At 41.6% G+C, this 144,179-nt stretch overlaps 1 protein-coding gene across 3 annotated transcripts; it reads left to right on the forward strand.

The window, feature by feature from the left end:
- Window positions 1–25,594: 25,594 nt before the first annotated feature.
- On the forward strand, window positions 25,595–61,259 carry gas1a (growth arrest-specific 1a). Of its 3 annotated transcripts, none has more exons than XM_048528045.2 (2): window positions 25,595–26,685; window positions 59,415–61,259. In XM_048528045.2, exons 1-2 carry the CDS (start codon window positions 25,961–25,963, stop codon window positions 59,422–59,424), a joined length of 735 nt encoding a protein of 244 aa, XP_048384002.1. In that variant the 5' UTR covers window positions 25,595–25,960; the 3' UTR covers window positions 59,425–61,259. The 3 variants fall into 3 exon arrangements, 2 of the variants coding, with proteins under 2 accessions (XP_048384002.1, XP_048384001.1); XM_048528044.2 differs by lacking the exon at window positions 59,415–61,259 and adding an exon at window positions 37,840–38,973; XR_007247246.1 differs by lacking the exon at window positions 59,415–61,259 and adding an exon at window positions 37,840–38,971 and having other exon boundaries at window positions 25,600–26,888.
- Window positions 61,260–144,179: the final 82,920 nt, after the last annotated feature.

Here is a 144,179-nt window from a genome sequence, read left to right on the forward strand (position 1 = left end):
AAATTTGTTGCTGTTAATGGGAATTTTTTGTGCACAAAATTGCTGCCCAGACAACATGTGGATTACCTTCAAGATTTTAGAACACAGTGTGATAATTGAGGATTGTGGTAAGGTTCTGTACTAATGTAAGCTCTTCTTGCTATCACAACCAAACTGGACCCTTGTGTCAGAAGAAGAACCCAAGTAACTGCTTCTTTTCCAAACCAAAGAGAATAACTGCAGCATCACTGCTATACAGATGTCACTTCTATCAAATTTGCATCAAATGTACAACAGTGGAGCAAGAGATGTCTTAAGTATCAAAGGATTTTACAGTAGCATTCGTACCAAGTGTAAGCATTATTCAATGTGAAAATCTTATGCTGAGTTACTACATCTCATTTCAAACTTGGTTATCCTCATTTCACTAAGATGAGTTGAGTAGTCTGTTGCTGACGGAGTGCTGTTTCATCTCCGATGTACCAACTGTGTAGCATAGCTCTCCATAAGTAAGTAACATCTCAATGTGATTGGGAAATCAGTCTCTCTACGAAGCAATGTAAGTGAAATCTCCACCCTAGATCAGTAAAAACATGCTGGTTGATCTAATTGTCTGGAAAAAAACTCAAAATGTGAGCAATCCAGTTTCTTCTGAAAGTCAGAGTACTCCTGTATTTTTTACAGCCTGTACATAGTACAGCAAAGATAATGCTTTTAATTGCTTCTCTATGGATAGTTGTATGCCAAGCTTTAGAGGAAGGTGAACTACAATTAGCCCTGAATTGTGTTAACCAAATGCCATATTGTTTAATGCATTTCCCATCACATTGCTATAAACCCAATTACTATGAAGAGGAATTAATATGGGGTAATTGACTCGTATTTTTCAGACTTGTTCTAATTTTCTGAAAAGTGTGTAAGGGGCACAGGGTACAAGAACTTCAACAAATCTATATGGACAGCAACTAGGCTTCAAGTGAGACAACATGTCTTCACAGGACTCAGAATATTTTGCAATGGGTAAGAAGAGTTCAAGGGCCAGGGCTTTGGAGTTAAGCCTTACACATATGCTTTGAGATGGGGACAGATAGGAAGATGGTTTGAGGAAGCATTTGGGACAGTGCCCCTTGTGACTGGAAGTGCCCACCTTCCTTTTTGTATCATCCACTCAAGCTGTTGGTCATCCAGAGAATAGGAGAAATCTGAGTGTCTGCAGCTACAGACATCGGAATCATAATAACTTCATGACTTCATGTTCAGATAATCTCCTGATGGAGAAATCACAAAAGGCCACAAGGAGGATTGCCAGCTGGCGCCAGTGCAAAGAAGGTATCTTGGAGCAAGAGTAAACAGACAGAGAATGAGCTACCTCCAAATGTCTTAACAATTCCTGACAGACCATTGCAGATATTTTGACTAGAATGGCAAAAGAGCAGAATTTCATTGAGATGGGTGGTCAACAATGCCAATACCAGTGAAGACCTCCATGATCCCTAATTTCCATGCCTCCATTCATTCTAGCTGCCCAGTAGCGACATCTCATGCCATTCCATGAAATTGGTGACCAATGCCCTGGTCAGAAGGATCAGTTAGTACATCAATTACTGTACAGTTCAGAACAGTTAGTCCAAGGCAGTCAAAGTATTCAGAGATGTTGCTAGATTCTCCCAATTACAGGATATGACTGACCTCACTCATGACCATGAATGTTCCCCTGGGCAAGCCAATGCTTCTATTAATCAGAAAAGTTCCACTCCCTCGATATCTGACTGTTGTGTGACCATGACATTTGATCTTGCAGATGTGTGCCTATTACGGATGAAACAGCCACGGCATTTACATGGTATCATTAAATGTATATCGCACAGAAAGAGGCCAGTTGGCTCATCATTTCTGTGTCAGCTTAAAAATGAACACCCAATGTAATCTCACTTTCAGCATTTAGTCCACAGCCCTCCAGCACTTGGTGTAACTTTCCAGGTATCTTTTAAAGTGAGTTGTACATTTTTGCCTTTCGTAACCTTTTGGGCAGTAACTTTGAGAGTAAGTAAGTAAGCGGTATGTCTCCAACATCCTCTAGATGAAAAAATATTTTTTCATTTCCTTTCTAATCTTCCAACTTTTTCTATTGTGAAATTGGATTTGTTGTTCAATTGTATAATTCAGTTATACTGCCATTTTTATCCAGGGACACCTTGACTACAGGGCATTAATTTATCCCATCTCAGTGTATAATACTAGGTCTATAGTTGCCTGCTGTTTGTTTGGCTCCAAAATGTGTTGTAATAAACTATTCTGAAAATATTTTATGAAGTTCTCATGTATACCACTTTTGGCCATCTAATTTTTCTGGTCTATACGTATATCATAATCCTCCATGATTATTGGCATGCTTTTCTGACAAGCTCCATTACCTCTTTGTTGACACTCCACACTACTTGTGGTTACTGTTAGAAGCCTGTGCACAATACTCACAAGGGAATTCTTGCCTATGTTCTCATCAGTAACCAAACCACTTCTACATTCTAATCTCCTGAACTTAGAGGTGAGCAATGTGTTGATGTCATCATTAATTAAGAGACACCCTCCACTTTTGCCTAGTCTCCTGTCCTTCCTAAATATTCTGTTCCGGTCAATATCCAGATGCCAATCTTTGTCATACTGTGGCCAATCATTGTAATAATAATCAGATCCTGCTTGTTTGTTTGTGTTTATGCTATTGCTTCATTGTTTTGTTTAGAATACTTCCAATCCAGAGCTTTAAGTTTTGACCTTCTATTATTTTTGTAATCTCAAGTCTTGTCTGGCCCACTGATGCATTTGATGGGTCTTTCTTTCAATGCAACAGGCCAAATGGCTTGTACCTCTGCTTTATTAAGCTGATTTTATCCCTCCAAGGGTGTCTGTGAGTTGAGCCAGTCTCTAGCTCACCTACCCACCTCAGCAGCACTCACTTCTCCCAGTCACACTCAAGATGTTAATTAGAATCAGTTGGTGAGGGAGGGCATCTTCACCATTGCTTGAAATCAAACCAAGTCAAGGGAAGGTATTTATGGCTGTTGGACCCAATCATTACAGATCCAGAACATTGCTGCAGGATTATATTCACTGCATGTTAATTTAGTTATTACCCCTTGACATTCAGTAGCATTACTATCACTGAATCCTCCACAATCTTTATCTATAGTTTCCAGACAGTAGCAAGAGAAGAGTCGGGATTTAAGAGCCACAGCTCCTGGAGAACACCCAATTGAGAAACAAAAATGAAGCAGTGAGTCATAGAAAAGTCATGGGCTGATTGGTTTGTAAATAATGGTTATTGAATTAGTTTGTTGTGGGCTTTGTGTACACATCCAATATTGGAAAAGAGTTTTATTTTAAACATTTATCTACCTACAACTATCAATAATTTAAATTGTTATTCATAGTGGTAAAGTTTATTAAAGGACAATGAGGTGTGGTTTTATTAATCAAGAAGAGATAGAAGGAGGCGGAAAACAGAAAAATCTAGGCCAGATATGTTGACACATGTTCTGGGAAGGTGTTGGAATCAATTATTAAGGTAGTTATTTTGAAAAATACAGGTAATTAGACAGAGGTAGCATGGCTTTAGGAAAGGGAAATTATGTTTAATTAATTTACTAGAATTATTTAAGGGAGTAACATGCATTCTGAATAAGGGAAAACACATTGATGTACTGTATTTGGATTTCCAGAAGACAATGTGCCACATATGTGGTTCTGAACTGTCTTGACAAGTGGATGTGGAAATAATGTTTCCTCCTCCGTATGAGTCCAAATATAGAGAAGCTGTTTTAAAATATTTCTCAGCCTATTAGGACAGAAATGAGGAGTATTTGTTTTCCCTCAGATGGCTGTGTGACTTTGCTGTGTAGCGACTGTTGCAATTTAAAAATCATGATATATATAACCGGCACAAGTTACTAGTAATATGTAATTATTAGAGCAATGTAGTGCATCATAAATGCTTTAGGTTCTGTAGAGAAAACTGTCATATATGTTATTAAGGTGCCAAAGGTGACAAATGGCCAAATTCCAATTAGTGGTATAAAGTAGATAAGTTAATTCATAGTCCAAGCAACTAGAGGGGAGAGTGAACAGTATAATAAATATCAATTGACAGTAACTCCCATTTTGACCTCTGTCACTGCCTGTGGAATAATTTATTTCACAACAGCTTCCTCTACTGATGTGAGGCTTTTAAGGTTTTGATGTCAATCACCCATGAGCTGAGGGTTTGAAAACCATTTTTTCTTTCTTTTCTGGACTTACTATGACCCTAACCAGATGGCCATTGCTTTATGAAGCTTGCTTATGTACTGTGTTGTCCAGATGATGATATATTTGAACTAAAGTTTACTGAACCGTTGATTTTCATCAGTCAAGCAAAATAGAGAACCATTTCTTCAAAAGCAATGTCTTGGAAATCTGAATGAAAAATAACAATGTTTGAAACACTCAGCAGTTCAGACAGCATCTGTAGAGAGAGAAATAGAGCTAACATTTTACGTAAGCTTGACCTAAAGCATTAACTGTGGAAAAATGTTTTGATGAATTTTAAGACATATCTCTGAAATCCCCAGCAGCATAATTTGATCGACAACCATTTGGTTGTTAAAACTCTTCACTATGATTATTTTCTTTCAAGTCTGATTATTTTATTAACTTGTCTTTTAAATAAGATATTAAACTAGGTCTTTATCTGTTCTCCCAGGTGAATGTAAAAGATCCCATGGCACTACTTCCTTGCCAATATTTATTCCTCAATCAATAGCAACAGGAAAGATTTGTTGTTTGTGGGAACTTGTTGTAAGCAAATAAGTTACTGCATTTCTAAAATTACACTAGTGACTAAATTTCAAAATCATTTAATGGACTGTAAAGCATTCTGGAGTATCCTATGATCATGAAAAGAGCTTTACAAGTATTTGTATTTTTAAATATATTGTGAACAACTAATAAGAGACTGGTTATGAGAAACTGAAGAGTATTTTACGTCCATTAATATAGGGATCAATTTTTTTGAGGCCTCTTCTTGAGACTTTCTCAAGGGCTACTTTTATATTTTCAGGAATGATATTTTAGTTTTCAGTAGCTCCTTTCTTACCAATTTCATTATTAGATGATGCAAGTCAAATAATAACATTTTTACATTTGTGTTGAGATATTGTGTAATTGGGCTAAAACAGAAACAGAATTAGAAGAATTCATCATTTTCCTCAATAAAAATCATTGCTTCATTAAAGCTGAAATCCAACACAGAAGCAAAGCATTCATTTGCTAGACACCACAGTAGTTAAATTGGCACAAAACAACTAGCATAAATTAGCAGAATTTCTTTTCTTTTTAAATAGCTGTTACATACCTACACATAAGAAACAATCGCTATAAAATACATTTTACAAAGAGAATGCAGCTAAACATTTGAATGTTTGTCTCTAATGCAGTCACTGTACCTCAAATAATTCACGGTATGTAAGATTTAATAATATGTAATAAATATAAATGCAAATCTTCATAAACTAAATTATTCAACGGACAAAGTGGTCATTACAATAGCTATGTTATCGCAATTGCTATTTTTTTATTGAAAGTTTTAAAACAGTTTCTCTCATTTGCTGCTCTCTCTCCCTTAACAACATCTCACTGCACATTGTAACCCTTCTCCCACACTCGTAGCTCCCCTTCTCCCTTTACCATCTTCTTCCCCCTTGCAGCCTCTCTCCCCCATTGTAACACCTGTATCCACTTTGTAGTTGCTCCTGCCCCTTACTCTCTCTCTCCCTGCCCCTAGTCCGGTCTGCTTTCTCTGTTTTAGAGCTCCTCTCCACCTTTTGTAGCTACTCTCCTCACTGTGCAGCTCCTCTCTCCCCTATGCAACTCTTCGTACCCTCAGTTCTCACCCGCCCAGCAGATCCCTCCCCAGATTCTGACCTCACTTTTTAATTCTACACCAACCCAGCAGCTTTGATGACCCTGTCACTTACCTTCTTGCTGCTTGTCCAATCACAGTCTGTTTCTCGCCCATGATCCTTTGAGCCTATTAGCTGTAAATGTGAGAGAGAGCCAGCCTGTGATTAAAGGAACAGCTCCTCAGAGATTTTGTCCATTTCAGTTCCAGGGGAACGTTTTTGTTGATGGCTCTCCATGATTGAATTTTCACAGGCATTTTAGGGGCTTAAGCAGGTGAGTCCATTTGCTGCTTCCATGTAATTTGAGCATTTTGCTCGTAATTTACCCTGTCAGATTGATTCCACTGTTCCAATGTCTGAGACCAAATAGAAGTATCCACCGATATTGTGCAGTTCATTGTTTTATCTGATAGGAAGTCTAATTTGCAATGAGAATCAGAAACATTTTGTCATCTGTGGCTACAGACTTTATGAACAATGTAATTTATTGTACAGTGGTATTGTGTTTTTGTCCTAATTGTCCAGCTTTGGTGTCTTACAAACTTCCTACAAATTCCACCCTTGGGTGACTGCGTAGAGCTTGCAGATTCCCCCTGTGTGTCTGTGTGGGCTTCCATCAGTTGCTCCGGTTTCCTCCCACAACTGAAACATGTGCAAGTTCATGAGACATGATTTCTCACCCACAAAGTCATGTTGATCATCCCTAATCATTCCTTGCCATTCTAAATACATGTAAATCCTGTCCCTCAGGATTCATTCCAACAACTTGCCCACCACTATGTCAGGCTCACCAGTCTACAGTTCCCTGGGTTTTCCTTACCACTTTTCTTAAATAATGGCACTATGTTAACCAACCTTCGGTCTTCTGGCACTCCGTCTGTGGCTATTGATGATACAAATATCTCAGCAAAGGGCCTTCAATCATATGCCTCACTTCCCACAGGGTTCTAGGGTTCCACTGATTGGATCCTGGAGATTTATCCACTTTTATGTGTTTTTAGATTTTCAGCACCTCCTCCTCTGTAATATGAACATGTTTCAAGATGTCGCAATTTATTTCCCTAAATTTATCTTCCATATTCATCTCGACAGTAAAAACTGATTCAAAATACTCGTTTAGTATCTCCCACATCTCCTGCGGTTCCCACATAGGTGGCCTTGCTGATATTTAAGCGGCCTATTTTCTCCCCAGTTACCCTTTTGTCCCTAATGTATTTATAGAATCCCTTTGAATTCTCCTTAACCCTATTTGCCAAAGCTATTTCATATCTCGTTTTTGCCATCCTGATTTCCCTCTTCAGTATACTCCTACTGCCTCTATACCTTGCTGTCTGCACTGGACATATGCTTCCTTCTTATTTTTGACCAAAACCTCAATTTCACTCATCATCCTGCATTCACCTACCAGCCTTGCCCTTCATCCTAATAGGAACATACTATCTCTGGACTCTTGTCATCTCATTTTTGAAGGCTTCTCATTTTCCAGCTCTCTCTTGACCTGTGAGCATCTGCTGCCAATCAACTTTCGAAAGTTAGATTTCCATAGAATCCCTACAGTGCAAAACAGACTATTCAGCCCCACTCCTCCTTACCGATCCTCCAAACAGCATCCCACCTAGAATCATCCCCTTACCTTATCCATGTAACTGCAGCCCTGGATTTCCAATGGCCAACACACCTAACCTGCACATCGCTGAACGCTATGAGTAATTTAGCATGGCTAATGCACCTAATTTGCACATGTTTCAACTGTGGGAGGAAACCAGAGCAATTGATGGAAACCCACACAGACGCACAGGGGGAAATGTGCAAACTCCACACAGTCATCCAAGGGTGGAATTGAAGCTGGGTGCCTGGCACTGTGTGGCTGCAGTCCTAACCACTGAGCCACTGTGCTGCCCGTTCTTGCCTAATTCCATCAAAATTGGCCTTCCTCCAGTTAAGAACTTTCACTTCAAGATCTGATCTATCCTTTTCCAACACTATTTTAAAACTAATAGAATTATGGTCACTGGTCCCAAAGTGCTCCCCCACTGACACCTCAGTCACCCATCCTGCCTTATTTCCCAAGATTAGGTCAATTTTTGTACCTTCTCTAATAGATGTATCCACATACTGAATCAAAAAATTATCTGGTACACACTTATCGAATTCCTCTTCTTCGAAGACTTTAACATTGTGGCAGTCCCAGTCTATGTTTGGAAAGTTAAAATCCCCCACTGTAATCACCCTGAGATCTCCATTCGAATTTGTTTCTCAATTTCCCACTGGCTACTAGGGGGTCTATAGTACAATCCCAATAAAGTGATCATCCCTTTCTCATATCTCAGTTCTACCCCAAATAACTTCCCTGGACATATTCCCAGGAATATGCCTCACAATCAAAAACACCACATCCCCACCTCTCTTGTCATGCCTTTCTATTCTTCCTGTAGCATCTGTACACTGGAACATCAAGCTGTCAGTCCTGTCCATCCCTGAGCCATGTCTCTGTAATCGCTATGCTATCCCAGTCAAATGTTCCTACCCATGCCCTGAGTTCACCTGTTTTATGTGTTAGGTCTCTTGCATTGAAATAAATGTAGTTTAATTTATCAGTCCTACTGCATTCTCTGCTTTGTTCCTGCCTGCCCTGACTGTTAGAACATAGAACATTACAGCACAGTACAGGCCCTTCGGCCCTCGATGTTGTGCCGACCTGCCATACCAATCTGAAGCCCATCTAACCTACACTATTCCATGTACGTCCATATGCTTGTCCAATGATGACTTAAATGTACTTAAAGTTGGCGAGTCTACTACCATTGCAGGCAAAGCGTTCCATACCCTTACTACTCTTTGAGTAAAGAAACTACCTCTGACATATGTCCTATATCTTTCACACCTCAATTTAAAGCTATACCACATGTGGAGTACCGCGAAGAATTCCAGTCAGAGATAACAAGGTGTAGAGCTGATTCATGATAATGGGAACTGCAGATGCTGGAGAATCCAAGATAATGAAATGTGAGGCTGGATGAACACAGCAGGCCCAGCAGCATCTCAGGAGCACAAAAGCTGACGTTTTGGGCCTAGACCCTCTCTGATGAAGGGTCTAGGCCCGAAACGTCAGCTTTTGTGCTCCTGAGATGCTGCTGGGCCTGCTGTGTTCATCCAGCCTCACATTTCATTATCGTAGAGCTGATTCGTTCTTTTTTTCCCAGCTGCACCAGTCTCAACTGATCTCTTTTCTCACTATTTCCCTGAGTCCCAGCCCCCTCACCAGTTTAAATCCTCCCAAGCAGCTCTAGCAAATCTCACCACCAGTATATTATTCCCCTTTGAATTCAGGTAAAATCCATCCTTATACAGGTCACGCCTACCCCAATGATCCATAATCTTTCTCATCTCCACCAGTTCCCAGCCACCCATTCATCTACTCTATCCTCCTATTCCTAAATTCACTAGCTTGTGGCACTGGGAGTAATCCAGAAATTACTGCCCTCAAGGCTTCCGTGATACTTGCCCATTGTATCTATGGGCTGTCGGCATCTACACTTAGAAGATGGTCCCTTTTACATTAGCTGAGTTCCTGGGTCAATAGCCTAGCCATATTAGCACTAGGCCATTGCACACAACATTTTGTAGACATTTCATGTCAATTTCATCATTGTCTTCCTGCTTTTCTTCCACCACTGCATGGCCAGAAATGTAGAAGGAAGAATTGCGATAATGCGAGGAAAAAAAAACAGGAGATGCATCTTCACGCCATCTGTGGCTTGTAAATCAGAAGAGATTGTGAGGTGAGGAAAAAGTGGATTGTGAGAAAGAAGTTTAGACATGGTTTTCAATACTCTGGTTACTGTGAGCACTGCCTTCTGTAGTGGGGTTGGTGGTGGTGGCAGTGTGGGGACAAGGGATAGGTGGAGACATGCTGCAGTATACGCTAAAATATGTGATGACAGAACAATTGGAAAGTATCCATGGAATTAGGCAAAATCAGCAAGGGTTTATGACAGGAAAATGACACTTTTTTCCTTGGTCACTCATAGGAGAAATCTTAAAATTTACATTGTCTGAAAACTAATTGAACAAACTAAGCCACTGACCTAATACTTCAATCTCTCTTTCTTCAACCTCTACCTCAGCCCAACTGCTGCTGAAATTCTCATTCTTTTCCTTGTAATTTCAAACTTATCTGGTCTTCTATTATCTGTTCTTCATTATTTTCTATTCATTAAAAACTTTAAAGCTAGTATCCAATTTACATCATCATAATTATCATTATTCCTTCTGTCTTGTTATGCTCAATACACAGAAGTCTCAAATTTAAAATTAGCATCCTTATCTATAAATCCATTCATGGGCTTTCTTCTGCTTCTACGAGGATCTCCCAACAGCACTTGAACATCTGGCACACTGTCAACCCACTGGTCCAAATTCTCCAATCCTCTAATACTGCCTCTTGTCCATCCCCACATTTACAACTAAACTGGCAGCCAAGTCTTCAGCTTACTCAGCCCAATGCCTCCTAATTCCAAGGTCAGATTTCTCTTACTCTCCACCTCCCTCTATTCCTTTGAAACTCTCTTTCAACATGTCTTCTTTGGTTTAATCTGTGAAGTACTTTGATATAACTTTAATGTTAAAGATACTGTTTAAATGTCAGTTGTTATTCTTGTGTTGCCATTCTTCTACTGTTTGAATTTGGACCTAACGGACATACCTAGGAGGATGAAGGATTAGTGTAAGCTTGGGCAGGCAAGTGGCAGGCAACATTAATGCCATAAAAATGCCATCTTTAACAAGAGAGACTCGAACCATTGCGCTTTACTTTCAATGGCATTACCAATGCTGAAATCCCTGCTATCAACATCCTGGAGATTACCATTCACCAGAAACTAATCCAGCCACGCCATCAATGCTCAGAAGCAGCATTGTGTACCATCAGCTAAATGTACTGCAGAAATTCATTGACACTTCTTAGACAGCACCTTCCAAATCCACAACCACTACTTTCTTGAAAATCAAGGACCGCAGATACATGAAAACACCACCATCTTCAAGTACATCTCCAAGCTATTCATCATCCTGACTAGCAACTATATTGACGTTTCTTCACTGTTGCTGGTTCAAAATCCTGGAATTCCTTCCCAAATGGCATTATGGGTCTACTGACAGCACATGGATTGCAATAGTTCAAGAAGGCAGCTCACCACTGTCTTCTCAGGGGCAATTAGGAATGGACAATAAGTGGTACTCTGGAAGCAAAATCCACCTCCCTTGAAAGAATTTATGAAAGAAGAACATTTCATTCTCCCTCTAATCCAAGCTAAGTCTCATCTAGGAGCATTATAACTTGACACCAGAGAATTATTTATCGCTGCAGTCCCATATGCCATGTGTAGTATTTTCAAATACCACTGCTGCCAACATATAATGTTTTGGTTTATTCAGTGCACAGCCACCAATTTTCCTTTACCAGTGTGCAGTTTATGTCTTGTCCAATTACCAGTGGTAGAGGATGGACCACTTGCAGAACTCAACTGTCTCCATCAACAACCTTGTTACATTAATCATATTGGATTGGGTTCAATGTAATATGAGCATCAATTCCTTCAGATCTATTCATATGATACCTACAATTAATGGGTTGAAAAAAATGTCACCTCAAAAATGTAATTTTTTGAAATAGAAGCCAGTGTATAATTTTTAGTTCGATCCAAATCATGACAGAAGTTAATACCAAATATGTTATGTATGTATTTTCATTCAAATGGGTTCTGCTTTTTTAATTTTTACCCCTTATATAATTTAGACTGAAACTGCTATTGAAATGTCAATCACATTGCTGTCAAAATTACAAGACTTCTGCTTTGGAAGACAACCTTGATCACCTTACACTTAAATATGCATGCGTGTTCAGTTATTTAAATTGTAATGTAATAATGAATAGGAACTAAAGCAAAACGGTGTATTGCTCAATAAAGTTTAGTATTTATAAGATTATAGATGCATTTGGTGGTTAAATATTAGCATTTAATGTGAACAGTTAGACCCTGAAGGTTTTTAACATGATTTTACCTTTGCTGTTCTGGCATTAACATTTGAAAATTCTTTCAAAACAAAGCAATAAGAAAAATGATTTCTGAAGAAGAGTCCAAACCCGAAACGTCAAGCTTTCCTACTCCTCTGATGCTGTTTAGTCCGCTGTGTTCTTCCAGCTTCACACCGTGTTATCTCAGATCTTCCAGCATTAGCAGTTCCTGCTATCTCCAAGAAAAATGATTGTTTTGTTTCCATTTGGAGCTTTGTATCAACATAACATACTACAAAACAAAGGAAATGAAAGAAGTGTAAGTCTCTTTTGTCAGGCATATGCCAAAAGAATATGTCCCCACATCCTTTGTTCATTTCCAACATCTTCAGCTGGATGAAGCACAAAAATATGCACTTTTGTCCATTTCGGTGGCATCACTTCCTGCAACAGGTTGCCAATTTATCACTAAAGTTCTGAAAAAAGGTCACTGGACTTGAAACAGTAGTGCTATTTTCTCTCCACAGATTCTGCTGGAACTGCTGAATTTCTTCAAAAATTTCTGTTTTTGCTTGTTTCAGATCGTCAGCACCTATAGTTCTTTGTTTTATTATATCAACAGGCTATATATCTTAAGGGGTGACACTCCATCTCAATCATGGACTCTCTGCTGTTATTACCACCACAAGTATGGTGGAAGGATGTAAACATTGACAATCAAACAATTATGCCAGATTGTGAACACACTTTCCATGGGTAGCAAGTCCTGGAATGAGACTCGACCTGTAAACTCTGTCTTAGAGGCTGGGGCATGACCCACTGTGCCACAAAATCACCTGGTCACAGAATCATACAGCACAAAAACAAACCCTTCACTCCAACCAAACCATGTCGAACATAATCACAAACTGCCTGCGGCTGGCCTGTATCCCTCGAAACTTGCCCTGCTCATGGGCTATTCAAGTGGACTATTCATATGGGCTATCTAAGAGAATTAGAAGACTGTTACTGTAGCCACATCCATCACTTCCTCAGATCCACGTGAACCACCCTCCGTGTGAAAAATTTACCCCCATGTCTTTTTTAAATCTCTCTCCTCTCCACCACCATTTGACTTAATTAATTGCGTGTGCATTTTTTCAAAACCTATTAATCATGGCACAAGATTAAAAACAAGAAACTTTGTTTAGTTAATCCATCATGGCAAATTCTGATTTGAATTTATATAATCCAGTCATTTGTGAGGTATCATGACAAAAACTGCAAACCGTGATAAAAACCTAACTGGTTCACTAATGTTCTTCAAGGAACAAAACCTGCTACTTTTGCCCAAGGTCAATTGAAACAAAGACTCTAATCTCATCACGTCTTAAATTCTCTCTCAGGCTGTGGACATTGCTAACTAGGCCAACATTTACTATCTATCCCTAATTTTCCCAGAGAAGTCAGTGGTGAGTTCATTTCTTGACCCATGATGCAGTCCATGCTGTGTTAGGGAGGCAGTTCGAGAATTTTGATCCAACAATTGTGAAGGATTGTCAATATAATAGTTTGCAGTTTGGAAAGAACTGACAGGCTCTGGTGCTCTCATGCAACTGCTGCCTTTGTCCCTTTAGGTGGTACAAATCTCTCATTTGAAAGGTGATGTTCGAAGAGACTTGATAAGTTGTCAGAATACATTTGTACAGGATACGCACTGCATACACTGCACAGAAGAAGTGAATGTTTCAGGTAGTGGCTAAAGTACCAGTCAAGCTGCCTGCTTTGTCATTGATAGTGTTGAACTTTGTTCTGGTTTTATTGATTACTTACTTTTATTCATTCATAGGATATGGGTGTCCATGGAAAGACCAGCATTTAGTACCTGTCCCTAACTGCCCTGCTCTATAAATGGTGAACTACCTTCTCAAACGTCTTCAGTCTTTGCGGCATAGAATGTTGTTAGGAATGCAGTTCCAGGATTTTGACCCAGTGGCAGTGAAAGAATGGAAACTTTGTTCCAAGTCAGAAATTGCTGGACAAGCTCATCAGATCTGGCAGCATCTTTGCAGAGAAAGCAGAATTATGGTTTCAGGCCCAGCAATCCCCCTTCAGAATTGATTGTAGCTAGGAAACAGTTGGTATATATCTTGGAGATGTAGTGGGGTTGATGGGAAGGAGTCAACTAGAGGTGGCCTTAGAGCTCAAAATGCGGGTGAAAACAGCAGTTGGGCAGAGAAAATAATGGGCAAAAGTTATTATCACTCACCAGTAGTAGAATGAATAGCTGCTAATGGAAACTATTAATGGGTGACAATGGATAGTGTGTGGTAGCAGCTGATCTGATGATTAGGCCTGGTGTGTGGCGCTTGTGGTAAAGACATGGGAGAAGGTACTCAGGCCCAAAATTATTGAACTTGATATTGAGCGTTGAAGGCTGCAGGGTCCCCCAGGTGGAAAATCAGATGCTGTTCATTCTGTTCACGCTGCATTGCTGTGAAGAACTGCAGCAGACCTGGGACAGAAATATTGGCCAGAGAACATGGCGGTGTGTTGAAGTGGCAGGCAACTGGAAGCTTGGGGTAATTTTTGCAGACAGAATGTAGATGTTCTGCAAAGCAGCTGTCCAATCCTCATTTCATCTCTCTAATATAGTGGAGGCTACATTGTGAGCAGCAAATGCACTAGGCCAGATTAATTGGAATCACTGCTTCAGCTAGAAGGTGTGTCTGGGGACTTGGAAGGTGAGGACAGAGGAAGTAAACAGGCAGGTGTTGCAAATTCTGCGATTGCATGTGAAATTGCCGTGGTGATGTGGGAAGGCACTGGAAGTAGATGAGAAGTGGATTAAGGTGTCCTGGAGAGGAACCATCCCTGTACTAAGCTGACAAGGGAGGGGAGGGAAATATGTGATGTGGAGGTATCCTGCTGGAGGTGGCAGAAATTGTGGCTTATGACGCTTTGAATGTGGATGTTGGTAGCATGGTAAGTGAGAACCCAGTGACTGGGTCAAAATCCAGCAACTCCCTCATTGCAACATGGGAGTTGTACTTATACCACATAGACGGTTATAGTTCAAGAAACCAGCTCACCACTGCCTTCTCCACAGTAATTAAGGATGGTCAATAAATGCTGACTTAACCATTAAACCCATATCCTGAAAATAAATGTTTTAAAATGGTCATGCATTATTGCATGCTGTAGATTCGATGGTTGAGGATTAGATGGTAAGATGAAATGTGGAGAAAATCACCACAGAGTATGATCTATCAATGAAGGCATTTGATGAATACTTCAGCCCAAAAGGAAAGGTAATGATAAAACAGGATGGACAGTAATAGCAATCTCAGCATTTAGGAGAATCAATTGTCATGTTTTTATTTCCATTTTTTATCTGAAAACATAATAAAAGCTTACTGGAGCATATTGTCAGTTTTATGGAATGTTGCATTTTCCAGGAACAGTGAGAGCAAATCCAAACACCATGAAACAGATGGATTCTGAACTGAAGAATAATCGATTGGCAACAGCCTTCTGATTGACTATTAACAAGTTGGCCATAGGCATGTATACAGCTAATGCAACTAGCCTGCAAAAAGAAAGCAGCAAAAACTCAATTTCTCTCTGTTTCTATTTCTAATGCAGCGGTACCAGCAAGTCTCAAGTATTTGCTAACTGTCATCTTGTCATCTTTCTCTGAAACCTTGTTTGAAGGAGGAATAATACACTTTTAAAGACAGTGAAAGGAAAAGTTCTGAACCAGTGACTGAAAAGACAGCATTGGTTTACAAATAAACTTACGTCAAGAAACTGTATGAATTATGACATTCTGGAGCATTTTGCTGAACAAAGAGTCCTTGCAGTGCAGTTTCATAGTATCTGGAGAATGGAGTCACAGGTAGATAGGATAGTTTAAAGTTTTCGAGAAGATTTGTAGCTCGGGTTGTGAATGAGAATGTATACATGCTCGCCGAGCCAGTGGATTTGGTTGCAAATGTTTCATCATCCTGCTGGGTAACATTGTCAGTGCGCCTCCAGTGAAGTGTCGACGTTCTGTCCCGTTTGCTATTTATATACCTCAGTTTGTTGGGGTGTATGGTGTCTCTTCCAGTTCTGTTTCTCAGTGGTTTGTACACAGGGTCTAATTCAACGTGTTTGTTGATGGAGTTCCAGTTAGAATACCAGGCCTCCAGGAATTCCTTGGCTAGTCTCTGTTTGGCTTGTGCAATTACGAATGTGTTGTCACAGTCAAATTTGTGTCCCTCTTTGCCCGTGTGTAATGAGACAAGTGAGAATTGTTTGTATCTCTTGGTGTTTATGCATCTGTGTTGTCAGTTTTCTTCCAGTCTGGCCTATGTAGTATTTCTCACAGTCCTTGTATTGTAGTTTGTATATCACACTGGTTTTGCTGGTTTTGGGTGTGGGATCCTTTACATTTGTCAGTAGCTGTCATAGGGTTGTAGTTAGTTATGTCCTTGATGTACAGTAGGGTGCTTAATGAATCTGGTCATGTTGTGTCTTCCTGTTGTGGTCTGTCTCAGAGGTAATGGTAGATTGTACTTTTCAGGAATCCATTCCTTTCGAAAACACTGTATAGGTGCTCCTGTTCTGCAACGGGATGGTGATACAGCCGACACCACAGCTAGGGAGCCGGATTACAATGACCATGTAAATATTACACAAGTCAGGAGAAATCAGCATGACAGATTGCCAAAAAATGAAGCCAGAGGGATCCAATATACCCCACTTCTTTGGATTCCCCAAGGTACACAAACCGGGGTCCCCCTCAGACCCAATGTCTCTCTACCAGGCACACCAGCATATAGGCTTGCCAAAGAACAACAACAGAAATTGAAATACTTAGTGGACAACACTACCCACTCCATCCACTCATCCCAAGAATTCTCAACAGCATCAAGGACACCAGGATAGAAGAGGATGAGACAATGATATCCTTTGAAGTAATAGCACTATTTACATCCATAAACATCGATGGCCAAGGGGCGATTGCCACACTACTAGACAAAAACAAATACACAGGTACTCCAGGAGAACAACATCTATAAGGGCAGCACCATGAAACTACTAGACCTGTGCCTCACAACACACTCACTTTCAATGATGGCACGTACAAACAAATCAACTGAACACCAATGGCATCTCCGCTATCAGGACTGATTGCAGAAGCAGTAATGCAAAGGTTAGATTGGACAGCACACCCCACTACACACAACTTTGGGTCCAATATGTGGAGGACATCTTCATGATTATCGAATGCACAAAACTAGAAGAAACCCACCGACACATAAACAACACCCTCCCCAGGACAAAATTCACAAAAGAAGAAGTAAACAATAACCGACTACCCTTCCATGACATAAGGGTAGAACGCATAAACAATGGAGAACTCCAGACTAACACATATAGAAAGACCACACATTCGGACCAGATACTCAACTACGTTAGCAACCACCCCAAAACCCACATCAGGACGAGTCACCAGTCCCAAAACGTTAACTCTGATTTTTGTTTTTCACAGATGTTGCCAGACCTGCTGAGCTTTTCCAGCAGCTTCTGCTTTTGTTCCTGATTTACAGCATCCATAGTTCTTTCGGATTTTCTTCAGAGACACAAGCAATTCTCACTTGTCTCACTACACATGGGCAAAGAGGGACGCACATTCAACTGCGACAACACATCCATAATTGCACAAGCCAAACAGAGATGAGCCAGGGAATTCCTGGAGGCCTAATATTCTAAACAGGACTCCATCAACAAACACATTGAATTAGAGCCAGTGTACAAACCACTGGGAAACAGAACCCCACATGATACCCTACACCCCTCCAAACTGAGGCATATAAATAATAAGCGGGACAGAACGCCAACACTTCACTGGAGGTTCCCTGATCATGTTACCCAGCAGAATGACGAAACATTTGCAACCAAACCAACAGGCTTGGCAAGCATGTCTACAACCTCATAGATAGGATAGTGAAGAAGGCATTTGGTATGCTTGCCTTTATTAGTCAGTGCATTGAGTAAAAGAGTTGGAGGTCATGTTGTGGCTGTACAGGGCATTAGTTTGGCCACTTTTGGAGTTTTGCATGCATTCCTGACCTCCCTTCTATAGGAATGACATTGTGAAACTAGAAAGGGTTCATAGGAGATTTACACAGATGTTGCCAGGGTTGGAGGGTTTGAGCTATAGGGAGAGGCTGAACAGGCTGGGGCTATTTTCCCTGGAGCACTCGAGGCTCTGGATGACCTTATAGAGGTTTATAAAGTCATGAGGGGCATGGCTAGGGTAAATAGGTGGGGGGGGGGTCCAACAATAGAAGGCATAGGTTTAAGATGAAGGGGGAAAGATATAAAAAGGACCTAAGAAGCTACTTTTTCATGCAGAGTTTGATGCGAATATGGAATGAACTACTATAGAAAGCTGTGGAGGTTGGTACAATTACAACATTTAAAAGGCATTAGGATGGATATACAAATAGGCAGTGTTTAGAGGGACATGGGCCAAATGCTGGCAAATGGGGCTAAATTAATATAGGACATCTGGTTAGCATCGATGGGTTGGACCGGAACGTCAGTTTCTGTGCTGCATTTCTCTATGACTCTATGCCTTTATGACTCATGTAGTCCAGGTTATTGCTACTGTGCTGTGTTTATCTGATTTTGTTTTGTTTCAGGAGCCAACGTCATTGACCATATTAGGTTGTACAATATGTAGCTTCAAATCTAATAAGAAGCACAGTTAATATCCAGCAGGGAAAGCCAAATGCTAGACATGTGGTAGTTCGAACATTTTAGAAAATATTGAAAGTTAACTGCATCTTCATCACCTCAGAAGTAATACCTGGAATGTATAAGGCAAAGTGCAAAGTTGTGTAACTATTCCAGTCATGGAATAACACTATTACCCTCGGGTTAAACTCAAGCAAACCAGATTGGGATGTCCAATCAGATTTCCAGATTGTAACAATTGGTGGCATTTGGACTTTGAGTGGGGGGGGAATGGGAATGCTAGTAATGCTGATGATAATCCTCATAAGGATGTTAAAATGACATTAATACTACAAAAGCCATGAGTAAATAAGTATAAAGTACTGGAATGATGTAGTCAAAATAGAGAGAAATTTTGGTGGGCATGGCATAATGAGATTCATGTAAATCATGAAATAATGCATTGTCAAGCTCCATAAAAAAGAAGTCTCATGCACATTTCGAAAGGAAATGGCTCTCTGAGGCCATTGGAATCAAAACACCATCTTAAATGCAGAAACAGAATGTACAAATTGATGAGATTTTCACTTATCATGAAATAGATTATGTCATTTGAATTGTTTGTTCTAAAGCAAATGCTGGAGGTGAGGTCAGCACTGAGATGAAGTGGTAGGATTGAAAATTGGGCTACATAAAGTGGCATTTGAGCCAAAAAGATGCACATAGATGCCATTATTAGTTTATGAAACCAAAGCAAAGATAGAATTTTACAAGTGCTCACCAAAACACGTGGAGGTTGTGAAATGAAGGTGGAACATGCAGAGAACAAAAAGTCCAATTCCAATGTGGTGAAAGTCCTCACTGATAATGTCATTTTTGCAGTAAAGAAGAATGTGTACATGCTTTCCATCCAAGACATCCATAATTATGTGACAAAGTAAAAATGTTACTGACAAGTGGCTTCGTTATTCAGGAAGTTTTCCTGGATGAATTGCACAAAACATGTTTTCATGCCTTGATACTGCATGAAAGTACAGACATTTCAGTACAAAAATGTTGATTTTATACATCAGGTTTTGATCGGAATCCAAACTTGCTTAGAAGACTGTCTTTGCAGGAATTTTGAAGCTGACTGCTTTTGACAGTGCCTCTATTGCGACAGCAATCAAGCAATTTTATGTCAACATTGACCTTGATTTACAGAGTTGTCTTGTTTACATCAGATAGAGCTTCTATTATGCTACAAAAGAAAAATGGAGTAGCCACAATCTTGCAATGTGAAATTGAATGCTTGTTGCAACCACATTGCATTGCTCACAGAGAAAATCTGTGAGTAGATGATGCTTGAACACAATTTCAGTTATGCAAGATATAGAAATACTTGTAAGAACAATGTATATGATATTCAGCAGATCAACTGTGAAGAAAGGATAATTTGAAGAAAAAGAAAGAAGCATATGTTAGGCATAGACAGCAGGAATCGAGTGAATCTCTAGAAGTGTATAAAGGCAGTAGAAATATATTTACGAGGTAAATTAGGAGGGCAGCAAAGGGACATGAGATTGCTTTGGCAAATAAGGTTAAGGATTTGAAAAATACATTAGGAACAAAAGGATAACAAGGGAGAGAACAGGGCCCCTTAAAGATCAGCAAGGCCGCCTATGTGTGGACCCACAGGAGATGGGGAAGATACTAAATGAGTATTTTGCATCAGTGTTTACTGTGGAGAAGGATATGGAGGCAAGAAAACTTGGGGAAATAAATAACGGCATCTTGAAAAATGTCCATATTAAGCTGGACGTCTTAAAACACATAAGAGTGAATAAATCCCCAGGACAAGATCAGGGGTACCCTAGAACTCTGTGGGAAGTGAGGAAAGTTATTGCTGGGCCTTTTGCTGAGATATTTGTATCATCAATAGCCACAGGTAAGGTGCCAGAAGACTGGAGGTTAGTTAACTTGGTGCCACATATTAAAAAAGCTGGTAAGATAAAGCCAAGGAACTATAGACCAGTGAGCCTGACATTGGTAGTGGGCAGGTTGTTGGAAGAGATCAGAGGGATAGGTTTTACATGTATTTGGAAAGGCAAGGACAGATTAGGGATAGTAACATGACTTTGTGCTTAGGAAATCTTGTCTTGCTAACTTCATTGAGTTTGTTGAAGAAGTAACGAGGAGGATTGATGAAGACAGAGTGATTTACGTGATCTATACGGGCTTTAGTAATGCATTCTAGAAGGTTCTGCACGATAGACTGATTGGCAAGGTTAGATCACATGGAATACGGGGAGAACTAGCCATTTGGTTACAGAACTAGATTGAATGCAGGTGACAGAGGGTGGCAGTGGAGGTTGCTTTTCAGACTAATGTCTGTGACCAGTGATATGCCACAAGGATCAGTGCTGGGTCCACTGCTTTTTTACATTTATGTCAATGATTTGGATTTAAACATGGGAGGTATTGTTAGTAAGTTTGCAGATGATATTAAAATTGGAGGAGCAGTGGACAATGAAGAAGATGAGCTCAGAGTTCAACGGGACATTGATCAGGTGGGCCAAGGAGTAGCAGATGGATTTAATTTAGATAAACATGAGGTGTAGCATTTTGGGTAAGCGAATCAGGGCAGGACTTACACACTTAATGGTAATATCCTGAAATTTGTTGCTGAACAAAGACACCTTGGAAAGCATGTTTATGGTTCCTTGAAAGTAGAGTTGCAGGTAGGTAGGATAGTGAAGAAGGCATTTGGCATGCTTGTCTTTATCGGTTGGTGCATGTTTAGGCCACTTTTGGAATACTGCGTTCAATTCTGCTCTCCTTGCTAGATGAAGGATGTTGTGAAACTAGAAAGGGCTCAGAAAAGATTTACAAGCATGTAGCCAGGTTTGGAGGGTTTGATATATAGGAAGAGGCTGAATAGACTAGGCTAATGTTCCCAGGAGCTTTAGATGCTGACGGTTGACCTATAGATGTTCATAAATCATGAGAGGCATGGATAAGGTGAATAGATAAGGTCTTTTTTTCCCAGGTTGGGGGAGTCCAAAACTAGAGGGCAAAAGCTTAAGATGTAAGGGGAAATATTTAAAAAGGACCTCACGGCAACTTTTTACACATAGGATGGTGCATGTATGGAACAAGCTGCCAGAGGAAGTGGTGGATTCTGGTACAATTACAACATTAAAAAGACATCACGATGGACATGTGAATAGGAAGGGTTTATAGGGATATGGGCCAAATGCTGGCAAATGGGACTAGATTTATTTAGGATATATAATTGGCTTGGACAAATTGGACAAAAGGATCTGTTTCCATGATGTGCAGCTCTATCACTCAATGAAGATTTTGTCAAAGTCAGAAAGTGTAATACTGTGGCATTTCAAACTCTGAAAGAAGAGGTGGCTGTCAACACACTATGTAGTGAGTGTACTAATCTAAAACTGCAATGGCTTAATCATATGCTGCAGAGAGCAAGTGAACAAATGCAACAATCCAATTCATAAATATTGCCTAAAAATCCTTAAAAAGCCAAAATATCAGGTTGCACTAACAGCTCCGAAAGATGTTCTCAATGAATTAGCATCACTGTGCAAATTCTTACAGAGAAGCTGTTTGACAGTAACCAAAGCTGTGTAATTTACAAAACCTAAGATCAATGAACTGAAGACTCAGTATCTAGGTGAATGTGTTTAATGAAGTGATGAAGTTAAGAAAGCTCTGGCTGCTCCCAACTGAGATATGGACACTGCTGCAAACCTTCAATCATTCAATTGCTACACGGCCACATGGAAAGCAGATTTCCAGGAGATGAATTATGAGAATAGCATGCATTTGATCTGGCTGTAATCAACAAGACAACTGATTATGAATTTGTCGAAGACAGTATTGTACAACTGATATCGGAATATTCCACTTCTATGCCAAACTATAATGAAAATGCAGCTGAAAAGATGTGAGGAATACTCCAATTCCAAATTTATGTTATAACAAAACAAGAAACTGTGGATCTGATGATGAGTCACCAGACTTGAAACATTAACTCTACTTTCTCTCGACAGATCATAGAATCCCTACTGTATAGAAGGAGGCCATTCAACTGGTCAAGTTCACACCAATGCTCTGAAGAGCAAACCAGTCCCCTACCCTATCCCTGTAACCCTGCACTTCCCATGGCCAATCCGCCTAACCTGCACAAATGTGAACTGTGGGAGGAAACCACAGCACCTGGAAGAAACCCACACAGACACAGGGAGAATGTTCAAACTCGATACAGACAGTCACACAAAGCTGGAATCAAACCCAGATCCCTGGCGCTATGAGGTAGCAGTGTTAACCACTGACCCACCATGCCATCCCATGCTACCAGACTGCTGAGTTTCATCAGCAATTTCTGTTTTTGGTTATGGAAAAAGTCAAGACAAGTTCCATTCAGACATTCAGTGATTTGGTAGACTGTGCTCTTAAAAGATGACCAGTTTCAACAAATGTCCATTCTTCTAGACATTTGTGCAACTTATCAAGCATCAAGTACTGACTCATAAACTTGATAAAGTGTAAATCCAAAAATATATTAGATACATATCACTTGGACAACTTAACGTGAATTAAGTTGTACATTTCATCTGGACAAAATATCAACCTGAATATAGTAAACAATCATTGGGCAGCAAATAAAGTGAGGTGCGAAATCTTGCCAACATAGAAGTGAATAAATTACTAGTGTTCTCTTTTGGTCACATTGTATCTGTAGTGTACATAATGTCACCACTAAATGGTCCTGAGCAAACAAGTTTGTTTATTTTAGCAGGTAAAATACGTATAATCATAAAACAATATAAATGCACATTTTTAATAGTTAACATCATGAAAAAGTGCTGTATGCAGTTAAAATGTCTGTAACTGTAAATATAAATGTACACTTTTAACAGTTAATAAACAAACTGCAAAAAGAACTGCTATATGATTTCTGATCAAGATATGCATGTGGTTTTACTAATCCATGTTCCCTTCACAGCCCCCAGAAAAATTAGAGGGAATACTGCTAATATGTATGAATGTAAATAAGGAAGTGTTTCATTACATAGGGAGTTGAAATGCCTAACCTTACAATAACAACAACCTCAGGACGGCGTACGTACAGACATACAGAGGCAGAGATACTTCAGGCCTGTATCTCATTGTGTAGGTAGAACATTGGTTTTAAGCACAAGACAAAACAGGAACTACATCCTGTTTTCATATTCTCAAGATATCATGTCCTTTTAAACATTTTTTTATACTTCTAAATCCCTTGTGACCATTCTTTCAGCCAAATCACCACAGGAAGCACATTCTAAACTACTTAGCGAGGGAAGAACCTTGGGTCCATGCCTCTCAGAAAATGCATGGCATCAAATTACATTCATCCGCTTCTATTTCTTTCGCATTCTTAATCAACTGTGGTGTTTAAATAAAGAAACACAGTGTAATCATTATTTTCATGTAAGTGCTGTACCAACTTAAATTTAAAATTCTATTGTGCTGACTTTTATTAACAAAGTAAATCACCTCCAGTTATTCATTATGCAAACAAACAATACAGTATTTTGATATCTACGTTTGCACATAGATGTTTTGTTATTCTTGCTATTAGTTATGGATTACTGTCTATTATGGTAACATGGAATGATTATAGGTGTCGTTAATTTGTGATTTGCTTTGTGTAAGTCAATGTTTATTATGAAATACAGAGAATGCGTGAATAAATTTGACAATCCGACACCATGTGCTGCAACTCAGTAATTATTACAGGTACCGGCATTGTCTCCAAACAGTTTCACATTGTCAGAAACCATATCTTGCTACTGCAATTATTTTCAAACTAAATCTCATCGTTTTTGCATGCGTTTTACCATTACTACAACCGGATTTAAGTTATTTGCAAGTTTTTCCCTTGTTTTTTTTAACTGATTTTAATGCATTGGGAGATGTCACATCTTCCCCGGAGAAAATAACCTGTTATCTGTTGGAGCTTCTTTCTATCAAGAACTGGTGGGGCGAAGGCAAATACTTTGTGCACGTTCTTAAGTGTGTTTTGCTGTTCATTTCCTTTCTCACCCAAATACAGGGTATAAACAAGACCACACAAGTTGCCCCAAATTTTGTGAATTAAAGTACTTTGCAGGCATCAGTGACGTCATACACAGAGGGCGGTTTCCATGGAAATGAACCTACCTGGGCTGGGCTGCCAATCGGAGAGCGGGTGCGAGTGTCAATCAGAAAGACAATACGAATGAATCAATACGGATCAGAGATTCGGGCGGAGGGGGAAACGGAATTTATGAATGAAAGTGAAAAGAAGACAATGAGAAAGGAAGTAACACTTTTTTAAAAAAACCCAATTCTCAAGCAAATCCCAAGCAAACCAGACTAAAGTCAACTCAAACTTATCATTAAGTTTTAACGCAGATTAGATTTTCCATGTTCTGCATTAGGCCACACCGGAAAGTTTAAGCACATCAAATCACAACCCGAAGGCTCAGATAACGCTTGAGAAGAACTCGGTGAGCTACTGCGTCACTTGAGCTCTGTAAGGAATATGTTGAGCTTTAATGGAAGTGGGGTCAATGTTTTAAAAGGTTTTACAAACACACACTACCGTAACTTTTTGATGGGAAGCTGATGCTGGAGAGAGATGCAGACGCATGTCCGACAAATGCAATGTACAGCCTCAGAGTTAGGGTATTTGGAAGGGAGGCGAGGTACAGAGATTGTCTCTCCGATCAACTTCGCAAAAGGGCCGACAGCCACTCAGTACGACCCCAGACAGCTGCAACAGGCGGACCCCTGGAGAGGGCGGGGTCTCGCTCCGAATGGCTACCATCGCTGTCGATCATACCGACCGCCCATTCGCCGCCCGCCAATGGGTGGGCGGAATGCGGAACAGCGAACCAATCGTTTCCCGTGGACTTGTCCTGGTAGGCGGGGTCAGGAGACGGCAGTGACCAGGATGTGGAGCGGCTGTTCCGCTATTTGTTTGCAGTTTTGTTGAATAGATAATGAGGCGCTGCCGAGGTAATTAGAGCACGCTGGAGTTTTTTTCCCGTATGTGTGTGTGTATGCGCGGGGAGGAGGGAAGTCTTTCCTGTAAAAAAGAACCGTAGCCAAACTCAGGGCAGCACTGCCTGCAGAATGTGGACGGAAAAGCAGGCGAGAGGCGCACTCTGCACAGCACAGTGAGAAAGAAACTCTTGGCTGCAAGCGCAAGGGACTTCTGAATGGATGCCTGACACCAGCCGTCCCTTATGCAAAAGATTAGCAAACTCCAAAACTTACAGACACCAAGACGATGGCAAGTCTCGCTGCCTTGATCCGAGTCGGAAGCCACCTTCTCGTCTGTTTTCTGTTGGTTTTGAACAATTCTCGGGCGCTCGTTCGCCGGATCTGCTGGCAAGCTATCGTGCAGTGCCAGGTCGAGCAAGATTGCAGCTTCGCGTACGACCAGTATATGGAGGCTTGCAGATCCGTTTTAAACCTGGAGACCAGACGCTGTCCCAGCCACTGCCTCTCGGCTCTTATCCACCTCAACCACACGCAGAACGGGCCCATGCTCGAGAACTGCGATTGCCTCCAGGACGAGCTGTGCAAAAGGACCAAACGTGCCATTGAGCCCTGCCTGCCGAGAACCCGCAACCGGGACGGGGTGATGGGCTGCACCGAAGCCCGCCTGCAATGCGAGACCGATCCCCAGTGCAACAACGCCATGCGCCGCTACCTCCAGAACTGCGGCAAACTTTTCAATGGCATCAAGTGCACGGACCAGTGCCGGGAGGTGATCGAGAGCATGCTGGTCATCCCGAAAGCCTTGCTCCTGAAGGAATGCGTCTGCGACGGAGCAGATCGACCTATCTGCGAGGCGATCAAGGATAACATGGCCAGACTGTGCTTCTTAGGACCTGAGCATAGTTCTGGCAGCAGCGGCTCGGACATGGAACCAGATGATTACTGGGACTATGAAGAAGATCCAGGAGACAATGTTATCAGTTATGATGATGAGAATAAAGACACATACAGGTACTCTACAAGCGCCAGATCGTCCTCCAGTTTCCCGGTACTTAATGTTTTGACTTTGATGGCATCCATTTTACTACTACTACTAGTTCCCGGTTATAAATAAAGAGTACAACTTTTATTCTTCTTCAAAGAAAGAAGCTCTGCACTGCCATCTTCGATATACAAAAGACAAATTAATAGACCTTTATATAAATTTAATTCTGGTAAGATTTGTTTGTATTTTCGGTTGTATTAGAGGTGCGGAATTAATCTCTGGTACAACTAGTAAAAATCTTATATGTCTGGTGTTTTTTTTAGCCAGTCGTTGTGTGTTTATGTATAAAGTTACAAATGTATACATTTGGGGAATAATTTATTGAAATAGAGACTTAACCACATGGCTCTGGTTTAGCATCGAGCTGTGAGAGAATGCAGTGATACATTTACTAGCGAACTTGCAGGATTTCAATACTTATTCTAAAGGGAAATTGATTTATAATGAATTGTCGGCGACCCCAGTTGAACAGTCTCAGATGCAACATGGAGATTTCGAAAGGTTGTCTTTAAATATGTATTTTTGGAAATGCAGAGATATTTAAAAAATTGCCTTGATAGATATTGTTCTTTTAAATAACTTTGTAAGGCTGTTATTAACATTGTATTTTCATAGAAGCCATAAAGAGTCAGCTAGTTTAAAACAAAATTTCGCAAGACTGGCGTGTCTGTTCAAAGAGTTGATTGAAAGTGAAAATGCTGACGGTTGTTTCGCGATGTTTGATAATGTGCCCGTGAACATATAAGATTCCAAGTTTCCCAAACTTCCAGCCATCACATTTGTTGTTTTCACAGCTGATAGCTGAGTCGAGCTGTGACTTTCGATTAATCGACTTTCTGCCGGTGTCATTTTGCTTTTTATCAATAACTCCAGAAAGCTTTACACTAGTTATTCTAAGCGATGTCCCCTTTATTTTTAATGTCCTGGTCTAAGAGGATAAACGTCATAACTTTAGCTGGCTGACCAAGCAGCACTGACTGACATGTTCATTGTACAATATATAATGGATTTGAAAAAAAATCATACTTCATTGTCACCAGCCAGATGCTACGAAAATCCGCGTTTCTTTGCAAACTTCCTGATGAGGTGCGTAGTGTCAAGATTTCTTTAATGCAATGCAAATATACGGCAGGATTGTTAGAAGTTACATTTTTCTGTACTATGGACTGCAGTATCGAATCAGAGTACATTCTTTAAGTTGTACTTTTTACGGCAGCAGGGCAAACATTCAAACGTGTAGAATCATTACAAAAAAAACACAAGTATATGCATATATTGTAACATGTTGTTTAAGTCGCTTTCTGAGGGCATTCAGTCTGGGCTCCTGCCAGGGCTCCTGATCCTCACTCAAACGCCCTTAGATAAATAATTACACTCTTAAGCACCCGTCGAGTGCTGCTATACTTGACCTTGTAAATAGAACTGTTTGCAGTAGGAATAAACTCCGTCGTTTGAAATCTTTAAACATTTAGCACAAAGCAGGCTCAGTCCTTTGGGGATTGCCCGTGCCTTCTCAAATAAGTCGCGCCACATCAGGCTCGCGGAAGAAGTTTATTTATCTTTTCTCTTGCTGTTTATTTTATTCTTTAATGTTGCGGTTGGAAGCCCAGTCAGAAGTTTAACAGTGCCCACAAATAAACTTACTTTGGTTGACGGATTTGTTTAACGACCGCAACACTATTATGCGGATTTTACATAAAGAGAAACCTGTATGTTTACGTTTGTAACCGCTGTAAGGAGTTGTTTGTACACCTAGTCACTTGCACTTTGAAGTGGGCAGTCTGCTCGAAAGCAACTTTTCTTTAGTTCTACTGTAAACTGATATTATTTTTAATCTTTCGCAGTTACGTATACGGTCTTATTTTATAAGCATGTTTAGATTTATAATTTTTTTGGAAATGTGGATTTTTATTGTCATCCCATCATGTAAATTTCAGTGCAGGGAAACATAGAGTACTTTGAAGCGTAGTTTAATGTCGTTAACTGTCGGTGATTTTTACAAACGTATTGGTCTTCTAAGAATATTATGTTTTAAAAGATGACCCAGTGACCCGAAATGAAATCGTTGTTTGCTAACTACTGCCTAGATGCTTTTGGTTTCTACTGTGCAGATAGTTGGAGTGATGGCTGTTTATATTAGTCTAAGTAGATTTAGCGTTCCCTTTTTCCATTGAATGCATCTTGCAGTTCAAAACACCCAAGATTTCCCCTAAGGAGTGAAAACATTAGCACTGCAAAGCCTGAGGTCTAGCAACTGGAGTGATAATTAACTCACAGGAGAAGTGGGGTCTGGTTTACAAGCGGCTGTCAATAGCATCTGCCTAAAATAAATCACTAGCCAAACAGCTACTTTGGCAAATGGAGTTGCAGTTGTATTTAAAAAAGTGCTTCAATCTGAGAGCAGCAAGAGACACGACAACTGTGGGACTAAGACAGACAAGTATAGTGGAGGAACCATTATCTTCATCATAACATAATCGGACATTCTTCAAAGCCCACAGAATGGAAAATGTTCCTCGTTTCGTTTGACCTCAATAACTAGTGTTTAATATTTTTTATCCATTTTAAGATTGAATCTGATGCTAGTCAGATTCCCATCATACCTCAAGAAACTCAGAAATATTGACAAACTTCTATTTTGAAGCTCTCACCAAAAATATGCAACTTGTTAAGTTGAAAAGAGGGGACGCATGTCTGAAATGCCACACTGCCAAATCAGCTAGTCTAACCTTGTTTGCTGCCAAAGTCCCTACAATCTCCGCTATAATTAGTACATGTTGAGATGATTCGATCAGGAATTTGTTTCAATGATATTGCTTGCTAAATAAAACTACAGGTTGATTTATCGATTACTTGAACGAATGCTGCCTGGAGCCACACAAGACAGAATGGATTCTGAGATTCAGCGTTGAGAGAGTGCAAAAACTTTTTCCTCTCGCTCTCTGTGACAAAATGTTTAAGGGACTCCTGAACAATGCAAGAGAACAAGGAACAGTTCATTTAACTGACAGAGAGCATACAGTATATGGACAGAGGGTCTCTTGGTCCACTGATCACCCTGGCAGACAGCAGACCTTTTGTAACAAGACACAATGGAGAAAAACAGTACTTGGTGTTTATGAAACTATCATGACAACAACATTGACTGTCCAATCAGCTAACTCGCAGTGACCATTCTCCCACAAGTAACCAGGGCTCCAAATAAATTATTTCAACAATGTTTATTACTGGACGACAAGAGCCCTTCAGCTGCATTAATCGGGGAAGTCGAGTGGCACTTTTGTTATGTAAATGTTAAGCACATAATAGTTCAGTCAAACAATGAGGAGGCACTTCATTCTAGCATACTACACGTCTAGGAAACTGCAGGGAATTATGTGGGAAATATCTACACACTGACAACCCCCAGTCTCTGGTGCATCATAAATGTATGGGCTTCATATATTGTTATTGTGGAAAGAATGCTTTCAGTCACCAAATGTTTAGGTGACCCTTTACAAAACCAATACAGTGACACTGCCTGTGGATTATCTGCACAGTGGCAGTCCGCGGTCCCTATTACATCATAAACGTGTAGGAATTAGATCTGCTTATTGTGGAAATGTTTTATTTAGAGACAAAAGGGTTGATGTGAGAGAAAAATGGCTCAAGGACTAAGTGCAAGTATAATGCATTTGACAGGACACTGCAAGAAATGACATGGGAAGTACCGGCATCTCGAAGGGCTTTGCTCTGCACTATGTCTGATTTATGGGAAAATTGTATTTCAGTCGTTGAAGGAAATGCTGTACCGCACAAAGGAGGTGCGATATTAAAAGATGAATGGACTTGGTCAAATATCTACAGGTTGCCAGATTCCTGCCTTCACTCCAACAACAGAGATTAGAAACTCAAAATTTGCAAAGCTTTTGGAGTTAAGACCTTCTAGGCATTCGGATGAATGACGTGGGGAATATTTGCAAGAAAATCAAAAATTGCTGGAGAAATTCAGTAACTGAAGAAGAGTCACTGGACTTGAACGTTAACTCTGCCTTCTGTCCTCAAATGCTGCAAGAAGTGCTGAGTTTCTCCAGCAATTTCTGTTTTGGGTTCCGATTTTCAGCATCTGCAGGCTTTATTTTATTTTGGGTAGTATTTACTTTGCGTTAGCTCATGAGCATCAAAAATTCATTCTGTACAGAGCAGATACGACAAACCAAGAACTAATGAAATAGATTCCAAAATCCACAGAGTGGTCGCAGGCATTATAAATGTAAAGAGCATGGCTGTTATCTATTTTCTCAAAAATATATAAACTTTCATCTTCTGTGTGGCCAATTGTAAAATGTTACTTATTCATTATTGAGACAAAAGCCGAAAGAAAAACAACCAAGAGTCGCGTTGCAGTCGTCAAAGCACTTCTTGGGACCGTGAAAGCGAATTATCTTCCATAAACTTTGCTAGGACGACTTTTAAAACAGTGTCAAAGAAAAAAGAAACGAATAAATAAAAGGAAGACTGAATTATAGTGCATTGTTCTGTTCTAGGTTATAGTAGGTACAGCGCCATAATTTTTCAGGGCTAAATTGTTTTCCTGTGCATCTATCTTATTTGAAGCAATGTCAAAATGCATTAGTGGAAGTAAGAAGCAGTTTGAGTTTCAAGCTCTAGGGAACTCTTGAGAATTATATGGAACTAGTTATTTTGATATCAACCCAAAGTATATTTAAGCCAACATTAATAGATCATATAATGAAAAATAAATAAACAAAAGATGGATGACATAAGTATTCAAAAGAAATATTGCAATTAATATTTAAACAGAGTATTTCAGAAATATTGATTGACACAAGTTCTGTCACACTGCCTCGTTCAATCAGCTCAAATTGATATTAAAGAGATATTTCGACCTGCACTTGTCTGAGGTAAGTATCTTTCATGTGCATTGGTATTGCACTGTTCTGAAACTTATTGGATGAAATAGTCAAATGTTGATTTCATTCTGGGTTGCAATTGAAATGCACTCATGGCAACACCAGAATCACTCTTGCAAATCAGTGTGCGTGTGCTAGGATAAAGCTTTTCTCCAGTGAATATTGAATGTTTTGAGACCATAGACAAAGTCCTCAAATTTTTAAACAACTAAAGAAATCTCTAACTTCATCATAATGTGCCCAATTCGTCTGGGAGACTACCTGAGTATTCTTAAAATCTGAAAATAATGTACAAGAGAAAGTACCTGTGGAGACAGAAGCAAAGTTCAATATGACCCTTATTCAGACCTCTGAAGAAGCATTCAAAATAAATCATTTCAGACTCAGAACTTTAACCTGGCTCTGTCTCCAAAGGTAGTGCCAGACCTATTGAGTTTCTCCTGCATTTTCTGTTTTTATTTCAGGTCTCTAACATTCACAAGTGTTTGGTTTTGCTCTTAAAATCTGATTAACAAGACATTATGTTGCAAGTAAAGTCAAACCTACACCAAGAGATAACAAAGTGTGGAGCTGGATGAACACAGCAGGCCAAGCAGCATCTTAGGAGCACAAAAGCTGACATTTTGGGCCTAGACCCTTCATCAGAAAGGGTCTAGGCCCAAAACATCAGCTTTAGTGCTCCTAAGATGCTGCTTGGCCTGCTGTGTTCATCCAGCTCCACACTTTGTTATCTCGGATTCTCCAGCATCCAGAGTTCCCATTATCTCTCTCAAACCCACAACTAGTTGTTTTGAGCAGCTCGCACTTAATTGTACTCTGTGGAGTTGCGTGAGAAAATTTTGCTGTGTTAAGAATTGCATTGGTGCAAAGCAGAAGTTGTAATCTAGTCTCTTTATTATCTATGGTTCACAAACTGGCACCTGGACAAAATTAAAACTTGTACAATCCGTCTTTCCACCTATTTCACTGGATGTAAACTCATCAAAATTGTTTAGAATTTTTCCATATAAGAAGGTAGATGTATTTTTAATGGAGCTAGAAATGGAATCTAAATTTGCCAGCTGGACAGTTAAGTAGCAAATTAGCTTCAATATGAATATTATGGGGTGATGTACTTTGGTAGGGAAAGCAAACCGTCTTCTATACCTCAATTTCTAAGATAGTAAAAAGACCACAACAAATAGTGATCTAGAGATAGGAGTGAACTGATAACAATGCATCTCAGCAAAACAATTAAAATGTTAACAGAGTATCAGTATTTATTTTATGGTGAATAGAATTCAGAAGAAGTGCAGTTATCTTAAACTGAGACCAGTTCCGGCCTCTGTGCCGTAAAAGGTACAACGAAGAATTTGTAAGCAAGATTTACAAGGCTTGTCCCAGGAATGAGAGATTAAATCTCTTGGGAAAGATTGAATAGCTTGTGGCTATATTTTTTTAAGACAAGGAAAAACTCAGGGGTAAAAAATGGTTTTAAAGTTATGAATATGCTGGCCAGGGTAATTGTAGAAAGAATGGGTTTAAACGTTTCCAGGTCTTTGGAGATGAGCTGGGAGGCAAGACTCCAGGTAATATGATGGATGGATCTGTTGGGAAAAGAGCCTAATATCTTGAAGTCACCTTGGTTATTGCCTGTGTCAGAAATCTCAGTGATGTCATTGACCATAGATAGTGAATTGAGACAATTAAATGTCCAACTAAGACCCACTTCCTACTGGTTGCAATTGTTCATTGTCAAAGGACCTGTTACCACATTACAAGACTGTCAAGTAGGCACTAACAGTCTTCCAGCAGGTTCTTGGAGGGGACCTCTCCCTTAATGTCTGCTCCATGGTCAACAGAGTGTTCTGCTGGTATTAAACACCATAAATGTCTAATGTGCCCTGCTAGAATAGGGCCAATAGCCAATAACCCTAACCGTAACTGTAGTCCTGATCATCTCAATAAACTTCCCACTTAAGTTCACCTCACCACGAACTCGGTCTCTACTTAATCTAATTGAACTAGCTGTTAATTGCCTGCTATAGATTCTCAACTCCAGCAGGAGCAGGGACAGTGCCGACCTTCAGTCCTGAGGGTAGAATTTAATCCTGTTGGAAAATACTGTCCCATATTTCCAATTGTCAGAGAAGCCATAACCAGGGTTCATTGATACAAGACTTTAGTAATAAATTCTTTGCTTACTCACAGGGTGGTTAGAACATAGAGCTACCAATAGGAAGTGGGTAAGACAAATAACTTGGATGCAATTATGAAGAGGAAAAATGATTTCATAATAGTTTATACAATGCTGCTCTCTTAAAAGTGGGTTCTAATTGTCTTTTATTTATCTTCTTGAATGTATTTGCATACCTGTGTTCCAAATGATGAGTCCAGGAACTGCAAATGTGAATCTTTATTTCTAACACCTGCTGGCAAATACATTCTGGTTGAATGAAAATAAATATAGTTTTTCAAGGATGTGGTAGAAGACTTATTACATGTGATATTTGGTAAGATATTTGGACTGTGGTTGCTTGTTATTGTGATGGTTATAACATTTGAATTAATTATGACAAAATTTTCAAGAAAATTCAACTTGTCCCCATACAACATGTTTTACTCAATAGGACTGTAATAGTCAATAATTTCAAAATACATCCTGAGTATACAGCCCGAGGACAAAAGTTTCAAATTGGGAGTTACAAAAACTACACTAATTTGTGTTTCACTATACACTATTGTTCTACTCTGAGAAGCCTCAATATATTTTCAATATTTTTGTTTCATAATGTATATTATTTGAAATTCTCATGGCCTTCTATCCCATTTCTAGCCTGTCTGCCCACTATGGCCAAAAGTCTTTAGGCAGTGAACTTCCCCACTGTGCCTACGTGGCAGCTGCTGCCCCAAGCTTTAGTGCATCCCTCTGCACTTGGGACTGGAACCTGAAACAAAAAGTTTCAGACAGACCAAAGGGCATTTTCAAATAAATAGATGGTTCCCCAGCTGCTGCTGATGTTTACCTCAATAGTGCATCCCTGGGAACGGACCAGACAGCATAGAGACCTGTGCTACGAAGTTGCTTGAGATGAACCTTGACAGATATCACTGTATTTCTCTGCAGTCCTTCTTTGCAAATGCACATTCCACAAGCTGGTGGACAACAGTCTTTTCTCACCACAATCACCAAAATGGAAATTTAAAAAGGTTGATACTTTGGGTCTGTAGGAATAACCTGACAGGGAAAGACTTTCTTATCAAAAACTAAGCTTAGTGCTTTTTTGCAGGTTTCAGCTGTGAGGCATTCTGTCAAATGATTTTGACGGTCTGTTCAGGGAATGATCTGACAGGATCTACTTACTCCTTTTTATCCCTAGAGCCTTGAGGACACTACATACTAACTACCCATGAATTTGTGATCAAAGATGTATTTCTGCATAAGCATCTCTATGGAGGGCAGCTAATACAGCATGGTCCAACTGAAAAAGCAATTATATTACACTTGTATATTTCATTGGGACAAAGTAGAGTCTGTTATTGTCTGTGTATTCTCTTGGGGTAATATAGCTTGACGATTACACTGATGCTATAAAATTCCTTTGTCCCATAGATAGATAGTAAAGAAGAAAAATGCTATAAATTATCAACATAAATGAAAAATAGCTGGTTCTATTAATTTCTAAAGATATTCTGAAGAAACTGTGTTGTAACTGTACATTTAAATTTGGCACAGATGCTGATCCAGTGAACACCTGTTCTGATAAGTGTTGCCCAGCAGTTCGTCATAGATAATAAAGTAATATATACACAACCTGTGAAGATACAGAGACCTCAGCATGCATCAATTGTAACTAAGATCTTTAAATTTGTACAAGTAAAAGCCATCGGGATCGGGAATATTTTGATAGTTAATCATTCTTTCCTCATGAAAATATCTATAATTTGTATCATATCATAATCATCATACTCATTCTTACACTTGCACTCATATCACTTTCCTAATAGACATTCACCCTGATAAACAGATATATAAGTGATACGAGAAAAGACAACAGCCCTCTCATTTTCTAAAGCTTGTCAAATGAATAAAATGAGGGACTATGCTGAGTAAATCTATGGGCTCATCGTAGTCAATACTACCTGCTCTCTGCTGGAATTCTTCCTTTGCGTACACTACTGAAGAAAATTTAGAGAAGTGACCAATGTAAGGCTTACCTAACTTGATAAAACCCTGTGAAAAGCTGATTATACATCAGGAACCAAATGCTATAATCTTTGAATTCCCAGTAGTTGTTGGTTCACCTTGCATAATTGGAACCTAACATTGGAGCTGTGAAAAGAGTTAACAAACAGGGTAGTTCAGCTGTATAAGTACGGGAACAGGTTTTTCTTTTATGAAATCGACAGTTTTTGTTTGGACATTTCATTGTCACAATGGTCAAAGACAAACAGGCAAACAGAAATTACCCAGAGGACATGTAAGAACACCACAATGACCTAGCAAAGCTCCACTGTCTGTACTGGATACTGACCAAGCTGGTGTTCTTAAAAACATCAGTGCCCATGGGAACCCTGATCAGTATGGAATTTGTGAAATAGAACTGGCATCAGATAGGTCCAGACTTGCAATTCAAACATTTACACTTTGCTGCTATTTTCAATAACTGTCACAAAGGTTATTAGTTTCCACACCACACGTCTTCAGCAAGAGAAATCTATATCATGTTAGTTTGCTGTGCATTTCTGTGAAAAACATTGTTAAAAATGTTCTATTTTACATGCACGACTTAAACTAAAAAAGTTGCATTAGACAGTAGCAGAAGACACAGATGCTTTCATTTTTATATAAATGGCTTCATAAGGGTAAAAAACATAAGAACTAGGAGCAGGAGTAGGCCATCTAGCCCCTCAAACTTGTCCTGCCATTTAATAGGATCATGGCTGATCTTTTTAAGACTCAGCTCCACTTACCTGCCCACTCACCTTAACCCTTAATTCCTTTACTGTTCAAAAATTTATCTAGCCTTGCCTTAAAAACATTCAGCAAGGTAGCTTTAACAGCTTCACTGGGCAGGGAATTCCACAGATTCACAAGCCTTCCGGTGAAGAAGTTCCGTCTGACCTCAGTCCTACATCTGCTTCCCTTTATTTTGAGGCAATGCCCTCTAGTCCTAGTTTCACCTACTAGCGGAAACACCTCCCTGTCTCCACTTTATCTATTCCCTTCATAATCTTATATGTCTTTATAAGATCTCCTCTCATTCTTCTGAATTCCAATGAGTATAATCCCAGTCTACTCAGTCTCTCCCCAAAATCCAACCCTCGCAACTCTGGAATCAACCGAGTGAATCTCCTCTGCATCTCCTCCAGTGCTAGTATATCTCTTCTCAAGTAAGGAGACCAAAACTGTGCACACAACTCCAGGTGTGGCCTCACCAGGACTCCTTACAGCTGCAGCATAGCCTCCCTGTTTTTAAACTCCATCCCTCGAGCAATGGCAGACAAAATTCCATTTTCCTTTTTAATCAACTGCTGCACCTGCAATTCCACCTTCAGTGATTCATGCACAAGGACACCTAAGTCCTTTTGCACAGCAGCTTGCTGCAATTTTATACCAATTAAAACATAGTCTGTTTTGCTGTTATTCCTACCAAAATGGATGACCTCACACTTATCAACATTGTACTCCATCTGCCAGACCTTTGCCCACTCACTTAGACTGTCTATATCCCTCTTCAGACTTTGTGTCTTCTGCACACTTTACTCTACCACTCACCTCAGTGTCATCTGCCAATTTTGACACACCACACAAAAAGGCAAAATACAGTGGTTGCAGGAAATCTGAAGCAATAACAGAAGATGCTGGAGAAGAACTGAAGATGAGTCATAAGACATAAACTCTGTTTTTCTCTCCACTGATGCGACCTAACCAAACGTGTTTCTCCAGCACTCCAGCACATTTGTTTCACACCTGTTTCCAGACATCAATCAAGTGGCCAAGCTGCTTGAGGGACAAACAATGGATAATAGATCAATAAGCATTTCATTACAGAAGGAAATAGTTTCCTGGGGTGTGGTTATTTTTCAGGCAATTTAGTTTAGAACCAACTAATTACGGGGAACATCTTTTCAAGCAGGATTCAGTGGAAATTCTGTGTGCTATGTAAAAGGAGTTATATGCCTTGATATCTGAAATTCTGTACTAACAATGGCTTGAACTTCTAGGATATCCATGGTGAGAAGAGAAAAAGAGAAGGGGAGAGAGAGAGTTTCTCAATGAAGACACTGTGTTAAAGAACATTATAACCAGAACAGATCGGAACCAAGGAGGCTGTGTTAAAGATGCTAGTTATGCCTCTGTTGAACTGGGAGCTTGCAACTGTGGGACAATGGAGAAGAATTGAAGGGACAATATTATCAGAAATAAGTGGAAGGTACATGAAATCTCAACAGTTCAAGTGTTAAATCTTCCAATTCTGATGTGTCTGACTTCAGTTTTTCAGTCATTTAATCATCGTTGCAGAAAAAAATTTAAATTGTTAGAGTATAAGTAAATATATTCATTGTAATTTTAATTTCTAAATGTAATCATCTAGTTAAGATATAATGTAACCAATGGTTTTCATGTTCTTTGGTTTTTGCGTAGTAAAATTCTTTTGCTTAAAAGCAAATTATTAATCTCAACAAAGATTCTGAAGAGAGTTCCATCTTTAATTCTACAAACAGTCAGTTATGAAAATGTTGCAGCGCTTAAACATTGCAATTTGCTAGCTGTTGGCAGTGAAACAATTTCTTTATATTGGTATTGTCCTTTTGAGAAAAAGAATGTGAAACATTTGTGTGGTTGACCAAGTTCCAATCCCAAAATTCCATATGTTCTGACTGTAATAAACAGTACCTCCTAACTCACACCAAGCCCTACTGAGTAAAGTTCTTTTTGCCTTTGTACTTCTGCCTAATTCATAGATCCTATTGATCACCTAATGGGAGAAGATACACAGGAGAAAAAGGTCTCATGGGTTGTATTTACTTCCCAATGAAATACCACAGGGGAAAGACTTCCTGATTGTACATTACATTTAATTAAATCTTAAACCTATTTGTTATAACCAAGTTTAAGATTTGATTGCACAAAGAAAATTGTCCCTCCAATTTGAGAACTTTGCAAACCACTTTTTAAAAATAATTCTTACAAAGATAAAATATTGTGTAAATGTACAAATTTCATGATAGAATATGGAAAAAAATCAGTTCTTGATTAGCAGTGCCTCTTTCACAGAATCACTTGGTATTAATCATCTTTATTAGAACTCTACATTTCATAAGACATGCAGCACTGAAGAAAGCACTACCTGTGCTAGTTCTTTGATAAAGCTAACAATTTAGTATTACTCTACTGTTCCTTCTCCATTGTTCTGCATTTTTTCCATTTTTAAGTATATATTAAACTCTCATCAAAAAAGAGCTAACAAATCTTAATCAACCATCTTTTTGAACAGCACATATCAGATGATTTGAAAACTCTGTACGCATATGGAATATTAGCCTAATTTTCCCTCTATTTTGCCAGTTATACTAAATGTGTCATTTGGCTATTAACCCACCTGCCAACATAAAGGATCTTGTTATTCAACTAAAACTTTTATAGATTTGAACACCTCTATTAAATCTCCCACTTCCTTCCTCCAAAGAGAACAATTTCAGTTTTTATAATCTATCTAACAGAGGTTCCTAACCCCTTTTATCATTATGATGAATATCCCCTTTATCCTCAGCAAAGTATGGCACAATTGATCACAATACTCCAGTAAGCCCCACTAAAGTTTAGTATAATGTTCTTGAATTTGTATTCTTATGCCTTCACTTATAAAACTCTGAATACCACATATTCTATTAGCAACTTGTCCTAGCATTTGTTTAAAAAAATGTAAATCCTCAGGTCTCTCTCCATTCTTACACTAATCCTACCATTTGGTCCATAGTGTATCTCCTAATTCTTCCTTCCAAATACATCACATTTCATTGCCATGTTCATAGATTGCATAGGTTTTTCATAGAATTCCTACAGTATGGAAACAGGCCCTTCGGCCCAACCAGTTCACATCGACCCTCAGAGCATCCCACCCAGACCCATTCCCCAATAACCCACCGAATCTACACATCCCTGAACACTACGGGCAATTTAGCATGGCCAATCCATCTAGCCTGCACATCGTTGGCCTGAGGTAGGAAAATGTGTCTGCCCATTTTACCAACTTCCTCTTATACTAGCATGCGGTAATTTTTATATTCGCTATGAAGATAGGGAAATGGCCACACTAATGCTAAAACACCGCAAAATATTAGAGAGCTTGCAAATCTGAATTAAGACTGAAAATATTGGAAGCACTGAATCCAAAGAGATAGATGGCAGTTAATGATGTGGTGAATGTTTCCAATATTTCCCATCTTACTTTGCAATTTGCATCCATTGTAGTTATTAGTGACTGTTGTGGAGTCGACAATAAGGTATCCGTCATAAAGCGGGGAATCGATCGACAAAAACTGGCGCAGGTTACGCATAGTTTATAAATACCTCTACTAACGAATATCTCTGAGCTAACCTCGTTGATTTGCCATCTTAAGTGTTAAGGTTTTTTTGGGGGTGGTAGTGGTGGTGGTAAACGTGTGTTCTTAAGAATACATCGAAAAACAAAATCAATACAACTAGATGTGAAATCGCAATCTACAATGCCACCACCACAATCCGACCCCAATGACCAAACTGCAATGGTCAATTCTCCATTCCAGGGCATAATAAATTGTTAGGGTAAATCTACAAAACAGCGTAAACGGTAGCTCAAAGGTTCCACGCTACCATGAATGGATCTAGCCCGTCTTACTACGTGGAGAACACAAATGCCTATTTGAAGAACTGACTCTGCCACCTCTTTCAAGAGTTGGCAGGATTAAAGATTCCTCCTTTAAGAAATCAAGGCTCCCCTTTGTCGGTTCTGGTATGGGTGAAACTGAAAATGTTACTTTCAGTTGGAATCTCAATGTTCACCCTCAATCTGACTTCCCCTAAAATGCTTTCAATTATAACGTTTGTTAATCGTAAGAGAGGAAACCGTTTCCCAGGCTGCAATATGTAAAACTGCTAGGGAAGATCTCAGCAGGAACGGAATTTCATTTTAAAAAAAGGCGCATAATAATTCGGCGACTTCTACCCAGCGTTAAAACCCTTCCATTGATCATGGGACTCAAGTGATTCTCGGGAATTTGCAATGAGTAAATGATTTGATGAGATCTTTACAAAGTTTGTTTTGACCGGACATTGCACGAGTAAGTCTTGGTGCTGACAATATTCGTACTGTTGGCATTTCAATAGCTATGGCTTATCACCCAGATCACTTACTCTTGATACCCCAAGACCCGAAATTTCCTTTCTGCCATTTTGAGCAGACAGGAATTTATAGTTTATGTCAATTATTGATTTTTTTTCTTTTAAAACCCTACCTCCGCTCTGGTTATGCATCTTGAAACGTTTTGAAACGGTTAAAGACGCCACATAAATGCAAGTAGTTAAACTATATATGCACATTGGATCAAATACACGGTTAAACGTTGTTCATGTCTCCAAATTACCGCGACGAAATGAAGCACTTCAGATTGGTGTACAAATACGGCATCACCAAGAAAGCATCGAAGTTTCTCATTTGAAAGGGTTAGGGAACAACAGACACCAACTCCGCCTCCTCTGAACTGCAAACTGAAATGATGAGCAAGGTGTTCTTGTTCTCGGAAAGCATTCTAGTGACCAATATCCTGGAAACGTCCCTTTCCTTGTAATAATTATGACACATAAGCACTGGCCCGTTGGATGTGTTTTGGGCTATTGGAAACATTTTGACATTTGAAATTGTTTTCAAGCACAGAGATGAAAGCTGTTCTTTACAAGTGAAGACTTCTCTATATGTTACTTTTAAAAGCACTCATAACCATACTACATCGGACGCTGAAATGTTACCATTTCATTGAACAAAAAAATACACAAACGTTTGCCCTATTGGCATGAAACTTTCCTGCTCTAAATACTTTAAATCCAGGTTTCTTTAAGTCAAAGCTGCCACTTTGATTTCATCACATCAGAAACTTGTTGAGATCAAACCTTTGAAATGAGAAAAGGTTTTTAATCCAGTTAGAACGGCTGGTGTCCGGCTCCCCGTGTCCTGGGAGCATTCCACTTTATGGAGCAACAGATAGAGAGGGATTGTAGATTGGCTCAAGATACACTTCATTTCAAACGTTTAAAGACATTCGCTACCTGATAGAAAGATAGAAAGGGCGATTCACAGCGCCAGCCATTTAACCACTGTATACGCTGTCAAACAAGTGAACATGTATGATCCATGTTCATCAGGGTGTGCCAATTGACAACAAGACGCACTCGATATTATTAACACATCAGATTCCTCAGACATTCCCTTGAAATCTTATGTGTTTCTGAAATCTTGTTTTACTTTTATTTGCTCGGGTCTGAGTCATTATTCTTGTGTCTTCTATCATTTATTGCGCTCCACGTGCATGCAAAAATGTCAACTAGTTTTCGATATATTGGTGGATTCCCTTTTTCTTTACTGAAAACAGATTAACACACGCGCTCATGTTTCTAACAGCATTGGTAAACATTTTAATTTTGTGACCCAGGAGGTGAGAGGTCTCCAGTACATCAACTTACTGAGCACATTTCGGTGCCCAACACTTCTTAAATTGGTCATTTTGCTGCTCTGTGACCTGTGAAATGGGTCCGGGGGCGAGCAGACAGGTATTATGTGCTATAAATTCCGGGCCATGCTTTCTCTTATTGAGTTTCTTTCTCAAATATGTTGAGCCAGTTGTTCTCTGGGGAGGAGAAGACGTCAGGTTGAAGGCGGAGAAAGATTTATCTGGGAGTCCTTGTCCTTGTACCTCTGTTTGTTTATCTTTAAGTGATGATAAATGATGGTCATTTGACAGCATCAAGTACTAATGAATTTTTTCGAGTAATAGCGAGGTTTCAGAGCAAACCTAGTTTTGAAATGTTCGACCCGGGTTAGCACGGCTGTAGAAGATAAATTCCTAAGCTGTTCAAACAGGGAAAGTGAACAACCACCAGAGTGGGTGAGACTTAAAACAACATATTAATTACGCGATGCACGCTGGAAACGTAAACAAACTCAAACAAGCCAACAGCCTTGAAAAGTACCAGCAGATTTGCATTCGAGCAAATGTACACGTTCAAACTGAGGGGCTGTAAATATGTGGCGATAGAAAATGCCCTCTCATATTGCAGAAGTGGTATCGTCCCTCAGAAATTGAGGTGTTAACTCAATTTAACTGGGCACTTTTTATTAAAACTTTTGATCCCTTGGACACAGCAGTGATTTCAGAGCCTTGCTATTCTGATATTTCTATGATCTGACATTTTCCATTGTAGCATGTTGTTTAGGTTTATTGAACTGAAGCAATCGATGGCTGAGTCGGGATTGCAACCACCCAGGGCACAAAAACAAACTTTTACAAGAAAACATATGTTTTTGTCTTTATAAGTTCCTCCGTTGGAATCTTTTTCCACTTTAAATCGTGTTACTGTTACAAAAAAAACACCCTCCACACAAAAATACACTCATTGATGCACAAACTTCGGCCTAACTAAATGACCCGGCGCTAGTTTTTGTAACACGAGTAATATAGTGAAAAGAGTTGGTCTGCAAAAAAAAGTTGGGACGGGGTGGGGGTGGAGAATCTTCTAATGAATAAGGAGACTTTAAGTAGGGGGAGTGCTTTGAGGCAGAAATCATGACCAGCAGGCAAGTTTGAAAAACCAGCTGGATAAGAAGCACCAGAATCAGGGCGATTGTTCTCTGGAGTGTATAGTGGCTTGAAGATGGAGTGAAGTGTTTTAATAAAGAGGCTGGGTCTATAGGAGAGACTCTATGGGGTGAGACCTCTGTGTGAGAGCAGAACAAAGAGCACATTTCTCTCGGATTCCCCCATCATCTCCATTGCTGACAGTCAGTAAGCACTCAGAGCAATGACTCCACTCCTGGATGCGCACTTCTCAGCGCTTTGCCAATAAAAACTTGCTGACACGGGGCATAACTTAATTTTCACGGTGCCGGGACAGCTGTATCGTGTAATCTGCCGTGGCATGCCATTAAAACTTCAATGCCTTTAGTGACCCAGAAGCGAAACTAGACCATGGAGGGCTTTTGAAAGGGACTCAAGCTCCACGATTTATGAGCCGGCATCAAAAAAAAATGCAGACTCGAGCAACGTTCAAGTTATGGTTCCTCTTTTACATCTGATCGTTATATTTTCGCCTGACCGTTGGTGCAAATAAACGAGATCTAGAATGATCAACCTACGCTAGTGATCTCTTGTTTTTTAATAGTCTCTCATGCACTCAATGGGCTGAGGCGAGACTCTATTAAAGTGACCCCCCAGGGCCATGGGCCAAATTGCACCCAGTTGTTTCTCGAAGGTATTCATCATTCACACATTCATTTCCTTCTTTATGTGTCTTCTTTCATCATTTACGCCGCTCCGGGGTCCTCGGGTCCGGAGAACAATCAGCGTACAGTCTCCAAGAAAAGAAAGAAAAACGGGGTCATAAATATGTTAAATTGGTGCGCAGTTTAAGTGGCTTTGTAAACTACATAAATAGACCCTTAGAGTAATTAATGAATAAGAAACAGAGCAAGGCAAGGAGAGCAAAGAAGGGGGGAAAAGTAGGACTCGCTTTTGTAAGAAACGTTTAGCACCTCGAAGTGAGTGCAACATGGAACCATTGAAATTGGACAATCAACCGCGAGCTGGAAAATAGTAAACTTTCAAACACAATCCGAGCAGTTTTCACAGTAGTGCAGCCATCGCCGGGGTTGCCGAAATAATACGTGGGGCGACCGTGCGGGTGCGGCATTGGATGAACAATAAAATGGCAATACCGTTACTTTGAAAGTTTCGCTTGGTAATATATGAGAAACTGCCTCTGTTATTGTGTGATTACCTCACGCGAACAGCTCTTCAAACCTCCCCTAGGCGTCCACGCCTCTGATATAGTCTAATAGTATTGTGGGAAATTACACACTCCTAAGACTAATATATAGGTTTCTTGTCAGTGCAATAGAACAATTACCTAAACACTCTGCTTTAGACTTCCTGTGTCATTTGATAACAGTTGTTTATGGCAGTATAAACAAATAACAATGGGAAAAAGTAAAAATTTTAATGTCAATTTTCCTGAGAAGCACAGTAGCCCAATAAAGACATTAGTAGTGATTATAACTCGGTACTAAAACCAGGCCTGACCCTTCACAGGCACACCATAAATCAAGTGTAAAAGTCATGGTGTTAAGTTTGGGAAGGGTCAATGGGTTGCGATTAGGTCAGAAAGAGGGGAAAAGCGGATTGGAGCAAAGAGGGACAGGATAGAGGAAAGCAGGTGAAAAAGAGAGGAAATTTGAACTGAAAGATTTTTTTTAAAAAAACGTTAATACTAAACAATTTAGAAAGTTGCCAGAAACATCCGTGACACAGAGCTAGATTATTTACTGGGCTAAGCGTGGTTGTGTGTAAGTATGTATGTGTAATGAGTTGCGTGTGTTTCTAGTGATTCCTGTTGATTTATTTTAATGATTGGGTTCATTGCAGATAGTTTATAAAAGCATTCTTTTCAGTTGCTTTTCAGTGTCAATATGACTGGCTGGTTGGAGAATATATTTGATGTGTGGCATGGCAGATTAGAAAAAAACACTAGTTTCCTGAGAGCTTGAAAGGTCAAATGGTTTGGATATGGAAACATGAGCAAATTTAATTTGTGATTATCTTGATTTGGGATTGAGGGGAGAACACTTGGAAAGAAATAGACAAAGGAAAGCATGGCAATAATGCAACTATTTATTGGCAAAATAATTTGATCAGTCATTATTATATTCAACTTATACTCCAGAATTTACTGCACATAATAGCAGTTGCCAATCAGGAAAAAAGTAAACTACTGCAGATGCTGGAAATCTGAAACAAACACACAAAATGCTGGAGAAACTCAGCAGGTCTGACATCATCTGTGGAGATAGAAATAGAATTAACTTTTTTTAGTCTTTTGTGACTTTTGAAGAAGTCATAGCAGTGTTGTATCGAAGCATTGCTTAAATATAGAAATTAGGAGAGTGAAGAGGTGATTTTTAAAAAAGAAAATCACTGGTGGGTAACATTAAGGAAAATCTAAAGGCATTTTACAAGTATATCATGGGCAAAGGAGTAACTAGGGAAACAGTGAAGCCAGTTAGAATTTATACCATAGGGTTCAGTCCATGTTTTCTTGCTGTTTGTTTTGAACATTAATGGAAAATTGGTGGTGTAGTAAATAGTGAGGACAAAAGCCTTAAACTACAGGATGATATAATTGGCTGGTCAGATCGACTGAACAGTAGTTAATGAAAATTAATCCTGAAAAGTGTGAGGTAATGCATTTTGGGAGGATTAACAAGACAAGGGAATACATATTGAATGGTAGGACTTAGGAAGTACAGAGTCAAAGGGACCTTAATGTGCATATCCATAGATCCTTGAAGGCAGCAAGACAGGTAGCTAAGATGGAGGAGAAGGCATATGGAATGCTTGCATTTATTAATCAAGGCACTGAATACAAGAACAAGAAGGTTTCGGTGGTTAGTTATGTTTGGTATATCACGTTAGTTATGTTTGGTATATCACATTAGTTAGGCCACTGCTGGAATGTTGTGTGCAGTTCTAGTTGCCACATTATAGGAAGGATGTGCTTGCAGTGGAGAGGTTGCAAAAATCATTCACCAGAATGTTGCTGGAGCTGAGAGATTGAGCTGTGAAAAGAAACTAGATAGGCTATGAAAACAAAGTTGCTGGAAAAGCTCAGCAGGTCCGGCAGCATCTGTGGAGGAGAAAACAGAGTTAATGCTTTGGGTCTGGGGACCCTTCCTCAGAACTGAACCGGACCCGGACCCAAACATTAATTCTGTTTTCTCCTCCACAGATGCTGCCAGACCTGCTGAGCTTTTCAAGCAACTTTGTTTTTGTTCTTGATTTACAGCATTCGCAGTTCTTTTGGTTTTTATCTAGATAGGCTATGGTTGTTTTCCTTCGAGAAAAGAAGGTTGAGGGGGGATCCTGATTGAGATGTATAAGGTTCTGAGAATCACAGACAGCATAGACAGGGAGAAACATTTCCCATTAGTAGACAGGTCAATAACTGGGCACACAGTTTTAAGGAAAGGCACAGGAAATTTAGAGACGATTTGAGGAAAAACGTTTTCATTCAAAACGTTGTGGAACTCACTGCTTATAAAAGTGGGAGACATGAGAATCCTCAAAACATTTAAGAACTATTTAGATGAACGCTTGAAGCTCCATCATCTACAAGACTACAGGCCAAATGCTGGAAAATAGGATCAGAATAGATGGACGTTTGCTGACCAACACAGATACAATGGGCTGAAGGTCTACTTTCCATGCTGTAAAAACTCTATAATTCCAAAGGAAATCATAATCATTTCAGACCAGAAATAACAAGAGCACAAGGCAGCAAGAGAAGCATCTACAGATTTAGCTACATAGGCCAAAATAAAAGGAAGGTTAAAAAGAATCTTGGAGAGAAAACCCTAACGATTACAATTAGCAGAACATGCAAGTATGTCCAGGAACCACAAGGAATCAAACTGGAAGTAAGTTATAAATGAAATGAGTATATACAAGCTGAGATCCACCATATACATTTGAAAATTGTGTATTTTAAAAATGTTTAATCTTGGGTTGTTGGCATCACTGGTAAGACCTTCTGAAAGATGAGGATTTATTGCCCATCCCAGGCTGCCCATTAAAAGGTGATGATGAGCCTTTTGAAGCATTGGAGAGCATATGGCAAAATTAATTCATAGTTCTGTTGTGTAGGGAGCTCCAGGATTATTAACGAGCAACAAAGGAAGAATGGAAATAAACTTCTAAGTCAGAATAATTTGAGTCTTGGACGAAGACGTGGATAAGCTGGTGTCCTAGTATATGAGAAGTTGTGAGTAAGTTGTTGGAGCAGATTTTGAGGGACAGGATTTACATGCATTTAGAAGGGCAAGGACTGATTGGGCATAGTCAACATGGGAAATCAGGTCTCACTAACTTGTTTGAGATTTTGAAGAAGTGACAAAGAAGATTGATGTAGGTAGAACTGTACACGTAGTCTATGTGGACTTCAGCAAAGCGTTCAACACGGTTTTGCATGGCATGCTGGTTAGTAAGATTAGATCACATGAGAGGCAGGGAAAGCTAATCAAATGGATATAAAATTGGCTTGAAGGTAAAGGACAGAGGGTAGTAGCGGAGGGCTGTTTTTCAGACTGGAGGCCTGTGACCAGCAGTGTGCCATGAGGATTGGTGCTGGGCCCACTGCTTCTCAACTTTTATGTAAATGATTTGGATATGAATATAGGCGGTATGGTTAGTAAGCTTGCAGATGACACCAAAATTGGTGGTGCAGTGGACTGTGGAGAAGATTATCTCAGAATACAATGAAACCTTAATCATATAGGTCCAGGAGTGACGGATGGAATTTAATTTTGATAACTGTGAGGTGTTGCATTTTGGTAAGGCAAACCAGGCCAGGACTTATACAGTTAATGGTAGGGTCCTGGGTAGTGTTGCTGAACAAAGGCATCTAAAGGTGCAGGTGCATAGTTCCTCAAAAGTAGAATCATAAGAGGACAGGATGATGAAGAAGGCTTTGGCACACTTGCCTTCATTGGTCAGAATATTGAGTATAGGAGTTGGGATGTCATGTTGTGGCTGCACAGGATATTGGTGAGGCCACTTTTGGACTATTGCATATAATTCTGGTTGACCTTCTGCAGGAAAGATGTTGTTAAACCAGAAAATATTTACGAGGATGTTGCAGGGACTGGAGGGTTTGAATTATAAGGAGAGACTGAATAGGCTGGGGCCATTGTCCTTGGAGCACCAGAGGTGGAGGGTTAACCTTTTCAAAGTTTATAAAATCATGAGGGGCATGGATAGGGTGAATAGCCAAATTCTTTTACCCAGGGTGGGGGAGTCAAAACTAGACGGTATAGTTTTAGGCAGAGAGGGGAAAGATTTAAAAAGGACTTGAGGAGTAACTTTTACATGCAGAGGGTGAAGTGTGTGGAACAGGCTGCCAGAGGAAGTGGTGAAGGCAGATACAATTACAACATTTAGGAAACATCTGGATGAGTATATGAATAGGAAGGGTTTAGAGGGATATGGGCCAAATGCTGGCAAATGGAACTAGGTCAGATGAGGATGACTGGTTGGTGCAGATAAGTTGGACTGAAGGGTCTGTTTCTGAGCTGTAAGTCTCTGTGACTCTATGTGAGTATCACCCTGGTGCTTCTGGCAGATGGAATAGTGGAGGTCAGGGGTTTTGAAGGAAATGTTGAAGTATTCTTGGCATTTTGCTGTAGTTCACCCTGTAGCTACTACTCACTGAAACCAAAATGGTAGAGGAAATGGATGCTTGAGGAGCACCTGGTTTGTCCAGCTGTGGACAGTAGACTTATTTGCACTTTACCCTAGATAAGTGAGGAAGAAACCTGTGTTGCCACTCCTGATACCTAGCAAATCTTGCTGTGCACATGTGGATGCCAGGATATGACAATTTTGAGTTAGTATGATATTGATGGCTCGGTGGCTCAGTGGTTAGCACTGCAGCCTCACAGCACCAGGGATCCAGGTTCGATTCCAGCCTCAGGTGACTGTCTGTGTGGAGTTTGCACATTCTCCCCGTGTCTGCGTGGGTTTCCTCCGGGTGCTCCGGTTTCCTCCCACAGTCCAAAGATGTGCAGGCTAGGTGGATTGGCCGTGCTAAATTGCCCGTAGTGTTCAGGGTGTGTGGGTTATAGTGGGATGGGTCTGGGTGGGATGCTTCAAGGGGCGGTGTGGACTTGTTGGGCCGAAGGGCCTGTTTCCACACTGTAGGGAATCTAATCTAATCAAAACAGTCTTCTTCTATTCAGAGACAAGGAGTTTTCTTTCCCCCTGCTTTATTCATTCTTGGAATGAGTGGCATTACTGGCTAGGCAGTATTCATTAGGGGCCAGGGGCAGTTAAGAGTCAACCACATTGCTGTGGGTCTGGAGTCACATATAGGCCAGAGCAGATAAGGATGGCAGTTTCTTTCCCTAAAGGGCATCAGTGAAGCAGATGGGTTTTTCCCCTGACAATCAATAAAGGATTCATGATCATAATTAGATTCTTAATTCCAGATATTTATTGAATTCAAATTCCACCATCTGCTATAGCAGGATTCGAACCCAATCACCAGAATGTTATCTGGAACTCTGGATTAACAGTCCAGCGATAATACCACTAGACCATCACCTCCCACTTCTGGGCTAAAGGAGGAATCCACCAGGAAAAGACAACTATTCACAGAACAAAATAGGATGAGAAGACTTTCTTTTGCTTCTTCATCAAGACCCTAAGGCTAATACAATGACAACTATACTTGTCTACCCCAAATAAACCTGGAAGCTTCATTCCCTATAGGAATCAATACAATGCTAATTCTGAGGTTTAGCACAGAATTAAAGATTTGTCACAGTGCAACAGAAGGATATTTGGCCTGTCCTCTGAGTGTTTTGACTTCACACCGATATCCTTCCTTTTCCCCATAACCCTACACATTGTTTCGATTTAAATAATCATTCGATATCCTTTGAATTTCTCCATTGACCCTGCCATCGACATACTTTCATGCAGTGCATTCCAAATCTGAACCACTTGCTGCATGATAAAGTCTTTTCTCACCTTACATTTGTAACTTGTGCACAACACTTTAAAACTGTGCCTCTGGTTCTCAATCCTTTTATGAGTTGAAATGAGTTATCCATCATCTACTCTGTCCAAGCAACTCATGACTTTGTAAACTTGTACCAATCTCCTTTCAGCCTTCTCCTTTTCAAGGAAAACCATCTCAACCCTTTCAATCTTTCCTCATAACTGAAGTTTCTTATCCTTTGAAACATTGGCGTAATCCTCTACCGCACTGTCTCCAATGCATTTACATCTTCCCTAAAATGTGACACCCAGACGATACATAATAATCCAGCTGAGGTCTGACCAATAACCTGTATAAGTTCAGCGTGGCCTTCTTGTTCTTGCATGCACTATAAATGATGCCTAGCATAGCTTATGCAGTTTCAAGAATTCACTTTGCCTGTCCTACCATGTTTAATGACTTTTGCATATATAAATCCAGATTTCTCTGATCTGGCACAATTTTTAGAATTGTACCCTTTATTTTATATAACATCTGTGTTCTTTGTACCAACTTGTTCCTTACACTTACTGTATTGAGCTTCATCTGGCACTAATTCACCCACTCCGCCAACTGAACTTATTTTTGAAATGGTCCACGATTATATTGTTCAGTTTACAATTGTTCCAAGTTTTGCACGATTAGCAAACTTTGAAACTTCCAAAATCATGATAATTTATGTATATATATGAGGAAAAGCAAGGGCCCCAATACTGACCTATGAGAAACTCTACTATAAACCTTTATCCATTCTAAAAGATACCTGTCAACAAAACACTTTTCTCTATTTGTTAAAATGTAATCTATTTTTCTGATCAAAATGTTCAGAGATATTATCACACACCTCTGGAGCAGGTGGACCTCCTACTCCAGTGGAAGGGACATTACCATTGCACCACAAGAGGGCCTTAATGTTTAGACAATTCTTTATCGTCATTACTACTGACCTGATAATTTTGTGGCCTGTAACGTTTCTCACAAGTTTGTTGTATGGCACTGTATCAGATACATTTTGGTGCACATTGCATCAATAGCCTTTCACTCATTAACCCTCCCCGTTATCTCCTCAAACATTTCCAGCAACTTAGAAATGATATTTTCTTAACAAATCCATGCCAATCCTTCTAAATTAACCTCAATTTTTAACTGCAATTTCCTGAGCTTCAGCACTCACCACCCTCACCAGCTCCCACTCCACCAAATCCAGGGAAGTTTGCAAAATTACTGCAATGCCTCTGTAGTTTCTACTCTAAATTCCTTCACCAAATTTAATGATTCTAATCCAGAACTGGAGCCTTGTCAAATTTAAGTACCAATTGCTTATCCAATACCTTATCCTTATCAGATTTAAACCTTTCCAGTGATCAGGTTTCCTCCTCTGTCAACAGGGCCTGAGCAGTGTTTACCTCTTAGGTCAAGATAGATACAAGTTATTCAAGTGTTCACCTCACTCATACCTCTTGCTCCTATGTAAAAATCCCCTTTTTGGTTAATAACCAGCCCTACCCTACTTTTACTACTATCTTACTATTTATGTGCTTGCAGGAGACATTGGTATTTCCCTTTTTGACAGCTGCCAGTTTGTTTTCGCATCCCTATTTGCTTCCTTTTTTTTGCTGTACTTCTGAATTTCTCTCTTCAGCTTGATTCTCAATTGTATTTGCTACATGACACCTGTCATAAGGCCATGTTTTATTTTTTAACTTCATCTCTATCTTCTTTGTTGTCCAAAGAGCTCAGATTTGTTTGTCCTACCACTCTCTTTTGAGGAAATATCCCTTGGCTGTACTAAACGTTCTCCTCTTTGAAAATAGTCTTTGTTCAGCTATTGCTTTTCCTGTCAACATTCAACTGCATTCTTGTCCCAGTGAAGTCTGGACTTCACCAGTTGGTTATTGTTACTCTGGATTGAGCAATGTCATTCTCCAACATTGCCCTAAACCTTACGATACAATGATCACTAACCATTAATCTTCGCTAATGTCACTGATTTACTTGTCCCACTCTGCTTTTCAAAATGCAGATCTACTTACACCTCCTCTCTTGTTGGAGAGGACACATGCAGATGTACGAAATTTTCCTAAAGACAATCAAAGAACATTTGTCCCCTGCTGCCCCTCACCTTACCAGTATCCACCACTATCCCAGTCTATCTGTGGGGAATTAAATTCTCAATTATAACTATTTTCATGCTTCAGTGGGGTAGCACATTGGAAATAAATCCTGGAGCCATCACAAAAGTTAGGAATTTTATAGAAGTACACAAAATATCCCAGTTTACCTGTCTTTTAGACCCAGGTTGGTTAAAAAAAAATAGATGGACCAAGTTTCTGTATTTAACAATGATTACTACTTATTACAAATAGATTCTAGCTACAGGCAAACACTTATGAACCATCAACATAAAACACTACTAATTGAAGCTCTAACCCTCTTATGAAGCTCACCCTATATAACATGCAGACCGACATTCAGACAAAGACAGAAAAGGAAAGGTTGTCATGGATGGTGGGAAAAACTGAGGCAGCTGATCAATGCCCTTTGCCCACAATGTTTCTGAGACTATCCTTTTGCCCTACCATGACCTGTCATGCAGTCATCTTGCTCTTTCACTTGCTCAGAAATATTGAATCACTACATTTAAAATCTCTGTCTTATTTGCTAAAAGCATCAGTTTACAGCAAGGGTCTAGGCCCGAAACATCAGCTTTTGTGCTCCTGAGATGCTGCTTGGCCTGCTGTGTTCATCCAGCCTCACATTTTATTATCTTGGATTCTCCAGCATCTGCAGTCCCCATTATCTCAGTTTACAGCAACTGGTGAGGGGAAAATAAATTGACTTTCTTTGGGTTTTATGTTTCTTTTACTGAAGAGACCAAGGCAGAAACTTCCTTTCTGGAGGCCTGAAGGCTTCTGACCATCTCATTCACAATCACTAGCTGTTCACCTACCTGGCAGCCAATCACATAGTTGTTGGCAGGCAGAAAATCTTGTTGTCAAAAGCCAGTCATCACTCTACAGTCCAACTTGCCTCTTATTGCTTGCTAACTCTCTCTTTGTACCTGATCCCTGGTGCTAGCTCATCTGCAACTAAACATTCCCCACCACTTGAATAAAGAACATTGCAAATAACACTTGCTTTCAAAGAGTGTCACAGGACCTTCAATAATCCCAGCTTTTTCAATAGTCTATTTCCCATTTCAATCCATGATCAAAAATACAGAAAAATACAATGACATAGTCTTTACACAACTCTTGTGATGTTTGCTCCTATCTGCAACTTCCTGCTGATTTGTCCCTCTATATTCTTTGTTCCAGTTGGTGGTTGATGGGTTACACAAAGCATTGTAATTTCACCCTTCTTATTTCTTAGCTGTAGCCAAATTTATTCTGTACTTGAACCTTCTGAAACATACTTATTCTTCATATTGCAATGCTTTCCTTCATCAAAAATGTAACCCTTATTTCCTAACTTTCCTGAACACCTTGCAACTGGGTTAGTTTAACACCAAGACTGCATTTCCTTGACCCAAGACTCTGTTACGCCACAATTTTATAATTCCATATAGCAAACTGTGCCTGTAACTCTCTAACCTGTTCACTCACTTCATCACTTACTCCCTTCCTGCAACTCCACCTATTAACATATTATTTCTATTTATGAGTTATTCGCCTCTCCCAGCATCTTGTGCAACCTGATAATGCTTTCTAATATTCTCTCTTGGTTCCTACACACCTCCTGAATTAGTTTAAGCCCTCCCCACTGGCAAAATGCCAAACAAGAAATTTCGTCCTGACCTTGCACAGATGTAATCTGTCTGGTTTGTGCAGACACCACCTACCTCAGAGTCAGTCCCAGTGCCCCACAAATCTAAATTCCTCACTCCGTCACAATCTTCCAGGCATGTATTTGTCTGTCTTGACCTTCTGTATCTATACTCACTTCTGCATGGCACTGGGGGCTGGCAGTAACCTGGGATTTACTATTTTAGAATTCCTGCTTGATAATTTTCTATGTGGCTCCCTAATTCTGATTGCAAGACCCCTTCTTACCTATGAGATAGGAAGAGCTGCAGATGCTGGAGTCAGAGTTCTCCAGCTTCACACTGTGTTATTCTTTCCTACCCATGTTGTTCATATCAGTGTAGATCATGACCTCCAGCTGTTTGCCCGCCACCAGAGACATATCTTACACATCACTGAAACTTGCAGCTCAAGCTTATTCAGACATTTGTTTCAGTTTACTTTAACTTACCGACTTTAAAATTATTTTTAAGTTTAATCATACACTACCAACAATAAAGCTGGAGAGGATTAGAAAGGAGGAATTCCTTGTTCTCACCCACAAAACAAATCCTTCACCTGCGCCTTTAAACACTTACTTGCCCTGTGTTCATTCAGAAATTTACCAACTTCGAAATTACTGGATTTGAGACACAGTCTCCAAAAGCAGCTGCTAAACAGCTAATCAATCATGACTTTCCTGTGGTATCACTCCGAGATGTTTTCTCCCTCTCTACCCCGTTTTATTTGGTGTTCACTCTGTCTCTTGTGCTGGTTTATCGGCCAGAATGCATGGTGGAGATAGGCTCTATCAAGGCATTTCCAAAAGGAATTAGGTTATTATATAAAAAGAATGCATGCAGTCAGTTATGGGGAAAAGTTTGGGGGATAGCACTAAATGAATTGAAGTTAAAGAGTAAGTGGGACATGACAGACTAGTTAACCACTTTTTTTGTGCTGTAAGATTTCTGTGATTCTATGAATGGATAACTCTCTCTCCCTCTGGGAATATACCTGATTATCTACTCCCACCAAACAGAAATCCCAGCAACCCCAACAAATAGGAATATCTTCAGCAAGCCCAACTCCCCAACCAGACTAGATCGAATCTAACAACTAATCTCTCTGACATGTAGAAATTTACCCCTTACCCAACCTTCCCAGTCACTATTAGTAGTGGTTCACCCACAATTCCATTCTCAATGAGGACAAACTTAGTCTTCCACCTGAGGCCCTGCCCAATTGACAATATTGCCTTAACTGTGGAGAACTCTGAGTTAAGCACCTCTTTACTTTCTTCTGTTACTTTCTCTCCTTCAACTACCCTTCTAGTTTATTCCTCTCTTCTCTATTCTCTCTTACCTTACACTCACCTATCCATAAATTTCCTCCCTTCCTTTCTCTCCCATTTTCTTTATCCCCACTGTTGTCTTTCTCAACAACATTCTCTTGCACAATGACCCATTCCCCCTCCATAGATTCCTTTCCTCATCTCAGTCCAGCAATCCTTTAAATGTGCTTAAGTTGAATGCTGGCCTTGCCATGTGAAATGTTATCAGAGATCTATTGGATAACTTCAATATTTGAAGAATGAGGTGACTTGCTGCAGCATAAGATTTTACTCAACAATGCACAGCAAATCCATTCAACTTAGACACATCTTTCCCACCTTCAGCTCTGTTTGTCATTCTGACCTATTAAGCTTCACCTGATTTATGGGCATGGCAATGAACTAGCAATTCAGAGGTCATAAGTTGATTGCAATAAACTATAAAGCTGTTGGATTGTTATAAATGCTGACTGATTCATAAGAGGCCTTGATGGAAGGAGCTGCCATTCCTACTTAGTCTAGCCTATCCATGACTCCAGTTTCACCCTATGTACTTGATTATCAGCACCATGGAAGTGACCTACGTAAAACTAACAATTTCTATGGCAAAGGCTTTGTATTTCAGGAAAGCATCAAATCTAACCTTGCCAGCATTAGCTATTTTCTGACAGCAAATTTTAAAAAGCAGATTTTTGGGATATGATCCTCCATAGGGGGCATCAGTTCATTTATTTCTTCAAGTCTAATAAATCATATTCTTGAGTGTTAAATCAAGAGCTTCCATCATAATTAGTTGCATCTAATGCCCAGTATTTTTGAGATATTGAACATAATAAAAACAAAACCAATGGGATTACATCAGGTCTGAACTCAAGTCCAAAAATTTATAATTGAGGAACATGACTATAATGAGTAACTTAGATATAATAGTAAGCCTCTCATTGCTGCCTCAAAAATGTGGTTTAATCTCACCACCATCCCAGGCCTAACTTACACATGTAACACATCTAGCTGCTGTTTCAGTGTAATATCCCTATGATCCTCACCTCCTACCCTTGAGTACAAGGGATACAGACTTGATATGTCAGAAAACCAGTGAAGGCATTTACCGTTGGATCTAGTTTGGACCACATAAAGCTGTAGCTGACACTTGCTTTTGACATCTAAAGCTATTACAGGAACATCCAAAAATGCAAAGACAACCCCAACTTTTTAATCAACTAAAAGGCAGCTTCTTTGTCTTTAAGGTTGAAACCAAATGGACAACTGCATCTGCCATTTTTTTCCTTCTTGCAGGCGCTGGGCTAAGCTTCCTCTGAAGCTCCCCTTAGTGCTACCCCTGAACTCACATCATTTTCTCCTTATACTTCTGTCCTCATACCTTGTCAGAACTCATCATGCCAATGGTACCCACCTTGTGTTCCCTCAACCCTACTTCCACTGAACTGGTGGCCAAATTCCCTTCCTGCTTCCCATATTAGCAGATATTATTAAGCATTCTCTCTTTTCAGGCACTGCCGATTATGATGTTGGGGCTGAGAAGCTTTGGATAGTTTTACTGCCACCAACCCTTCTTGCTGGTCTTAGTGTAAGTATTAATATCATGTTGGGGAGGATGCCCATGCAAACTCTTCAGCTGAACATAGCGTCAACCCTGATGAGTAGTAAACATGTTTATTATATATTACTTATTACCTTGTTACATCACGGTCTGATAAATGATGGTCTGTAGACATCAAGCTCAACTTAAGAGTAAAGCCGTAGAACTACTATTGAAACTTTCTCACAGTGATTTGGTAACAAACACAAAACTGGTCAGCTCCTACTAGGGCAATTCTTATATCCTGATAGGTGGAGTTTAATTTATGACGTCAGCTACCACTTTAAGGCACCATCTTACACAATGCCATCAACCAATCTTTGCTGGTTTTAAATTGTTTATGCAGTTGTTTGAAATCAGTAAAGGAGAGTTATCACTACCCATCCTCTCCACCCAACCTCTGACATTCTAAATCAGTTCTTAAATGATTGATGAAACTACAGGCCAGTTCGCATGACGTCAGCCATTGAAAGATTGTAAATTCCATTTATTAAGGATGAGATTGTGGAGTGCTTGGAAGTGCATAGTTAAAAAGGGCTGAGCCCTATTGAGTTCCGAGGAACCTAGACCTGAAATATTAACTCTGATTTCTCTTCACAGATGCTGCCCAATCTGCTGAGCTTCACCAGCAATTTCTGCTTTTGTTTCAGAGTCAGCACAGCTTCATCAATGGAGGTCATGCCTGACAAATCTGTTAGAATTCTTTGAGGAGGTGACATTAGATAAAGGAGAGCCAATGGACACAAATCCATTTGGATTTTCAGAAGGTCTTTGACAAGGTGCTGCACTGGATGCTGCTAAATAAAATAAGACCCCATGATGTTGGGGATACAGATAGAAGATTGGCTGATTGAAAGATGGCAGAGACTGGGAATAAAGGGACCTTTTTCAGGATGGCAGCCAGTGACTAGTGGAGGTCAGCAGTGGTCAGTTATTGGACCACAACTATTATACATATTTGATTACTAGCATTCATTAACAATCTGGGGCAGGAACTGAGGGCATTGTTGCTAAGTTTGCAAATGTCACAAAGATAGGTGGAGGGACAGAGAGTGTTGAGGAAGCAGGGAGGCTTCAGAAGGATAATAAAATGTGAGGCTGAATGAACACAGCAGGCCAAGCAGCATCTCAGGAGCAAGATGCTGCTTGGCCTGCTGTGTTCATCCAGCCTCACATTTTATTATCTTGGAATTCTCCAGCATCTGCAGTTCCCATTATCTCTGAGGCTTCAGAAGGACTTGGACAGGCCAGGGGAGTGGCAAAGAAGGGGTAGATAGATTGCAATCTGGAAAAGTGTAAGTTTATGCACTTTGGTAGGAAGAACAGAGATGTACACTATTTTCTAAATGAGGAAAGGTTTTAGAAATTTGAACCACAAAGAAACTTGGGAGTCCTAATTCAGGATTCTCTAAAGGTTAATATGCAGGTTCAAAGGGGTCCGGGGAGGTATACAAAAATGATCCTGGATATGAGGATATGACATATGAATAGCAGTTGATGACTCTGAGTCTGTACTGAATGAAGTTTAGAATGATGAGAGGGATTTGACTGAAACTTACAGAGTCCTGAGAGGCCTGGATGGAGTGGATGTGAAGAAGATATTTCCACAAACAGGAGAGACTAGGATCTGAGGGCAGTGCCTTACAGTTTTAGGGACCACCCTTGAGAAAAGAGATGTGGAGGAATTTCTTCAGCCAAAGGTTGGTGAATCTGTGGAACTCATTGCCACAAATGGCTGTGGGGGCCAAGTCATTGAGTATCTTTAAGGCAGAGATAGATAGGTTGTTGATTAGTTAGGGGATCAAGGGTTATGGGGAGAAGGCAGGAGAATGGGGTGAGAAATAGATCAGTCACGAACGAATGGAAAACTAAATGCCTAATTCTTCTTCAATGTCTTTATGCCTCATGGATTTGAGTGGGTTGGACATCTGATCTGCAGGATGAAGTTTTTAGGTTTAGTTCATTACCACACTATAACGTGTGGATCTTTGATATTCCCAGATATTTTTTGCCGGGGGCATCCATTGACATCGATGTCACTGTTGAAGGTTTGTTTCCCTTAGACTTTGTTTAGTTTCTTCAAATCATGTCACAGAAGACAGTTGTGTTTATGAAAGAGTTAGTCTTCTCCTTCTAATGTCGCAATGAAGTGTGCTCACATGTGATCTTTCCATTATTTTAGATAACATTGTCATTTAATAAGGTTCAATCACAGGCAGTAAAGCCAGTTGTGCTGTTTTGTTACAGCTTCCTGTAAACATCTGAGTTGACTGCATCGAAAGTCTACCAGGGTGCCAAGGATGTCCGATGATCAGTTTTAGAAGATTTGTCTGCTGTTGAAAGATGTTTTGAAGAATGCGTCCAAGCCTGTAAAATCAGTTATATCTTCCCATCTCTGAATCATGAAAAGGTGTCAGATGCCAACATGAACATTTTTTTACGACTTATGAAGTTTTCCTCAGGCTGAGTAAAGTTAAGTTGATTACTGGTATTTGGCTTCTGAACTGTTTGAGGTTTTTTAAATGAAAAAGTTTATTGATGTATAATTTTAAGAGTGACGCATGAGTTTTTGCTCAGAAGTTAGAAGTGTTCGATTCTGATGATGTATACTTGTATCATATGGTGTTGATCTATGATCAGAGTATTGAATGGTGTTCTGCCTGCACCATGCAGTTCTGTGTTGAAAAGTTGTAAATCCATCCCCTTCATTGAAAAGATTTTTCTCAGATAATACAGTGACTCTTGCCCCAGTATTAAATCTGAATTTACTTGGATGACTATGAACATCTATAATCTATGTACGGCTGGTTACAGATGAGTCATCATTTACCCCTAAGAAAGATTGATTCGTATCTCTTAAGGTAACATATCATCATATAATTATATGTGTTTTAATTAAGGTATGTATTGGTCTTCTGGATTTTCTTCCAAAGACACGTGGTGTCATGTTTTAGCTTCTTTATATATGTAAGCGTTGCTAGTGGATCAAAGGTTGATTTTGACACTTGTACATCCTCTGAAATTGTCGTACTTTCTTACAACAATTGCACTGTTATAACAAAGTTGAATATTGTTACTGTTAATCAGTTCATTTCAACTACAGAACTGTCTGTACACAACACCTATTAACATTTTTCTCCCCTTTGGTGTTCCGCAGCTCTGCCCATACAGATTCCACATCATCCAGGCTAATGTCCTTCCTTACTTTTATGTTAATCTTTTCCTTAACCAGTAACACTACTCTGCCTCCCTTTCCTTTCTCTCTATCTTTCCTGAAAATTGAATACCCCTGGATGTTGAGTTTCCATCCTTGGACACCTTGGAGCCAGGTCTCTGTGATCCCAATTACATCATATCCAATGAATCCCTCACTCTTGTGCCATTCCTCAAGTCAAATATTCATCTTACCTATCCTGCCATTCCTACTCTGACGAGCACATGGTACTGGTTGCAATTCTGAGATTGAAATCCCGTTTTTCAGTTCGGCTCCTAACTCCCTAAATTCACCTTGTAGGACCTCATCCTATTTTTTTACCCATATCTTATATCCACCACCACAACAACTGGCTCCAGCTGCTCCGAGACATCCTTGGCCCTTGCACCTGGGTGGCTACATACCATCCTGGATTCTCATTTGTAGCTACAGAAACACCTACTTACAATTGAATCCCCTGTCATTCCGGTCTCGGGTGACTGTCTGTGTGGAGTTGGCACATTTTCCCCTGGGTTGTGTGGGTTTCCTCCAGTTACTTCAGTTTCCTCCCCAGTCTAAAGATGTGCAGGTTAGATGGATTGGCCATGCTAAATTACCCACAGCGTCCAGTGATGTCCAAGCAAGGTGGATTGGCCATTGGGAGGGCATGGCTACAGTGATGAGGTAGAGGGGTGTGTTTGGTTGGGATTCTCTTCGGAAAGAATCTAGTCAGTCTGGACTGGATGGGCTGAATGGTCAGCTTCCATACTGTAGGGATTTTGTGATATTTATGGATTTATGGATTGATTGATTGATTTATTATCACGTATTTGGTTACAAAATACAGTGAAAAGTGTTGTACAATGTCATGGCTCTCCAGTGCCATTTGAGTCAGTGTCAAAGATAACAAAGTGTGGAGCTGGATGAACACAGCAGGCCAAGCAGCATCTCAGGAGCACAAAAGCTGATGTTTCGGGCCTAGACCCTTCATCAGAGAGGGGGATGGGGAGAGGGAACTGGAATAAATAGGGAGAGAGAGGGAGGCGGACAGAAGATGGAGAGAAAACAAGATAGGTAGAGAGGAGAGTATAGGTGAGGAGGTAGGGAGGGGATTGGTCAGTCCAGGGAAGACGGACAGGTCAAGGAGGCGGGATGAGGTGGTAGGTAGGAAATGGAGGTGCGAGGAAGGGATGGGTGAGAGGAAGAACAGGTTAGGGAAGCAGAGACAGGCTGGGCCGGTTTTGGGGTGCAGTGGGGGGACGGGATGAGCTGGGCTGGTCTTGTGATGCACTGGGGGGAGGGGAAGAACTGGGCTGGTTTTGGGATGCAGTGGGGGAAGGTGAGATTTTGAAGCTTGTGAAGTCCACATTGATACCATTGGGCTGCAGGGTTCCCAAGCGGAATATGAGCTGCTGTTCTTGTAACCTTCGGGTGGCATCATTGTGGCACTGCAGGAGGCCCATGATGGACATGTCGTCTGAGGAATGGGAGGGGGAGTTGAGATGGTTCGTGACTGGGAGGTGCAGTTGTTTGTTTGCAAACCGAGCGGAGGTGTTCTGCAAAGCGGTCCCCAAGCCTCCGCTCGGTTTCCCCAATGTAGAGGGCGCCACACCGGATGCAATGGATACTATATGCCACATTAGCAGATGTGCAGGTGAACATCTGCTTGATATGGAAGGTCATCTTGGGGCCTGGGATGGGGTGAGGGAGGAGGTGTGGGGGCAAGTGTAGCACTTCCTGCGGTTGCAGGAGAAGGTGCCGGGTGTGGTGGGGTTGGAGAGGAGTGTGAAGCGGACAAGGGAGTTGCGGAGAGAGTGGTCTCTCTGGAAGGCAGATAAGGGTGGGGATGGAAAAATAGCTTGGGTGGTGGGGTCGGATTGTAGATGGCGGATGTGTCGGAGGATGATACGTTGCATCCGGAGGTTGGTGGGGTGGTATGTGAGAACAAGGGGGATCCTCTGGGGGCGGTTATGGGGGGGGGGGGGCGGGGTGTGAGGAATGTGTTGCAGGGAATGCAGGAGATGCGGTCAAGGGCGTTCTCGACCACTGCAGGGGGAAAGCTGCGGTCCTTGAAGAACATGGACATCTGGGATGTGCGGGAGTGGAATGCCTATTTATTCCAGTTCCCTCTCCCCATCCCCTTCTCTGATGAAGGGTCTCGGTCTGAAACGTCAGCTTTTGTGCTCCTGAGATGCTGCTTGGCCTGCTGTGTTCATCCAGCTCCATACTTTGTTATCTTGGATTCTCCAGCATCTGCAGTTCTCATTATCACTGAGTCAGTGTTTTGTTTTGTTTGATAACAATTCTGTGAAATGCTTGGGATATTTAATTATTTTAAAAAGGGTTACATAAGTACAAGTTCTTGATCCCCCATTATTGTATAAACGCTGCCCCCTCTGCGCTTCATTTCAAGAGTCATCTAGACTTCCAATGTTTGTTTGCTTTCTATCCAAAGATGCTGCCTGACCTGTTGTTATCACCAGCATCTTTTGTCTTCAGTACAGATTCCAGTATCTGCAGTAATTTGCTCCTACCTTGCTGTTAGGTTGTTATTCAACATCACTGTTATTAGTTTACAATGCATGCACTGTAAAATTATTTTTTATAAAAATAAAAAGTTGCAAAAATCTTCAGAAATGAAACAATTGGGGGAATCGGATGCATTTAAACATAGGAAGGACACTGTACTAAACACAACTGATGGATTTTAAGGAGGATTCAGTCCATTTTGATTTCCTTGTTCAGTAAGTACATACAGTGCTGCTAACATGTAGTTGATGCAATCCTCCAAACAGTCCAACTTGGAAAGAGAAGGCTTTTGGAACAAAGTCAGAAATGGATCCTATTCACAGTTAAATGTAATTGAGCAATTTTCTACATAATATGCAGTATGTGATATATATCCATCCAGACTGCTAAAGTGACTTTAAAGTCTACTCCATATTCAATGTCTTGCAGACTCTGAATATCTTTACGCGAAACGAAAAAATAAATATATTACATTTAAGACTGAAGTTTACCTTTTAATGTTACGTTTAGTTTTTGTCTCAACTGCTGGCACATTCCTATTGCTAAATACACATCAACCTAATTATCTGTAAAGATAATGACAATTTGAAAACAAGAAGGAAAGCAGCGTCATTGCCTAAATTTATTTTTGGTGTCATAAAGAAGAGTTTAACCATTTCTAATATATAAACATTTCCTATCATGCAGATCTACTATAAAGGAAATGATTCAATGCTGTGAGTAACTGGAATTGAATAAAAATGAATATGGATATAAACTTGTATAAATCATGCTTGTAACATGAAATGCTGATTAAATATCCATGAAGACTACTGTGTCAAATGAAATTGAGAAGGTGTTTCTTCTGCTATCTGAAAAAGATGATATTTGCAGACGAATTGAAATTATTTCTCTTGTACTTTTCCTTTCTCTGTAAGGCTGCATACTCACATAGACTTCCTTTGGGTGACATATTCGCAATTTATACAACCCTTATCATCTCAAATTAACAGATGCCTTAATTGTAATGAGATTATGTAATTGAAACAACACTTTGTGCACTGTCACAACACTGTGTGCCTGCTCTTTAAAGAATATTAGAGAGAAAAAAAGTTGCCATAGTTACATTGTTTGCCACTGCTTTACTTGAAAAATGGTGTCAGCTTTCAGCTTCAGTCAGATTCCATCATGCCTGCAAAATCAGGGCTCAACTCTTTTTCCTTTACTATAGATCCTGACGAAGGATATGAAAGAAATCTGGGGTAATTGTCAGGCATGTAACTGGCTTCCTATGATTCACCGGATGAGAGAACTGGAAAATTAGGACAAGGAGAAACTATTTTAATCAAGGCATTAGAAACCTCAGCACCTTGTTTATCTGCAGTCAAAACTATTTTATGCCAGGTGTCTTTTTCTCCTAAATTTAATTTAATTATTGTGGTCATTTATTGAAGGGTATTACATTTCTTTAAACATTTTAAAGAGTTTTGCACAGTATCATGTGGCAAATACTTCAATGTTCAATGTGTTTAATGCATTTATAATCCTTGGGCTTGGTTTCGTTGACAGTTTTACTTGAACTTGTTGTTCTTTTAGATTGGCCAGCAACTTACTAAGTTAGGACTTCTAGTTCCTGCTCAGTTTTCTAAAAAAACTTCTTTTTTTATAGTTTTGAACATCTCTCCATCCATTTCCCCAGTTTTAATCTTAATCCTATGTTTCCTCATATTGGATTTTAAAAGAACCACCAGCATCTAGCTCCTTATGCTATCACTGTAACTTGTTCAAATTCCTTTGATGTGACACTGTCCTTTGACAGCACATCTGTGCCATTGAATTACTGTCTCACTAGACTTTCCCAAGATTTGAACCTTGACTCACTCTTGCTTCTCCTCAACTTGTTATTGCTTGGCAATATCATCTGTATGCATGGTGCCAGTATCCATGTAGTTGCTACTGTTACTAAATCTTATCTTTTTGTCATCTCTTCACTACTCAGCGATTACTGTGCTATTCATCTGCTGGACTGATGTCACAACACCAGGTAAACTAACATTTTCTCATCTTAATGGTGACAAGAAAGCAAGCATGCTGTTCAGGAGGTTGTTGGGGATACTTTTTTCATAAACATTGATTGTTCATATATGACTTTTGAAATAAGATATGAAAAATAAAAGTAAAAATAAAAACAAAATAATACTGCAGGTGCTGGAAATTTGAAATAAAAACCAAGTGCCGTGGAGAAATTCAACAGGCCAGGCAGCATTTGTGGGGAAAGAAACAGAGTTAATGTATTTTGTCAAGCCATCTATGACTCTTCTTCAGTTCTGAGAAAAAGCTAGAAAATCATGTGTATTCTATTGCTGTCAGATTTACGGGGTTTTCATGCCTAATGAAAAAAGACATTTGGCTTGGAAAAATAGATGTATAGACAAAGCTTCATTCTCTATCCAAAAGAATTTCTGGTTTTAGAGAGTTTTATAAGTTTGTGGAAAAGATATATTTAGGTAATAAAAGTTATTGAGTTACGTTTATTGGCAGCACAATTGCCCTTCCTCTAAGTTCTTATAATGCAAATTACGGGGCTGGTAGTGCAATCCTTAACAATTCTCTTTTGCATTGAATGTGTCGGACAGTAGTGACCCCGTTATGCTGTGCTGAGGTCTGTTCAGTGGTCAATGCACAGCTTGTGTCATATTATAACACGGGAGCGCATGTAACACTACAAACCTGTGTGGGCATTGTGCACCAGACTCATTAAGACTCCATAAAAGTTGCAAATTGGGGCCAGGCCCTGTACTATGGGCAAAAAGCCAGATCAGGGTTGCAACGTATAAAACAGGTGCTGAAAGAGAGACAGGTTTTTTGTCTCATACTGGATCTTAGCTCTTAAAAGGGCATGATACATAAACCTATGTTATATCTTTATACCTATCTTAATGCTTCTTTAATGATTAAGTATTTTTCAGGAAATTAACTCACTAATAGCTCCATAAAGTTGCATTCTCTTTACTATGTTTGATTCATGAAGATGATTTGATTGCCTACACACATAATTGCTGGTCTTGGAGGAGATGAAGAAGCAACACGAGAGGAAAGCTAGTGAGGGGTATTTGTACCTTGGACATTCAGTTGGCATTATCCATGTATGCACAGTTACCTAAATCTGTCTGGATACATCTGAACACACCTACATGCTGAGAACAGAAATTCTGAAGGAGAAAATACTAAATAAAATACTTGTACTAATGCCTTTCATTACCATCTCAAAATGTTTCACAGCCAATTTTTGTATTTCAGATGTGTGGTCACCAAAGTAATGCAGGAAATGCAGTAGTCAATGTGCCCACAGTAAATTCCCACAAATAGAATGAAGAGATAGCCTGTTTTTGTTATTTTGGCTCAGGGATAAGAAATGGCAGGATGTCAGGGATAACTCATCTTTTCTTATTTGAAATAAGGTTGGGACATTTTTTTTCCCTGAAGTATTGGAGACTGAGGGCTGACCTTATGAAGGTTTATACAACCATGACAGGCATGTATAGGGCGAATAGCTAAGCTCTTTTTCCTAAGCTGAGGAGTCCAAAAGAAGAGGGCATAGGTTTAAGGTGAGAGGGAAAGATTTAAAAAGGACCAGATGGGTAACTTTTTCACACAGAGGATGGTATGTGTATGGAACAAGCTCCCAGAGGAAGTGGTGGAGGTAGGCACAATTACAACATTTAAAAAGGCACCTGTATGACTATATGAATAGGAGGGATTTAGAAGGATATGGACCAAATGCTGGCAAACAGAACTAGGTCTGTTTGGAATGTTTAGTCAGCATGGATGATTTGGACCAGAGGGTCTGTTTCCATTCTGCATGACCCTATAAGGTGAATAGCCAAGGTCTTTTCCCCAGAGTAGGGAAGTCCAAAACTAGAGGGCATGAGTTTAAGGTGAGGGGGGAAAAGGTTTAGAATGGACCTGAGGGGCAACTTTTTCACATAGAGGTTGGAGACTTTATGGAACGAGCTGCCAGAGGAAATGACAGAGGCGAGTGCAACTACAACAATTAAAAGACATTTGGATAGGAAAATTTTAGAGGGACATAGGCCGAATGCAGGAAAATGGGACCAGCTCAGTTTAGGAAACCCAATCAGCATGGATTAGTTGGGCCTAAGGGCTTCTTTTCATGCTGTACAACTCTATGACTCTAATGCCACGGGATATTTTACGTCCATGTAATAAAATAGACGGGGCCTCATTTGACAGCGAATAAAAAAACCAAAGAACTGTGAATGTTGGAAGTCAGAAACAAAAACAGAAATTGCTAGGCAATCTCAGCATTTGTGGAGAGAAAGCAGAGTTAGTATTGTAAGCCCAATGACTCTTCTTCAGATGCTGATTAGCAGCTATTGATTTCCCAGGCTGATCAACGTCTGTTCGACTGTTGTTCTCTCTCTCTGGGCTTCACCTCCACCTTTCATTTATTCCTACCACCTTAACCCACCCTATTTTCAGTACATATACTGACCTTTCTTGGCTACAATCAGTTCTGAAGAAGAGCCACTGGACCCGAAACATTAACTCTGCTTTCTCTCCACGGATGCTGCTAAACCATCTGGTGGGAAAATTTCCAAATTTCAAGTCATCTGCCAGCGCTTTGGAGAGCCCAATCGTACAATACAACCTTGGTGTATTCATATTGTATGATATTGTGTAATTAATTGTGAATTAATACTAAAGCTATATATTTGCCTTTAGAGACACATCCATCTTCCAAACCAGGCCCTGCTGCTGGAATTACTTTTATATGTAAACCAGAGGCCAATGGACAGCAAGGAAGCAATGAAATGATTGAAATTTTGTGCTTTCTGACCCCTATGTTGTATACTGAGGACCAAAGTCCTGAGGGCCTCAATCAAAAGTATTTGATGGAACCAATTACTGCTGCATTGGATCATGGACTGTTCACGCTGTCTGCAATCAACAGTAGCGTAGTCAGGTAGTCATACAGCAGTATACGAATGTTGTTGTTGACTCTTCCATAGACAGAGCCAGTTCTACCTAGGTACATTGAAAAGTTTTGTTTTGCAAAGAGTATAGGCAGATCATATCATACAAAGTGTGTAGGGTGATAGTACAGTGTGAAGAATGCAATGCGATGACTATAGAGAAGATACACAGACAGCGAGATCAACACTAAATTTAATATTTGAGAAGTCCATTCAGAAGTTTAATAACAGCAGGGAAGAAATTGTTCATATAACAGGTTCAAACTGATGATAATGCAGTTTGTAGTGTGTTCCCTCCCTTCTAAAGCTATCCCTTTGGAGCCACTTTGATAGCTGCTGTCAAACCCATAAAGACATAGGGTAAAGTGAGATGTTACACGGCTGGGAGGGTAGGGTGTCAGATGGATAGGATGAAAGAATGGCAGATTAGTCAGGTGCCAGTTGGTAAGGCATCAGTGTAACAGCTGGATAGGATGTCAATTAGAGAGGGGATAGAGTGTCAATGGTAGGTTGCTCAGTGGGAAGGGGTTGGGTGTCTGTGGTAGGATGCCACATGGGAAGGCAATGTGATGCCAAGTGGTAGGGTGCCAGGTTGCCAGGTGATATGCTACATGATGCAGTGTTTAGGACAGGTTGGTTTGTGTGGGTCTGGTGGGGTGGGGGGGGGGGGGGGGGTGCGGGATCAGGTCACATCCAAAATAGGGGTAAGGGGGTGTTACGTTGCAAAGGAGGGTCAGGTCCCAGGAGAGGATGTCAGTTCTGGCCTGGAGTGCATGTATTTGTAGTTAGAAGACGTGGGGTTAGTGTGGAATCAGTTGAATAGTTTGTCAAGAGTAAAACAATGCATTTAATAACCTAATATTTCCCGAGTAACTATTTTGCTTAAAATCACTGGAACTCTTCCACGTCTCTAATTGAAATGGAGACATTCAGAAATTCCAGGCATAGAGGATTTGGCAGTGGAAGATTCAATTTCCTGGGCAATTTCTTCAGAGTCTCCCATGATGGGGATTCTTCAGGGTCCCCATAAACAACTCTGATCTATACTGGAATAATGACTATCTGGCCAATGGAAAAGTTGGGCTGATAAAAGCACAAAATGTCTGTAGGTAATACTTCATTTTCATGCAATATTTGGGGTCAATGGGATGGTGCTTGATTTAAATGGAAAAGCAAGAATCACTAGGGTAAACAGAGATAAACTTTTTCCACTTATTGGGAGTCTAGGACAAGAAGGATTAAAATAAATCCAGGCCATTTCAGAGGGAAATTATGAAACACATCTTAGTGCCAAGGATGGTAGACATGTAAAACTCCTCCACAAGAAAAAGAAAGTTGCTAGTTTTACAAAATGGTTTTCAATCTACAGAATTTTGCTAATCAAGTTGAATGGTGGCCAGATACAGATCAGGCAGGACCTCATTAAAAGGACTGAATGACCAACTCCTGTTCCAATATATTATGTTGCAGCAAACTTTAACCTTCACCAGTTGGTCAGCAATTGATTGGAGGAGTCATAGAAACATACTGTACTGAAACAGACCTTTTGGTCCAACTCATACATGCTGACGAGACTCCCCAATCTGCCCTAATCCCATTTGCCAGTGTTTGGCCCATATCTCTCTAAATCCTTCCTATTCAGCTACCCATCCAGATGCCTTTTAAACATTATAATTGTACCTGCCTTCCCTATATCTTCAGAAAGCTCATTCCACACACACACACCACCCTCTGCATGAAACAGTTGCTCATCAGGTCCTTTTTAAATTTTTCCCCTCTCGCCTGAAATCTATGCTCTCTACTTTTCGACTCCCCTTGTAAATTTGATGGTGGTCTGTATTGGCAATATCTGTGGAAAAAGAAATAGAGTTAAGCTGAAGAGTCACATTGAACTTAAAACGTTAACTCTGATTCTCTCTTCACAGATGCCGCCAGACCTCCTCGAACATTTTCTGTTTTTATTCCGGTAGATGGGAGTTGAGTGCAGCAGACCAAATGGACTGTAGTCTGCTGGTCATGATGCTAGCATTTAGTTTGCAATGTGGCAGCAAACTGAAACCTCTATTGCTTTGTTTGTGTTCACTTTGGTGCCCAATTGCTTGCTTGTGAGTCATGCTACCCGCGAATAATGACAAAATGCAGGTCTACAGAGGACACTGGGGACAGACTCAGAAGATGTTTCAATGGGATATAAGTATGGCCAGGTAAGCTGTGATGCGTGGTGATTAAACAGCAACTAAGGGGAGAGAATGGGGTTGCATGTGTAGGGGAATGTCAGCCATGCCAGCAGAATACCATGAGCAGTGTAGCTGCAGTGCATTACACTGACAGTGAAGGCAGCATGGATTACCAATGCTTGTTTAGGCTCAAAGTGGCCTTTCAAAGATGCCAGTCTTTCAGAGATATTCGCTGAATGGCGAGTTGTTCTGGGAATGTTGTATGCTAAGGTGGAGAAAGAATCAGATGTCAGGGACACAACTGGAGCAGATTAGATAGTTACCGAGAGAATGGTGGTAAAATAGTGTGTGAAACCTCAGTGGGCATCAAGACAAAGATCCCTCTAAAAAACTCAATGCAACTCGCACATAGCCCAAAATATGTATCCAAAGCATTATCCAAAGTGTAGTTGAGTTCTCCTTATTACCATGGTCAATATTTATCTCTCAACCAACAAAACTAAAGAAGTAAATTTTCTGGTAATTAGCACATGTTGGAGCTTTGAAACAAAATGTTCTGAGGAAGAGTCACCGAACTTGAAAGGTTAACTCTGGTTTCTCGACACAAATGCTGTCAGACCTACTGAGTTTCTTGAGCAATTTCCATTTTTGTTTCAAATCTCTAGCATCTACATTACTTTGTTTTATTATATACATAGTGGACCTTGCTGTGCTTAAAGTGGCTTCTATATTTTTTACATTACCACAGTGACTACATTTCAACGTCACTTCATTGGCTATAAAGCATCTTCAGATGTTTTGAGGTCAACAATGTCCTTATATAAATCCTAAGTGCAAGCCCTTCTTTCTTTACTGATGTCTCATAAATGGTGACACCAAACACAAAAATAAAATGAACCTTGGCCATTTCAATATGTTGTACCTAAAGTGAATACTTTCCTCCAAATATTTTTCAATCCAAATATTTTTCAATCCTAGGGAAAATAATTGGCAAATGCAATAGCACTTCTCAAAGCAGCCATTGTTCTGAAAGCTGGAATATTTCAAAACAAAGCTATTTTAGTGTCCATAAGTTTTCTCACAGCTATCATTTCATGAGAATGAAACAGAGAAAAAATACAATTAAATCCTTATCTCCTGCACAAGTGAATGTTCTGTGTTTGTAATTCTATATAATGAGTACTGGGCTGTTTTACATGGGGTGCACCACAACAGTGACTGACATTTACACATGTATTTTCTAGTAGAATCCCAGATGCAGTTGTTGAAAGCTCAGGCACCTGCTATTTTTTTTCTCTGTCAAGCCCAGAGTAGCTGAGACTATTTTAGGCTCCTGTCACTGCGTGCTGAGATCAGCCATTTCAGGACAGATGAAAGATTAAACACAGATCTTCTTGATCAACGTGGTTGAATTCAAGAAAGGGAAACAGCAATTGCTGGAAAACCTCAGCGGGTCTGGCAGCATCTCTGGAGAGAAAGCAAAGGTAACATTTCAATTCTAGTGTTCAGAAGAAGGGTCAGTGGACCTAAAACATTAAGTCTGATTTCTCTCCACAGATGCTGCCCGATGCACCGAGAGTTTTCAGCAATTACTGCTTTTGTTTCAGATTTCCAGCATCCATTGTTCTTTCAGTTTTTTGGTTCACTTCAAGACTAGAAAATGCATCTACTAACTGAACCATTTTGAAAATAGCTTTGCTTGATATTATTAGGGTAGTTACACAACTTTAACATATTTCATTACATGCAAAGGTATATAGTGTAAGTAAATATGGGAAAGAACCCACTGTACCAGTTTTATTATTGTTTGGATGCTTTTCATTTAATATGAAAGTAGCTCAAACCTAGAAATTGAAATGAACACCCTGACGTTCACTGGTTTCATGTACTCTGGTTGGTTCTGCAATTGGAAAGCAATTATTATGTTTGTACAGACAGAACCTGTTTAACATCAGAATAACTTTTATTCTCTCTGAAGAAATGGTGGATTGTTTTTGCCTCGTGGTGTAGTATTTTTGCTGTAATAGAAACTCTCTGTTGCAAGTGTGAAGTTAAACAGCCTACCATATAGGTTCAAAATAGTTTGGAGAATGATTTAGGTTCTGGTATTTTCGGTCCTGTAATGGCATCCTTTCTTGATATATGATGTAAGAAATACATGAATACGTGAAATGAGGTTACATTTTTCCTTGGTAGAAGCACATAAAGATCATAATCATTTTCTGGCATGTTGGGATTCTTTTAGTAGCATGGAACTTATTTAAGCTTAAGCACAAAAAAGGGTTTATTTGAATAGAAAATGCTGCAAATATGCGAGATAACAAAGTGTGAAGCTGGATGAACACAGCAGGCCAAGCAGTTTCTCAGGAGTACAAAAGCTGATGTTTCAGGCCTAGACCCTTCATCAGAAAAGGGGGATGGGGAGAGGATTCAGAATAAATAGGGAGAGAGGGGGAGGCGGACTGAAGATGGATAGAGGAGAAGATAGGTGGGGAGGAGAGTATGGGTGGGGAGGTAGAGAGGGGATAGGTCAGTCCAGTGAGGACAGACAGGTCAAGGGGGCGGGATGAGGTTAGTAGGTAGGAAATGGAGGTGCAGCTTGAGGTGGGAGGAGGGGATAGGTGAGAGGAAGAACAGGTTGGCAGGCTGGGACGAGCTGGACTGGTTTTGGGATGCAGTGGGAGGAGGGGAGATTTTGAAGCTGGTGAAATCCACATTGATACCATTGGGCTGCAGGTTTCCCAAGTGGAATATGAATTGCTGTTCCTGCAACCTACGGGTGGCATCATTATGGCACGGCAGGAGGCCCATGATGGACATGTTGTCTAAGGAATGGGAGGGGAATTTGAAATGGGTTGCGACTGGGAGGTGCAGTTGTTTACTGTGAACCAAGCGTAGGTGTTTTGCAAAGCGGTCCCCAATCCTCCGCTTGGTTTCCCCTATGTAGAGGAAGCCATTATCGTGTACAGCAGATACAGTATACCACATTGGCGGATGAGCAGGTGAACATCTGCTTGATGTGGAAAGTCATCTTGGTGAGGGAGGTGGTATGAGGGCAGGTATAGCACTTCTGCGGTTGCAGGGGAAAGTGCCAGATGTGGTGGGGTTGGGGTGGACAAGGGAGTTGCGGAGAGAGTGGTCTCTCTGGAAGGCAGACAAGGGTGGGGTGGGAATTTTTCTTTGGTGGTGGGGTCAGATTGTAGATGGCGGAAGTGTCAGAGGATGATGCGTTGTATCCGAAGGTTAGTGGGGTGGTATTTAAGACTGGGGGATTCTCTAGGGGTTTTATTGCAAGGGCGGGGTGTGAGGGATGAGGTGTGGGAAATGAGGGAGACACACTTGAAGGCATTCTCGACCACTGTTGGGGGGTGCAGTTGTGGTTCCTTGAAGAAACCAAAGATATCAGGGATGTGCGGGAGTGGAATGCCTCATCCTGGGAGCAGATGCGGCGGAGGCGAAGGAATTGGGAATGGGGATGGAATGTTTGCAGGAAGGTGGGTGGGAGGAGGTGTATTCCAGGTAGCTGTGGGAGTCGGTGGGCTTGAAATGGACATCGGTTTGTAGGTGGTTGCCTGAGATGGAGACAGAAAGATCCAGGAAGGTAAGGAATGTGTTGGAGATGGTCCAGGTGAACTTGAGATTGGGGTAGAAGGTGTTGGTGAAATGGATGAACTGTTCAAGTTCCTCTTGGGAGCATGAGGCAGCGCCGATACAGTAATCAAAGTAACGGAGGAAGAGGTGGGGTTTGGGGCCAGTGTAGGTATGGAAGAGGGACTGTTCCATGTAACCTACAAAGAAGCAGGCATAGGTCGGGCCCACGTGGGTACCCATGGCCACCTCCTTGGTCTGTAGGAAGTGGGAGGAATCGAAAGAGAAGTTGTTGAGGGTGAGGACGAGTTCCGCTAGACGGATGAGGGTGTCGGTGGAGAAGGACTGGTTGGGTCTGCAGGACAGGAAGAAGCGGAGGGCCTTTGGCTGACTGGCAAAATGCATAATAGAATGTTGAAAAGTGTGAGATTATGCACTTTGGTAGTAAGAATAGAGGTATAGACCTATTTCTCAACTGGGAAAAGCTTTGAAAATCTGAAGCACAAAGGGACCTGGGTATCCTAGTTCACGATTCAATTAAGGTTAGCATGTAGGTTCAGTTGGCAGTTGGGAAGGCAAATGCAATACTGGCATTCAGTTAAAGAGGTCTAGAATATAAGAGCAGAGATATACTGCTGAGAATGTATAATTCTCTGTTCAGACCACATTTGGAAAATTGTGAGCAGTTTTGGGCCATGTATCTAAGGAATGATGTTCTGGCTTTGGAGGGAGTCCAGGGGAGTTTACAAGAATGATCCAAGGACGAAGGGCTTGTCATATGAGGGGCAGTTGAGGACTCTGGGTCTGTGCTCAATGGAGTTTAGAAGGATGAGGGGAGTCTCATTGAAACTAGCAGGATGTTGTGAAGTAAGGATAGAGTATGACATGGAGAAAATGTTTCCGCGAATAAGAAAGACTAGGACTTGTGGGAATAGCCTCAGAGGAGGAGGGATTTCTTCAGCCAGAGGATGTTAAATCTGTGGAAATCATTGCTACAGAGGGCTGTGGAGGCTAAATCATTGAGTGTATTTTTGACAGAGGCAGATAGATTCCTGATTATTAAGGAAACTAAGGTTTATGGGATGAAGGCAAGAGAATAGGGTTGAGAAATATATGAGCCATGATCGAATGGTGGAGCAGACTTGATGGGTCAAATAGCCTAATTCTGCCCCTACATTTTGAGTCTTGTGGACTGAATGCACAGAGCATTTGAAATAAAGTGGATGAATTAATCAGGCAAATAGATGTAAATGGGTGTGATATTCTTGAGATTACAGAGACATGACTATAGGGTGACCAGGAATGAGAAGTGAACATTCTGGGGTATTCAGTATTTAGGAAGGACAGACAGGAAGAAACTAGCTAAAGAGTGTATAAACTCAATATTGAGGAAAGATGTTATTTGAGAAAATGTAGAATCTGTGTGGGTAAAATTGAGAAAAATCCAGTGGTAAAAAACATCAGTAATAGCAGTACATAGATCACCAAACTATAGTGGTGATGTTGGGAGTAGCATTTAACAGGAAATCATAGATGCATGCGGTAAAGGAACACCTGTAATTATGGGTGACTTTAATCTGCATATAGATTGAGCAAAACTGCAATATAGATTCCAGCTGTCAATCTTTGTATACAAGCAGGTTTGTTGAAGGAAGAGGTTCGGTCTAAAATCTCTCCTGCAAGCCTACCCCACCTAAAAGGTAGCCTTCCATTTTGTGAGACCCACTTTGTTAAGTACCACAAGCGGCACCATCAGGCTGGTGTACCTGGGTGTACTGAACATCCTGAATTCAGTAATTCTCAAGTATTGGAACGCCAGCTCAGGACCAGGCACCTCCAGCAAAGACAATCATGTTTTATCATCTTTACCATCAGTAGACAATTGTGAATACAGCTGCACAGATTATGAGTCTAGTTTCCATCTTTTCCAACAGATTCCATCCCGAATAACTGAGAGAGCACATGGGTAGAGTTACAAACTTTCAATGCTTTGAAGATTGAAATGATGTTGAAACTGTGTTGAGAGTCCCTCTGGGCCTCATTATAGTTTTGAAATTGTGGGTAATTTAATAAAATCAGTCCTTGGTTTGTCATAGCAGTCATTATGTGCCCATTTGAAATAAAATTGGCAGCCTCAATGAGGAGCAGGCGAACAGACAATTTTCAACCCAGTACAGGCTAATCTTGATGTGTTTCATTTCCAGCTTGTTCTAACTTGCCACATTGCTCTTTTAGCAGAGGTGGTTCTGAATTGTTTGGCATTCTGTTTGTTGCTGGCTTTCTGTGATACAGGACCCTTTAGTGGATAAACATTCAGTGACAACAATGTCACTAATATACAATGTCACTAACAGCTGTTGCTAACATTGACAGACACACTGCTCAGCATGGTCATTGTAGTAGACCAAACACAAACTGCCCTGGCTTCAGAGGAGGGAGAATCATTCCAACAGAGTAAAGAAAATCAGACACTCTTAAACCTCAAGCGATTAGAGTCTACCCACGGCCAGCCCAGAACAGAACATTTCCAACTTGGCACTTGGATAATTCACTGTGTTGCATCATCATGAAGTATGTTCTACTGAAGACAAACACGCAGACGAGAAAGATCATTTTCGTCTTACCAATCTAGCACAGCACTGATGGGTGTCAGATCAACACCTGTTTGCATCCTGTTTGATGTTAATTTCCACTGAAGGAAGGAAAGGTTTTAATAGGATGGGATATAATGTGGACATGGTTAATCTGATCATGTCAGTTTGTCAATTAGTCCTGTCCTTTGTTATAAAAGGCATCACATTCAAGCCAGTTCTGTGACATTTGCCTCATCAGTCGCATCTTAGGATCATACAGTAAAGAAGTGACCCTTCAGCCCATCGAACCTGTACAAAATTATGCTAAATCAACACTAGCCTCTCTTTCCAGCATGGGGCCCGTAGCCTTGAATATTATGACATTTTAAATGTTCAACCAAACAATTTTTAAAGCTTGTGAGATTTCCTGTCTGAACTACCCTCCAGGCAGTGCATCCAACACCCCTACCACCTTCTGGGTGAAAAAAATCCTTCCTCAAATCCCCACTAAACCTTCCACCTTAAAAATCTGCACCCCTGTTCTTGACCCTTCAACTAAAGGGCTTTCTATCCTCTTTGTTCACATTAATAATGTTGTATACCTCCATCAGGACCCCCTCAACCTTCTCTGCTCCAAAGAAAACAATTTGAGTTTATCTAGCTTCTCTTCATAGCTAAAGTGCTTTATTCCAGGCAACACCCTGGTTAATCTCCTTTGCATCGCCTCAAGTGCTATCACATCCATACGTCAAATTATTGACTCATCAAGCAGATTATTGGGGTTTGTTTGCAGAAATATGAGAAAAGTATTGGAGGAAGCGTTAATAAAGAGAGACAGGGGAAAGTAAGGAATAGGTAAGAATTAAGCTTTGAACATTGATACATAAATATGCCAGGATAACATGCTATGGAATCAGACAGGACATTCGTAGTATATTTATTTCAGAAGGATTTACATTGTGAACAGCTGAACACGGCAACTTCAGGACTTATTCCATGCACTGTAAGATTTTATGTTACTGGCATTCAATTTACCATATACACAGATAATAGGAACTGCCGATGCTGGAGAGCCTGAGATAAAACAGTGTGAAGCTGGATGCGCACAGCAAGCCAAGCAGCATCAGAGGAGCAGGAACCCTTCTTCAGAAATGGGGGAGGGGAAGATCCATGACACCAGCCACGCTCTCCACCTCCTCCAGAACTTCCAATCCCCCGGTCCCCAGCACCTCATTTTCATCATGGACGTCCAGTCCCTATACACCTGCACTCCTCACGCAGATGGCCTAAAGGCCCTCCGCTTCTTCCTGTCCTGCAGACCCAACCAATCCACCTCCACTGACACCCTCACCCGTTTAGCCGAACTCGTCCTCATCCTCAACAACTTCTCTTTCGATTCCAAGATAACAAGGTGTGGAGCTGGATGAACACAGCAGGCCAGCCAGCATCTTAGGAGCAAGAAAGCTGGCATTTTGGACCTAGAAGGCTCCTTCCCCTAAGATGCTGCTTGGCTTGCTGTGTCCAGCTCCACACCTTGTTATCTAGGATTCTCCAGCAGCTGCAGTTCCTATTATCTCTTTCAATTCCTCCCACTTCCTACAGACAAAGGGGGTCGCCTTGGGTACCCGCATGGGCCCAAGCTATGCCTACATCTTTGTAAGATACGTGGAACAATCCCTTTTCCAAAGCTACACTGGACCTAAACCCCACCTCTTCCTCCATTACATCGATGACTGTTTCGGCACCGCCTCACGCTCCCATGAGGAGCTCGAACAGTTCATCCAATTCACCAACACCTTCCAAACCAACCTTAAGTTCACCTGGACCATTTCTGATACCTCTCTCTCATTCCTGGACCTCTCTATCTCCATCTCTGGCATCCACCTGGAAACCGATATCCATTTTAAGCCTGCTGGCTCCTGCAACTACTTAGAATACTCCTCCTCTCACCCACCTTCCTGCAAAAAGGCCATCCCCATTCCCAATTCCTTCGTCTCCATCGCATCTGCTCCTGAGATGAGGCATTCCACTCCCAAACATCCTGGAAATCCTCTTTTTTCAAGGACTGCAACTTCCCCTCCACAGTGATCGAAAATGCCCTCAACCATGTCTCCCGCACTTCCCGCAACTCATCCCTCACACCACCTACCCACAATAATAACCAAAACAGTATCTCCCTCATCCTCACGTACCATCCCACCAACCTCCAAATCCAATGCACCATCCTCCGATATTTCCGCCATCTGCAGTCTGATCCCACCACCAAAGACATTTATCCCTCCCCACCGTTATGTGCTTTCCGGAGGGACTACTGTCTCTGTGAGTCCCTTGTCCGCTCCACACTCCCCTCCAGCCCCACCACCCCTGGCACTTTTCCCTGCAACAAAAGCACATGCTACACCTGTCCCTATACCTCCCCTGCCTCACCCCGATCCCAGGCCCTAGGAAGACTTTTCGCATTAAACTGATGTTCACCTGCACATCTGCTAATGTGATATACTGTATCCGCTGTAACCGTTGTGGCCTCCTCTACATTGAGCAAACCAAGCGGAGGCTTGGGGACTGCTTTGCGGAACACCTACACTCAGTTTGCAACAAACAACTGCACCTCCCAGTCACAAATCATTTCAACTACCACCCCCCCCAACCCATTCTTCGGATGACACGTCCATCCCGGGCCTCCTGCATTGCTACAATGATGCCACTCGAAAAATGCAGGAACAGCATTTCATATTTCGCTTGGGAACCCTGCAGCCCAATGTGGACTTCACAAGCTTCAAAATCTCCCCTCCTCCAACCACATCCCAAAATCAGCCCAGCTCGTCCCCGCCTCCCTAACCATTCCTCCCACCTCAAGCCGCACCCCATCTCCTACCCACAAACCTCATCCCACCTCTTTGACCTTTCCGTCCTCCCTGGACCAACCTATTCCCTCCCCCAGTCCCCACCTACATTCACCCTCACTGGCTCTAACCCTGCCCCTTTGAACTGTCTGTCTCCTCTCACCCTACCTTCTCCTTTATCCATCTGCTATCTGCCTCCCCCTCTCTCCCTATTTATTTCAGAATCCCCTTCCCCTCCCCCATTCTGAAGAAGTGTCTCAACCCGAAACGTCAGCTTTTCTGCTCCTCGGCTTGCTCTGTTCATCCAGCTTCACTACTATGTACATACTTTTGCTATTTGATAACAGCTGAAGAGAAGTTTACACCTATAATCAAATTCCCTTAAGGTATAGTCACATTATCTTTGTTGATGACCACTTCACAACTAAATACTTTGCAAAGAATGTTTAAAAGTCACTCAGTTTTTCACGCAGAGGGTGGTGAGTATATGGAATGAGCTGCAGAGGAAGTGGTGGAGGCTGGTACAATTTCATAGAATCCCTACAGTGTGGAAACAGGCCCTTCAGCCCAACAAGTCCACAAAGAACCTCAGAGCATCCCACCCCAGACCCATCCCCCTATAACTGACTTAATCTACGCATCCCTATGGGCAATTTAGCATGGCCAATCCACCTACTCTGCATATCTTTGGACTGTGGGAGAAAACTGGAGCAAACTCACACAGACACAGGGAGAATGTGAAAACTCCACACAGACAGCCGCCCAAGGCTGGAATCGAACCTGGGTCGCTGGTGCTGTCAGGCTGCAGTGCTAACTATTGAGCCACTGATGCCTTTAAAAGGCATCTGGATGTGTACATGATTAGGAAGTGTTCAGAGGGATATGGGACAAATGCTGGCAAATGGGCCTAGATTTATTTAGGATACCTGCTCGGCACGTTTGAGTTGGACCAAAGGGTCTGTTTCCATGCTGTATATCTCTATGACTCTATAACTGTAAATTTATTTCTCTCTCCACCTTTCCAATGTCCCTTGACTGTGTATATTTCATGTTTCCTATTTCATGTCTATAACTTTACATTTATCAATGCTAAAATCTATTTTTTACCACATTCACTTGACGCCCAGTTCCTTTGAATGCTATCAATCTCCTTTGCACGAGACACCTGGCTTTGGTGAATTTACAAATAGGTTAGATATATCTCCTCTCAACTGTCATTTGAATAAACAACAAAGGAAACAGATTAACTACTGTGAAACTTCACAATTCTGAGGGCATTGACTTTTTCAGTCATCACCCTCTCTCTCTGCAAAGGCAGTTTACAATTTGGCTGATAACATTTCCATTATTTCTTTCTCAAAACTCCACTGATTCATGTTAATTATTGTGGAAATGTTTACCTTGCCTTCTCCAAGGAAGCTAGGTGGGTGCAGTGTTAAAATGGCCCCTAGGTTTCACTGACCAATGGATTTCCACACAAATTTTAATCTGTTCTTCTGAATAAACAGGAGAAGGGCTTGCTGCAAAACAGTAGAATCCTTCTTCAAATAGGTAGCCCAGGTTCTATTGCTATTACTGAGGACTCAACAGCAATTTTAATTACAAGTCCTAATACCTGTGACAGCTAAACAGTGCACCTTCGTCATTGGGCCAATTTGGCAGCACAACCAGCTGCAGCCAAATGAAACCCAAATAAGCAAGTGGTTGATTCATTTGTTTTAATGGATGCTCTGGGCTCCACATGTGAACTTGGACACCTCCCTGTCCCAGGATTCCTCCCACTTCCTCAAACTGAAATTCTCTTGAATCATCTCCGAGCTACCTTGATGCTCTCACTGGCAGCCTTAGAACATTACAGTACAGGGAACAGTACAGCACAGGAATGCGCCCTTCTGCCCACCATGTCTGTGTTAACCATGATGCTACTCTGAAATAATCCTGTCTACCTGCAGATAGTCCATATCCTTCTATTCTCTACCTGTCCAAATACCTTTAAACATTGCTATTGTATCCACTCTACTGCCTTCCCTGGTAGCACATACAAGGAACCTACCACCCATTGCAAAAAAACTTACCTCCTCTCATCTTAAGCCTATGCCACAAACTATTTATCATTTCCACTCTGGGGAAGAGATTCTGACTATCCCCCTTAAACATGGCTCTCATAACTTTATATAATTCTATCAGGTCACCCCTCAGCCTACAGTGCTCTAGCAAAAACAATTCTAGTTTACCCAACCTCTCCTTATACTTAATAGACTCCAATCCAGGCAACATCCTGGTAAACCTCTTTTACACCCTCTCCAGAGACTCCACAGCCTTCCTATAGTGTGGCAACCAGAACTGTGCACAATGCTCCAATGCCCTGACCAAAGTCTAATACAGTTGCAACTTGACTTGCCAACTTTTATACCCAAAGAAGATGAAAGCAGGGATGCCATATGCCTTCTTTGCTACCTCACAGGGAGCAATGGACTTGGACTCCAAGATCCCTCTGTTTATCAATGTTCCTAAGGGTCCAACCTCTTACAGCATACTTTTCTCTTGCATTTAATCTCCAAAAATGCATCACCTTTCTCTTGTCCAGATTAAACTCCATCAGCTACTTCTCCACCCAACTTTCCAGCTGAACTACATCCTACTGCATCCTTTAGTATCTTTCCTCACTATCTAAAATTCCACTAATTTTCATGTCATCTACAAACTTACTCATCAGACACTCACCAAATCATTTGTATGCATTACATGCAACAGAAGTCCCAGCACTGATTCTTGCAGAACTCTAGTCAGAAACACATCGCTCCACAGCTATTCTCTGTCTCCTATAGCCAAACAAATTTTGTATCCAACTTCCCAACTCACCATGGATTACAATCTTATAAGCCAGCCTGATTGAGGGACCTTGTCAAATGTCCATGTTGACAACATCTACTGCCTTACCTTGTCAAACTGTAGCACAACATCATTACTCTTTAGTTCAATTCCTCTTCTAATAAAGGATGTCACCCCAATAGCCTTGAGTTGCATCTACACACTACCTTTTTGTGATAGAGTTAAGTGAGCCCACAACACACGAATCAAATCTAAGTACTGCTGCCCTGCTACGTCCAGTCATGAATGATGGTGGATAATTAAACAACTCACTGGACGAGGAGGATCCACAAATATCCCCATCCTCAATGATGGAAGAGCCAAACAGACTAGTGCAAACGATAATGATGAAGCATTTTCAACAATTGTCAGCCAGAGTGGGAAGTGAATGATCCATCTTGGCTTCCTCCAGTGGTTCCCATCATTACAGATACCAATCTTCAGCCAATCCTACATGATACCACGAAACAGTTGGAAACACTGGATAAAACAAAGGCTATACGCCCTAACAACATTCTGGAAATAGTACTGAAGACTTGTGCTTCAGGCCTTGCCGCTCCCCTAGCCAAGCCGTTCCACTACAGTTACAACATCTACCTGACAATCTGGAATATTGCCCAGGTATGTCCTGTACATAAAAAACAGGATAAATCCAACCCAGCTAATTACTGCTCCATCAGTCTACTCCTGATCAGCACTAAAGTGCTGGAAGGTGTCATCAACAGTATTATCAAGTAGCACCTGCTCAGCAATAACCTGCTTGGTGAAGCCCAATTTGGTTCCACCAGGCCCACTCAGCTCCTGACCTCATTACAGCCTTGGCTTAAACATGGACAAAAACATTTGAATTCCAGAGGTGAGATGGGATTGACTGCCCTTGATATCAAGGCTGCATTTGACCAAGTGTGGCATCAAGGAATCCTAGCAAAACTGGAATCAATGAGTTGTGGGTTTAAATTTTCATGTGTTTGAAGTCATAATGGCCACATAGAAAAACAGGCTCTAAGTCTAACCATCTTCAGCTGCTTAATCAATGACCTTCCCTCCATCATAAGGTCAGGAGTAGGGATGTTCACCAATTATTGCACAATGTCCTGCATCACTCACCACAACTCAGATACTGAAGCAGTCTACGCTCAAAAGCAACAAGATCTGGCTTGGTCTGACAAGTGGCAAGCAATATTCATGCCACACAAGTGCCAGGCAATGACCATCTCCAATTAGAGACAATCTAACCACTGGCATTCAATTTTGTTACCATCACTGAATCCCCCCTAGCAACATCCTTGAGGTTACCATTGACCAGAAACTCAACTGGACTTGTCACATAAACATAATGGTTATAAGAGCAGGTTCTTCTTAATATATTCTTGAAATTAATACAATCAAATTAAATTTACCTTTACAAACAATATTTTTTCAGCCATTATTTGAAATTCTGTATAATTTGAAAGGACTTTCTGTCATTTCTGAACTAAAAATTATTCTTTAATCTGCTTTATTCTCTATCTTTGGCACGCTTAGTTGTAATATAGTTCTTGCTGGCTCATGTCGTGCAGAATGTGCAAAGCATTGCAAAACCATTTCCAAATTGTTGAATGAAATCAGTGGTGACTCAGTGTTCTATGCGGAACTGGTTGTTTTCCCACAAACACAAAATTAGAAAAAGGTGGCACGGCAGTTTGAATGTCAGAATCAGCTTCTGATCTTTGTTGCAAAAGTCTCCTCTTTCTCGGCTTAATCAGATTTTGTTTGCCATTTCCAGCTTTAATCTTCAGAGCTAATATCACTCTTCAGGAACAATTTGCCTTGCCCCTTTGGAGTCCTGATGGTCAGATTAATTGAGACATAGAGAAATGTGATTCCACTGCTTCAGGGACAGGTGCCAGGCTCTATGTAGTTCACAGAAAGTAAAACCTATGTGAACATTACTCAGAAAAAGAAGAGTCTTTCTGTTTTGCTTGGAGCCACAGATAAAGTTAGGGGTCCGGAATCCTCTCAATCAGAAGACAACAGGAATTTATTTGTCTTGTCCATTGCCCAAGGTACTCTGTGCTATTTCAAAGTATCACATTACAGGAAAAGAATGTCAGGCTTCAGGAATACAGTGCCTTTGTGGAACAAAGCAAAGGTCCTTTGTTCTGAGCTCAGAGCAAGCAGCAATATCCAAAGGGGTTTTGATATATGAAGCATTACTTTGCAAAATGGGGAGGATTTCAGTTCTTCCAGTTCTAAATTGAACTGGGATTCATTCTTTGAACGATGCAGAGTTAGAAAAGAATCTCTTCTACCCTTCTGTTTGAATGTCTAAGAAGGGAATAGACAGCAGGGAGAATACTTAGCAGTGGGAGAATAGAATTTCAATTCAATAGAAATTAATCCACAGCCCAAGTCATGACTCCAGCGCCTTGAGTGTTCCAATTCAAACATGTCACAGTCGGATATACAGTAAAGCTCTTGTTCTTAATCTCACTTGATCATGACTTCCCACCTCCTCATCCCCATCCCTGATGAGCTACATCAGTGTAGATATCGTTTCAATTTCCTGCATTTAATTCCTTTCCACCCTTTGTGAGCAGTATTCCTCAAACTAATGTTCAATTTGCTCTGTGAATTAAAACTAATGTACATGTTATGGTGCATTGAGAAGCAATTAATTGTGGTTTTAGTACTGATTGTGGAGGTGTGGTAGTTTCTAAGGAGGAACCATTTAATGAGCTGCACACTTTTATTTATGAACTCTGCTGACAGACATCTCTGACCATTTCCTTGTATCCATCATTAATGCAGACCTGCTTGTTGCCTTCAAACTTGGCTTTCTTTTGCATCAATGATAAAACTCAAGGCAATTTACTTTAAAAATTACCGACACAGATTGTTGCCAACTGTAACTGTTTGATTCCTTCTCCATACGTGTTGTTGGACCTGATTTTTTCCCTGCATTTCCTCTTGTTATTTCAGATTTCTAACATCTGCAGTAATTTGCTTTCGCTTACAAATATACTTTCAAACTCTCAGTCTTCCTAACATTTGTTTGTTTATTCATCATTGTTTCACCACAATTTTGAATTTACTCACCCCTTTCATAATGCTCTCCCTCTCTGAGATTATTTTGTTCATGCTTTTTCTGTATTAATTTTACAAACTTGGGGTACTTTTCTTACGCTTGCTGAAAGGCAAGACCTGGCGTATCAGCAGGGCTATATGGAACTCAAGCCTGCTCCTATGTTTCTGTGCACATACACTTCTGGAGCTCGAATCCCAGAAGGAAACATCGATCTGTGCTACAATACCATGAGATCTGGGCATTCCACTTGCTCCAGTACTAACAGCAGTGACAGCCACTTTCATCTCATTCAATCCCTGCCTTTCAGTCATTCCAGGACAAAACGACCCAAAGTAGGGATGAAGGGCCCAGGATTGGGCGTCCGAGATTTGTCAACTCTTCTCCTATGAGGAGAGGATCCTTGCCCCAGTGGGTGAGGATCATGATCACTCTTATCGCGATGACCAGGCCTCTATGTCCTGAAAAACAAATAACGACCATTGTCAAGTGCTTTGCTGCTCTCCCATGACTGTCATTGTGAATATACTGTTAATATGCCCAAGATTCTACCCCTACTTCATAGCTCATTACCTTCCTTGTATTCTATAAATATGAGTGGCATTGATATAATTTCTGACCAATACCTCTTCCTCCACCCCTGAGAAATAGGGACTGATCCATCAGATGAAGCTGTAGCAAGGCTCCCTCAGATATTGTTACCATGAGTTCAGTTGGTAGCACACACTTGTGATCAGATTATCGCCCCAGGTTACTCACAGCCCCAGACAAGGGAGGAACTTATGGGGTGTCAGCCACTTTTCTATTCATCAAATGCATCAGCTGATGCAGGACCAGCAGATGGTTTGTCAAAGACACTTAGTAAACTGGATTGAAGGTTGGTGGAGCTCACAATGCCATGTGTACCATTTTGGCTCTGGCATGCATGCTTCTGGCTACCTCTGTGGATTGGCCGGAGGCTGCCATGGAACGCCAGGTCCAGCACATCCAATACCTACCAAATATTTGCAAAGACCTGCACTCCATTGCTCAAACTGTCATGGTGCGTATAATACCAATGATATAGGTAATAAATGGGATGAGGTCCCACAAGCAGAATTTAGGGAGTTAGGAGCCAAGTCAAAAAGTAGGTCCTCAGAGGTATTAATGTCAGGATTGCTACCAGTGCCACGTGCTCGTCAGAGTAGAAATGAGAGAATAGGCAGGATAAATAAGTGGCTTGAGAGATGATACAGGAGGGAGGTGTTCAGATTTTTGGGACATTGGGACCAGTTCTGGGGGAGGCGGGACTGTTACAAATCAGATGGCCTACACCTGGACAGGATTGGGACCAGTGTCCTAACAGTGTTTTTGCTAATGCTGCTGGTGACGGTTTAAACTAATGTAGCAGGGGGATGGGAACCAAATGAGGAGGTTAGTGGACAGTAAGGAGGTAGTAACTAAAGCCTGTAAGGAACTAGATAATCAAGTCAGTGCGACTAAGGGGAAAAGTAGGCAGAAACAGATGATGAATGGAAAGGGATAGGTGGTCTGAGGTGCATTTGTTTTAGTGCGAGAAGTGTAGTAGGTAAGGCAGATGAGCTTAGGGCTTGGATTGGTACCTGGGAGTGTGATGTTATTGCTATTACTGAGGAGGGAAGGGCAAGATTGGCAATGAAATATCCCATGATATAGATGCCTCAGGTGGGATAGAGAGAGAGGTTGAAGGGGTAAAGGAGCTGCATTACTGGTCAAAGAGGGTATCACAGCTGTGCTGAAGGAGGGCACTAAGGAGGACTCGAGCAGTGAGGCAAAATTGGCAGAGCTCAGAAATAGGAAGGGTGCGGTAACAATGTACTACAGGCCTCCCAATAGCGAGTGTGAAATAGAGGTACAAATATGTAGAAAGATTATGGAAAGATGTAGGGGCAACAGGGTGGTGGTGATGGGAGATTTTAATTTTCCCAACATTGACTGGGATTCACTTAGTGTTAGGGGTTCAGATGGAGCAGAAATTGTAAGGACCATTCAGGAAGGTTTCATAGAGCAGTATGTAAATAGTCCAACTCGGAAAAGGGCCATACTGAACCTGGTGTTGGGGAAAGAGCCCAGCCAGGTGGTTGATGTTTCAGCAGAGGATTACTTTGGGAATAGTGATCATGATTCCGAAAGTTTCACAATACTCATAGACAAAGACGAGACTGGTCCTAAAGGAAGAGTGCTAAACTGGGGGAAGGCCAACTATAGCAAAATTCAGCAGGAACTGGGAAATGTGGATTGGGAGCAGCTGTTTGAGGGTAAATCCACATTTGATTTGTGGGAGGCATTTAAAGAGAGGTTAATTAGAGTGCAGGACAGACATGTCCTTGTGAAAATGAGGGATAGAAAGGGCAAGATTAGCGAACCATGGATGACAGGTGAAATTGTGCAAAGAGGAAAAAGGAAGCATACGTAAGGTCAAGGTGACTGAAAACAGACAAAGCTTCAGAAGAATGTCGGGAAAGTAGGACCAATCTGAAACGAAGAATTAAGAGGGCTAAAAGGGGTCATGAAATATCTTTAGCAAACAGGGTTAAGGAAAATCCCAAAGCCTTTTATTCGTACGTAAGGAGCAAGAGGGTAACTAGAGAAAGGATTGGCCCACTCAAGGAAAAAAGAGGAAAGTTATGCGAGGAGTCAGAGAAAATGAGTGAGATTCTTAATGAGGACTTTGCATTGGTATTCATGAAGGAGAGGGACATGATGGATGTTGAGGTTAGGGATAGATGTTTTATTACTCTAGGTCAAGTCAGTACAAGGAGGAGGGTAGTGTTAGGTATTCTAAAAGGCATTAGGGTGGATGTTCCCAGGTCCGGATGGGATCTATCCCAGGTTACTGAGGGAAACATGAAAAGAAATAGCTGGGGCCTTAACAGATATCTTTGCAGCATCCTTGAGCACGGCTGAGGTCCTGGAGGACTGGAGAATTGCTAATGCTGTCGGTTTGTTTAAGAAGGGTAGCAAGGATAATCCAGGTAATTATAGACTGGTGAGCCTGGCATCAGTGTTGGGAAGCAGCTGGAGAAGATACTGAGGATAAGATCTATTTCCATTTGGAAGAAAATGGGCTTATTAGTGATAGGTAGCATAGTTTTGTGCAGGGAAGGTCATGTCTTACCAACTTGATAGAATTCTTTGAGGACAAAGACAAAGTTGATAGAGGAAGGAGGGGCTGTAGATGTCATATACATGGGCTTTAGTGAGGTGCTAGATAAGGTTCCCCATGGTAGGCTGATGGAGAAAGTGAAGTCACGTGGAGTCCAGGGTGTACTAGCTGGATGTTTAGAGAACTGACTGGGCAACAGAAGACAGAGAGTTGTAGTGGAGGGGGGTTTCTCCAACTGTGGCCAGTGGTGGTCCACAGGGATCTGTGTTGGGACCACTGTTGTCTGTGATATACATAAATGATCCAGAGGAAGGGATAGATGGTCTGATTAGCAAGTTTGCAGACGATACTAAGATTGGTGGAGTAGCAGATAGTGAAGGGGACTGTCAGAGAATGCAGCAGAATATAGATAGATTGGAGAGTTGGACAGAGAAATGTCAAATTAAGTTCAATCCAGGCAAATGCGAGTGATGCATTTTGGAAGATCCAATTCAAGAGCGAACTATACGGTAAATGGAAAAGCCCTGGGGAAAAGTGGCGCACAGAGAGATCTGAGTGTTCAGTCCATTTTACCCTGACGGTGGCAACATAAGTCGATAGACTGGCCAAGAAAGCATAAAGCATGCTTTCATTCATCAGATGGGGTATTGAGTACAAGAATTGGCAGGTCATTTTACCGTTGTATAGGACTTTGGTTCGACAACATTTGGAATACTGCGTACAGTTCTGGTTGCCACATTACCAAAAGGATGTGGATGCTTTGGAGAGGGTGCAGAGGAGGTTCACCAGAATGTTGCCTGTTATGGAGGGCACTAGCTATGAAGCGAGGTTGAGTAGATTATGATTATTTATATTAGAAAGACAGAGGTTGAGGGGAAATCCTGATTGAGGTCTACAAAATCATGAGAGGTATAGACAGGGTGGATAGCAAGAAGCTTTTTCCCAGAGTGGGGGACTCAATCACTAGGGGTCACGATTTCAAGGTGAGAGGGGAAAGGTTTAAGGGAGACATGCGTGGAAAGTTCTTTATGCAGAGGGTGGTGGGTGCCTGGAACGCATTGGCAGCGGAGGTGGTAGAAGCGGGCATGATAGCATCATTTAAGATGCATCTAGACAGATACATGAATGGGCAGGGAGCAGAGGGATGCAGATCCTTGGAAAATAGGTGACAGGTTTGGATAGAGGATCTGGATCGGCGCGGGCTTGGAGGGCCAAAGGGCCTGTTACTGTGCTGTAATTTTCTTTGATCTCGTTCTTTGTTCTTGTTCAAACCTTTGATGCTCAGCATTAACAGCAAGGTGACAGGTGTATAAGTGACCTTGCATTCACTCCTGGTGCCTCTTCCTCTCTGAAGATCAATGGAGCAAGTTAGCAGTCAGTCAGAAGAGGAGCCACATACAACCTTTCCTCGAAGTCTCCTCGAAGAATATGCCTGATGTGCTATATGCATCCACCTCCACATTGCCTGTGACCCCTCAACATGTGGAAGTTCAAGTTGAAGGGAATGAGCCTATATCTATCCAGGATAGCCTCAGCATTGTCTGCGCTGTCTATGTATAAACACTGTCAGAGCTACCTATCCAAAACCTGAAGGCCAGTAATGTTCCGTCTATAGGGCAGGCTCCCTTCACCCTAGCTACAGACCCAAGGACTGCACTGAGACAAAGTGGGCGGGAAAGGAAAAAAGATTCAAGCCCACCGACTCCCACACCCATCTGGAATACACCTCCTCCCACCCACCTTCCTGCAAAAATTCCATCCCCTATTTCCAATTCCTTCGCCTCTGCCGCATCTGCTCCCATGTTGAGGCATTCCACTCCTGCACATCCCAGATGTCCTCGTTCTTCAAGGGCCGCAACATCCTCCCCGCTGTGGTCAAGGACGCCCTCGACCATGTCTCCCTCATTTCCCACACCTCGTCCCTCACACCCCGCCCTCACAATAACCGCCCCAAGAGAATCCCCCTAGTCCTTACATACCACCCTACCAACCTCCGGATACAACGCATCATCCTCCGACACTTCCGCCATCTACAATCCGACCCCACCATCAAAGGCGTTTTTCCCACCCCACCCTTGTCTGCATTCTGGAGAGACCACACTCTTCGCGACTCCCTTGTCCACTCCACAGTCCCCTCCAACCCCACCACACCCAGCACTTTCCCCTGCAACTGCAGGAAGTGCTACACCTGCCCCATACCACCTCCCTCACCCCCATCCCAGGCTCCAAGATGACTTTCCATACAAAGCAGATGTTCACCTGCACATCCACCAATGTGGTATATTGCATCCGCTGTACATGGTGTGGCTTCCTCTACATTGGGGAAACCAAGCGGAGGCTTGGGGACCGCTTTGCAGAACACCTACGCTCGGTTCGCAGTAAACAACTGCACTTCCCAGTCACAAACCATTTCAACACCCCCTCCTATTCCTTAGACGACATGTCCTTCCTGGGCCTCCTGCAGTGCCATTATGATGCCACCTGTAGGTTGCAGGAACAACAACTCACATTCCGCTTGGGAACCCTGCAGCCCAATGGCATCAATGTGGATTTCACCAGCTTCAAAATCTCCCCTCCCCCCACTGCATTCCAAAACCAGCCCACCTCGTCCCAACCTGCCTAACCTGTTCTTTCTCTCACCGATCCCCTCCTCTCACCTCAAGCCGCACCTCCATTTCCTACCTAGTAACCTCATCCCGTCCCCTTGACCTATCCGTCCTCCCCGGCCTGACCTATCCCCTCCCCACCTCCCTACCTATACTCTCCTCTCCACCTATCTTCTCCTCTGTCCATCTTCAGTCCACCTCTCCCTCTCTCCCTATTTATTTCAGAATCCTCTCCCCACCCCCTTTTCTGATGAAGGGTCTAGGCCCGAAACGTCAGCTTTTGTGCTCCTGAGATGCTGCTTGGCCTGCTGTGTTCATCCACACATTGTTATCTATCTTTCACATTGATGGCCCAGATTAAACATAATTTCAAATAGAATATTATAGTTGAAAATACATGATCATTTACATCATCGCCTGTGTGATTCACTGTCATTTTAGCAGCAGCTAAAAGAATGAAGGCAGAAAGGCTAGCCACCCTTAATGCCACACAATGTTACAATCCTATCTGAAGGTTAGCTATTCTCTCCACAACACCCATGGTAGCATTACATATTGTAATTATTGAATGAGTGAGCATTACATGGTGTGAAGGCTTCTGTCAGTTTGTAACATTAAATTAAACAAGAGGAAAAGTGAAGAAAGAGAAAAACAATGGCATGTTCTATCTGCAAGATAACAAAGTGGGGAGCTGGATGAACACAGCAGGCCAAGCAGCATCTCAGGAGCACAAAAGCTGACATTTCGGGCCTAGACCCATCAGAGAGGTCACTCTGATGAAGGGTCTAGGCCAGAAACGTCAGCATTTGTGCTCCTGAGATGCTGCTTGGCCTGCTGTGTTCATCCACCTCCACACTTTGTTATCTTGGATTCTCCAGCATCTGCAGTTCCCATTATCACACGCATGTTCTACTTGCAGTTGGGATTAAATGGAGATACCGGACACTGCAGTGCCAACACAGTTACAGACAGTAAATTCAATTCCATTGAAAGCAGTTGCTGAGCCAAGTTCTGCTTGGGTCACTGCGGCCAAAGCTGTGACACTATAAGGTTGTGAAGAAGATGGGCCTTCTGATCAGAGGTCAGACAACACCAGATTATAGTCCAACAGGTTTATTTGAAATCACAAGTTTTCAAAGCGTTCTCCCTTTTTCAAGTGAACCATCACCTGTTGAAGGGGCAAAGTTCCAAAAGCTTGTGATTTTAAATAAACCCATTTGACTGTAAACTGGTGTTGTCTGATTTCAGACCTTGTCCACTGTAGTCCAACATGGGCACCTCCACATCATGGCCTCCAGATCAACATCCTAATTTTTCAACTTGGAACAATGCTGCAGCTCTCACAGATCCTCATCATCCATCACTTACCCCTCATTGCATCCACCAGTTGTCCATAGCACAGCATGCAGGGATGATGTGGCGCACTATGTCTGTACAATAATGCAAGAAAACCCCAGACCTGTGCACGCATGGGAAACACAACTTAAGGGGACTAAGTTTGATCTTGTTAGACCCAGTGGAGGAATGTTTTCTGTTGTGTGCACACTGGGTCTCCTGTCTTGGCATTCTGAGCGTGACTGCGATACAGATTGTAGCATCCAGCACCTTCAACACTGCAGCAGGTGACATAGTTTTGTTATGGTGCCTTGGATGTCCACATTCAGCAATGCCTCTGTCCTCTTCCATCTAGAGGGTATTCAAATGAAGGTGAGTGATTGTGGCTCTCCTGTACTTCGTCTATATTTAGAGGGCTACTTTTGATGGAAACTTTGCTTTAGGAAGCTTCTTTACAGCTATTAGTAGTTGCTGCTGGTTTTAACCTTCTACAAACACATATTCCCCATCAACTGCTGTGACTGCTCCTAGACCAGCAGCCAAGAAGACAACAACAATTTCTGTGTCGGCTCCAATTCAACCCCTATCCATATGTTAGACCCATCATCCCAGGATTAAGATTCAATTAGCAGGTCTGTGTGTGGGATCTTGAGCCCAGTGCTTGTCAGTTCCCGTCTGCTTTCTCTCCTTTTTTCTCCTTCTACCTCTACTCTTTCTCTTTCTTCTTTTTATTCGTGTTTCATTTATCGTTTGTGTTTCTTTTCTTTGAAGCCATTTGCGGCAGGTTAATCAGTGGCATCGGCACAGTAGAGAGAGTGGGCTATGCGTGGAATGGAAGCAGACTCCTGGAATTTGGGACCGGCAGCAGTGGCAGTGATGTTAAAACTCCTGCAGTGATCAGAGGCAGCAGTAGATTTTTCAAGATGGCGGCACCGGCAAGGTGACATTTCAGAGAAGCGGGGCCTTCTGGCATCATAGAGGAGGCAGTGGAGCTGGGCAAACCTAATTGTGGTCACGTTAGACTCACAGCAAGGCAGCAGTGACAGCAGAGGCGGGCAATATTGGTTGTGGGGTGAGTGTGGGTTCAACATGGGACCTGGCATCGGCGGTGGTGCCAGTGTTAGAGAGGCGAGCCCAGCTGGGTGATGGCACTGAAAGAGTGGCCATTCCTATGTTGGTGGGAGAGGCACAGGGGGTGTAGAGGGGGGTGGAGGGCTGGAGCTGTAGTAGTCATTGGTAACCTAGCTCAGGACTCATTGCTGTTTGATGCCAGCCCTGGTGGTTTGCAGCTACAGGTGATTGCTCCCAATGGGGCACTCCCTAAGGCATTGGGGAAAATGATCCGTGGATACCTGAAGAAGATTGTCACATCTGAGGCTGCTGGATAACTGTTCTGATATTCAAGCTGTGCATTGTCACCATCTAGATTCCCTTCATTATCTGGGAAAACAGCAACCTGCATGTGAAGAGAGATAACAAAGTGTGGAGGTGGACGAACACAGCAGGCCATCTAGATAGGCCCGAAACATTAGCTTTTGTGCTCCTAAGATGCTGCTTGGCCTGCTGTGTTCATCCAGCTCCATATTTTGTTATCTCGGATTCTCCAGCATCTGCAGTTCCCGTTATCTCTCACCTGCATGTGAAGACGTGAGATTAGGTGCTAATAAGATGATGATGTATGCAAATAGACCTCGCACCACTTCCTAGTGAGATTCTAATCTAGCTGTTAAAAAACTTTATTGTCTAAATCAGACTATTTTTCTCCATGTTGTCATGTTGTTCAGGCCTGGAAACATTCAGGTGTAGTAGTCAAGGAGGCGTGGATGACCCAGCATGTGCTGGAGGTAGTAGATTTGAAGGACGTTTGTGTGTTACATATCAGGATGTTGGAGAATAAATTGTAAGCAGAGTGAATAATAAATTGGTACATTTGCCTTGAGTTAACTGTTCAGAAAGTAGAAGTGTATGTTCAAATTAACAGACAGTAATATCAAGCAATGCTAAACTCTGAACTGTGGCCGCTAAGTTTTGAAAGAAGTTTTGTTGCTGTTATGTTAGCAGGCTAAAGAAAAAAGATAGCTGCACTTCAGACGTAGCACACATCATCTTCATCCCACATCAGCCCCGCCTCAGTGGTAGTACTTCATCTCGGAGTCAGAAGGTCATAAATTCAAGCTCGGTTCCATAGAACTGTGGGTAATTGATACTAACACTTCAACTATATACACACTGAGTGATTACTGTGCCATGGATGCTGTTTTTTTGGGATGAAACATTAATCTGAAGTCCTGTCTGTCCTCTTTGGTCGACATAAAAATGTTCGCAGGTCCCAATGAAAGAAAAGCCAGGCAGTTCTCTCTCAGTCAACATTACTCTACATAAATTATCTGGGCATTTTTATTTTATCAATGTTTGTACACAAACTGTTGTGTTTTCCCACAACAATACCACACATTTAAAAAAAAGGCTTCAGTACATTCAAATGCTATGATAAGTGCAACCTATTTCCTTCCTACTTCTTTAAATGAATGCAAGTTCTTTCCTTTTTTCCCTGAAAAGCCAGTCATAATGACCCATTTCATTGATTTAGTGGAGAAATTAAAATTTGGCTCAAATTCAAAGGTTTAGCTAGAAAGATGAGTTTCCTTTGTAATGAAGAAATTCTAATGTTTAAAAGCTCTCAGACATCCTCCCATCATTTCTGCTAAAAATACAGGAATTGACAGGGGCAAAAGGTGAGTCAGTGCAAAGCTCCTGAGGAATTTTCCAAGGTATTCTGCTGTAGCTATGAAAGCATCTTGGTTTGTGTGAAGGGCAGGCACTGGATATTAATTGCTAGAATCCTGTGTGTCTGCTGCAGAAAATAAAGTTGAAACAAGAAAGTCTGATTTTGACCTGACCTAAATCAGCTGATCAAGTTATAGATTCAAGATTCTAACGCACAGGAGCAGGAGGACGAGGACATGTAGCTGAAGCTACAAGGAGCCCAAGTAGAAGTGGCTGAGTTTACAGGAACCTTACATTGCCAGTAGAGTTTAGATGTCATGGACAATATAGCTGCAGGTCTCTGAGGTAAGACTGCTCCTCTCTATGAAAGATGTCATGGATTGTGTCATAACAAAACGCAACATGAATCGGTGCTCCGACAAGACCTGAACTATATGATAGCCCTAGAAAATGGGGAGACATGCACAGCCTAGCCCATAGTAATAGGGTAGGTAGCAGTAGATGCACTGCTCCACCAGGTTGTCATGTTGCGTAATTATGTGTAACAACTGCATAAAAGAGGAAAGGAAGGAATGATAATCTGATGTGTGTTGCGTCCAGCTACCTTCCCAGCTCCTATGTTTCTTGCCTTTCCCATTGGAGTTCTTTGTGTGTACAGGTAGGAACTTCTCCTGTTCTGGTGTGCATCTCTTGGGTTCTTATTCCTCCTGAAAAACTAGTGGATGTGCGTAAGAGTACTTTGCTGAATATAGCTGGGGTAGCTTAATATTTTGTGGTTTTTGGAAAGAAGAGACAACATTTCTTGTCGAGAAAGTTTAGTAACTGGGCAGACAGAAACTTTATTTTAAAAATTGCTCATGGGACGATGACATTGTTGGCCAAGCCGGCATTTGTTGCCTATCTCTAATTGCCCTTGAGAAGGGGGTAGTTGAACTACTACAGCCCATGCAGCGAAAGCACACACAGAGTACTGTTAGGAAAGGAAGTTTCAGGATTTTGACCCAGCAGCAGTCAAGGAATGTGTTATGATTCCAAGTCAGAATCATTTACGGCTTGGAGGGGAAGTTATAGCTAGTTGCGCTGCCAATATACCTGCTATTTATGTTCATGTAGGTGGCAGAGAATTTCAGTTTGTGCTTTTGAAGGAGCCTTGGCAAAATGCTGCAGTGCATCTTGTACTTTATGTATAATATGTACACATTTCACTGGATATGAAGGGAATCAATAGTGAAGGGGATAGATGAAGTTCCAATCAAGTAGGCTGCTAAGTCCTGGATAGTGCTGAGCTTCTTAAACATTGTTTAAGTTGTGCTCATCCAGGTAAGAGTGCTCTAACACACTCTGAATAATACTACACATGTTCCTCTATGGAAACTGCAAAGGCAAGATCTGTGAGGTCTATAAGGATCCGTAAGGGCAATATTTACTTCAAGCTGTATTGAAAAAGCTATGCAGCAAGTCAACCTAGCCCACAGTTTCACTTGGAACCATTTCATTCTCTGATTTCCCCAGTGAGGTATTTTTTTCACTCACAATCTCACTTACTTCGAAATTTCTTTGTAGGTTAAAGATCAGCAAATAGAAGATCAAATGTTGCACATATGTTTCATTGCTCCCTAAAGAGGATAATTTGTTTCAAAAGGCAAAAGGAGCTGGCCAAATGTGAAGGAGGAAGAGAAGTAGTGGACTAGATTTGCTGATTTATGCTTACAATGCTGAGTTTTATAAGTAAAGAGAAGGCCCACTCATCACTTAAAACAAAATGGCTCCAAAGATTGGAGATAGTGGGAACTGCAGATGCTGGAGAATCCAAGATAATAAAATGTGAAGCTGGATGAACACAGCAGGCCAAGCAGCATCTCAGGAGCACAAAAGCTGACGTTTCGGGCCTAGACCCTTCATCAGAGAGGGGGATGGGGGGAGGGTTCTGGAATAAATAGGGAGAGAGGGGGAGGCGGACTGAAGATGAAGAGAAAAGAAGATAGGTGGAGAGAGTATAGGTGGGGAGGTAGGGAGGGGATAGGTCAGTCCAGGGAAGACAGACAGGTCAAGGAGGTGGGACGAGGTTAGTAGGTAGATGGGGGTGCGGCTTGGGGTGGGAGGAAGGGATGGGTGAGAGGAGGAACAGGTTAGGGAGGCAGAGACAGGTTGGATTGGTTTTGGGATGCAGTGGGTGGAGGGGAAGAGCTGGGCTGGTTGTGTGGTGCAGTGGGGGGAGGGGATGAACTGGGCTGGTCTAGGGATGTGGTGACATCAAGGGGAGACCTTGAAACTGGCGAAGTCCACACTGACACCACTAGGCCGCAGGGTTCCCAGGCGGAACATGAGCCGCTGTTCCCGCAACCTTCAGGTGGCATCATTGTGGCACTGCAGGAGGCCCATGATGGACATGTCATCTAAAGAATGGGAAGGGGAGTGGAAATGGTTTGCGACTGGGAGGTGTAGTTGTTTGTTGCGAACTGAGCGGAGGTGTTCTGCTCCAAAGATTGCTTCATTTGTCATTTGTGCTTTTGTGAGCATAGTCCTGTGGAGATAAGAGGAGTCCCAGCCCCTGGTTGGAAAGCCAGTGGCAGCCCTGCGTCAGTTCCTTTTGGGAGGGTCCACTCTATCATGCATCAGTGTGTGGGAAGGGAGGGGCATTACACCAGGAACAAGGAACCCTCATGAAGGAAAGCCAACTCACTGAGGATTGCTGGCCAATCAGAAGCTGGCAGCTCATTTGAACTGTGGTGTTTCTGGGAATGCGGTGTCAGGCTGAGGTCTGTGATCATTGCTAGGTCCCAAGTCAGAGGTGAGCAATGGCACAGCAGGAGGGTTGAGGGGCAATTATGGGTAATGGGATCAGCAACAAGGTTGTTGGCTCTCAGCTGGTCTCCCCTTTCCCAATACCAGGCACTGAGTATGGGTCCTTCCCTTTCCCCAGGAAACCTGCAAACAACATTTTGGCTCTAGTTAACTTTACATGCTCCTTACATGGCAAGTCTCTCTCTTGCTGCTGAGTGTATACCAGCAGGCACGGGATAAGACCATTGTCCACTTAAGGCCATCAATTGACACAGTGACAGGAAGTCCACCCAGAGGCCTTCCCACCCCAGACTTAAACTGGGCTGATGCAAAAAAGGCAGCAGAGACTACATCAACATCAGTAAGTAAAATGGAAGTGGTAGTAGTGTTTTAAACCACTGTCCAGGCTGGCTATTCAAAGAAGCAAGTGTCAAAAATGTGGAATAATGGAAAACATGGCATGTGGGTTGATTTAATTAGGCAGGATGCGAAATTTCAATTTCCCCATTGGTGGCTTGAGGAGGCAAAATAAGCAATAAAAACTGAAATTGCTGGAAAAGCTGAACAGGCCTGGCAGCATCTGTGGAAATAAATCAGAGTTAATGTTTCAAGCCCAAAAACCCTTCCTCAGAACACAAGAAAGCATGTGCTTGTGGCATGTCAAAGCTCACAGGTTCATGCTTATAATCTATTGATATGCCATGAATACTTAAAATCAAACTTTATTAATTATGTTTCACATTCATGATAATATCAGTGAGGCATGAGAATCTCACTGTGTTTGATTCATGTTTGTTTGAAGGTTGCATGCACCAAGTGGCTTTATTCAGTTGTATGTAAATCAGTGGGTTTCTATACTGAACTATAAGGTGCAGGGGAGAGGAGCAGGGGAATGGCAGCTTGCATGGAGGCCTGGGACCAGCTAGTGTGAGTCAGTGGTAAGGAAGATGGGTCAGGCACCTGGAGTCCTATTTCCATCTTGGTTTGCCTTCAAACAGAGCCTTTACAGTGCTGACAACATTCTAATGTCATGCATATGCAACGGATTTATAAAGTATAAATTCAAAAGAAACACTTCATTTTCAACACAAAATGAATTTGAGAGTTCAGATGACCTTTAGCTTCCTGACAACCTACATGGGCCTACACAAGGCCCTGGAGCTAAACCTTCGTGCCTCAGCAAGGTATTAAAATGTAAATGAACATTTGGGGCATCTCAGTGAGAAGTCAATGGAGTAATGATATACTTTTCCAAATAATTAGACAAACATGTCTGCAAAAACCTTTCACAGATTTTTGACTTCAGGGTGGAATTCCAAAGTATATGAGTGAAAAATTCCTCTTCTACCATAATGGCATGTGAATGGCTGAAACTCTGACTCCACTGTTTGCCACTGACCAAGTCATCAGAGAACATTTGTGAGGAAAATGAGCAACTAATATTCTGGTTACGTGATAGAAACTATGGGCCCTGAATGGTGTGGGCTATCATGAGAAATTCAGGTGCATCAAAGCAGATTTCAAGCGAGGACCTTCTCAACATTGAGACTGAAAACTCATGCTTTCCAAAGACATCTTGGACATCAAGATGATACTTTCATTAATGAGAAGTGAAAGGTCTATTATTGGGAATTATCACTCTTAATCACCCTCATTGTTGTTAAGTCTGATCTTATTAATATATGTCTCCCATTTTTTGTATCAAAGGATAAAGATGTCTACCTATGTTATTAGTAATGTCCCTCACATGCTTGCATCTGGCTGCCATCATTGACAGATTGGTGACTGCTTTGGGAAGCCAAGACCGTCAGTACATTCAGTGTCTGCTGGATTTCTGCATGGGCCTGCCTTCTGTTGCTCCAGCCTTAGGGCTCAGCATAAATAGAAAGGCAAGAGGAGGGTCAAAAGACCATGACCTCACTCAAGGTGCCCCTTTCTTTCAGGGACAAAGGGCCATACTATAAGACACACTTAAGGAGGAGGAGTCTTATGCAGGCCTTGTTGACCCCATTAAAGAATGATCCCTAACATTTTCAGATGTGGCATTTGGTTGTAGTACATGCAGTATGTTTGCTGCAAAAGCTGCTGGCAAACACCGGTATAACCATGGTCCATGCTGCTGGAAGGAATGGAAAATTATTTTACTAGGTTGAGAAAAACAAGTGTGACAGTGAATTACTGGACTTCTAAGACCTACATACATACTACCTCTTTTGTAATCATTGTCTTTTCTTGAGCGTGTGTGTCTGCATGAGTGTCTGAATCAGTGGGTCCGTGATGCTTCTTCAGATGTGAAGCAATGAAATTCAACCTTTAAAACTTATGATGAAAACAGCCATTTGGTCTGTTCTCGGGGTTTGTAAATACAGTGATATGAATATTATATTTGATTTGGAAACTAGGGTTCAAAAATGTATTGCATTAAGTTTGATTTGTATTTGTGTCATTTATATTAAGAAAAATTAGATTAGTGTCATTTTGAAGTCTGTGAGTCATCTGAAGTTTGTTGACATGTATTTTGATGATGCTGTTACGAAGCTCTTGAACATAAGAATACAAGAACATAAGCAGGTGTAGGCAATTCAGCCCTTCGAGTCTTTATGCCATTTGATACGATCATTGCTGATCTCATCTTGGCCTTAGCTCTACATTCTTACCCATTCTTCACAACTCTTCAACTCATTACTAATTTTAAAAAATCTGTCTCCTCTTTAAATTTATTCAATTTGCAGGCATGCACCGCAATCTGGGGTAATGAATGTTACAGATTCATGATTCTTTGAGAGAAGATATTTCTCACATCTGTTTTAAATCTGCTATCCCTTATCCTAAGGCTAGATTGCCCTCAAATGAGGAAACATTCTTTCTATGTCTACTTTGTCAATCTCCTTCAGCATTTATAAACCTCATTTAGATCTCTTGTCATTCTTCTAAACTCCAGAGAGTATAGGTCTAAACTGTTCAATCTTTCTTCATAAGACAAACCCCTCACATCTCGACTCAGTCTAGTGAACTTACTTTGAATTGCCTCCAACACAACCACATCCGTCCTCAAGTAAGGGATCAAAATTGTATGCAATACTCCAGCAAGGCCTCACTAATGACTTGTACAGTTGTAGCTATGCTTCCCTGCTTTTAAACTCTACACCTTTAGCAATAAATGCTAAAATTTCATTTGCCTTCCTTATTGCCTGCTGTACCTGCATACTAGTTCACTGTGATTCATAGACAAGGGCACAGAGATCCCTCTGCACCGAAGGACACTGAAGTTTCTCTCCAGTTAGATAATAAGTTGCATTTCTATATCTCCTGCTAAAATGGATAACCGCACACTTGTCATTGTTAAACTTCATTTGCCAAATTTTGGCCCTTTTACCTATCTAATCTATCCATGTCTATTTGTAACTTTTTAAAAAATGTCTTCATTGCAAATTACTTTCCAACCTCTTTTAGTTTCATCTGTAAATTTGGCTATGATACAATCCATGTAGATTGCAAATACTTGGGGCCCAAGGAACAAATCCAGTGCCTCCCTCCCCGTTACCCCTTGCCAGTGAGAAAATCATCCAATTATCTTGACTCTCTGATCTCCGTTGGTTAGCCAATCCTCTATACAAGTTAATAAATTACCTCAATGCCATGTGTTGGTACCTTCAGTATTAATCTTTTGAGTGGCACTTTTCAAATGCTTTCTGGAAATCCTGTTAACCTACACCCACAGAATCCTCATTGTCAATATTGCTTGAAGAGAATATTTCTATGCAATCAGAAACAAGGTTAGAATGAAAAATAAAGGATTTGGACTGTTGTCAAACAAGATGTGCAGTGACACCGAAAGACAAAGACAGAAAGATTTTCCTTTAAAGATGAAGAAAATCGTCCAGAAGTTTAAAGTGCATGAAGACTTCTTTCAGGCAATGTATGTGTAGGTTTCTTTCTGAGGGTAAAGGACCACACCAGCCATAGCAGTCACCGCAACACAGTCAGCTGAGAAGAAAGAAGTCCTGAGAAGTTCCAGAAACAGAAACTGTGGAAGACAAGTTTGAAGGAATTTCATTTTAAGAACCAAGTGAGCTGTGTTAGCAGATTGCTTTTTAGAATACTTTGTTCAGTTCTGTTCACCTTGCTATAGGAAGAATATTGTTCAATTCAAAAGGGTGCAGAAAAGATTTACAAGGATCTTACCAAGACTGAAGTGTTTGAGCTATAAGGAGAGGCCGAATAGACTAGGACTTCTTTTGCCTGGAGCATAGGAGGTTGAGGGGTGACCATATAGAGGTTTATAAAATCATGAGTGGCATGGACAAGGTGAATAGCCGAGATCTTTACCCTAGGGTAAGGGAGTTCAAAACTAGGGGGTATAATTTTAAGGTGCAAGGGGAAAGAATTGAAAGGGACCTAAGGGGCAACGGAAGGTGGTTCATATATGGAATGAACTTACAGAAAGTGATAGGTGCAAGTACAGTTGCAACATTTAAAAGCTATTTGGACAGGTGTATGAATAGGAGAGATTTAGAGGGATATGGGCCAAAAGAACAGGCAAATGAGACCAGTTTAGTTTGGGAAACCAATTTGATATGGATTAGTTGGACTAAATGGTCTGTTTCTGTGCTATATGACTCCATGTCTCATGAAGAGACATTATCTAAAGAAAATAGCGACAAGTGAATTCAGAGTTTTGCTGAAGAAAACCCAAACACAATTGTTCCAATTTATCATCACTGTAACCAGCTTTTAAAAAAGTAAAACTCATTGTCCATCAAGCCAGGCTTCATTCTGTAATCTGACTTGAAATACCATTAGATGGGATCATAACAGGGTTAAAAGAGCTTTCTCTTTTGAAATACATCTATCTTCAGTCAGTCAAGAGATAGGCAAAGTGGAACCATCTTACCATCTCTCCCTTGACATCAATTACTCCAGCTGAGAGTGATTTTGGATGGTATACTTTATGGGGTATTGAAAGAAAGGCCAGCTGAGCCTATGAGTTCAACTGTGTCCTGCAGCATGAGCATTCAACTAAAAACCAAAAGAAAATTGCTTCTTCCACAATAAAGCAAATATCTCTAACTCCCTAATAAGCATCAATGCATGCCAACCACGAACATTCAGCTCTCTGATTAAGCTTATCTCAAAAAGCAATGCTGATGCACATTTGAATAGAGTGCAAACAATGCAAAGTGAAATAGCTAAGTGAAATTTAATTGTCAAAAACTATCATGCCATTTTGTACTTAGAAGTCTCCTGTTAACAGTAATGTTCCACTTCAACTCATGAAGGACCAGCACTCTGAAAGCTTGTGATTTTAAATAAATCTGTTGGACTATAATCTAGTTTCGTGTGACTTTTGACTTTGTCCACATCGGTCCAACAACGACATCCCCACATCATATTTTACCATAGGCCTATATTAATTGTGCTCTACTATGAAAGAAAGAATGAACAACAATTATTTTCACTTATCACATTCAAACATGCAGCTGTCCTGAGCAACACGCAAATGATTTTTTGTTTCTCTCTATAAAGGAGCTATTTGTAAAGAAACATGTTCTGATGTAACTGGTATTGATATGAGACTTTCAGATTGAAGTGTTCTGCAAACTTACCGGGAGGTCTCAAAATTTGATTTATTTTCAGCATTGCGAGAATGTATTACTGTTGTTCTCAGTTCGTCAAATTTGAATATACAGAGTATACTTCAGCCTGCATCAGCTGGGATTCACCATTCTTTTTTACTTCATGCTGTTTTGAAGTAAGTCACCTTTTTAAATAAACATTTGGAAAAAAAGAACTTGTCAGGCATCTAGTAAGAATATATTCCTGGTTGACTAGAATTCTAGAGGCTAAAGAAGATCTGTAACATATTACATGGTCTGGAAACTAATGCTGACTGGTCACTTGCCAAAAGCTTTAGTAGCTCTGATAAACTTCAAAGTCTGCTGTGAGCATAAGTGGAACATTTGAAGAGTAAAACTATGCACGCATGTGGCAGACATTAGATTAATGTATCCATGTCCATTGTTGCGTAAATGCCAATATTTGATTTCCATGAGAAAGTGGAATCATTTTCCAGAAAGACTGTCTTTGAATTTATTTGGCTTGAACAAAAGTAAAGCATACTTGCTTCATCTGCTTGTACATCATTTTAAACTGACATAATAAAATAACCCCAAGACAGCATGGCATCCCTGAACCTGCAAAGTGCCTCAGAATGAAAAGACTCAGGCATTACAGCTACAAACCTTACACATACAAGTTTCAGGCTTCACCACATTTAACAAGCACATGACTGATATTGTGCAGAATTTTCACCGTAATGAAGTAGTACATGTGGGTCATACAGGATTGTAAATTTGTTGGAAAAATGTTTTTTCATTTTTTACACTTTAGAATCAATCAAATTGCTGGCAGATATCAGATGGGAGAATGATGAGTGATTTTTCATTGGGAGTATGGCATCGGATTAAAAAATGATGGGAACATTTAAGAAGACAATGTTACTCAACAAAAAGAATTTAATAACTCTCAGTTTATAAAAAACAAACAATACTCTTTAGTTCTGATGAAAGGTAATTGATCCGAAACATTGAGTGGAAACTTATGCCCTCCCTTGAGACAGGTTTTGCGGCAGGTGGTATTTTTTTCTGGTGAGAGAGTGGTAGTGGGGCTGTTATGCAGAGGCCCTGTAAATGGGTGACATTTAAACCCCTTACAACCATTGTTACCATTAACTTAGAAGCTAGCAGAGTATCACCATGCAGGTATCACATCAATAAAATCTTGTCATATTTGCTTCTGTACTCCCAGGAGGAGTGTCATATTCAAAGGCACTCAGTGCCCGGTCAAGAAATCTGGCATTAGAAAGGAGGAATCTGCTGAAAAAAATCTTCATTGCCCTTGTTGCTGAGCCCTTCAACTCGTCCCCCTACAATGTCTTCCTGAAAGCCCTTTCCAAAAATCACCTGCCTTTATTTGGGCATATACCAGCGTCAGGGATTGGCTGACACGGCTCTTGGTATGTGAAACACCCACCTCCAATGCCCATCAATACAAGTGGATGCCACTAGCCTGTTAAGTGTGCGAGTGACACAACATGCAGTAGACCTGCCTGCAATAAGACAATGCAGAGGCCTTATTGGACCCCGGCCAATGGTTAAGGCACTGGCACTTCCACAATATTCCTCGTGTTAATTCTGTTTCTTTCATTACAGATAATGCCTGACCTGCTGAATAGTTTCAGTATTTTCTGTTTTTAAATTCAGTACATTTCAATTTACTGGAGTAAATCCCACTAAAACTGATTGCTATGAATTTAAGAACTAAATAATCAAAGAACCAAAGTGTAATATTTGCCTCAACTAAATTAATGTTCCTAGTGATACCTTCCTTCAGTTGCAAACTTGATCTACAGACCTCAGTCTGGCTATTCACATAGATGCGAGAAATCGCATGTTATTTTCCAGAGAATCAGTAGCCAATTCTCACAGTTTCTTGGCTAATATTTTATTCATCAAATCAATATCACTAAAGTAAATCTTGTTATTCTCTTATTGTGGGACTTTTCAATGTGCATTCTACATGCCATTCTTTTCTCTATTATAATGATGACTCAACTATTAAACATAATTAATTGGCTCTAAAGAGATTTGTGACATGAAATGCACTATATAAATGCATATCCTTCCTTAAGTGATAATGAACAGAAATCTGGCAAGGTTATCTATAAAAAATAACCATACACTGACTGCATCAGACATCTTGATACTTAGTTTACATCAAAAAACATGAGGAAAAAAGTAATGTATTGTGGGTTCAAATACGGCCCTGAATACATTGACCAAAATTTACCCTGGTCTTTTGTTTTGTAAGTGAAACATGCAAAACAAATTCATATAGTCCAGTGGCATTGTCCCACAGATCAAACTGCCTCAAACTGTCTTGCTGGAAATGGCCATTGACTGCCACACACAAATGCCAGGCAATGGCCATCTCTAATAAGAGAAAATCTAACCATCTTCCTTTGTTATTCAATGGTATCACCATCACTGAATCCCACACTATTAACATCATGGACCAGAAACTGAACTGGACAAGCCATATAATTACAGTATTTACAAAAAGTAGAACAAAGGCTGGGAACCCTGTGTCAAATAATCCATCTGACTGCCATAGTCTGTTTACCATTTACATGGCTGTCAGGATGCCTGGATGGTGCAGCTCCAACAATAGTCAAGAAGCCTAACACGATCTAAGGCTCTTGATTGGCACCATATCCACAAACATCTACTCCCTCCGCCACCAGCACTCAGTAACAATGTGTACCGTTGACAAGAAGCACTGCAAAAAAAATCAGCACCTATCAAATCTATGACTATTTCCAACGAGAAGGATAAGCGCAACAGATACATAGGAACACCACTACTTGCGAGTTACCTCTAAGTTACTCACCATCCTGACTCAAAAATATATTACTGCCCCTTCAGTGCTGCTGGGCCAACATCCTGGATTTCCTTTCCTAATGGCATTGTGGGTCTACTTACAGCACATAGACTGCAGTGGTTCAAAAAAAGCTACTCACCATCACCTTCTCAGGGGCAACTAAGGCTGGTCCAGCCACTGATACCCAGGAATGAGTTAAATAATATTGCTGCTAAGTTGTTGACTGGATTGCACTTCTGCTATTGGGATAGTCTTTTCGAAGATGGTCACCAACAAACCTAATCACGATGAGCAAAGAATTCACTAAAATCTGAAAAATATCATGGATAACTTAAACTGTAGCATTCAGGTGCACAATCCAGTCTCCCATGTTTTTTCTTTTAACTGCTTTGGGAGTAATTTATTTCTCCTTTCATGAAATGGCAAATAATACATATTGAAGGAAATAAACAAAAGTGTACTAAATACGTTTATACTAAATGCATTTAATAATAATTTAGTCCACATATGGCAAATATGAAAAGAGAATTTTTCCAACCAAATTTGTTTTAGTTCTATTTTTCGCTAATACATTACCTGAAACTCAGTACTTCAGCAAAGCCCAAAATTTATGGAAAATCAATTTTACACGAAAGGAACATTATTCACCCTGTTAATAAAATGTGAGGCTGGATGAACACAGCAGGCCAAGCAGCATCTCAGGAGCACAAAAGCTGACGTTTCGGGCCTAGACCCTTCATCAGAGAGGGGGATGGGGGGAGGGAACTGGAATAAATAGGGAGAGAGGGGGAGGCGGACCGAAGATGGAGAGTAAAGAAGATAGGTGGAGAAGGTGTGGGTGGGGAGGTAGGGAGGGGATAGGTCAGTCCAGGGAAGACGGACAGGTCAAGGAGGTGGGATGAGGTTAGTAGGTAGCTGGGGGTGCGGCTTGGGGTGGGAGGAAGGGATGGGTGAGAGGAAGAACCGGTTAGGGAGGCAGAGACAGGTTGGACTGGTTTTGGGATGCAGTGGGTGGGGGGGAAGAGCTGGGCTGGTTGTGTGGTGCAGTGGGGGGAGGGGATGAACTGGGCTGGTTTAGGGATGCAGTGGGGGAAGGGGAGATTTTGAAACTGGTGAAGTCCACATTGATACCATATGGCTGCAGGGTTCCCAGGCGGAATATGAGTTGCTGTTCCTGCAACCTTCGGGTGGCATCATTGTGGCAGTGCAGGAGGCCCATGATGGACATGTCATCAAGAGAATGGGAGGGGGAGTGGAAATGGTTTGCGACTGGGAGGTGCAGTTGTTTGTTGCGAACTGAGCGGAGGTCTTCTTTACTCTCCATCTTCGGTCCGCCTCCCCCTCTCTCCCTATTTATTCCAGTTCCCTCCCCCCATCCCCCTCTCTGATGAAGGGTCTAGGCCCGAAACGTCAGCTTTTGTGCTCCTGAGATGCTGCTTGGCCTGCTGTGTTCATCCAGCCTCACATTTTATTATCTTGGAATCTCCAGCATCTGCAGTTCCCATTATCTCTGATATTATTCACCCTGTGACTGTTTTGAAGTGGGCTTCCATGGAAATTTATCAAACGGAAGTGTCCTAAGTTAGAAAGAATGTACAGTTACTCCAGCATATATGTCGTATTATAAATGCTGAAAAACAGCTCAGAGGTACAGAGAACATTTGCAATGAGTTAAGCTTGTCAAAGGCTGGTTTGGCAGCTGAGTTTGTTCAAATCCAAGTTAATTCACCAAAATGAGAGCCAGAACTTTGTCGGAAAATGATGTTAAAATGATACTAGTGCATAATCAGACATCTGAATGCCACGGATGATGTACGATATCATATCTGAGAAAGCTGCACCCACGCATTCCTTTATTTAGAAATGTACTCATTTTCCTACTATTTATGATACCATCCACTTCAATGTTGTGCAAGTGGACTTAAGTTAAAACTAAGCTTAATATACTTGCATTGACTGATTTATTGTTTGCTGCACATCCTTACTTCATCTGTATGCTTTTTAGTTGTCCCTCTTTTTGCATGGTTCTTTTAAGTTCTTTCATCTATCATGACACACAGGGCCTCCAGATCTTTGATGATGCTATGCTTGAATCAGCTGATAGAAGTTGAACAAGATAGATGAGGATGAGTTAGAAATTCTCTCCTTGTCACCATTAAAGTGCCTCCTCCTTCTTTGTATGTTTCTTTGGCCCTGGCACCTCATCATATCATATACATTCCCTGTTTCTCTGTGGCATGCATTAATTACCCCATGCATTTTTTCTAGCAACTTACTCCTACCAATTTATCATTTCGCTCCGTGAAACTTATGGCGCTTATATTTGATCTGTTTGGGTTTTCATCTCTTCTTTCACCTCCTCTGAAGGTGCTGAACCCTGATAGACTGCAGTTCAATAAGTACTAGCAGGGCTTCTGTTCCTTACAAATAGACCTTTACATCTCTGTGCCTCAGCAGGGAATTTGAGCTGTCTGTTCTACCATGTGGGTTGGGATAATCACAGCTGAAATTGATTTCATCCTTACCCATGTACTTCACCCATGATACCTTTGTGTATATATTTTCTAATCAACTTATTTAGTTTTTGTTATTATTCACCTCTGGAACACATGGGATATGAAGGCTGTACATTTTCCAAGTGGAGGATGGGCCAATTGACAATAGTCAGAAATGAGGCTTTTGGATGATTTTTACATCTGTGCACTAACTCAGAAATACTGAAGCCCGTTGTAACATGCATACCTTCCACTGAGATCAGGTAAGGACACACGCTGTGGACTTGTTTCTAATTGGTACATTTATCAAATTGGTCATCAGTAAGTTTTGGTTCAGGATGGTAAAGAATCACGGAAATAAAGAAATGTACAGAATCACCGTACAGTCACCTTCATTTTTTAAGGCAAAGAAAATAAATTTATATACCACCACATTATCTTTTTCACTATAAAATGTCAAACAGCATCACATTAATACTTTTCACAAAATATTGTGACTTATGTAAGAAAATGGAGGTCTTTTGGGCAATAGAAAATTCGGTAAGCATCATTATTTTGCAGAATCAATTAATTTGGTTAGTTAAGAGAACTTTCTGCACTACAAGTATTGCTATGGGCACTATAACATCTATGGAAACCAAGAAAGGGCTTCACACTAACCTGACACTGAAACATGGCATCAGCACTGAAAAATAGCAATTTTTCAGTAATGCTCAAAGTGTGAGTGTAGTTTGAAGCTGAAACCCCCTGGTTTAGGCTCAGGATTGATGTCAACTGAGCAAAGCTGCGATAGGAATTCATAAGCAAGTTTCAGCAGCCAGTACAGCCAATGAAACTCAATCCTTTTCTCATATAACATCCTCACTTGCACAATGTTTAAGTAGTTAGCACTGGAAACTGAATAGGAGCACACATTTTGGTTGAGTTTTTCTCCCAATTTTATGGACCTGAGGCTAATTGTAGCAGTTTCTCTTTTGGAAATTTTTTCAAAAATGAAGTGGTGTGCCGCTGTCAGCCATGCATGAAAATATATGCTGTCTGTCCCTAGCATAATATGATTTTAACAGTTGGTAATTATGCACCATTACTGCAGATAACCTGCAGTTAATTACTGTGAAATTCGATGCCTGCGTTCATTGCCTTATAGCATAAGCAATTTAACTGTTTGTTCTGAGCCATTGCTTATCTCCTGCATTCCTCTTGTGTTAATATCTATGTAGAAAGGGAAATTGTGATGTGGTGTATGAAAATAATAAACAGCACATAAGCTGGCAAGTGCATTTCCTTTCACTTGCTGCTTTGAATGAGCACTCGTTTATGTATCTACAAACTGCCCTTTCTCACAAGACCTTTTCAATTTTATTATATTTATATAAACCAGAGCTGCTCCTCCAATACAATCACATTCCAACCACACCAGGCGGAGTACCCTAGTAAAGCTGCTGCATGTTATAAAATGTAACAACTCCATCATTATTTTGACACATATGCAAAGCCCTTTGTAAAGCACTTGCCTATGACAACCAGATTATACATGAGCTTGATAATGAGATATTCTGAATGTATTTAAACACACCAGTGCATCTGCAGTGTTATATATATATTGTACTCGCCTAATGTTGAGAATTTCTTTATTTGGGAATTTTTTTTTATTTTCAGCTCACCATGTGCAGATTTTTGCCAATGGAGTGTTGGTATTCTTTTCTTTAATTTAAGAATGATTAGCTTACTGTCATAACATTGACGGCTATTATAAAAGACGCAATGTCTTGTCAAAAGACTGGAAGGAAGGAGATTTAGAAGGAGTAAGATATTACAGCATGCATCAATGTTTTTGCCAATCCTGTATGGTATAAAGAACAATATTTTGGCCACGATTCTGGAAAGCTGAAGAACAGTAATTTTCTATGTGCTACGTAAGTGCCCATCAGGCTTTAGTACAACATTCATTTTTGACAATGATAGCATTGTCAAATGAAAGCAACTTCTAATTTAGCACTGTGTTTGGAGGAGGTGGAGGAGCAGGGGTGGTGGTGTTGGGTGAGGTGTGTGCACATGTGGGTCTACATGAGTGGATGTATTTTTGTATCTATGTATGTACATATGAATCTGACTATAAGATGTAAGAAAGAAAATGATCACTTAGGAATGTAATGGATAGCAGATGGTGTTAAATAGATATACACACTACAAAAGATTTTCTTGCATATCAGAAAATTGGATAACACAATATCTAGGGTTTTTGCTGAAGAAAGAGATTCTCAACTGCTAGGCATTGCTGGTTCCAGTCTTCCCCAACTTTCATATCTTTCTCTGGCTCCATTCTGCAGTTGGTCCTTAATCCATTCCTAGTCCTCATTATCACCTTTACTCCCTCCTTCCACAGCTCCTGGAACAACAACCTTCCTCTACTAATGCTCAATAAAGTCATTAATATCTTACTCTACTGTGGCTCCAACTTTCTCATTTTCAGATTGTCACCTCAAATTACTCACCCTGATCCTTCAGCTCTTCTGTTTCCTTCTTCAGGCTATTGTATAAAATCCTTTTGTCATTGCTACTCAGCTCAATGTCATCAATCTCATGATTTTCTTATTAAATCTCTACAATACTGTTTTTGACCCCCTGAAAACAATTTGTGACACCCTTTCTGACTGCAGATAATTCAATTTCACCTCCCTCAACTCTCTGGAACATTCCAACTACCTCATTTGCGAATTCTTTATAATCCACTAATGTGTCACTAGCCTAGATTAATTCTATTTATACTCTGGCTTCTATTGGCATCTTGTTTTATCCTGAAATGAGCATCAATCCTTATTTCCAAACTCCCACAAACACCACCTATTTTCACTACTTCCAGGACAAATCTTTGCCTCCATCTTGCTCCTTCCACAAATAATTATCAAATGCTATATTACTCCAATACATTCCTTGCTGACCTCATGAATTTTGCCCATAACGAATTGCAACTTGGCTGTAACTCTGCATAATGTCCTGCTCCTCTATAAAACACAGAGTCAAAAAAAATCTGTCTTCTACTCCCCCATTCTATCAATTTCAAAAGCCTCCATCATTAGTGTCCCTCAGTTTCAATCTCTTTCCATCTCTACAAACTTCTTCAATCTCACATTGCAATTCCAACTCTGACCTTTATTTTGCAATTCCTCCACACTGCCTCACCCCCATCTCCATTTAATTTCAGTTACTAATGTTCCACTAATGTCAGCCCACAGTACTGAATAGCCTCAGTCAACCATACAATACACCAGCATCCTTCAAAGTCTTCTCAAAACCTTTACAGTGACCGCCGCTAATTCTCATCCCATCACTACTTTGATTTAATTATATTGAGTTAATGAAGTTCATCTAGTTGTTTAATTACACTAACACCATTATATTTGTCCAGGTTACTGATACTGAGGGGATATAACAAAAAATTCACTCTATGTAATCAGTAATCATTTTCCACTTATAACTTGTGCAATTCTCTGTCTGTTTAGCAGAGTTGCTGTCTAACATTTATATGTTTTAAAAGGTTACTGGGGGAAAATCAAGACCTGAACAAATCATCCAGCATTTCAACTCAAATCATCAGCTATCATAAGAGCAAAATGGAATAACAATTACAAACTCTTTCATGTATTCTTTCGCATATTTTCAAGCCATTGTATCAACTGTGGTCACTGACTTCATTTCATCTGGCGATCTCCCATCCACTGCCTCCAAGCTGATGGCCCCTCAGCCCTGCACAGCTTGCTTTTACCTACTTCAGAAAATCCACAAACAGGACTGCCCATGTAGATCTTTTGTTTCTGCTCAGGTAGACACTGTTCCTGCCCGACAGAGCCCATCTTTTTCTACATTGAGTTGGTCTTTCCACCCCGGCCTAATCTCTGCCCATGTCCAGCTGTGATTCCACTGAAGCTTTACACAGGTGGCATGGTGGCTCAGTGGTTAGCACTGCTGCCTCACAGCACCAGGAGCCTGGGTTTGATTCCAGCCTCAGGTGACTGTCTGTGTGGAGTTTGCACATTCTCCCCCTGTCTGTGTGGGTGTTGTCTCACAGTCCAAAGATGTGCAGGCTAGGTGGATTGACAATGCTAAAATGCCCATGGTGTCCAGGGATGTGTAGATTAAGTGGGTTATGCATGATGGGTCTGGGTGAGATCCTCTGAAGGTCAGTGTGAACTTGTTGAGCCGTAGGACCTGTGTACACTGAAGGGATTCTGGGAGCTTCAGAATTTCCAGTTTGCAGACTCCAACCACCTCCTCTTTATGTGCAATCCCTTTACACAACCAGGGCTTTCTGTTTTTTCCTGGGGAAAAGTCCTGAACCGTCCACTCCCACCACCAACCTCCTCTGCTTGGCTGACCTTGTCCTCACCCTAAACAACTTCTCTTATAACTCGTCTCATTTTCTTCAGGTAAGAGAGATTGGCCATGAGTCCAGTTATGCATGTCTCTTCGTGGGGTGCTTGGAACTTTCCTTGTTCTAGTCCGATTCCAGCCCCCAAACACAACTCTATCTCTGATAATGGGAACTGTAGATGCTGGAGAATCCAAGATAACAAAGTGTGGAGCTGGATGAACACAGCAGGCCAAGCAGCATCTCAGGTGCACAAAAGCTGATGTTTCGGGTCTAGACCCTTCATCAGGGAGGGGGATGGGGAGAGGGAACTGGAATAAATAGAGAGAGGGGGGAGGCGGACCGTAGGTGGAGAGAAAACAAGATAGGTAGAGAGGAGAGTATAGGTGAGGAGGTAGGGAGGGGATAGGTCAGTCCAGGGAAGATGGACAGGTCAAGGAGGTGGGATGAGGTGGTAGGTAGGAAATGGAGGTGCGGCTTGAGGTGGGAGGAAGGGATGGGTGAGAGGAAGAACAGGTTAGGGAAGCGGAGACAGGCTGGACTGGTTTTGGGATGCAGTGGGGGAAGGGGAGATTTTGAAGCTTGTGAAGTCCACATTGATACCATTGGGCTGCAGGGTTCCCAAACAGAATATGAGTTGCTGTTCTTGCAACCTTCGGGTGGCATCGTTGTGGCACTGCAGGAGGCCCATGATGTACATGTCGTCTGAGGAATGGGAGGGGGAGTTGAGATGGTTCGTGACTGGGAGGTGCAGCTGTTTGTTGCGAACCGAGCAGAGATGTTCTGCAAAGCGGTCCCCAAGCCTCCGCTTGGTTTCCCCAATGTAGAGGAAGCCACACCGGGTACAATGGATACAATATACCACATTAGCAGATGTGCAGGTGAACATCTGCTTAATATGGAAGGTCATCTTGGGGCCTGGGATAGGGATGAGGGAGGAGGTGTGGGGGCAAGTGTAGCACTTCCTGCGGTTGCAGGAGAAGGTGCCGGGTGTGGTGGGGTTGAAGGGGAGTGTGGAGCGGACAAGTGAGTCGCGGAGAGAATGGTCTCTCCAGAAGGCAGACAAGGGTGGGGATGGAAAAATAGCTTGGGTTGTGGGGTCGGATTGTAGATGGTGGAAGTGTCGGAGAATGATACGTTGTATCTGGAGGTTGGTGGGGTGATAAGTGAGAACGAGGTTCTCTTGGTAAACTTTTTCTGCACCCTCTCCAAGCCTCCATATCCTTCCTGCAATTTGGTGAACAGAATTGAACACAATAATCTAAGTGGGGCCTAAACAAAGCCTTATAAAGCTGCAACATGACACCTTGACTCTTGAACTCAATTCCCCAACCAATAAAGGCGAGCATGCTATTTGCCTTCTTTACCACCCTATTTACTTGCGAGGCCACTTTCAGGGAGCTATGGAGTTGAATCCCAGGATCCTTCTGTACATCAATGCTGTTCAGGGTCCTGCCATTAACTGTGCACTTTTCATTAGCATTTGATCTCCCAAAATACAGCACCCCACACTTACCCGGATGAAACTCCATGTGCCATTTCTCCACAAATATCTGCAACTAATCTATAACTCGCTGTACTTATAACCTTCTGCACTATTCATAATTCTTACCGATCTTTTGTATTTTCTGCAAAATTACTAACCCATCCATCTACATTTCCATCCAAATAATTTATATATATATATCACAATCAGCAGAGGTCCCAGTTTGGATCCCTGCGGAAGACCACGAGTCACAGACCTCCAGCCTATAAACCACCCTTCCACTACTACCCTCTGCCTTCTATGGGCAAGCCAATTCTGAATCCACGTGGCCAAGTCAATGTGGGTCCCACGCATCTTAATCTTCTGGATGAACCTCCGATGAGGGGCCTTGTTGAAAGCCTTACTATAATCCATGTAGACAACATCCACTATTCTACCTTCATCGATCACCTTTGTCACCTCCTTGAAAAATTCAATCAAGTTAGTAAAACATGATCTGCCCTTCACAAAGCTATGCTGACTGACCCTATCTAGGCCATGCTTTTCCAAATGTACATAAATCCTATCCCTAACAATTCTCTCCAATAGCTTCCCAGCCACCAACGTGAGACTCACTGGTCTGTAGTTTCCTGGATTATCCCTATTTCCTTTCTTGAACAGAGGAAACAACATTAGCTACTCGGCAGTCCTCTGGGACCTGTCCAATGGCTAGTGAGGACACAAAGATCTTGGTCAAGGGCCCAGCAATCTCCTGTTTTGCCTCTCTCAACAACCTGGGGTAGATACCATTATGAACTGGGGACATATCCACCTTATTGCACTTCAAAAGATCCAATACCACTTCTTTCTTTATCTGAAAATGCCGCAGCTTATTAGCATGCTCCACACAAATCTCGCTATCCTCCATATTCTTTTCCTGGGCGAATACTAATGCAAAGTACTCATTTAGGATCTCATCCACATCCTCTGCCTCCAAGCACAAGTTACCACCTTTATCCTTGAGTGGCCTTACCTTCTCCCCTAGTTATCCTCTTGTTTTAAAGGTATCTATCAAGTGCCTTGAGATTCTCTTTAACCCTACTTGCTAAGGCCATTCCATGGCCTCTTCTTGTTCTCCTAATTCCATGATTGAATACTTTCCTGTTTTCCTCATATTCCTCCAGGCCCTATCCGATTTTAGGTTTCTAAACCTTAAAATATGCTTTTTTCCCCCTTTTGACTAAATTCACAACGTCTCCTGTTATTCAAGGGTCCCTTACCTTGGCATCCTTATTCTTCTTCCTTACTGGAACACGCCAGTCTTGAAATCTCTCTAGCAGGTCTTTAAACAGTTCCCACATGTCCAATGCAGACTTGCCTGATAACAGATCCTTCCAATTAACACTCCCTAACTCCTACCTAATATTGACATAATTTGCCCTCCCCCAATTTAGTACCTTCCTGTAAAGTCCTGATTTATCCCTAATAAAAACCAAAAGAACTGCAGATGATGTAAAACAAAGTTACTGGAAATGCTCAGCAGGTCTGGCAGCATCTGTGAAGGAAGAAACAGAATTAATGTTTCAGGTCCGGTGACCCTTCCTCAGAACTAATATTGACTGGGAAAACATCAGTTTACATGCGGAAAATAGGGGAGGGTTTTGGGGTAGGGAGTAAACAATAGGATATGAGCCTAAAGAGAGAGAAGAACAGTTGGATAGACAAAGAGTTGATAAGGATCAGGCTGGGAGGGTGAATAATTGTTAATGGGGACTATTTGTGACTAACAATAGGTGGTGTGTAATGGCAGGCTATGTGGTAACAAGACCTGGAGTGCAGGGTAGGGCTTGGGACATGGGAGAGTTTAGGTCCTAAAACTGTTGAACTCTGACTTATCCTTGGTCATAGTTACATTGAAACTTAAGGAGTTGTGATCACTGTTTCCAAAAGGCTCTCCCACTAAAAGGTCAGTCACCTGGCCAGGCTCATTAGCCAATACAAGGTCCAGTATGGCCCCTCCTCTTGTTGGACTATCCACATACTGTTTCAAGAAGCCCTCTCGGATGCACTTATCAAATTCTGCCCTGTCTAAGCCTCTTGCTGTACTGGAGTCTCAGTCAATACTGGGGAGGTTAAAGACGCACAATATGATAACTCTGTTTTTATTGCACCCTTCCATTATCTGTTTATGTATTTGTTCCTCAATGTCTTGGTGGCTGTTGGTGGGGGTGGGGAGGGAGTGCTGAGTAGTGGAGGGGAGTGCTGTAGCATAATCCTATCAGAGTGATTGCATCCTCTTATTTTTGAGCTCTATCAATATTGCCTCAATGGATGAGCCCTCCAGCATGTCTTCTCTGAGCGCACATGTAACATTCTGAGGTTGTTGACTTGCTTGCTGAGCTGGCTTGTTTTCCTTCAGACATTTCATCACCATTCTTGGTAACATCATCAATGCGACCTATGAAGTTTCATTGGAGGCCTCACTGATGATGTTACTATAGCACGGACATGAAATGTCTGAGCGAAAACAAGCCAGCTCGGTGAGCAAGTCAACAACCTCACCCACAACCCAAGCTACAGATCTTTGCTAAAATCTTAAATGTAACATTCTTCCCAATTAGTAATGCAACTCCTCCACCTCTTTTACCATTCTCTCTATCTTATCTAAAACAACGAAACCCTGGGTCTTTGAGCAGCCAGTCCCATCTCTCTCAACCAAGTCTTTGTAATGGCCACAACATCATAGTCCCATGTAATAATCCAGGCTCTAAGCTCATCTGTGTTATCTATAATACTCTATAATCCATGCATTGAAATAAACACACTTCAGCGGATTAGAAATATTGTGCTCATTTACCTGACTCTGCCTATCTTTTCCTTCTGATTTGCTGGTCTTAACATCTACCTTCCCCTCAATCCCACCACTTGCTGGCCTGCTGCTGTTGTTCCCAGCCCATGCTGTTCTAGTTTAAATCCTCCTGAGTAGTACTAGCAAACCTCCCTGCAAGGGTATTGGTTCCCCTCCAGGTTAGGTGCAACCTGTCTGCTTTTTACAGGTCAACCCTGCTCCAGAAGAGGTCCCAATGATCCAAGAGCTTGAAACCCTGCCCTCTGCACCAACTTGTTAGCCACACATTCACCTGTCCTATCTTTCTATTCCTTGCCTCACTAGCATGTGGCTGTGTTAGTAATCCAATGATTACTACCCTTGAGGCCCTGCTCTTCAGCTGCTTTCCTAATTCCCTGCACTCACTCTGCAGGATCTCATCCCCCTTTCTATCTATGTCATTGGTGCCAATGTGTACCACAGTGTCTGACTGCTTACCCTCCCCCTTAAGAATTTAACGGATCTGCTCAGAGGCGTCCTTGACCCTGGCACAAGGGAGGCAACACACCATCCTGAAGTCTCAAAGGCAGCTACAGAAATGTCTGCCTGTGCCCCTAACTAGCAATGCAACTGACCTTTTCTTCAGCAGAGAGTGGCAGGAGCTGGACAGAAATGAAGTCGGAGCAGAGAGGCAGTTGGGAAGGTAAGTGATTGTTATTTAAGCACTTACCTCAAAGCCAGCGGTCGTTTCTTCAGCAGAGAGTGGCGGGAGCTGGTTGGAAGTGACATCAGAGCAGAGAGCAGTTGGGAAGGTAAGTGATTGTTATTGAAGCACTTACCTCAAAGCCCCAGGTCCTACAGAGTAGATCCTCCCTCCCTCCTCCTCTAACCTAATTAAAATTCCACAGACTTGCAGCAGGAAGAGTGGGAGCTTCGATCAGAGGCCTACAGGTGGGTGAATCTCTGCTTTAAGGATCAGAAAATTGCTACCTTGACCGGCGGAGCCCTCCATTCCTGTTCCAGCAGCAGAAGTAGCAGGAGCTCGAACCGTGAAAGACTCTCATGTGTTATTAAGGTAAGGCTTTTCAATTTATCTTTCTTGAGTATTGTGTAATTGATGAAAAGTTTAATTGCTTGATTGAACAAGAGCGAGCAGAGAAGTACTAGAAAGCATTTAATACATAAATTGTAAAAGTTAACTAAGTAAGTAGTAATGGCTGGACAGGTGATGTGTTGTAGCTGTATGATGTGGGCACTGGCTGATCGCATTGTGAACGGCAGCGACCACATCTGCAGCAAGTGTTGGTTGCTGCAAGAACTCCGGATCAGAGTAAATGATCTGGAATCTGAACTTCAAACTCTGCGGCATATCCGGGAGGGGGAGAAGTTACCTGGACACTTTGTTTCAGGAGGCAGTCTCACCCACTAAATTAAATAACTCAAATTCAAAAAGTATTCAGGAACAACAGGGTGTGACTGTAAGTGAGGCAGGTAGGGGGATTCTGAGTTCAGAAGTGCAGGAGACTCAGCCCTTGACCTTGACCAACAGGCATGAGATTCTTGCTCCCTGTATGGATGAGGGAAAAGGCTGTGGACAGGATGAGCCAGCTGACCACGGCACCATGGTGCAGAAGGCCATTCAAGATGGGGGAGCAAAAAGACAGGTAGTTGTTATAGGGGATTCTATAATTAGGGGGACAGATAGTATCCTATGCAAGCCGGATTGGGAGTCCCGCATGGTGTGTTGCCTGCCCAGTGCCAGGGTGCGGGACATCTCCGACCGGCTTGAAAGGATATTGGAGCGTTGTTGTGGTCCACGTTGGAACTAACAACATAGGCAAAGCTAGGGTAGAGGACCTGTTCAGGGATTATCAAGCACTAGGAAGGAAATTGAAGTACAGGTCCTCAAGGGTCATAATCTCTGGATTACTGCCTGAGCCACATGCTAATTGCCACAGGGAGAAGAAAGTTAGGGAAGTAAACACGTGGCTAAGGGATTGGTGTGGGAAAGAGGGATTCCATTTCATGGGGCATTGGCATCAGTTTTGGAACCGGGGGGGTCTGTACCGTTGGGACGGTTCCCACCTGAACTGATCTGGAACCAGCATTCTAGCAAAAAGGATAAATAGGGTGGTCAGTAGGACTTTAAACTTCTGAGTTGGGGGGAAGGGAAGGTGAAAGAGACAGGGAGTATGGAGTTAAATGGAAAGATAAGCAACAGGATAGCATGTGTACAGGTGGGTTTAAGCTCGTGGCAGACTAGGAATACAGCAAAAAGGAAGGACAGCTTAAGACATTTTAGGATTTCCAATCTCTCTAATAATAGGAAAGTTAGCATTCAGGCACTTGATCCAAAAGCTCATAGTATTCACAACAAAGTAGATGAGTTAACAGCACAAATCCTCTTGAATGATTATGATGTGGTAGGCATCACAGAGACACAGTTACAGGGAGTTCAGGACTGGCAGTTAAACACCCAAGGATTCACAACATATCGAAAAGACAGGGAGGTGGGCAGAGGGGGCGGGGTTGCGTTGGAAGCTAAGAATGAAGTTAAATCTATGGTACTGAATGACATAGGGTCAGAGGATGTGGAGTCTGTGTGGGTGGAGTTGAGGAACCACAAAGGCAAAAAAACTATAATGGGAGTTATGTACAGACCTCCTAACAGTGGTCAGGACCAAGGGCGCAAGATGCACTGGGAAATAGATAGGGCATGTCAGAAAGGCAAGGTCACGGTGATCATGGGGGACTTCAATATGCAGGTGGACTGGGTGAATAATGTTGCCAGTGGAATGTTTGCAGGATGGCTTTTTGGAATAGCTTGTGATGGAGCCCATAAGGGAGCAGGCTATTCTGGACTTAGTGCTATGTAATGAGCCTGACTTTATAAAAGACCTTAAAGTAAGGGAACACTTAGGAGGCAGCGATCATAATATGGTAGAGTTCAGTCTGCAGTTTGAAAGAGAGAAGGCAAAATCGGATGTAATGGTGTTACAGTTAAATAAAGGTAATTACAGGGGCAGGAGAGAGAATTGACGAAAATCGACTGGAAGCAGAGCCTAGTGGGGAAGACGGTAGAGCAACAATGGCGGGAGTTTCTGGGTGTAATTGAGGACACAGTACAGAGGTTCATCCCAAAGAAAAGAAAGATTATCCAGGGTGGGATTAGACAGCCATGGATGACAAAGGAAGTCAGGAAATATATATAAAAAAAAGAGACAGCCTATAAACTGACCAAGGGCACTGGGAAATCAGAAGATTGGGAAGGCTACAAAAACAAACAAAGGATAACAAAGAGAGCAATAAGGAAAGAGAGGATCAAATATGAAGGTAGGCTAGCTAGTAATATTAGAAATGATAGTAAAAGCTTCTTTCAATGCATAAGAAACAAATGAGAGGCAAAAGTAGACATTGGGCCACTCCAAATTGATGCCGGAAGGCTAGTGATGAGAGATAAGAAAATAGCTGAAGAACTTAATAAGTACTTTGCGCCAGTCTTCACAGTGGAAGATATGAGTAGTATGCCAACAATTAGGGAGAGCCAGGGGGCAGAGTTAAGTACGGTAGGCATTACAAAAGAGAAAGTGCTAGAAAAGCTAAAAGGTATAAAAATTGATATATCTCCTGGCTCCGATGGGCTACATCCTAGAGTTCTGAGGGAGGTGGCTGAGGAAATAGCAGAGGCTTTGGTTGTGATCTTTTAAAAGTCACTGGAGTCAGGGAAAGTCCCAGATGATTGGAAAATTGCTGTTGTAACCCCCTTGTTTAAGAAAGGATCAAGGCAAAAGATGGAAAATTATAGGTCAATTAGCCTAACCTCGGTAGTTGGTAAAATTCTAGAATCCATTGTCAAGGATGAGATTTCTAAATTCCTGGAAGTGCAGGGTCAGATTAGAACAAGTCAGCATGGATTTAGTAAGGGGAGGTTGTTCCTGACAAACCTGTTAGAATTCTTTGAAGAGGTAACAAGTAGGTTAGACCAGGGAAATCTAGACTTCCAAAAGGCATTTAATACGGTGCCTCCCAGGAGGCTTCTGAGTAAGGTGAGGGCCCATGGTCTTCGAGATGAGCTACTGGCTTGGATTGAGGATTGGCTGTCTGACAGAAGGCAGAGAGTTGGTACAAAAGGCTCTTTTTCGGAATGGCAACTGGTGACGAGTAGTGTCCGACAGGGTTCAGTGTTGGGGCCGCAACTGTTCATCTTATATATTGATGATCTGGATGAAGGGGCTGGGGGCATTCTGGTGAAGTTTGCCGATGATACGAAGATAGGTTGACAAGCAGGTAGTGCTGACGTGGGGAAGCTGCAGAAAGATTTAGACAGTTCAGGAGAGTGGTCCAGGAAATGGCTGATGAAATTCAATGTGAGCAAATGTGAGGTTTTGCACTTTGAAAAAAAGAATACAGGCATGGACTATTTTCTAAACAGTGAGAAGATTTGTAAAGCAGAAGTACAAAGGGATCTGGGAGTATTGGTCCAGGATTCTTGAAAAGTTAACTTGCAGGTAGAGCCTGTGATTAAGAAAGCGAATGCAATGTTGTCGTTTGTCTCAAGAAGGTTGGACTATAAAAGCAGCGATGTGCTTCTGAGACTTTATAAAGCTCTAGTTAGGCCCCATTTAGAATACTGTGTCCAATTTTGGGCCCCACACCTCAGGAAGGACATAGTAGCCCTGGAGCATGTCCAGCGGAGATTCGCATGGATGATCCCTGGAATGGGAAGTTTAACATATGATGAACAGCTAAGGATCCTGGGATTGTACTCATTACGGTTTAGAAGGTTGAGGGGAGATCTAATAGAAACTTACAAGATAATATATGGCTTAGAAGGGGTGGATGCTGGGAAGTTGTTTCCATTCGGCGGGGAGGCTAGGACCCGTGGGCACAGCCTTAAAATTAGAGGGCGTAAATTTAAAACTGAAATGAGACGACATTTCTTCATCCAGAGAGTGGTGGGCTTGTGGAATTCATTGCCACGGAGTGCAGCGGAGGCCGGGACGTTGGATGCCTTCAAGGCAGAGGTCAACAAATTCTTGATCTCACAAGGAATCAAGGACTACGGGGAGAGTGCAGGGAAGTGGAGTTGAAATGCCCATCAGCCATGATTTAAATGGCACAGTGGACTTGATGGGCCGAACGGCCTTACTTCCACTCCTATGTCTTATAGTCTTATGGTTATCTGGTCAATGCGTCCAACGGAGTCTTTGAGGAGCTGCAGTCAGTCAAACTTCCTGCAGGGACACTAGACTGTTCCCTGATCTGCCACATCTGGCAGGAAGAGCACACCAGAGATAATAGGAACTGCAGATGCTGGAGAATCCGCTTCCCCCTCTCTCCCTATTTATTTCAGAACCCCCTGCCCCTCCCCCATTTCTGATGCAGGGTCTAGGCCTGAAACGTCAGCTTTCCTGCTCCTATGACGCTACTTGGCCTGCTGTGTTCATCCAGCTCTACAGCTTGTTATCTAGGAAGAGCACACCAGTTCCCTAAATGCCATCTCTGCCCCCTTTACACTGAAAGATTAAATAATCTTGCCTCGCTTTTACCTGGTCTAGTATTCTCCTAAACCCACACTTATACCAACTACTGCACTGACTGGTTCTTTAGATTACAGTGCAATCTTTATAAGCAGACCAAATATCCTTGAGGCTACAACAAACTTCCGAACAGTTTTTCTCAATGTGTCTCCTTTTTGCTTGGTTAGAGGAGGAAGGAAGGACGGCAACACAACAGTAATGTAAAGTTTGGGGCTTACCATTCCTTGACACTCAGTTCTTCCTTACTCCACTGAATAGTCATAGTGACTACAACGACTTCTCCCAGAATGCTTAGCAAAGCCTCTCAGTGTTCCCTTTTGGATGTGACACGGGAGCCTCCGAAATGTCCACCTTCTTCTACAATCGAGGGTTCCCCAGGGCCTTTGTCGACTGGACTCTCAACCAGGTCCGACCCATTTCCCGCACCTCTGCCCTCACCCCCTCTCTTACCTCCTGGGTTCCCCTTGTCTTTCCCTACCATCCTATCAGCACCCACATCCAGAAGATCATCAGCCACCATTTCTGCAGCTCCAATGAGATACCATCACCAGACACACAATCCCCTCCCTGTCCTTTTTTGCCTATCACAGGGACCATTCCCTGTGGTAAACCCTGGTTCACTTTTCCTTCACCCTCTCACAGTCCCACAGTACCTTCCCCTGCGACCGTTGAAGGTGTAACACCTGCCCACTTATCTCCTCCCTCCCCCCTATCCAAGGGCCCAAACGTACCTTCCAGGTGAAGCAGCATTTTACCTGTACTTCCCACAATCTAGTCTACTGCATTCACTGCTCACAATGTAGTCTCCTCCACATTGGGGAAATGAAGCCTAGGCTGGATAACTGCTTTGCAGAACATCTATGTTCTGCCTGCAAAAAAGACCCTGAGTTCCAGTTGCCTACCACTTTAACACACCACCCTGTTCCCTGGCCAAAATCTCTGTCTCAGTCTTGCTGCAGCATTCCAGTGAAGATCAGTGCAAGTTGGAAGAACAGCATGTCATTTTCTGTGACAACGTAAGAACTTTATGTCAGTATTGAACCCAACAGGGGGCAAGGTTGATAATAATATTCCATTGATAATGGCTATCAGATGTTGGGTTTGGCTTGTATTTCATTGCCTCATTTTAACCAAAGATTTTGGGTGCACTTTAAGAGCCATGTTAATTTTCATTCAAATTCACAGCAGAGTCAAATGCGGCAACCAAAGCAAAGTCCCAAAAGATGCATTATTGACCCGCGGAACTAAAATCAAACTCACTCATCTCACTTGAGAGAAATGTTGAGTTACTAAATGCTGAAATAAATTTTTCTATAATTACAGTTATTTCACTTAATAATTATTTTTAAATGATTAGTCCAATTGCTAATTATAAATGGCTGTGTCATGAGTACAAACCAGTGCTAACAAGTTTCTAAATAACCCTGAAATTCACTTACCTTGTGTTTCATAACAATCTTGTTACTTGTCTGGATGTTAACTGTGGAAGTCAAGTATTTTCTGAAATCTATGCTGTTAGATTTGTTGGGGGCAATTTGATTTAAATTGGGCCATTTTGCAGACAAAGCAGATCTTATTGTGACCTTTGTGTTATCTGGACCTTGTAACATTCAAATGGAGAATTATCCATGGCGATATCATATTGGAAAGTTTTCCAGAAATACTTTGCTGCTGATTACCAGAAATATAATACTGGTTCGAATTTTTAAAATAAAATTCCTAAAGCATAGTTTATAAAGTACAAACTTACAACTTGGATATTTAAGAACCAACTTAAAAACTGACTCAGAAAAACATTGGTGGGAAAATTGTATTGCAGCTATTAATTCATACAGAGGAAAGGCCTGCTTCTGTACAACCTCTGGAAATCATTGTTTCACTTCCAACCAGGGCACCTATTTGAGGTTTTATTTGATACAGATCAGGCTAAGGTATACATTGTACACTTGTGTTCTGTTTTACAGTAACCACAGAAATTTTTACCAATCACTATAGCATTTACATGGCAAGGTCCTGTAAGTGTACACGGCAGCAGTCTGACATCTGTGCCCTCTGGAGGAAGTGGAACTGACTTACCATTGGCTGATATGGTCCCTGTCACTGGAGATTCACACCCTCTGCCTCACCACCTCTTCCTAGCCTAGTTCTCTGGCTCCATTTAAATTTGGAATTAGAACAATTTGAAATTTTTTTATCCTAGAAGGCTGCGGATGTTTCATAGTTAAATATATTCACGATGGAGATTGATAGATTTTAGGTAATTAAGACCATTTTAGGAAATGGTGATAGTATGGAAAGTTGAATTGAGGTAAAAGATCAACCATGGTCTTGATGAATTCCAGAGCAGGAGCTCAAAGGGTCCAGTTACCTATTCCTGTTGTTATTTCTTCTGATTTTAATAACATGCATTTAATACCACCAATAACACTGCAAAAAAATTCCAAGAGGCCTCAAAGGACCATTATCAAAAAGAATGTAACACTAAGAAATATAAGCAGACATTAGTATTTACCAAAATGAACATTTTTAAGGAGCATAGAGAATTAGAGGGGTTTAGGGCAAGAATTTCAAAGGCTAGGACATAAGCATCTGAAACATAGCTACCAATGGCAAAGCAAAGCAAATCAGGAATGCACAGGAAGCCAGAATTAGAGATACTTCACTGGAATGCAAATTAATCATGCAAAGGACCACAAAACTTTGGGTGTACTCCAGTTACTTGAGAGAGTACATTACACCCAAATCTCCTTGATTGTGTTTTATGGCTGACCATCCATTCTGCACTCCAAATGCATCTCTGCTGTAGTACTCGCTGTGACCCCACCCCTGACTATCAATCCCTACAATGGCACATGTTTCACTGGTTGGAATAGATTACTCATCTTGAGACCAGATTTTCAGGCATACAAGTAGTTGTAGATAATAAAGTTAGTGGTAGCATCTTTCACCTTACCAGTTGGTGATGTAATATATGGTGTATGACAGCTGTCCAGAGCATGTTACTGTGAATATCTGCATATGAGAATAGGATTCTGATGATCTGATAAAATGTATTGGCAAAGTCAAAACTATTCGTGAAGTTTTCATATCGCCAATAATTTGTTACAGGATATGGGATACACTCTGATCTGCTGAATGCCGTTCAAGTCCCTGTGTCTTTAGAGGGTATGTCCTTCAGATTTGAGCACAAGTTCTCGGCTGACACTTGCAATGAGATCTCCAAACTGTGATAGCTTTCTCCAGGGTTACCTTCCAATTCCAATACTACAAACAGGTGACTGGGACATGCATGTTGCATAAGACATTTTTCAAGTCCATTGCTCACTGAGAAACTGACAAAGATAAACCTGTCAATTATGTTTTAGAGAAATATACGTCTGCACCATATCAATGACATCCTGTCAGGTTTCCCATGTAAATACCTGTAGACTGATTCTAGAGGAATCTGAATAAAAATCAAAAGAACTGCGGATGCTGTAAATCAGAAACAAAAACAAAAGTTGCTGAAAAAGCTCAGCAGGTCTGGCAGCATCTGTGAAGAGAAATATGCTGCCAGACCTACTGACCTTTCTCAGCAACTTTTGCTTTTGCAATTTATTATAGAATAAACTTCAATGAAGAGCTTACTTCACACAAAATCACTTTTCACACATTGTTTTAGCTGAGTCCTGCCACAGTTTTCTGAAATGAGTATAGTAAGTTTGAAAAACTGCTTTTTTTCTCTCTGATACAATAAGGTATGGAGCTGGAGGAACACAGCAGGCCAGGCAGCATCAGAGGAGCAGGAAAGCTGACGTTTCAGGTCTGGACCCTTCTTTAGAAATGGGGGAGGGGAAGGGGGCTCTGAAATAAATAGTTGGGGGGGTGGTGATAGAAGGTGGATAGTGGAGCAGACAAGTGGGAGAGAAGACAGACAGGTTGAGGAGGGAGGAATGATGCTCGTAAAGTTGAGTGTAGGTAGGAAGTGGGGATGGAGGTTGGTCAGTGAAGTGGGAGGAGGGGATAAGTGGGAGAGAAGACGGACAGGTCAAGGAGGCAGGGATGAAAGGGGAATTTGTCTTGGGATGAGGTCAGGGGTGGAGAGATTTTCAAGCTAGTAAAATCCACATTGAGACCATTAGGTTGTAGATTTCCAAGGTGGAAAATGAGGTGCTGTTTCTGAATTTCCAGTTTCTGAATGGCATCGTTGCGACACTGGAGGATGCCCAGGATGGACATGTCATCCAGGGAGTAGGAGGAGGGGTTGAAATGGTCCGCAACGGGGAGGTGTTATTATTTGTTGCAAACTGAGCATAGGTACTCCACCAAGCGGTCTCCGAGCCTCCATTTGGCCTCCCCGATGTAGAGGAGGCCACATCAGGAACAGCAAATACAATAGACCACATTAGCAGATGTGCAGGTGAACATCTGTTTGATGTGGAAAGTTTTTTTGGGGCCTGGAATGGGGGTAAGTGAGGAGGTGTAGGGGCAGGTGGAGCACTTCCTGCTGTTGCAGGGAAAGGTACCAGGGGTGGTGGGGCTGGTGGGGAGTGTGGAGCACCCTGTATCTATGGAAATATTTCTAACAGCTCAGAGATGCTGCAACATCTATTCAAAAAGTTGGTGTAGGCTATGACGTAACTAAAACAGAACACTTGTATTATCATTGAAACATTGTCCTTTATTTCTGGAACTAGGAACTGACACCAGAATGGAATAATGCGATGAAAGCTTCTTTATCATTGTGCATAAAAGTTCCAAATACTTTTATCTGGACAATCATAACCAGTGCAAAAATGTGTGGATTCATAGCTCAAGAATGTCTACATTTGACTCTGACTGATCTTAAATTTGACACACAGAGAAACCTTACTGCTGATTGTATAAGAACTGATTTGTTACACTGATAAATGGGGTGATCTATTTGGAGAGTAAAGGAAATCTTGCTTTGCAGATGACAGCATTATTCCTGGTTGGGAGATGTGTGCAATATTGTTCTTCAAAAATGATGCCTCTTCATGTGTACAAAAAATTAAAATAAGGGTAAGCTTGAATTGATTTGTGAGGTGTAGTGTACGGGGGGAGGTGGTTGTTGGAGGGGAATACTGTTGTTGCAGTAATGACTTCTTGCAATACTTTGAAATGCAGCTGTTTCAGCTTAGGAGGTACAGAGGGTGACTTATACTGTAGACAATTGTTCCATACATACCAGTAACAGCACAGCTGGCATTGCTGGCAAACACTGCAGACAGGTAGCTTTATTGACTCACTGTGGGCTGGAAACTTTGTTAACCTATGGGAAACACAGCAGACTTTCTCTCACACATTTCTCATCCTTTTCTTCTGATTTGCAAAATTACAGAGCAACAGGGACATGCGTGGATTTACTTTCTCCTGAGGTACCTCTGTGTGCTCTTTTAACCTATTAACTCAATGGTTTTAAATTATGCACACTGCTGGTCAGGAGAGGTAGGTATCATTAAAAGTAAAGTTATGACAGTGTCACTGTGGGCATGCATTTTGATTTCTGCTCTGTTTCATTGCCTCTGGTGTGTAGGACAATGGTGTAGGGCAATCAATGAATGACTTAGAACAAATGTATAATTTCTTCACCTTTTGTGACCATGTCTTCAGTGGCCTAGGCACCAAGGTCTGGAATTCCCTCCCTCTACATCCTTATCTTTCCCTCACTGTCCTACTTTAAGACTCATAAAGCCCATATCTTTGACCAAGCTATTGGTCATTTGAATTAATATCTTCTTATGTGGCTCAGAGTCATACTATATCTAAATACACTCCTGTGAAAAGACATAGGGATGTTTCCTTATGTAGCAGGCACTGTATAAATATAAGTTATAATATAAATAATAGATAGAAATAATAATAACTGTACAAACATAGATAATAGTGCCTCCACAAGCAGCAGTGTCACTTCAATCTGCCTTGCAATAAGCAGCAAGAAATATACCAGTGACAATGCAGCAAAAAACAGGTAACATTGCTGTACTTCACATTTGATTGAATTTTTTGCAAACAATTTTTTCAAAATTAATAGTTTCAAACTTCTAGTAACTCTGAAGGACTTTGTTCACATTCATTACCTGTTTCAAAGTGTTATTTACGTGCAGGCTATCACTAACCAGGCTCAAACCACAGTTTCCCGGGATCAATCATTGGTTCAGCCACATGTTGAATTAATTAACAACAAGTAAAAGATCACTTTTACATACATCTGTTGCATTTGACTTTTTTACTACCATGCTTAATGATCTATTAATGATATAGAGATGGCTTTAAAAATCAAACAATCTTTCAATGTTCATCATCTTTACTTTCCAGCTTTATTGTTTGTTTGCTTTGGTGGCATGTAGGTGACAGTGGCAAGCTAATATTTATAGCTTATTCTCAGTACCCCTGCAGGCATAAAGAAGTCATGTAGAACAGGCTTGTTAGGAGTGAAATGAACCTTCATTGAAGAACATCAGTAAATAAGTTAGATGTTTACAATGACCTGGCAGTCCTTATCATCATTTAACTGGTGCTAGTTCACAAATTGCCAGAGTTATTGGATTCAATTTCAAAACTGTGGAATAAATTCACAATCCGGGGTTTGTCGTCCAATATCATAAGTAACCCTGATACATGGTTTTCTCATTAGTATTCTATTATATTTTACTTTGCTGTTAGCATAATAGCATTGAAATAATTAAGCCTGAGAAGTAATAAATAAATAAATGGGAATTTCAGCAACACCTGGGCATTGGCAGGAGCCTGGGCATAGGTACAAGTAAAGGCTGGTGATCATTTTCATAGAAAGATATTGAGGCAGAATTTACAGCAGCCGTTGTTGCTGACTTATGCGGAAGGCTGTACATTTGTCTGTCACCAACGAGAAAACTAACCACAATCAAGCAGCATAGAACTAATGTGCTCATCTTGTCCACTAGCAGTGGAGAGATAATTAGGCTCATTAATGGGTGTGTCAAAGCAATTTAGGAATGAACCACCACAATTTAGTGGTGACATGGTAAGTGAAGGCAAATCCCATGGGCACAATGTTGATGAGGCCTTGGAGGCCTTGACAGGTGACTGGGAGAACCCAGCGGGAGACCATGCCTGGAACTGCCTCTTTCAGGCATAGCCCACTGAATCTAATGTCAGTCAGACATTTGTGTGGCCACTGGTGGGTCTTTACCTGGAATTAAGACCCAAATCTCAGCCTGGGACAACCAATCAACTCTCAAGCTTAATAGCATCACAGAGGACAATGACGGAGGACCAAGGTATAATATTAAGGGCTTTGCTGGGGGAGTTGTGTTTCTAGGATTGGGGATCCTAAGGGGGAGGGAGGGGTCTCAACAGCAAGGGCAGCTGGTGGTGCTCAGCAGATATCCCATACCTCATGTCCAGTCCTTTTAGGAGGTGTTAAATGCATTTAATAGACTGATCACACTCACTCTCGATTGACAGGCCTACCTGTTAGGCTTGCTGTGTGGTGACAGATCTTCCTGTAGTTGGGTTAATCCCAACTACTGGTAACACACTCAGTCCCAGAAGTAGGCATCACTTTGCCACTTAAGGGCCTCAATTAGAAGAGTGATGAGAACGCTGACAGTGGGCTATCCCTCTCCAAACTTAATTCCAATGGAGGCAAGAATAAAGCAGGGTTCAGGTATGCTACCATCCTGCTTAATTAAGTGGCTTTTGCATCTCCAAGTTTAAAACATTTGGGAGCACAATATTCTGTATCACTGTTCATGCTGAATTTAGCACAATGAAATCCGGCAGTTTTTAAGTGGTTTAGCTGAGCTGTTAGGAGTTTCAAACTGATTTGCATTACACTTGACACCATTGCTTTGAACTTGTATCCAGGGAGAAAAACATCGGAGGTGAAAGACGATAACTCAAGGGAGGTGGATGACGCTTGCTGAAGGAGAGGAGGTACACCTCTTAAAGTATCAGCCCTCACTTAAATCTGTGTGCCATTACTTTAGAGGGATTAACAATGGTAGTCATTCACATGAGGACCCTGAATTCCCTGGTATTTGAACATGTGCACGATAAAGCTGAAGACAATGTACCACATTATCAGCCACAGGGGGTATGACAGGCTCAGTGGCTCAGCAGTGGGTAGATGCAGACGAGAAGTTCCACTACATGTTATAGTCCATTGCACCAGAATGATCGATCTGCAACTTATGGAGATCCGAGGCAGAGAAGGATCCTCGTTTTGTAGGCCACAGTGAATGATCATGTGTCCTAACACAAGATGAACTGTGCTTAAGACACTTCAAAGGTAACACAATGCCATTAACACAGTACTTAAAATTTCAGCTTCTAAATTTCTATGCCACTGTTTTACCCCAGGATCATCCAGAACTCAGTTTGGCATCTTTGACAGTCCACTCACTTTTACATATGGGACACCAGAGTTTACTTCAAAAGGGCTAGTGACTTCCTTGAACTCTGGTTGGATGAAAACAGCCAAGCTGAGTTGTTCTGTAGAGGTCATATCCAACTCGAAATGTTAACTCTGTTCCTCTGTCCACAGATGCTGTCAGACTTACTGAGTTTCTCCAACACTTTCTGTTTTTATTTCAGGTGTGTGGTCAAGGCAGTATCATGGCCAGGACTGATTTCTGGCAAGTGCAGGGTGGTACCACTCATATTTCTACAAAGGGAGGTGTCCATGGAGGGATGTACAAGGGCACGGTCAAACTCTCACTGGCCCAGTACAACAATGTAGTCATAGCCATCACCAGTGGTTTGATGGTTTGCGTTAATCCCACACACACTGAGTGGTTTCCTGGATCTTTCTCTACATGATAGTTGGCACGGAAGAAGCATTGCACTCTCCCATCTGAGACATGGAAGAAGTCATGGTCTGGGTAAACTCCTCCAAAGCTGATGTATGCCTGCTCAATGTCTCAGGCAGTTCCACCAGATTATCCCCTGTCTGTCCCTGCTAATTGGTCATGTGCCTGGGATGGAGGGGGTCCTTGTTCAAAGGCATAGAGCGTCTGATTGAAGGATAGAGCATTGGGAAGAGGAGGGATGCTGCTGAAAATCATCCCAAGTCCCTAATTGCACAATTTTGGCAGAGTTTCTCAGAGAAGATGGGGGTGATCTATCTGCTCTCAAGTGCAGAGTCACAAGATTCTACCCTTATTTGTCTTTAAATGCATATTGTTGTATTGAAATTGACTACACCTTTCTGGTTGCACTCCCCTCCCACAGCATGTTCTTGCTCAGTAACATCTTGGACTCTAGCAGTATGGAGGCAACATACTCTCCTGGATTCACATCAGCAGTCTCTGAAATGCCTATCTGTCCCCTTGGCTATGGAATCCCACACCACTGTTGTTCCACTTCTGTCGTTGTAGACCTGGAAGGCAGACATACCAGTGCTTCAGCGTAAGACAGCTCCAATTGATCTTCTTGATAGTCTTTCACTGTTGAGACTTGTTCATTTGGTTTCCCCTATTTAGTACCAATTATACTGGAAAATTTGTTCATCTGTGAGTCTGCACCAGACAACTAACCATGAAAACTGCTGAATTGTTGCAGAAGCCTAAGTTGTTCACTTATAACAATATGTGAACAAAACAGGCCATATCTACTGGCCTGGATCACATGTGTGTTCAGTGTTATGTAATGTAATTTTTAACAGCCTCAGAGCAATCAAGAACAGGCATTAAATATGGCCTTCCCAGCATAACCTCAGAATTTCTAATTCAGAACAATAATGTGATAAATAACACCATAGTGCATAAGAAATAGGAGGCATATACCACACTGTTCCTTGAGCCTGGTCTGCATTCAATGTGTTAATTGCAGATTTTCTTCCTCAATTCCACTTTTCTGAGAAATCAAAAATAGAACAAGCCTTGAGTATCCTTAATGATCATGCTAAAGTGAGATAATTTCAAGGATTCCTAACCCTCTGAGTGAAGACATTTCTCCTTATCTATATAATCAACACTTATTCTGAGGTTGTAACCTCATGTTCTAGATACCCTAGCCAAGGGAACAGCCTCTGAGTATCTCATACATCTTGCTGCAGGGTAGGCATTAAGAAAAGTAAAATCTCACACCTATTACTTTTACTGCTGTTATATGATTTTAGTTGTCGGCACAAACAATCCTAGTGTTGTGGTTACTTACTGACATTTTCAAAAATGTTTCCCCCCCCCACTTAATATAACACAGTGTTCCACACAGGACACCCATTGTGAACTGTTACCTCTCCACCAGCCAGAGTAACTATCAGGATTATAGGCAGCTCTGACAGACAGCCCTGGCATCTGAAATCTGTAAACTTAGTTGGGACTCAAGTGCTCAAACACTTGAACTGTTAGTCTACCTTTAAAATCTAAATAGTATTTTAAAATAAAAATATCTCTGGGCCATTTCATCAACTGTAAACTAAATAGCAAGTGCAAACTTTGAAAAGAAAAATGAAAAATAATTTCAGGAAATTATAATACACTTGTTCCTTTGACTTTTTTAATTGCAGGATGCTGTGAAGAAGGTTCAAGTCTGTGCTTCCTCAGTCACTAAGGATAGGGGATATTTTCTGAATCTAATTGTGATCAATTATGTCAGGTATCTGTTACAAACGACAATTCTGAGAAACATCTGTGGTGCAGATCCAGTCTGTCATTTAGGGTTAGTTCCAGCTGCAAGCTAAGGTTTTGTAACAACTTGTTTTCCAAAGGAAATCTTTTTTAATATTTGCAAAAGAATTCTTGACTTCAATTTTTTTTATTTAAAATTAGGACTAATTGAGTAAATTAGCTTTGTTTACCTGTTGTAAAAGTAGACCGTGCAGCATGAAGTGCGCTCATCGTGAATTGAAAAGAAAATCTTAGTCTGGTGTAAAATAGCACATAAATATACTAAGAGTATGGATATATACAGGAGCGGTTTTAAAATGCTTTTAGTTAGACATTCACTTGTGTCTGGTTTTGGGCACAAAAGTGACAACCCAATGTAAAGTGTAGCCAAACTGGGTAGTTCATACCCAGCCTGAAACTGGGTGTGAAGTTTCATCAAAATAATAGTGAATTTGGAGCTGCTGACCTTGCCAGCAGAAGTGCTAAGTGTCAGAGTTGGTGGATAGAAGGAGATCAAAGAGACAATGAGGGATGATGAGCTGATCATAAGAACTGTGGAATTAGAAGGAGCATTCCAGTTTCTCCTAACTCCACAGAAACATGTTTTCTAGATTTTTGCCTCTTCCATTGAATTCAATGAGAGGAATTCTGGCAGCTGGAGGATTCATGCATTTGGCTGTCCCTAATTCAGCTGATTCCTACGCAGCTTCCTGCTCTCATTTTCTATTTCTTCCCCAGGCTGTTTGAAGGATTCCTTGCTTTACTGTGCAAATTAATGCAACATTCAACACGCTCTTTGAATCTTGAAACTTTCACAGGATTGTATGGTAGGGCACATCCAGTCAGCAAGCAGAACTTCTGTTTGACAGTGCCAGTTGTTTGCTCAATCACAGCTCTGAAAGAAACCCTAACCAGCATCCTCTTGCACCAGAGATAATGGGAACTGCAGATGCTGGAGAATTCCAAGATAATAAAATGTGAGGCTGGATGAACACAGCAGGCCAAGCAGCATCTCAGGAGCACACTGAGATGCTGCTTGGCCTGCTGTGTTCATCCAGCCTCACATTTTATTATCCTCTTGCACCATCTGTGTTCCAAGTTTATCTCAAGCAGTCAGACACCTGATCGATAAGATGGATATAAGGTCTGTGAACTAGTGCTGAATAAAGGCATCATGACAATTGTGAAGAAATGAGACACAGACATTTATAATTTAATTCCTAACATCACAGACCAGCTGCACATGAAATGACTTAAAGTCCTTCCTGTTTTGGAACCATCTGGGCTCTTCATTTGGAGCATTAAATGTTCTGTTAATATCATCAATGACATTCCTGTGAGAAGTTTGCTATTCTGGTAAAGGTTATAGCTTTTTACTTAGCTCACTGCCCCACAGAGAAATAGCTGAATTCATTAAACTGAGGAAGAAGCACTTTCATTACCCGCCCCTAATCTGTAAACTCAACAAAACTTTTGCACCCAAAAATAAATAAACACATGTTAGATATACCTTAACAATAAGCAATCTGCTCACTATTTGGTATAGTTCTCAGTTGGGCATTCTGGGCAAGTCCTAAAATGTTCAGACAGTTTGCAGGAAAGAACAGTATAACTTAACTGAAAAGATATCTAGGGTAGACTTGACTCTTTTATCAATCTCCCCACTTCACATGTCTCAGTGCCCAAGAGCTAATGAACTGCCTACTCATATAATCATATCATTTTGATGTTGTAGTGAATCCAAGATTACAAATTTGATACTTAGTAATATAGAAGTAGCAGTGTACTATTCAGCTCCTCTGGTCTGTCATTCAATTAGATCATAGCTGAACTATACCTCAGCCTCATCTATTAAGCTTTGCTCCATAACTCTTGATGCCCTTACCCAACAGAAAAATATTAACAGGCTCAAAAAGCCTGTAACAAAGTCAACCCTCTGTAGTTACATGATTTGATTTGATTTATTGCAGTCGTGTGTACGTAAGAACAGTGAAAAGCTTTATCTATGAGCTGTACAGGCAGAGCATGCCAAACAAGGACAAACAGATCATAAGGTGCTTAGACAGAGTGGGGCATACAGGTTACACTGCACCAGAGGTGTGCAAAGCAAGATCAACATTAACAAGATCAACGTTATTTGAAGTTAGAGAGTCCATTCAGCAGTCTAATAATGGCAGGAATGAAGCTGTTCTTGAACCTGTTGGTGCAAGCTTCTGTATCTTCTGCCCGACAGAACAGGTTGGAGGAGAGCATTACTGGGGTGGGAGTGACCTTTAATGATGTTGGTAGCCTTTCGGCGGCAAAGAGAAGTATAAATGGAGTCCATGGATGGGATGTTGGCTTATGTGATGGTCTGGGCTCTGCTGTAGGCACTACAGCCCTGGACAGAGCAGTTGCTGTACCATGCCATTTTAAGTATGCTTTCTGTGGCGCATCTGTAAAAGTTGGGGAGGGTCCTTATGCACACACTGAAATTCCTAAAGCGCCTGAGGGAAGAAGAGGCATTGTTGTGCCTCTTGACAGTTGCATCAGACTGCCTGCATACATTTCAGGATGTCACTTGGGATATTTCATAAAACAACTTGTGCTATAAATACACAATAGGTCAATCAGCACCTGCCGGGAAAAATGTGATTTATGATGATTTGGGTGGTCATTTAACAAAAATATAAGTGTCCACACATGAATGCCACAGCCCATCTTTCTCATTACTCCTGCTGTGTATATGTACAGCATCTTTTTTTTGTTTTTCTTTTTTGCTTTTTATTTATGTTTTCAATTTATTTTTCCTTTCTTTTTTCCATTTTAATTTTAATGATTGCTCAGTTGTTCTGGCTCTCTAATGGAAGCTGGAGGAGTAGACAAGGGTCACTGGGGTCTGGGATTCTTTCCACTTGGCTCCAAATCACCCTGCAAGCCAAACTCCCAGTAGGTAGGGTGGTCCTTGCTGGACAAGCAACAGGAAGCAGTTTCAGTAAACTGTGTGGTTTCAGCTGGTTACATTCCAGCCATACTCTTCGATGCAGTTGCCTGACCCTTAGCTTGGCCGTTTCAATCTCATTGTGGGTAGTGACGGGAGCAGTCAGGCCACTTTCAGATCAAGTGCTTAATAAAATGCACTGGAAGGTGTGGGGGAGGGGAGAAAATGTTGATACCATGGAAAAGCAATTGGCTTGCCAGTAATATATCAGTCCACATTCATATTTCTTTCTTAACATGGGCAAAATTTAAACTTGGAACCAGGAAATTAAAAGTTTCAATCAGGTCAAGTAAAGTCAATAAGTGAAATAATGATCACAATAATAATGTTAGTGCAGAGCAGCCGAACTTCAGTGGAGATTTCATAAGGGTGCAAGAGAATTTGGCAAGTGACCGAAATCAGTGATCTGTGGAAACAAGGTACTGTTTGATAATTTGACAAAATATAAATAAACTGTCTTAAATTAGACCTAAAGGTGGGATCTTCCACGCCTAAATATTGTGGGTCCACAGGCAAGAATGGAACTTAATTAGATTTGATGGTGATGGAGAAGGACTCTGCCAAATTCCCTTCTCTGCCTCAATTAAGTCTTGGGTGTGAAGGTTAAATAATTAAATGGAATATAATCCTAAAGGGCAAGGAAACAGATGTGTTGCAACAATAGCACATCGGGTCTGATGGACATCAGTGTGATTCACAGCAACCAGATCTGTGGTAAGCATCTGCAGCTTGAAGAATTTCGGATCAGGGTTGACCTGAAGTCTAAGCCTCAAACACTGGGCAGCATCAATTTTTTACAAGAGGCAACTACAGATATGAGGATCCAAGATGAAGCACAGAAGGAGTCTCAACCTTTGCAGGTGTCCAAGAGGGTCTACTAGTTTGTATGGATGAGAACAGGAATGCAGTGTCAATGAGCAAACTGAGTATATCACCTTGATACAGGAAGTCATTCAAGTTCGGGAAGTAAGAAGGAATGTAGGAGTGGAATGTGGCAGTTTGAGAAGGGGCATGGATAGAGTTCTCCAAATTTAAGAACAAGAGTTCTGAAGGCTGTGATGCCTCCCTAGTGCCAGTGTTAAGAACATCAACTTGGGTTTGGATATGTGAGGGAAAGATCCAGTTATTTTGATCTGTGTAAGCGGCAATCGCATGAGTGGGATCAAAGAATAATTTCTGCTCGGAAACCCCAACATCCTGGGTGTTACCATTGACTGGAAACTCAACTGGATTCACCACATAAAGTGCAGATCAGAGGGTAGGAATACTGCAGCAAATATCTCACCTCCTGACTCTGCACATCCTCTCCATCAACTACAGGGCACAAGTCAGGAGTGTGATGGAACACTCCCCACTTGCCTGACTGAATTCAGCCCCAGCAACACTCAAGAAACTCGACACTATCCAGGACAAAGCAGCCTGCTTGATTGGCATGTCATGCACAAACATTCACCCTCTCTATCACTACTGCTCAGTGTAGATTAGATTACCTACAGTGTGGAAACAGACCCTTGGGCCCAACAAGTCCACACCGCCCCTTGCAGCATCCCACCCAGACCCATCCCCCTATAACCCAAACACCCCTGAACACTACGGGCAATTTAGCACGGCCGATCCACCTAACCTGCACATCTTTGGACTGTGGGAGGAAACCGGAGCACCCGGTGGAAACCCACACAGACATGGGGAGAATAAGCAAACTCCGCACAGACAGTCGCCCGAGGCTGGAATCGAACCCAGGTCCCTGGCGCTGTGAGGCTGCAGTGCTAACCACTGAGCCACCGTGCCACCCCAATCTACAATCTATCTACAAGATGCATTGCATAAATTTGCCAAAGAGACTTAGATAGCACTTTCCAAACCCATGACCTCTAACATCTAGAAGGTCAAGGACAACAGATATGTGGAATGCCTCCACCTGAAGTTGCCATCTAAGCCAGTCATCACCCTGACTTGGAATATGTCACCTTTCCTTTGCAAGTTCTGGATCAAAATGTTGGAATTCTTTCCCAAATGGCATTGTGGATCAACCCACAGCAGGCGGGCTGCAACAGTTCAAGAAGTCAGCTCATCATTGTAATATGTTTTAGCCAGCCAACGACACCCATATCCCATGAATGAATTTTTATAAATGAGTAACTGGGGACTGGATTAAAAAGCAGGACTACAAATGATTCCTACCTGAGTCACGAAAAGTATGCATAACAAACTCAGGCATTAGAATGTGTGATAGCAACAGAGGTGCAGGAGAAATTGAGTTCAAACAATAGGGCATGTGCACCATAATGGTGAAGAAGAAAGCAGTTCTATTGGGACATGCTTCATTTGAACTGTACTAGGGCCAGCATCCTGAAAAAAATTGAATAATTGGACTAGAGGTAAGGATTTTAAATAATGTATGAGCTCAAGTGTGAGGAAATTCAGGAAGTCAATGGCAAGCAACAAAGAAAAAGTGCAAGGTAGTGATGTGTTGACTAATAACCTGAGTGTGTGAAGTGTACAAGCAAAATGTACAAACATAAGAATGCACCACCAAGTTGGGCCAGACCAGAGAAAATAGAAAGAAGACTAAATGCACACATTCATTACCAGATGAACGAGTGGATGACATGAATAGAAATAAGTGGACGTGATCTGAGATGAAGCTGCAAGGTGACCAAGGATATCTGATATTTTGGGAGGATAGGCAAAAAGAAATGGATATGACATTAATCTATTAATAAAGATTGGGTTCAGTACAGTAATGAAATATTATTATACCTTGAAAATTCAAGATGTGGAGTTAATTTTAGTGGAGATAAGTAATACAAGGGTAAGACGCCACTGGTGTATAATAGTAGCTATATTGTATAAGTGCAGGACAAGAATTAAAGCAGGCATGTAGTAAGCAAATGCAATGATCATGGATGACTTTAATGTTCACATGGACTGGACAAATCAAATCATAGCCTCAGGGAAAATTTCTTCAAATAATATGTTGTGGGGTGAACTAAGGAACAAGCTGTTTTAGTTCTAATGTTGTGGAATAAGATGGATGAATTAATTATCTCTTTGTAAATGATTTTCTCGGAGACAGCAATCATACTATGATAGAACTCCACAATCAGTTTAACAGTGAGAAATATGAGTTTAATACTAATGTCTTGAAATTAATTCCAAGTAATTACAAAAGTATGAAGCCTGAGTTGGCTAAAGAAAATTTGGAAAATATATTAAGAGGTAGATTAGTGGCAGAATTTAGAAATACTTTTTAAATTTTTAACAAATGTGCATTCTGTTGAGAAAGGAAGACTTTGAGATTTATCTAGGTAATTCAGGAACCAAAAGTTAGTATCAAATTGCAAGAAAAGTCATACAATGTTGGAAAGAGGTAGACCAAATAATTGGAAAGGCTTTAAGGCCAGCAAACAGTGATGAAACAAAGATTGAATATAGGAAAATAGGTTACGAGACTAAATCAGCAAAAAATGTATAGTTTCAACAAGAACATATAAAACGAAGGACACAGCAAAAGTAAATGCTTGTCCCTTAGGGGATGAGATTATGGAATTAATAATGTGAAAAACAACTTGGCAGAGGCTTTGATTAAATATTTTTATGATAAAATACACACGAGATTCTAATAATGGTATTAGATCAGAGAGGAAAAGAGGAGAAACTTAAAGCAATCACTATCACTGTGGAAATTTAAAGAACTGTGGATGTTATAAATCAGGAACAAAATAAATCTGATGGAAAAGCTCAGCAGGTCTGGCAGCATCTGTGAAGGAAAAAAAAGGTTAATGTTTTCGGGTCCAGTGACCCTTCCTCAGAACTGATGGTGGCTGGGAAAACGTCAGTTTATATGCAGAAAAAAGGGGAAGGGGATGGGGTAGGGAGTTAATGATAGGATAGAGCCTAAAGAGAGAGAAGAGCATTTGGACAGACAAAGAGTTGATAACAGTCAGGCTGGGAGGGTGAACTGTTGTTAATGGGGACTATTAGTGACTAATAACTGGTAGTATGTAATGGCAGGCTATGAGGTAACAAAGATAATAGGAACTGCAGATGCTGGAGAATCTGAGATAACAAAGTGTAGAGCTGGACGAACACAGCAGGCCAAGCAGCATCTTAGGAGCAGAAAAGCTGACGTTTCAGGCCTAGACCCTTCATCAGAAAAAAAAATGTGGTAACAAGGTCTGGTATGTGGGGTAGGGGGCTGGGATATGAGAGATTTTAGGCCCTAAAACTATTGAACTCGATATTGAGGCCAGAGGAGTGCAGGGCCCCCAAGTGAAAAATGAGGTGTTGTTCCACTAGCTTGTGTTGAGCTTTGCTAGAACACTGCAGCAAGCCAGAGACAGAGGTGTTGGCCAGGGAACAGGGTGGTGTGTTGAAGTGGCAGGCAACGGGTAGTTCTGAGTCTTTTCTACGAGCTGAACGTAGATGTCCTATGAAGTGGTCACCTAGTCTACATTTCGTTTCCCCAACGTAGAGGAGACCACATTGTGAGCAGTGAAAGCAGTAGACTAGATTCTGGGAAATGCAGGTGAAGCGTCAGTTACAGGGAAAGGTGCCATAGGGCTGTGGGGAGGTGTTAGAGGTAAAGGAAAGTAGACCTGGGTGCCCTGGAGGGAATGGTCCCTGTGGAAGGTGTGCAAGGGAGGGGAGGGAAATATGTGTCTGGTGGTGACATCTTGCTGGAGGTGGTGGAAATGGTGCCTGATGATCTTCTGGATGTGGATGCTGGTTGGATGGTAGGTGAGGATAAGAGCAATCCAATCACTGTTGTGGGAGGGAAGAGAAGGGGTAAGCACAGAAGGGCAGGAGATGGGTTGGACCTGGTTGAGGGCCCTGTCAACCACAGAGCTAGGGAATCCTTGGTTGAGGAAGAAGGTGGGCATTTCGGAGGCTCACTTGTCAAAGTTAGCATCATCTGAACATATACAACAGAGACGGAGGAACTGAGAGAATGGGATAGAGTCTTTACAGGAAGTGAGCTGTCCTCCGGCTCATTCTTAGTCCTAACAAGAAGCTTTTTACTTTCCTTTCAAGCATCAAGGCCCACAAGACGCAACAAGTCAGAGATACCCAAGACCATCTGGAAACATCCTCTCCGCCCACTTCCCTCTGACTCCAACCACTCCTCCCAAACCCACCTCCAGTTGCGTATTCACCATCCCTCACAGCCTTCTGCTCTCCAATGCTGAATGTCTGTACCCAGCAAAGGTCTCAGCTTTAGCCCTCTGTGTCCCCACCTAAATGAATTTCAGGCACAACATGATACTGAACTCTTCCTCCGCCGTCTTCACCTTTGTGCTCATTTCTTTGGACAAGAGTCCTCTCCCCGTCCCACAGACACCTTCGCCCAGTTCCAACACTCTCTCTCCACCTGGACCCCTCGCTCTGGCCTTTTACGTGCACTCAAGCTGTTCATTGAGAACTGTCAACATGACATTAGTTGCCTCAACTTCTCTGCCCCCTCACCAAATCCTATCTGTCTCTGTCCAAACTGACTGCACTCCATGCGCTTAGATCCAACCCTGACTTTGTTATTAAGCCTGCCGATAAGGGTGGTGCTGTTGTAGCCTGGCGTATTAAACTCTACCTTGCAGAGGCTGAGTGCCAACCCTCAGATAACTCCTCCTACCTTCCCCTGGACTATGACACCACCATGACACATCAGGCCATTATATCTACTATGGTAACTGATCTCATTTCATCCAGTGATCTCATCCCCTTTGCTTCCAAACTAATAGTCCCCCAGCCCCACACAGATCACTTCTACCTCCTCCCAAAAATCCACAAACAGGGTTGTCTGGGGAGACACTTTGTTTCAGCCTGCTCATGCCCCACAGAACTCACCTCTTCCTACTTTGACTCAGTCTTCTCTCCTCTGGTCCAATCTTTACCCATGTATATCCATGATTCCTCTGACGCCTTGTGCCAGTTTCAAAACTTCCAGTTTGCTAGCTCTAGCCACCTCCTCTTTACCATGGACGTTCAATCCCTTTAAACGTCCATTCCCCACCAGAATCGCCTTAGGGCTCTCCACTTCATCCTGGAGCAAAGGCTTGAACCATCCCCACCCATCACCACCCTCCTACACTTGGCTGCACTTGTCCACACCCTCAACAACTTCTCTTTCAACTCTTGTCATTTTCTTCAGGTCAGCGGGTTGGCTATGGATACCCACATTGACCCTGGTTATGCCTGTCTCTTTGTGGGGTATGTGGAACATCCCTGGTTCCAGTCCTATTCTGGACCCCACCCACAACTCTTCCTCCATTACATCGATGAAATCTTTGGTGTTGCTTCCCTCTCTCATCTGGAATTGGAAAACTTCATCAATTTCACCTCCAATTTCCACCCTGCCCTCACTTCCACCTGGTCTATCTCTGACTCCTCCCTTCCCTTCCTTGTGATTTCTGGTTCCATTTCTGGGCCACTAAAATCCCTTATAAATCCACTGACTCCCACAGCTATCCTATACATCCTGACTCTTCACTTCCTGTGAAGATTTCATCCCATCCTCTCAGTTCCTCTGACTGCATCGTATATATTCAAATGAGGCCAACTTTGACAAGGGATCCTCCGAAATGTCTACCTTTTTCCTCAACTGATGATTCCCCAGCTCTCTGGTCGACAGGGCCCTCAACCAGGTCTGACCCATCTCCCACACTTCCGCCCTCACCCCTTCTCTTCCCTCCTGTAACAGCGATAGGGTTGTCCTTGTCCTTACCTACCATCCCAACAGCATCCACATCCACATCAGATGCCATTTCTGCCACCTCCAACAAGATGTCACCACCAGACACATATTCCCCTCTCCTCCCTTGTCGTCCTGCCCCAGGGTCCAGTCCCTCCAGGACATCCTGGTCCACACTGCCTTCACCTCCAACACCTCCCCACAGCCCATGGCACCTTCCCCTGTAACCAGCGAATATGCAACACCTACCCATTTAGCTCCTCCTTCCCCAGTATCCAAGGGCACAAACATACCTTCCAGGTGAGGCAACACTTCACCTGCACATCCCAGAATCTAGTCTACTGCATTAATTGCTGGGGTAGGTTTCTGCATTCATTGCTAAACAGATACATGAATGGGCCAGGAGCAGAGGGACACAGATCCTTGGAAAATAGGCAACAGGTTTAGATTGAGGATCTGGATTGACGCAGGCTTGGAGGGCCAAAGGGCCTGTTCCTGTGTTGTAATTTTCTTTGTTCTTTGTTGTGTTTTGTTATATTGTGGCCTCCTCTACATTGAGGAAATGATGTGTCGACTGAGTGACCACTTCACAGAACATCTACGTTCTTCTCGTAAAAATGTCCCTGAGCTTCCAATTGTCTGCCACTTTAACACACCACCATGTTCCCTGGCCAACGTCCCTGTTTCTGGCTTGCTTCTGTGTCCTAGCGAAGCTCAACACAAGCTGGAAAACAACACTTCATTCTCTACTTGGGGACCCTACAGCCATCTGGACTCAATATCGAGTTCAATAATTTTAGCTCCTTAATTCTTCCATGTACCAGCCCCCTACCTCACACACAAGGTCTTGTTACCACATAGCCTGCCATTACACATTATCTGTTATTAGTCACTAATAGCTCCGATTAACAATTATTCACCCTCCCAGCCTGATTGTTATCAACTCTTTGTCTGTCCAACTGCTCTTCTCTCTTTTTAGGCTCTATCCTATCGTTTACTCCCTACCCCACCCCTCTCCCCTTTTCTCTACACATATTCTGATGTTTTCCCAGCCACCATCAGCTCTGAGGAAGCGTCACCCGACCGAAAATGTTAACTCTGTTTTTTATCTTCACTATGACTGTGGAAATGTACCAGGATAACTATTGTTATGAAAGGCTGATAAATTCCTTCATCCTGATGGCAGAGGATGTTAACACTTGGTTGAAATCTTCCAAAATTCCC

This window comes from Stegostoma tigrinum, chromosome 3 (assembly GCF_030684315.1).
Source record: "Stegostoma tigrinum isolate sSteTig4 chromosome 3, sSteTig4.hap1, whole genome shotgun sequence".
NCBI lineage: Eukaryota > Metazoa > Chordata > Chondrichthyes > Orectolobiformes > Stegostomatidae > Stegostoma > Stegostoma tigrinum.

What these genes read in the sequence shown, in the direction of transcription:
- gas1a (XM_048528044.2), top strand. Translation starts at nt 25,961, where the DNA reads ATGGCAAGTCTCGCTGCCTTGATCCGAGTCGGAAGCCACCTTCTCGTC. An exon ending in GAGAATAAAGACACATACAG is followed by an intron (nt 26,686 to 37,839) that starts GTACTCTACAAG and finishes TTGAACTTCTAG; the next exon opens with GATATCCATGGTGAGAAGAG.